This window comes from Pithys albifrons, chromosome 2 (assembly GCF_047495875.1).
Source record: "Pithys albifrons albifrons isolate INPA30051 chromosome 2, PitAlb_v1, whole genome shotgun sequence".
NCBI lineage: Eukaryota > Metazoa > Chordata > Aves > Passeriformes > Thamnophilidae > Pithys > Pithys albifrons.
The window spans coordinates 118,132,172-118,271,574 of record NC_092459.1 but is presented as its reverse complement, the minus strand read 5'-3'; the positions used below and the strand labels follow the sequence as shown (position 1 = coordinate 118,271,574).

Sequence of the window (139,403 nt, the reverse complement as noted above, 5' to 3'; positions counted from 1 at the left end):
GAGTGGGCTCAGGGAGGTGGGCCCATGGCTGGGGGGCTGTGGGAGAGGCAGGAGGGCACTTGTCCCTCTGTCCATCCCAGGGTCAGGTCCAGGGGTGCTGTGTCCCCTCAGGCTCAGTGTGTGCCCAAATGTGTGCTGGAGCAGATGGGGTCCCGTGGGTTGGCTCAGGGCTGCCAGTAGGAGGTGGGACAGGATGGAGCTACTGCCTTGTTTTGAGAAATAGGGTCTGGTCTGAGCCTGCATTTCTATTTCTGCTTCTCCTTTTCCTTTTTAATATAAAAATGAAGGCTGCCAAAGTGAAAACTAAAGAGGCTTAGTTTCTCTTTGAATGAGTAATTCCTCTCCCTTTAAAAAAAACCCAAACCAACAAACCTTCACGTCTCCTGTTTGCGATACAGGAAGACAGAGATTATGAGCATCTGCAGCCTGAGTTTAAATATACTCCACAGGCATATTGTGCACATGTTGTCCCTGAAGAGGATAACCCTAAGGAAACAATCTCAGTCTCAGGAGTTCGCACCCACCGCTCCAGCAGCGGCAGCGAATGCTCCGTGTGTGGCTGGAACCCCGAGTGCTGCTCAAGGGCCGTGTGAGCCCCAGCCCTGAGCACCACAGCAACAACAGGCATTTTCCCCTTTTGCCTGTGTGGCAAAGATAAATCGAGTTTGTTTTGCAGACCATTCTGCTTTAGATTTCCTGTGTCATAACTGAATGAATTTGTTGTTCATTGATACCTTAATATATAGGTTGTTGGGGAGGGTTTTTTCTTTTTTTCCTGAGGAAGAAAACAATGTCGCCTTCACTTGTGCCTGAATGGGTTCATTTATTCTCCCTACCCTCCGGAAGTCATTTATTTCGCCTCGAGACAGCTGCAGGCTCTGTTTGTGCAGGAGGGTTGCGGGTGCTTGGCAAGGCCCAGGCCCTTCCTGCTGCCCGTGCCCAGCGCCGGCTGCTCCTCAGCGGTGCCTTGGGAAGGGCTTGGAAGAAACCTGCCCTTGGGTGCTCAGAAATGGCTCTGCTGTGCTCAGGATGAGGCCACATCACTGTGCTCCTCTGCTCCCTCCTCAGCCATGCTCCTGGGCTCCCTCTCTGTGTACTGTGAGTCACTGGCAAGTCCTAATCAGCAGCAGTGTAATTAATATACATGCCTTTACAGAGCTTGTTCTTCACTGTAACTCAGCAGTAACTAAGGGCTGTGTGGTGGGAACCTGGGATATTTTCCCTTTATTAGAGAAGGAGGGGAATTGCTCTCCAAGGAGAGGTCAGTGTTGACCTGCTGTACCCTCTTGCCGAGTTCAGTGAAGCCAGAAACTTTGGAGTGTTCAAATGGTCAAAAGAAAAAAACCCTCATGCTTCTCCCAAAACACTTCCTAACACCTTAAAGCCATTTCCTGAGAGAAATCCTTATGCTTGCAGGCCATGCCCTGTGGGTTATCCTCTGTAAACATGGAAAGAACAGTTGGAGTTGGTGTAGGAGTGGGAGAGGGGGGAACTCGTGCTGCCGTTGTGTCGATGTGGGGACACATCCTCTGGCCTCCTTGGGCACATAAAAAATGTCTCTCAGCATCCCTCCTGGGCTTCCCTACCTCAGGGGAGGGAGACTGAAAGAGCATTAAAGGCAATGAAGGAGGAACCCATCCATGTCTGAGAGACACCAAGCTGTGGATCTGTAGTCAGCAAAGTGTGTAATATCCACTGACCTGGAGATGCTCCCCCAGGCTCTCCCATTGGAGTGACGTGCCTTGGCACACGTTTGACTTCCCCAGATCCCTGTGGAACAGGTGTGTGCTAAGTGGTGAGCCGGACTGAGACTTCATTCCTCTCACGGCAAAGGATTGCAGATCACCCATGGTCCACCCAAGATCTCCTCCTTTCCCTTGTCCCTTGTCACCCAGAATGAAACCCGGCTGTGGAGGTTTGGGGTTGTGTTCCCAAATTCAGAGTCAGTTCACCTCCCATTGTTGTCCCCAACTGTGCACTGGTCAGGGGGCACCACCTGCCTCCCCAGGCAGGGCCCCTGGGCTCCTGCTGCCCCTGGGACCAGGGCCAGGATGCTCTTCCCTGTGGGCAGAGCAGCTCCAGCGCAGTGCAGCCGGGGGCAGCATCCATCACCATCGGCCCTCAGGATGGGCTGCATGATCTGGGCATGGGTGCTGGTCTCCATGGGTGCTGGTCAACATGGCTGCTGGGTCTTCATGGGTGCTGGGTCTCCATGGGTGCTGGTCTCTATGGATTCTGGGTCTCCATGGATGCTGGGTCTCCATGAATGCTGGGTCTCCATGGATGCTGGGTCTCTATGGTTGCTGGGTCTCTATGGATGCTGGGTCTCCATGGGTGCTGGTCCCTATGGATGTTGGGTCTCCATGGGTGCTGGGTGTCCATGGATGGGAAGGGAGGATGGAGCACCTCGCTGGGCTCAGCACAGGTTGTTCTCCTCCGTCATCCCCGGGCTGGAAAGGCAGCAGCACTGACCAGCTGTGCTAATCAGTAATAATGTGCAGCTTAGCAGAACTTCTCCATTAAAAGGTTTTGGGAATAATGTCTGCAATGAATGGTTGGGGTGGTGGGGAGAGAGAGAGGGAGGGAGGGGAGCCCCAGCACTGCACACACTCACACTGTGCCTAAACCTGGAGCTGGGAACTGGGTTCGATTTTTTTTTATTTTATTTAAATTTCAAATGTCTGATGTTCTTAAATTGAACAAATGATATTTAAAAAAATATATCAGGCTCCAACATCTGCAGATTATGATTTGCATTTTGAAATTGGCTGCTTGAATTGAACAAGGATGAATACTGTCACTCTTCTTTCATTCGCTCCGTTTATTTAATGAAATGCTAGAGGTCAACCCTTTGTCCTTAAATTAGTTACTATAAAAATCTTTTTGTACTTTTCTGCTTGTTATGATGTCTTCTAAGCAGAAGAAAAGGTTGCCATTAATTATGTCTTTGTTGAATATGGATATCTATTCATAGTTAGTTAAACAGTTTCAAACAAAATTAGCATCGAGCAACTCGAAGGCCAGCTTTAGGTTGGTTATCAAGAATTTTTTGCTAAGAGAATGCTCTCCTGCAAGTGTGCATTATCTAATATATTCAGCTTTCAGTTGCTAATTTTTTTTCCAGATGAAGATGGGCTTAATTGAGGTTGTGCTTTTAAGTTTGTAGAGCTCTTCAGCATCTCATACAAAAGCATCTAGAGGCTTTTCATTTGTCTTGAGTATGTTTTAGATGTACAAATATTATTTACTTTAAACTCTAAATCAAAAGACACGCTGTAACTATTTTAAATAAAACATTATTCTCTGCTGAAATATATATAAATTCAAAGTGGGGCTTTTTTTCATTATCACTTAATTTATGTGAAAGAGCTGCTATTAACAAATTTTAGGATAATATTGCAGTAGCAGTTTAGTCACTGGTCTCAAACAGGCACTTAGTCATGTAATTTCCTTGTCAGAGATAGAGGCTGTGAATTCCGGGTGGGATCCAGCTCCAGTTTCTGTGTGACTGGGAGCTGAGTGCCTTTGGAACGGGCTTTGGAGATCACACTGCGCTCCGTGTTGGGGAAGTGCCGCTACAGCGCAGGGGTTTGGGAGCAGCCACGCAGGGTGGGTGGGTGGGTGGGTGGCTCTCTGTGGAGGGGGTTTGGTCTGGGTGATGTTCCACTGTCAGCCGGTGCCACCCACAGTTCCCAGGGCAGCTCCCGGTGGCTGCAGGGGGTGACAAGGGCGGGTGGTCCCCAAAATCCCCGAGGATGCCTCAGGCCGGGAATGGGGTACGCTGCTCTCTGCCCTCACCGTGCCCCAGCGACTGGACAGAAAATCTGTCTGTGATCCCAGGAATGTTTCTTAGCAGGCCCCAATAAAGCCAAGCCCCCTGGCAGGGCACCCACGCCGTGTTTGGCGGGGGAACACCCACACTTTACAGGCTGTGTGGCCTGGGCGGCGCGGAGGGGCCAGCGCCAGCCCCGGGGATCCAGCCCCAGTGATCCACCCCCGAGCCAGACAACAACGGGCTGGGGAGCTAGGAACAGAGAGCAGGAAAAGCTGTGGCAAGAAAAGAAGATAATTAGGAAAAGTAATAAGAAAATATAAACGTGGAAGCAGAGGATTAGTCCTAGTCATTGGAAATGCAAATGATCTCCGTGCTCGCTCCCAACATCTTTTTTCTAAGCTTGTGCTTCAGAATGGATTTTTCTCTCATTTTGTTTTTTTCCCCCTTTTCCTCCTCCTCAGAGCAGCAGAGCTACTTTCCCAGCAGCATTAAATATTCCCGGAGCGGAGACACTAACCTTGTAATGCTTTTAGGTGTAATATACAGATTTTTTTTCATTTTAAATGCTAGCTCATAATGACATTGTGGAGTAGGGATCCCGAGTCAGCCTTATTATCATGGTGTCTCCTTGAGCTGAACCTCTGAGAAATGTGAAGGGGAGACCTTTTGGAATGAACAAATCCTTTAGCTGCCTATAATTATTTATTAAAATAGGCGACTAGGATAAAGGCCGGGGAGGGGGAGGGAGGAGCAGCATTCCTTTCCCTGTCCATCCCTCCGTGCAGGCACACGTAGATACAGCAGAGCCAGTGCCGTGGCCGAGCTTGTACTTTAGAAATATAAAATAATGGATGTGCAGGCAGGAAAGATAAACCATGCCCAGGTGACACGTGTTTTTATGAACCGAAGGGACAAGGCAGCGACGTGCCCACTCGGAGCATCCTGCGGCTGCTGGGGGGGGGTCTCCTGGCGGTGCTGAGCGGGCTTGGGAGGAATGTGGGGATGGACCGGTGCTTACAGCTCTGGGAGAGAAGGAAAATAAGGATGGGAGCAATGTTTTCCCACTGTGAGTGGTGAAAGAGAAGCCATCCTGCTGCAATAGCTGGATAAAAGAAAGAGGAAAAAGGGAAACAAAAAACCCCACAAACAAAACACAATCAACAAAAAAACCAGCAAACCCCCAAACAAACAAACAAACAAACAAACAAACAAACCACACATACTAAGAAACCCCCCAAACCACCAAGCAAACCTTGCTGGGATTTCAGGGAACACTTGCACTGTCCAGCTCTGGTGAGTGACTGCAGCATCCCGGGAGCATCGCGCTCCGAGTGTGGCAGCGGGATCGGAACCCTTCCCTGTGTCAGGGGAAATTTTATAAACTTCAGCTACTAAAAAAAAATAAATAAAATATTTGGGGTCAATTTTCCACTTGTGCCTGTAGCTCTTGAACAAGTACTTTTATGGTTCCTTCTAACATACAGGATTTATCTGCAGCTCTGTGAAGGGCTTTTACATTTAATCCCGCGTTGAAGTAGTAATTTGTTGCCGGCGCTTCTTACCAGGCTTTTCTTTTAACTTTGCCGGGACCAGGCCCTTTGTGCGGCTAATCTGTGCCTCACAATGCCGGGCACCTCGGGCTGCAGCGCCGATGTCCTGCCGTGGAAGGGGACATGGTGAGTGGCCGAGGGTGGGCACTGGATGGGGCCGGGGGGCAGCACCCACGGGCGGCGCGGGCGGCGCCGGCACCGGCGCCATCCCAATCCCAGTCCCAATCCCACGGCACGGGGGGGTTTTCCAGCCCCGGCGCGATCCCAATCGCAGGCACGGAGTGTGTTCCAGCCCTGGCGCGATCCCAGTCCCAGGGCACGGGGGTGTTCCAGCCCCGGCGCTATCCCAATCGCAGGCACGGGGTGTGTTCCAGCCCCGGCGCGATCCCAATCGCAGGCACGGGGTGTGTTCCAGCCCCGGCGCGATCCCAGTCCCAGGGCACGGGGGTGTTCCAGCCCCGGGGCGATCCCAATCCCACGGCACGGGGTGTTCCAGCCCCGGCGCCATCCCAATCTCAGGGCACGGGATGTTCCAGCTCCGGCGCGATCCCAGTCCCAGTCCCACGGCACGGAGGTGTTCAGCCCCGGCGCGATCCCAATCCCAATACCAGGGCACGGGATGTTTCAGCCCCGGCGCGATCCCAGTCCCAATCCCACGGCACGGGGGGGATTTCCAGCCCCGGCGCGATCCCAATCCCAATCCCACGGCACGGGGGTGTTCCAGCTCCGGCGTGGTCGGCAGCGGAACCTTTTCCACGTGTGTGCACGGAGCTGTCGGTGCACATAATTCATAGCAGCTCCTGTGGCTTTTCTGCGGAGTCTCTAATTATTTTTAGTCCACTTAGATAATGATTTTTTTTAAAATCAGTTTTGAAGTTCCTCTTACGTTGGGAGTAACGTGTTTGGGTTTGTGTTTTTCCTGGAGCTTGCAGTACTGTAGACTGTCCATATATACTCCATTATTTTTCAGAGAAAGGAAAAACTCATGTTAAAAAAAGAGAACCTTTTACAACTCTTTATTTTAATTGAACTGCCCACAGTTTTTAGAATAATTTTTAAAGTGGCATTTTCACCCTTCTGCCTTGTAGGTGCATGTCTTTTTTTTTATTAAAAATATTCTTTGGTCCCAAGTGATGAATGAATATTTTATTCCAGATACAAAAACATCTTCGGGATATGTTTGGACATAGTAGAAGCATGTGAAATAGTGCCCTACAAATATGAAATAGTCTCTCATAAATAAAGACACCAAAACCACAATATTAAAAATGGGGGCAGCTCTGCCCGCCTCCCTTTTATCGCAACATTTCTAAACTAGACTGATATTCCATGAGGCTTTTTGGCGATGGTTCAGGCAAGAAATGTTGCTGTATTTACAGGAATTATGTCTGTACTTTGTATTTTGTCTGGGGGTAAATGGATCTCTTTTCTGCAGCACCGGGTGAATGTCAATGTGCAGCAGCAACTTCTGCTTCTCGCATGGCACTGCTAAGAAAGCTGCTCTGGGGAGCTGTGTGCCCCCAAAGGTGACAGGGACACCCCCTTTCCCTGCAGCCGCCACGGCACAGGCGGGCCTGAGTCACAGCCCGACCCAGACGGCTCCAAAGGGACGAGCCGCAGCCCAGGAATCCCTGTGAGCCATAAAGAGGGGAACCCGCAGGTACAGCAGCACGTGGGGAGCTTTATGGGCATGATTTAGTGAATATGAGAACATATTTTGTGCTCCATTGTTTAGACTCAAGAAGGCATAAAATCTTTAACATCTATTTATCATGTAGCTATTTTAATGTAAACATTTGTCTATTTGGATGAAGTGTTTTCATTATTAAGCTAATTTCCACATGTTTCAGATAGACTGATGAGTTCGAAGCAGAGCACTTGCTGATGAGAAACGAAATTCGGCCGCGGCTCAGCCTGCTGTCAGATACATCTTCATTAGTTTTTGTCATTCACTGATGGCAAATGCTCTATAAATGAGATGACGATCAGGTCCGCCTTGATAACTTGCCTTATCTCATTAGTTTTCACATCAAAGTTAATCAGCAATGTGAATTGTAATTGCTGGAAGAGACAATGCAATAGATCACTCGGCCTTTTTTTTCTGCGTGGCATCTTGAAACATCAGCAGGCTGGTGTGAGTAGATAGGCTCCGAAGGAAAATGATGTGGAAAGCATAATAAGCAAGCTGCTCGGAATTAATGAGCTTACCCAATAAGAAAAGAATAACCAATCAATGTGAGCTGGGCAAATATAATTTAGGAATAATTGCTTGATTGGTTGTCTATAGTAGGCTGATTTGACCACACACAAGGATTAAGAATTAAGATGTCAAGGCAAAAAATAATTTGGCAACTGAGGGCATGTAATTTTTTGTTCCCCTCCCTTTATGACTGAAAGCGATGGCTGTTTGATATGTTATTCCCCGGGAATGAAAACATTAGACGGGCGCGCGCTGGTGGGTGGGGTTTTTTCTCTCCTTTATGCTCCTTTTATCATACAAGGTCTTTCAAACCTCAGTGGGGATATTGCAGTGCGGGACATTAAAAAGGAATAGAGGGGGGAGAAAAATAAAACTGAAAAACCCCACCCCAGATGTGTTGATGTGTGAGCACTGCATGGAAAGGAGCTGCGGGCTGGCAGGGGCTGTGCACTCGGGGTGTTTGCAGAGCCAGCCATGCCCAGGTCCAAATCCAAAACGCAATTCCTGCGCTACACACGCTTTCCATATAATTTTCCCCACAGCCACTGGCCAATTAGTAAAGAACCCTTATATTCTTCTATCTAAACTATAGGGAAGGTTTAGCCAGAAGGTAAATTTGCTTTGATCTACATTACACCTAATTGAGTCACCACCAATGTCTCTATCCCAACATCAAGAAATGTGAAAATGTTAGATTATTTCACTGGGGATTAAACCTAATTTTCGCGTGTTCTGCATTAACCTATTAGGCTGACTCATCTGCATTGCTAATGCGGCTCAGGCAGCTGTCACTGCTAAAGAAAAACATGATCATGCAATCCTTGAATGAATGATTCCGGCTCTGATTAGTGTTAGTGAAGTTAGCTGAGCCCTGGTGATAAGGCAGGAAAATTCCCAGGTTGCCAATAGCTTTGAAAATTATCAGACTCTGGGCAAAATGTAGCTGGCGGCGCGCGGGGCCTCCCTGCGAGGGCGGCATTATTTAAGGCTGTCTCTTCGGGTGCTCGCAGGAACGTGGCTGCTGCTGCCGAGGGGCTGGTGCCAGGGCTGCGGATTAAAATGATAATGGGGAGCGACCCGAGCGCGCCGCCGAGCACAGCCGGAGGTTCTCCCTGGCCGGCCGCCTTTGGGGTTGGAACGGTGGGAGCGGCGGCGATGCCGGAGCAGCTCTAGCCGGGAGAAGGGGCTGGCAAGGGCCAGCATGGACCACAGACCACGTCTGGGCTGCGCTCTTTGTTCAGAGGGCAGCGGCACCACCGTCAGCTCCAGCCATTCCCGGGTTCTTTCTATGCGTCACATTTAAATGGGGGGGGGGGAACCGCAACAAACCAACAATGACCCATCCCCTTGAGATGGGAAAAATTTAGGAGTGAGTTATCCCCAAGCAATAGAGCCAGGAGCCAATTTAATCCGATTAGCGCCTGCTGACAATGGGTGCTCCTCACCCATTGTGGACAGAGGCTTTCACTTTATTTGTTTCTATTAGCCAAGAATCCGAGATATCGGAAAAGTGGAGTTTTACCTCGACAATCAACAAAAAAACAAATCGAGGAAAATAGTCCAAAGTGTCAATATTGATCTTTTGGCCCTGATTGTGCGTGGAGAGGACTTGTTGAGTGCCCGAAGTTTGCGGCTCCCGTTGGTGTGTGCTCCTGGTGCTCCTTGTCACAGGGGTGGTGGCAGCTCCTCCCGCCGGGATGGGGGGTGAGGAAGGCGGGAGCTGCCGAGGCAGAACAGAGGGGTTTCACTGGGAAAAGACTCGCAGTTGTCAGCCCAACAGTAGCACTGATAGGAAATGTAACAGGGCTTTAAACTGACAGGCACATTTATGTAATTCCTGTTCCTTGGTGAATGCACTCACTGCAGGTGTCGGCAGAAGCTCCTTCCCATCACATCTCACAGGAAGAAACTCCAAGTTTTCACGTACTTGGAATGCATTCTCCTGTCTCCCAGCCCACAGCCAGGCGTGGCACCGATATCCGTGACTGGCACAGCATCAGTCAGCTCCCACTGCCCCCCTGTGTGACTGTGACATCCCATCAGTGAGGACAGGCCAGACCTGGGCTCCGGGAGGTGCTGCTGGAGCAGGCATTGCTGGGCAGGGAAGGGCAGGATGGAGACGGAGACCAGGATTTGCAGAGAGTGACCCGTCCTGTCCACGTCAGCCCTGCTGTCTCCAAAACACGGCCCCCAGAGCCTCAGGCATTCCAAGGGGAACAGGAGGAGAGAGGCAGGGGCACCAGGAGCACCGTGTGCCCTGAGGGGACCTCCCCGGGGACCCCCACCGTGGGCTGGCAGTGCTGGCCAGGGCAGCTGGACCTGGCCATGCCCTCGGACTCGTGTGGTGCAGACCTGTCAGCTTTGGGGTTTTACCCCCATGTGCCAAGTTATTTGCTGTCTGAACAAGCACAGGCTGGATGACCAAACCTGTGCCCCCAGCAAAGGGGCTCTGCTGCAGTTTGGGAGTGTGTTTTAACATCCCAGGCTCCTCGAGCAGCTGCAGACCAGAATTCTGTCCTTCTGACCCACAGTCTTCCAGGCAGTTGTTGGTTCTGCAAGTCAGGGATGAATTTCCCAGCAAAGCCTGGGAGCAGCTCTCCCTGGGCCGGTGGTGAGCACCTGTCCCTCTGCCTCCCTGAGCAACAGCCTGTGTGGGAAAAATGGTCAGGGAGAATTATGCCCTGGAGCTACCCCAGGCAAAGTACTCTTATCCTAAAATGGGATTTTTTTTCTCCCCTCTCTTACAGTGAATGGCTCCAGGTGTCAACTGAGCAAGCTCAGAATCAGCAGTAGCTCTTCCAGAGTGCATGTCCATGTGCAGAATATTCCTGAACAGGTATTTCGCTTTAAATTCATGCCCCGTCTTATTCCAGAATATTTTTCCTGTGTAGAGGAGCACTTGGCTGGGGTCTCTGCTTGCTGCCGTACTAGTGATAAGATGGATTGGCTGATCTAATAGGTCTTTTCAATCTCTGATTTTGAAAGCTAAGATTGGGAAATTAATTTCAGAAAGGTCAAAACAGAGCAAGGCTATCCTGCTGCTGTGTGATGGATCCTGTTTTTTTTTTAAATCTGCCTATTGAAGGAAAGGTTAGTTATTCAGCATCCTGCAAAAGAAAGAAATAAATAAAGCGAGCCGCGGAACACAAAAGTGTATGGATCTGCTGACCCACCCGCAATCTCCAGTTAATGAAAATGCCGGAGCGGCAGCGCCGAGCGCCTGCCGAGCTGGGGGCACCGACCCCGCGGGGTGGGCAGCGGGATGGGCCCCCGGCTCCGGCACAGCACGTGTGTCGGGCACTGCCATGGCACAGGAGTCCCACGGCACCCATGGGTGGTCTGCGCCCACCGACCCCACGGGGGCCAAGGGCGGTGTGTGGAAATGCCGAGTAAATCTTGGTGGTGTTCAGGAAAATCCCAGCCCCAGGCCCCGGGGGGGCTGGAGAAGGGAGGCAGCGGCATCGCCCTGGGGTGCTCATGGGGTGGTCTGGGGAGTTGTGCCGAGGGTGGTGGGAAGTTGGTCGTGGTTTGCTGAGAAAAGAAACAGAAAACTTGGAAGCAAAGGGATAAATAATGAAAACAAAGGATTCACGTAAGTATTTCCCTGCTTTTCGTTTGTTCTGTTCCAATGCACAAGCCTAACAGTAAAATGGAAAGTAAATTGCTCCGGTGGTTTTAAAAATCAGGGAACAGGGGGAGAGCAAAGGGGCCACTTGGAGGGGAATCTCTTCTTAATTAAAAAGAAAATAGATGTCTTTTTTTTGTTTACTTTTTTGTCACCTCTCCACCTGGTATATTCAGTAACCTGCCAAGTTGCCCTTCCCTCTGTCCCCTTCTCTTATTACGGATCAATATGTTGAATTTTGGGAAGCGGGGAGAAATCAGCTGATTTTGGCAGCACCGAATAAACCCCTGCCCTCTCCTGACATGCCAGGAATATTGTGCCACTCCTGGAGTGTGGCACATGTGGAGAGTCCCAGACTAAGGCAGGGGGCTGCTGTGCCTGGGATCACTGTGCAGCCACACATCCTGGTGGGACACTGGTGAGAAAAGCCAGTGGCTGCTGCAGGAAGATTTGGCGTGTGGGGCAGGCCAGTGAACTGCAGCCAGTCCAGAACCCACCAGGCACCTTTCCTGCTTTTTTAAGGACAGAATATCCTGTGAGCACTAACTTGAGTCTCCTCTGAGCAAACCCAAGGAATTCTACTGCTCCTGGAGACAGGAGCCTGACTGGAATACCTAGCCTGTATGGATCCAGGGCTGTTTCATATGGAAGTGTGCTTCCCAGGCATTCCTGAACCTCTCCACTTGCTTCTCCTGTTGCTTTCTGCACTTAGTTGTACAAAACCAAAACAGGACTAATGGGCAAAATAAAGTACCTCCAGTTGAGGAATATGCTTACAAGTTCAGTAACAGCAATTATTAGTCAATATATACAAACAACCTAATTCTTTTAACACATCAGACTATGCTGGAATAAAGGATAACTTGGGAAATGGAATGTTGCATATTTCATCCAGAAGATGCCAAAGAAAATGCTGGAGCACAGAAACACATCTGACTCCTTAGCAGGGTATCTTTTCCCAATAAAGAATCTGGAGAGGTTTGACTGGACAACAGAACACCCCTGTCAGTTGGATTGAGCTTCCCACAGCAAGGGCTGGGGGAGCTGCCAGGCATCACTTAACCTGACCTTTCCAAGGTTTCCCTCACTGCTACTTCCAGAAACATTGGAGCGATTCAAATGTAAAGAGGTTTCTGTAGTCCCAAATACGTCCTGCTCCCCAAAGCTGATGTTGGAATGAGGCATGGATTAATCTTAGCATGCAGTGGAAAAACAGAAACTGAAGCCTCTGTGAGTAGACACACAGATATTTTGGGGGCGAATGTTGGGTTAACTGGAGGAATGTGTGCAGTAGGGGCAGCGCAGGCCCCGCTGGCGCCGTGTCACACGCGTGGGGTGCCGTGTCACACGCGTGGGATGCCGTGTCACACGCGCGGGGTGCCGTGTCACACGCGCGGTGTGCCGTGTCACACGCGTGGGGTGCCGTGTCACACGCGTGCTGTGCCGTGTCACACGCGCGGGGTGCCGTGTCACACGCGCGGGGTGCAGTGGGTGTCGGAGTGACCCGGGAGCTGCTGCCGGACCGGGAGCTGCTCCGGCTGCCGGCGAGGGCCGTGCGTGGGGCCGGGTTTGTCATTAGTGTGTACACACAGAGCTGCGGCTCAGCAGGCTCTGGGAAAGGCTTTTGTGGGATGCGTGTGTGGTCCCTGAGCACGGAAAAGGCAGTGAAGAGCCACCGGCTGCGGGAGCAGCTCCCCACGGCGCGGGCCTCGCTGCTTTGCTGCGGGACGCTGTCACCCCGGGCCGGGAGCTGGCGGCTCCCTCCACAGCACGGCCTCAGAGTAGGTGCTGCAGGGGGGCAGGAGCCTTTTCTCACAAGAATCAGAGATTTTGGCGCTTAACCAGAGTGAACATGGGACTCTTTCTTCACTTGCAACAGAGACAGGGCCAGGACTGTGACGATGCAGGATTTTTCCAGCTTTTTCTGCCCTTTTGCCTTTTTTAAAAGCCCTTATATGATATATTAGCTGAGCAGAGTTCTTGTATCTTGGGATTTCTTCCTGTAACTTCCAGTAGAGTTTTTCCCCAAGTCCTCGCTTTCCTCCCCTATCCAAGTGCACCTTTACCTGCAAGAGGATCCAGGTGTCCCATACCCAGGCTTAGGGTCACAAAGACATTTAGGGCTTTGTAGTCCTCTGATTATTTTTATTCATGTGTTGTGGGTTTTTCCAAATTCAACCACTGCTTAACTGCAGCATTTATATAACAATGTGGGTGTTTTATTATTATTATTATTACAATAACTTCACATTAAGTGGGCACTCGCAGCAAATTGGCATGGGAAAACAGCAATTCTTGGTGTGGGTGACCAAGGGAGATGCCACAAAGAGGGTAACTCTGTTGGGGGATGAGCAGTGTGTGGGGCACGAGGTCCCCAAGCACTGTCCCCGCCCCAGGACGAACTGGCACGTGGGTCAAGCTGCTCCTCAGGTCCAGCCCCGAGTGACTGTCCCGGCTCCATCGCAGTCCCACACCCCACTCCCAGCTTTCCTGGGTGCTTTGCCCTGGCCGAGGGTCCCAGCCTGGCACCGCTGTGCGAACTGTGGGTCCTCCACCTCCGGCAGATCCCGGGAATACCGGGGGAATATCTCTAAACCCCATTTAAATAGCGAGTGGGAGGGAGGGAGAGTGGAACATTTATTACCATCTAATCCTGCTCAGATTTTCTACACCATATGTCTGAGCAGCAGAACATGTGAAATGTGTACTAATTACTCTGCCTGTGTCATGTGTGTATATTTTATATGCAGTCCCTGACCTTTTTGTTAATAACTTCACATTATATTCATTGACCTGAAACAAATTGAATTCAGTGGCACTCACTCCAGAATTGAATTACATAGTCTTCTTAATTGGTCTCTTATTTAAATCTGGAAAAGTAACAGTTTACCACCTGTAATTATTTTTTTCCTTAAGAAATTCCTGCGGAGAGTGTGTGTTGCATGTCCGTGTTGGGCTCATGTCCGAGGGGAATTATCACGGAAACCCCACGCCCAGCTTGCACCATGGAGTGGGAAAATCCCCCAAAGCTCCGTTCTTCTGAAGCAAAACCACTTGTAAAAGTGTGTGAAAGCCACAGAACAATCTCCTCTCCTGGGTGGAAAGGGCAGTCCTGGGCCAGCACCTCCGCTGACCCCCCACGAACCGGCTGTTCCCCTGCTTTGCCAGGTCCCATCCTGGCATCTCCATGCCCTGGGAAGCTGAGGTGGGAGTGCAGGGGCTGCTCTGGGAGCGCCGCCCCGCCGAGGGAGAGCGGAGCGCGCGGCCGGCTGGAGTCTCCGCTTCGCTTTCATCCTTCCAAGGCCCAGCTAATTGCCGGAGCCGCGAGGAGGAGACTTACTCTTTACTTACTATATTTAACTTAAAAATGCAAATGTTATTAGTGTCCCGATCAGTGATAAGAGTGCCTTTGTGCCAGGCTTTAACCTCCATTAGGGGGGATTAGGAGAACGTATCCACATTGGCATTTTCCAAGTGTCACTGTGACAGCACTTGCTGCACAAATGCCTGGCTGTCACACTGAGGTTTATCACCAGGTTTTTTCCTGCGAATGCAGACTAATAAGCCCAGAAATTACAATTGCCTCCCTGCCGAATCTGTGATAGGCGGAAATAATGATATCAGTGCCCTGCTAATCTCCTGCCTCCGCGCTTGGCACCAGCCTATTGAGTCACCTGTCATACGCCGCTTTGATGAGGCGAATTCAATCTCTCAGCTATAATGACAATGGAGCCATTTTAATGTTTGGAAATGATTATGTGAAGGTTTCTCTTTGCTCTGTCTTGGCAAGCAAACCAGGTCAGCGTTCCGGCTGTGTCTCCCGCCGCCGCTAACGACTTGGAAGGAGCCGGGCGGTATTAAGTGAATGTGCCAAGTTATTAGAAAGGAGATGCTGAAGGCAGGTGGGGGGGAGACTCTTTTTATTTCCTTTTTCACAGCAAAGCATGAGCCTGAGGAGATGCTTCATACACGTGAACATCTCGCACACGCCCGTGGTGCCCGCCGGGCTGAGGGCTCTGCGTGCCACGTGCCGGCAGCCACAGGCACCGGCCCCCAGAGCCACTTAGGAATCGCTGGCTTTGCACGACAGGCTGCAGGGAGCTTAGGGCCTGTCTCACTGAACAAACCAAGCACCCAGACCTGTTCCAGGCCAGGGTCAGTCCCTCCAGCCCGCTCATGTGTTGGGAAGGGGCTGGTGGAGAGCTGGATGCCTAAGCCTGGTTTGGGCAGCGATGCAGAGGATCTCATGCACCTAATTCCTACCTGGGTTTTGTTTTCAGTTCATTTTGTTGTAGAGGAACTGAATCTCTCCTTTTCCCAGATGTCTCTGTCTCTGAAACGATCACACCACAGCCTTTAATCAGGAGCTGAAACATTGGTTCGTTTATTTGAATGTAAAAGGAAAATAGCTACATTTCCTCACACTGCTGGAGGCCCCAGATTCACGGAGGAGAGGAAGGCATCTCCAGGCTGAGTGAGGGCTTCAGTCATCTTGGAGAAGTGCAGGGTCTGTCGGAGCCCACAGTCAGAGTTCCATAGGTTGTGTACAGTTTGGGGGCTCTCTGTGCTGCCAGGGCTGAGACTGGCTGGCCTCTCCCTGGCATCTCTCTGCCAAGGTCCTGCAGGACGTCTGTGACGTGGCCATGGCCCAGCACTGCAGAGAGGCACCAGTCTCAGCTGGAAGAGATACTTCCCGTGTGCTGCCCATTCCACGCTCTGTGAGAGCCTCTGGCTCTCAGGTGTGGTACCCCCAGGGTGAGGGGAATTCATCACCTTCCCTCTGGCCTTCCCTGCCAGGGCATGAGTATTTATTGATGACATTAATTTTCTGAAATCTTGACCAACTCTTTGCTGAGGGAGGAGTCAAGCCGTGGAATTTCAGATGTCAAGCTTTTATTAGTGTGAGTGTTGAAGGCCACTCCGGGTGGGTGTTCTGGGCTGGCTCTGCTCTTCAGCAGGTGCAAAGCAATTGTGGGGCTGGATGGAGAGGACGGAGCAGGATCCAATTGACCCACACAGTGCAGGAAGTAGCACCAAGCCCATTTCACTGAGGGCCCTCTGAAAGAAATCTTTTTTATTAGAGATGAGTGCTGGAATTATTTCAAGGAAGTGATTATCTCTCTAATAATTGTACCCACATGAGTGAGTGCCATGGATGAAATTAAAGTGGTAGATTTGGAGATCGGCTGAGCGGGCGACGCAGTGACACCGACACGCGGGTCTGTCACCTGGTACCTGTTTCCAGGGATGCTCCTGGTAGGAGCTTGGCTTCGTGGGGTCACCCTGCTGGGGATGGGTTGGGTGGTGGGACAGACACCTGGATGTCTGTGTTCAGGTTTGGGCACATCTTCGCCATCCAGCAGGCCTGGCTTGGGTCCCTCTCTCTGGGCAGCCTCGTGCCTGCGTGGCAGGGGGCTGGGTGCCACCCCCACGCACCCCCACATCTCCCCTAATTAAGGCAGCCAATCTAATTAGGGCGGCGTGGGGCGCAGCCGCCCCGTGGGGGCGCATCAAAGCCGGCGTGGGGCGCGCGCGCGGGCAGCGCAATTACCCAAGTTAAGAAAACATCCCTGTAATTAGCGAGGCAACTCTAAGCACAAGGAATGGAAATTAGTCACAGCGCAATAAATTAGTCGGTGCATATATTACGTGCCGGGAGCACCCCGGGGGCCTCCTGTTTGCAAGGCTTTGGTTTGCAGCCCCATGCCTCTCAATAACGCATTCATCCCTGGGTGATTATGTGCCAGCAAAAGGAGTTTTTAACTGAATTACAAATTTTCTTTTCTAATTCTTTTGTAGGCAGAATTGGGATCCCTCACTTTTTTCTCTCTTTTTCTTTTTTTTTTTTTTTTGAAGGTCCAGGGAGCAAAGCCACTTCCCTCCCCCTTCAGCTAATAATTAATTTTCAGCTTTTCAGGGTGCTTCAAGACCCTGCATTGTTTGCTTTAATTAGGAGCGGTAGTTAAGGAACTATTTCAAAATCCCTCCCCAATTCTGAACTATTTTAGCTGTCGTTTCTTTCCTGGGGGAAGAAAAGGGGAGGGCAAAGCAGGAAATTGGACTGTAGCAGCACATAACATTTGCATCAAAATAATACAGCCGGCAACAGAAAATCACAATCACATCACTCAGAAGGAAGGAACAGAATACAAATTAAAGGAATAATGTAAATTTTTTGCCATTAAGCTTCAATGACCATTTGAAATGGTGCAAGGCACAAAGGTTTTGATGAGCATCATCCAGTTTGATTATTCATACTTGTGCTTCTGCTTGAATTAAAGTAGGAGTGCTAGAGCCTGTTAGAGCAAAATATTTGAATTGGTAGTGAACTCTCACCTTTACTTGCATCCATTTACTTTTCAAATGAATACCAGATAAGTTAGTGCATTTTATAATCGGCCTGTTTTCCAGTGAGTGCTGTCATTACATACCAATTTCTTTTAGAAGTGCTTCCTAAGAAACATTAAATACTTACAAATAAGGATCTGTCCATCACTGGCAGCAGCCCTGTCTGAGCAGTGCTGGGCGACACAGGCAGGTTGTGTGTCCTCCCTTCAGGGGTGTGTGTGACTCCTCTGACCTGGCGTGTGGCTCATGAGCTCCGGGCTCCATGTCCCACTCTGTATCACCACCCTCTCTCACAAACTGGCCAGGTGTTTGTGTGCCAGGAGCTCTGCGGGTAGATTGGGTATTAGGAAAAATTTCTTCAGAAGGGCTGCCAGGCATTGGAACCGGCTGCCCAGGGCAGTGGGGCAGCCCCCACTCCTGGAGGGATTTAACAGATGTGTAAATGTGGCACTTGAGGACATGGCAGTGGGTGCCTTGGCAGTGCTGGGGGAGCAGGTGGACCCGATGGCCTCAGAGGGGTTTTCCAGCCTAAATAATTCCATAGGGTTCTGCAAAAAAAAAAGCCAAAAGGCAGCCTCAGAGTCACCACACAGTATCCCAAAAGGGTTTGGGTTGGAAGGACCTTAAAGACCACCCAGTGCCACACCTGCCATGGGCAGGGACACCTTCCACCAGCCCAGGTTGCTCCAAGCCCCGTCCAGCCTGGCCTGGGACACTTCCAGGGGTGGGGCATTTCTCTGGACAGCCTAATTTGCTAAGTAATACTCAGGTTATTCCTAATGAGCAATGAGCTGGTGATGCTGCTCAGAGACATCCCTCAGCTCCGTGCGTTTGGGGATGCCAGCAGAGCTCCCACCGCTCCGCACAGTTGGCAAACACCCGCTGCTGGACCAGCAGGAGCCGCGGGATGTCTCACCCTGCCCCGCTTTGGGGCTCTGTAAAAGGTCTTTTATTAAAATGATGCGGGGGGAAATCAATGCAACTACACATCAAAACCGAGCAAACCTCCGGTTTAGCAATTCCCCAGCAATCCCTCAGGAGCCAATGAAGGCCAGGTTATTTAAATGAGAAAGGCCGGGAATGAATGCCTGCCTTTGTCCCGGCGCTTCCCCAAGGTGATCTGGGTTAAACCCCTGCTCTCAGGGTTAATTATCAGCTGCTTTTCTTTTAAAAATGTTTTTTTCCTTATTGACACAGGGGGGGTGATTTATGTAATATCCATCATAATTCCCAGATTTCTGTAGATTACAAGGTTATCCCCATGCACTGCTCTGCTGGTGGAAGAATGTGGGCTCCACACCAGCTTCCCGTCCCACTGAGGGGACAGCCAGGTCCGGCCACCACTGCTCACCCTCCTGCTCCATGGCCCTCCTTAATTAAGGATAATTAATACATGGTGCTCTGGGGTGCAATTAAAACCAAATAAAACAAAAGGGCAGCATGGAAAAGTGCAGCCCTGCTCTTTTCTTCCACTTTCTCCCTCTCTCTGCCTTTCCAGTCCCCCTGGGGATGGTTTCGGGGCACCCCCAGCCCCGGCCCAGCAGAAGCCCAGACCTGCTGCCTTGGTCCCGTTCACCCCATAAGGGGGCGATGACCCCCCCATGCACGTTTGGGGTCATGGCCCTGCACAAGAGCCTGGAGGTGCTGTGACGTCTCTCCTGTCCCACCAGTAGTTTGACAAACCAGCTGAAGGAGAGGCCAGGTTGGGATCCAACTCTCCAAGCATGTCTTCCAAGCCTGAACACCCCGGTCCTGGGGACAGGGAGTAATGCCTGTCCCCTCTCCAGCCCTCAGCAGGGGCAGAGCAAGGCTGTGGCCCCTCTGATCCGGAAGTCCGAGATGCACCTGCAGTGTCCAGGAGGCTTCCTGGTGTCTGAGCACAGGGAGCAGGAGAGGGCTGTGCTGGCAGCGAGGGAGGGCACACAGCTCCCGGCACACACGGTGCCACAGCCCTCGGGAAGGAGCGTTTCCTTGGGCTCGGCTGCTCTACCTCACTCATCCCTCCACACTTATCCTTCTTCCTCCCATCCTTGGGTTTTCCTCTGCTTCCTCCCTCCCCAGCACTTCAAAGCTCCGCTGTCTTTCCAGGCACTTTGCCACGGCCGTGTTATCCGCGGGCTCTCCAGAGCGGCCGGTGCCCGCGGGCCTGCGTGTGGGCAGCCACGGATTTATGGCAGCGCCGAGCGCCGCTGCCGCAAACTGCTGCTTTCAGGGATCATTCCACTCGACTGGCTGAGAAGAAAACTGCTCTGATAGAAACTATGTCATAATAGTTGCAACTGGATAACGACGCCCCGCCGCCGGAGCTGATTTATTCTCCCGTGCCAGTGCGGGGAATTGGTCTCCACCAAAGCAGAAAATGGAGCTGGCTTTTCAGGAGGGTTTAAAATCAAGCGGCTCTGGAGTCACCACCTGATTATTTCGATAATCTTTCTGCAGCCAAACCATTCTCTGTCATTCCAGCCGGTGCTGGTCTGCAAAGCAAATATCCCACAGGACAACCCAGAGCTCTGTCACCCCCATTAAAGTCTGACTTTGGTTATCAGCTCCCCATGGCAGCACCTCTGGGGACAGCAAGGTGCTCAGAGAGCAGCCCAGGGGAGAAGTGGAGAAGTTTAAGAGCAGCGGCCCAAGAGATGATGAGGAGAATGGCAAATGTTTTGGATTTACTCAGAAATCAAGACCATCTGCCTGGGTTCACTTTGGAAAGGGAGAAGTGAGGGCTGGGAGAGTGACACGGGGTGACAGACCCACCGCCAGAGCGGGGCTGGGTGAACCCCCCTCCCCACATCTGGTTGTTGGATGAGAGCAGCCCCCCACACAAGGCACTGCTGCCTCACTGTAACAACACTGCCAGGGCACACCCCCTGCGCGTCTGTGTCCCCTGGGTATGTGGGACAGGGACAGGGAGGCTCCAAAGCCAGCTGAGAATCCCTGCGGTTGCTCTGCCCGGAAAAGGCAGTGCGGGAGCAGAGCAGAGCAGTGAGGAGGAGCTTAGCAGGGATGGTGTGTGTGCCAGGAGGGGCTGCTGGGGCTGAGGAATGTCAAGGACACATCCTGGCAGGGCTGGATGTCGGGTTTTGTTCAGGGCAGGTTTGCCATAATGCGCTTTGATGGGTCTGAAATTGGCCCTTCCAAGGCCGACAATTCCGAGCAGGAATTCCCACGTGGCACTCTGTGCTGGTGACCTGCCACTCAGCGCCGTGGGGACATGGGGCTGCCAGGCTGTCACTCCACCCTGGGCAGCGCCTCATGGGGCTGACACCCCTGGGACGGGTCTCTGGGTAGTCCAGGGAATTACTGTAACTCTGGGCCTCCAGGTTGGATTTCCAGGGGGCAGATGAAGCCGTCGCACAACCGGTCGGGCCACAGAGCCCACAGCAGGTTCTCCTGGTGACTCCTGGCAGTGTCCCGGCTGGAGGCTGTTGGAAAATGATATTTTGCCATGATCCAACTCACAGAGATGCCAAAGCAGCCCTTGCTTCGGCAAGTCTTCTCTTGCTCCCTTTTCCCAGCAGTCTGCGCAGCTGGAGGTGGCTCGAGTGATAAATGGACAAGGTTCAAAAATACAACTCCTCTGAACTTTTTAACCTTACACGAAAGGGAGGAATTCTAAGAGCAATGGATAAAATTCAATTAACTGAGATGACAGAAAATAATCTACTAAGCCTGTACATCAGGCAATTGGAAGCTTTCATACCTTTCAAAAAGGAAATAACCTATTTCTTTCCTTGTTATCTAATGACACAGGAGTTTATTTCTCTGGAAGCAGTTGCAAATCTACCTAATGGGGCCTAACTGCTGTTGCCAGGCAATTAGGGGTTTATTGTGTGGCTAATTCTTTCATTTCCGTGGCGGTGATTGTGGTGACAGGGAGCTGCCCCTGGGCTGTGTGTGCACCTGTGCCTGTTCCCGCCTCTCTGGGCACCCTGTGCCAGGGCCTCCCCTCCCACACAGGGAAGACTTTTTTCATACACCTAAGCTAAATTTTCCCTCTGTCAGTTTGAAGCCGTTCCCCCTTGTGCTGTCACTCCAGTTCCTGCTGAAGGGTCCCTCTCTGGCTTCCTTCAGATCCTGGAGGAACTGAGGAACTCTCTCCTGTGGGCACGTTTGGTTTGAGTCTCCCCCATTGTGCCACCCTGCTGATAAAGGTGTGGCGGGGTTTGCTCTGTGGGGCTCATTTTCCCTTTGGTGTGTTTGCTGCCATGACTTATTCGGTGTCTGATCCATGAGTTATCCTGTTTCTCTGAGCTGATTTTCAATGTTCCTGCGCAGTCTTTGTACAGCCTGGGCAGCTTTTGGTTATGAATGAGCGCAGAGACACACGCAGGGGTGTATTTATATAAAATATATAAGCAGGAGGAATCTTCATAAATCACAGACTGCTATTATCCTGGGGTTCATGACAGCCATATCTTTTTTCTCCACAGAAACCCAGAATACATTAAACACCCTGGGCCTTGGAAAGGGACCTTTCAAACCTGTACAATTGCTCTATTTATCCCGTTCCTGGAGCAGGCAGCATTTAATATCTGAAGTCTGTTCTATACAAATCAATCTTAAAAGTAAGATTTAAGCCCGAATTTATTAAGGGAAGCTCCTGTATCTGCCTGTAGGAATATTGTGGTTTATGACCTAAGGAATAGGGTGGTTAATCCTGGAGGGAGAGCCTTTGGAAGGTTCTTTTACATTGGGCTCTGCTGGCAATCTCGGGCCTGTTGGGCAGTATTGGCACACGTGTGGGCAAGGCTGTGCCCGGCCCAGGATGCTGCAGGAATGGGGGAATGAGAGCTGGGATGCTGTGGAAAGACCTGGATGCTGCAGGAATGGGGGAATGAGAGTTGGGATGCTGTGGAAGGATTTGGATGTTGCAGGAATGGGGGAATGAGAGTTGGGATGCTGTGCAAGGATCTGGGTGCTGCAGGAATTAGAGGAATGAGGGCTGGGATGCTGTGGAAGGACCTGGATGCTGCGGGAATGGGGGAATGAGGGCTGGGATGCTGTGCAAGGATCTGGATGCTGCAGGAATGAGGGAATGAGGGCTGGGATGTTGTGCAAGGACCTGGATGCTGCAGGAATGAGAGAATGAGAGCTGGGATGCTGTGCAAGGACCTGGATGCTGCAGGAATGAGGGAATGAGGGCTGGGATGCTGTGCAAGGACCTGGATGCTGCAGGAGCATCTCTGCCCTGCAGTGGCACCTCACTGGGTCATTCCAGAAGGCCCCTGCTTGGGCTGCACTAATCAATAGCTGTGCCCAACAGTTTACTACAGCGTTTAATTAAACAAATTTACCTTTTGAGGGAAAATCCATGGCAAGCAATTTGGGTGCTGGTGTATCACAGCCTTTTTTGAGGTTACTAGTGCTTTTAACCACTGTCTAAAGTGCAGGCAGTGTTAATTAGCATATTTAGGATTAAGTAGATTTAGCATGCGGTAATCATTCCCTAATTCAGTAAGAACTATCTCTGGTGAATAGTGGACATTAATGACAGTTGCAAGAGCTTAGATATTACATAATCACTAATTACATTCTGCACAATTAGCGGCGACTCCTCAGTGTGAATGGCTAATGGCTGATTTGTGTCAGCAGCCTGTTCCGGCTGTACAGAAATATAAACAGTCTGCATAATGTTCTGAGGGAATTAGCATAGGGAAGGAGGTTATCCTGGAGCTGGGAGGCTGGGAGGAGTGCTGATGGGTGGGGCGAGCCCAGAGGCAGGACAGGAGTCTGGGCACACACCTGCCCTTCCTCACAGACAGCCTGGCAGTGCCACCTCATGCTTTGAGGCGCTCGGCTCTCCCCTGATAGGTGGAGGGTAAACCTGCACCAAGGGGTCTCTGAGGGAGTCTGGGGGTGTTTATTGACTGCTGAGCCAAGGGGAGTGGGACTGATCTCCTTGGACACCTTGGGGTCCACATTTTGGGAAGCAGCTGGGAACAGCCAGGGCAGGAACAGGGACCAACTGACCTGGAAGTGCTGGCTGGTTTGTTTGTTTGGTTTTTTGCCACCGCTCTGACTTTGGAAAATAAAAATGCAGTGGTCCCTTGCCCTGCCACATTCAGCATTTCCTCACCTTTAACCATTTTCTGAAAGGACAGAAAAGTCAAAAGACTGAATTTTGCTTTTCCCCACCATGTGTGCCAAAGCTGCTCCACGGGGAGAGGGCCCTCCTTGGGCAAACCCTACCCAGGTTTGGGCAACGGTGAGGTGGCAGGCAGGGGAATCAATCCTTGCTCCATTGATTTTTAGTGATGTTTGGGTCAGGTGCACAGTTCCTTACAAGCAAAATTCAGGCTCCCACGTTTGTTGTGTGATTAAAATGAGGAATAATGGTATTAAGCTGAGGGAATTGTTTTGGACAAATCCCAAGCTGGAGACCAGCACTGGGCCCCTATACCTTGAGGTATTGGGTATTTTAAATTAAGATTGCATGTGGTTTTAAAAGGCATTGTCAGAGCAAAAGCAATTTAACAAAAGGCAATGTATCTGACGGCGACTCTCCTGTCTGCCAAGTGCTCTTCTCGGCGAGCGCATTGTAGGGACGCAGATTACATCTCCTGAATATTTTTGTCTGTTGCTCGGTTCATTTTCATAATAATAACTCGCATCCGTCTCCATCCTTTCATGTTGAAGGGTTGCAAACTATTACACAAACACCCCCGCTCCTGCTGCAGCCACCCCGAGGGGACAGCCGTGCTTTGGCAGCGGGGACTGACTGCCCTGGGGGGATGCTGAGCCTCCTGGCCTCTGCACAGGGTGCTGGGGAGGGTTGGGGAGCCCCTGTGCAGCACCCCCCGCCCTGCACCACCACCAGCACCTGCCCGGGGGGATGCTGAGCCCCCTGCACAGGGTGCTGGGGGAGATTGAGGAGCCCCTGTGCAGCACCCCCCGCCTTGCACCACCAGCACCTGCCCTGGGGGGTCCTGAGCCCCCTGGTCTCTGCACAGGGTGCTGGGGGTTTGGGGAGCCCCTGTGCAGCACCCCCCGCCCTGCACCACCAGCACCTGTCAGCGTGTGAAACACGGAACGGGTGGGCAATGCCTGTCCTGTCGGCACATGGAGGGACCCACAGCAGGGCACAGGGTGCTCAGAGAAGTTGTGGTTGTTCTGTCCTTGGAAGTGTTCCAGGGCAAGTTGGAAGGGGCTTGGGGCAACCTGGGCTAGTGGGAGGTGTCCCTGCCCATGGCAGGGGGTTGCACCAAGGTGATCTCGAAACTCCCAGCCCAAACCATTCTGGAATTCTGTGTCCCAACGCCTCGAAGCCCTGGAAGCCCCTGGGAGGCTGCTGGGCTGCCTCTGCCCCAGCACATAAGTGGCTCTGCTCAACTCCACACCACCAGGCAGGAAGGACTTTCAAAGGGTTTATAACATTTGTAATGTTTCCCACCAGCTGGGATGGCAGAGCATTCGGAGTCGAGTCTGCAAACACTGGCCTCCGAGTGTCTTGTCTAGAAACTCCATGTTTCACCTTGGCGGGGCTGGCAGCCAGGCTGATGGGAGTTAAGGCTGCCCCAGCGAGCAGCGGTGGGGCCGTGGGCAGCAGGTTTTCTGCTCCATGTGATGCCAGGGAAGAGCCATTCAGCGGGGCAGATGCAGCACAGAGGGCGTTGTGTTTATTTATGGATTCCTCAAACCCACATTTTCAGTGTCACCGGTGGTTTTTCCTGGTGTTTTGACACAGCCAAGCACAGTGTGTGCCGTGCCCTCCCTGCCACTGCCCTTGGGAGCCTCCCAGCTCCTCCAGGACCGGCGCTGCGGGGCTGGACAGGAGTCGCAGACCCTGGCATGGGGCAGCATTTCCCTAAGTGCTGTTTGTGGAGGCAGGTGCTATTCCTTACATTATCGCCAGGACATTTAAATCTCACTGATTGGCATTGTTGTCTCAAAGACGGTGTTTTTCCTGCTGAGAAACTGCATTAGATCGGCGAAACGGAGCTCATTTCCATTCACTCAGCAGTCTCTCTAGAAATGACATGCAGTGCTTGAAACTGTTTATTTCCAAATTCAGGCCTCCTCCGCATCAGTCATCAGCTTCAATTACCAGTTTTCCGGAGCCGAGCCATCAGGCAGTCTGACACGAGGGTCCAACCTAATTCCCACCTTCTCCAAAGTCAAGAGCATAATGTGCAGATGAAAAGGTGGAAAATAGCCTGGACTTCATTAGCATGCAGAGCCCGGCTGTTCATTTGCTTGCTGCGAATGGAAGTTCTGACACTCGGCGCCTTCTGCAATATGAGAAAAGTCCTCTTCAGAGTATATGATGTCCTCACCAGCCAGCAAAGGTCATCAAAAAGGCAGGCGCTGACCTTGCTCCCTGCTCTTCATGACTAGTTTATTGATTCCAGGAACACCTCATTACATGCCGGATCAACATATTATTGCCATGTTCAGCGGCTGAATTGTTTACAAGTGTCTTTATAACCAGCAAAAAGCCTTCCGGATGATGCATGACTACACTCATTTGGATGTGACCTGCCAATTAGATGTTATCCGATCCGGTGCCGTGTGTCTTGATCCCTGACCGGGCCCGCTGCCCTGCATCAGCACGGGCCCATTTACTACTTCTTTCTAACGGCTCTTTGGCAAAGTGTCCATTAGCCTGTCAGTCTGTAAATATTTTATTTTTCCTCCTCGGCACCGGGCGCCGCCGGCGCTCCCGCTCCGTCATTTGCTATGCATGAGGTTCATAATCAGCTGGGGGAAGAGGGGTTTTTTATGGCGCCGTCTGATAACCCACCCCATTTGCAGTCAGCGCGCACGGCGAGCGCAGCGCCCGCTCCCGAGCCGGGGCCGGCCCGGCACACAGACCTGGCATATTTTATTCAGGCGCCAGCACCGCCACGCTGCTGATTTATCGGCGGGGGGAAGGCAGGAGCGAACCCCCCACCCCCAGCCTCCCTTCCTGCCTCTAAAGGCCAAATAACTTCCCACCCAGCAATGCATTTCCCCCGCTCCATCCCTGCCGTGGTTCCATTGCCCTCCGCTAATATATGGGCTGCGTTTCTCATCCCGCCCGCGGAGCGCGGCATTCGCACGCGCCGAGACACGAGAATTTCAAAAATAAATCACAGGGCACGACTACTATTTTAATCTCTCATTACAGACACTTCTGGGGCTCCATAAAAAAGAGAGTGGCACAGCAACTCGATGAGTGAGTCCGTAAAGAGAGATCTCGGTGCCAAGAAGCGGCGCTGGGAACGCGGCTTTCAGACACCCCTCGGCACAGGCTGGATTTGCCTTTTTCTACCTCAGCCTTTGGTGGTGGTGGTGGTGGTGGTGGGATGGCGGATTCTGCTTGGCATTTGACTGCCATGTGCAGCGAGAGGGAACGTGAAGGGACTTGTGTGCATGTGAAAGAGGAGTGTGGCTGTGGAAGGGCTCCATAGGGCTGGGAGCAGCCAGAGGTCCAACACCTGGGATAAAGGCTTAAATTTGGGTAGTGGGAGCTGCCAAAACCTGAGCATCACTGCCAGTCTCTGGCTCTGGGTACATCACCCTGGGATGACAAAGGAAATTCCAAGCAGCCTGGACGTGGCTGAGGTGGCAGTGCCAGGATTGCTGTGGGGTTCAAGGCCTTGCAAATGTGGGCACACACAGGGCTGTGCCCAGAGCTCTGCAAACATTAATTAAACCACCCAATGCTGCTTGGAGAGTGTCAGTGCTGAGATCTTCTTGCTGGGGTTTAATGGAGGGACCAAAGGGCTTAAGAGCTCCCGGGGTGAACCAACGGCAGCGAAGACACCACATCTCCAGTGTCCTGCTCTCCAGAGCCAGCACCAGGTGTCTCCAACCATGAGCCCTGAGCTGCAGGAGGGTATGAGGAGCAAGGGGCGCCCTTCGCTGGGTGACAGAAAACACCTTTGGGTCTGGTTCTCTCCTTACAGCATGGAGCATCCAGGCATGGGGACTGAAAAAGGTGGATTTTAAGTCCTTAAAGCAGCATATTTATCTTCCAAAATAAAAACTGGGTTTGCATGTGGATTTTTAATTAGAGCTGAGGCAAAACACAATCTCAGTCTGAACAGCATCAGGCTCCAGAGACAGCACAGTGCACTGATCTGAATTTGGGGAAGGAGGGAAAAAGTCTTCATTTCCTAGCAAATCCCTGGGTCTGAGCAGCCCCGGAGCTGCTGGTGTTGAATATTCAGAGGGCTGATGGACCATGGTGAGTTCTGGGCCTTATGCTGGAGCCAGCGCTGCAGGCAGGTAACAGTGTGGCTCAGCACGAGCTGGCACAGCAGGAATTGAGTCTGTGAGCTCCAAATCCCAACGTGGGATCTCCCCCTGGGGGCTGGGACCTCCCTCCCCCAGGAGAGGTACCAGGTCTTGGCAGGTCCCACAGCACTGGGAGCGTTCTGCCGAGTCTGGCATTATTTATGCTATGCTAAGCCTGCAAGGGTTTATCAAGCCCCAGACATCCATCCACATTTGGCACCGGATCCCTTCCCTTCTGTTTATGTCCCTATTTCTGGATTCCTGTTCGTGGTGTAAATTCTCTTTATATGGGAGAGAAAAATCAACTCTTTCTGACAGCAAACATGAAAGTTGTGTGACTATGGAGAGGAGCATTAACCTTTCGTTTAGCCTGGAGAACTTCATAATCTTTTCAAAATCAACTTTTTATTAATTTTAGAGTGATGCTTAATGCCTGAAGGGAGTGAGGAGCCATGGCATCGCCGGGGGAACTCTTGGCAGCTGTAATTTAAGGTCAGGACTGGGGGTGCTGCAGGAGCCACGACCCTGCCCCGTTGTCCTGCCCAGGGCAAGCAGCACCAGGAGGGGCCACAGCCCCCCCACCGTGGTGGCCCCACCAGGAGGCTTCTTTGCAGAAAAATTAGGTGGTCACTGGATTTATTCACAGCACCCAGTGTGCAAATTTAATTTTCCTTCTCGTTGCACTCCAACAGGGTAATTGGGGAGGGCAGGGTAGGAACAAAGGACAAGGTCAGTCACTTTTCTGGCAAATGGAATTACACGTCGCTCCGGGGAGAGGTTTGGAAACCACATTCCCCGGTTGTGTCCCACCGATGTCAAAGTCAGGAGAGAAGGGCAAGGCCGGGCAGTCCCCTGTGTTTGGGGGGGTTTGGATTGTTTGGAACTTAGTGATGGTGCTGACAGGGTTGAGGGGAGGAGAATCAGGGACAGGTATCCTGGTGGGAGGCTGTTCTGGCCCCCTCAGCCAGGACAAAGAGGCAGCCAAATACTCTGTAAGCAGCTGAGAGAACTCCCACAGTCACCAGCTTTTGTTATGGGGGACTTCAACTTACCAGGTGTCAGCTGGAAACAGGGAACAGCAGACAGGAGACAGTCCAGGACCTTCCTGGGGTGTGTGGAGGAGAAATTCCTGACTCAGGAGGCTGAGGAGAGACCTTGCGGCTCAGCAGGGGGGTAGCCGGGTGGGGTTGGTCCCTTCTCCCAGGTAACAGGTGATAGAACAAGAACAAATGGCCTCAAGTTGTGCCAGGAAAAGGTTAGATTGGATATTAGGGGAAATGTCTTCATGGCAGGGGTTGTCCAGCCCTGGCACAGCTGCCTGGGGCAGTGGTGGATCCCTGTCTCTGGGTGGTCGGAGGGGTTTTCAAACCTTAAAAATGTCATGGTTTCATGTTTGCAATACCCTGGATCAGATCAGTCCTGTGTCACTCCTGTAATTACTGCTCTTGGTTGTGCATTAAATTGTGCATTTCAAAGTAAATCCAGCAAGTCCAGCCCCGTCACAGCACCCACACGGGGGCGGGGGGCTTTTATTAATTACTGGCAATTACTTATTTTACATGTTGTTATTGGTGGTGTTTTGTTGCGAGGAGCTGCTGATGTTTCAGGAATAAGGAGGGTGAGGGTCTGTCTGTGCAGCTGAATCCCAGGACAGGGCTCCAAAGCCCCGGCTGCCGGCACAGCCCTCGCCGAGTGTTTCCAAACTGAATAGTCATTGGGTTGGCAGATAATTCAGAAACTATTTGTATGAGCTGTTTATCAAATTATTAACTGCACAGATGTTGTTTGGTTGAAGAGCAGCTGAACCTTCTCTCTGCCAGCCGTGGAGACAAAGGTCTGCAGGAATAATTGGAGATGTGCATGGAATATTAAATTAATTTACTGCTCTTAATTCTTATGCAAATCCTGACCTCTGATAGAGCCTATCAATTACCCTGCACACAGGGAAAAGAAAGGAGAACAGTTTCTTTCTTTTCTTTTCCCCCCTCTCCTTTTTTTCCTGTTGTTCTCCAGTTTGGGGTTTTGTTTCTTTTTTTTCCCCTCCCTTTTGAAAGGGAACTTGGGAAAGGAAATATTTGGGTGAAGAAAAAAACCCATTTATTTGTGGGAGAAGCAAAGGGCTGGGGTTATTTAATTGAATGTGCTGGTTGCAGTGATGTCCCCCGGGGAGCCCGGGTGCAGTTTTCAGACTGGGGCAGCTCAGGGGAGGCCTGGGAATGGAGGCCAGAGCTGGGCTGGAATAGCTCCACACACTTCCCTAGGAGGGGCTGGAGGGGCACAGCTCTGCCAGCACCGTGCTGGGCTGCAGGGGGACAGGACACTGATCCCGGGTGGGGTTTGGTGGGACTGGGGGCAGGAAGGGGCCCCACCAGGTTCCAGCCGTGGGTTCGGACGGGTTCTCGGGAAGGGCTTCCCACTGCTGGGAGCGGGGCTGATTCTGCCAGTAATTACCAGGGAAGAAGAAAGGGAATTTATTGTCACATCTATTGTGAGATCCCAGGTAAAATGAAACAGGATTTAATTGGTCCTCGTTAAACAGAGCTGGGTTTCTAATATGGAGAAAGGCCTCGTCCGGGCAGCGTTTAATTGGGGTTGTGTGTGCGCTGCTCAGTCAGTGCTTAAAGGAACACTCCGGGCCCTGTTCTTTCATCGTGTTTTCTAATAAATATAAATAAATAGGATGAATAATGCCATTGGTCTGTGCCTTGACCCCTGAGCACAGCTCTGTCCCCCCAGAGCCGCTCCCTGATATCCATGAATCCAGCTCGAGTGGGATCCCTCCCCGAGCCGCAGCCGGCGCAGCTCGGTGGGCTCTGTTAGCACGGGAAAAGGGGAGCCAGACCCCAGTTCCACAACTGCAGAGCAGTGCGGTGGGGCTGGGATAGGGAACGCCTTGGCCAGGGGCTGCCAGAGTGGAGTGCGAGGGGGCGGGAGGGGAAGGAAGGGAAGGAAAAGGAGGGAAAATAAAATTAATTTTTTCCTTTTTCGCCCCTCTCGCCCCCGTAAATCCCGGGAAGCGCCAGGAGACTGCACTCCCCCTCCCACGCAGCCCACTCGGGTAATTTCATTTATCCCGCAAATCTAATTAGCAGTCCGTGGCTGACATTAATACGGATCTAATGAGGCCGGCGATGACCAGATTTGCGGGCGAGCGCTGACAGAGCCTTAAAGGCACATCGTGCCCTGGCATCGGCAGGACCCTGGCAGGGAAAAGCTGCTTTAAAGGGGGGAAAAATGAGGAATGGGAAAAAAGGGAAAAAAAAGAAGGAAAGGCTAAGGGAGGGAAAGAAAAACACGAGGAAAATCCACGCGGGTCGGGCTCGGCTTATTAAGGGAGCTGGAGCTTTGCTGTGCGCAGCTTATCCGTCGGCATCGGGCCTCTGTTCTGGCTTATCCCGAAATACTGTTCTTCCAAGGAGAAAAAGGAGGTGGGGGGAAATAAGGGATATTAAAAAAAAAGAAGAAACCAGAGCCGAAGGAGTCGCTGTGCAATTTATTCCGAGGGGTGGCTGTTGAGAAGGCGGCAATTTGCGGCGGCCGGGGGTTATTTAGTGCGATATGAAATCAAATGATCCTATTGCTCAAATAACAGTGTCTGGGAGGAGAAGCGAGCGCGCTCCAAAGGTAATTGTCTCCAGATGATATTCCCATTATCCCGCAATCCCGGCCTAAACGCTGGCAGTACCGGGCTGGAATCGATACGGGGGGAGGGCCGGGGGGTCCCGGGGCCGGGGGGAGGCACCCCCGGCGCTGACCCCCTTCGGCAAGGGCGGCGGGGCTTTGGGAAGCTCCCGATTCCCCGTGGCTGCCGCCGGTCCGTGCCTCGGCGGAGCGGCCACCGCCGGCGGGGGAGCCGAGCCCGGAGCGCAGGTAAAGGGGCCGCTCGGGGGACGGGGAGAGGGAACGCGGCCCCTTCGCCGGGCGGACCGATCTCCGTGTCCGTGTACCCGCTGTGTGACCCCCGCACTCCGCTCCAGCCCCGCCGCGCTCGCTCACCGCGGGTCGCGCCGCCCGCGGGCACCGATGGGGTGTCGGTCCCGGTCCCGGTCCCGGTCCCGGTCCCGGGTCAGCCCGGAGCGGGGTCTCGGCAGCTCCCCCGGGCCCCCCACCCCGCTGCGGCTTCGCTTTAATTTAAATGCCCGGGTTGGGATGGAGCGGCGCCCGATGATAAAATCGCCGGAATTCAATGGCTCGAAGGAAAGGAGAGGGGAAAAGCCAAGCGGCCGGGAGGCGGTGAGCGGGAGGCGGGGGGAAGCCAGCGGCACGTACCTGGGGTCGCCCCCGGGGCGCGGGTCCGGGCTTGGTGGTGGCCGCTGCGGCAGCGGGGACAGAGCGCTCCGGGCGCCGCATCCCGAGCCTGCTCCCCGAATTCCATCGCTGCATCCCCCGTGCGAGGACGGGCCTCCCGAGCCTCCCGCCGGCCGGAGCCGGGCGCGCTGCGATGGGGCTTCTTTCTGCTGCCTTTGTCAGCCCCTCGGCCGGGTGGGCAGCGGGGGCAGCGCCGCCCCGGCTCTCCGGGCGCGGACCATAAATGCGCTCCTGCAGAGGGAATAATGCGAGTATTGACGGAGTGAGTGAGGCTCGGGGCTCGTGTGTTAGCAGAGTCCCCGCTGGTGCAGCCTCTGTGCTCTCCGCGGGCTGGAGCTCGTCCTGGACAGGTAACAGCGGGAGTTACTGTGCTGACATCGGCGGGGGGACGGCGAGAGGAGAATGCTCGAGGTCAGATGCCCCCGCCAGGGTCAGGTCCCGATAGGAGCAGGGCACAGAGCACCCCCTAGACCTTTGGGAGAGGCTGGTATGGCGTGTGTCTGAAAACGGGCTGAACATTTGGGACCTGAGCCCTGTAAGTGAGCCCCAATCTCTGCCCCCCTGCATGTCTGCCCCATGTGAGTCTTGCCTCGCAGGTACATTGGAAACGTGTTTCTGAGCACTGTCGAAATGCACTGTTGGAAGGTTTTTCCATCTCTGCTCAAGCCTTTTTGCCAGGCTTGTAATGAACAGAGCACAGAGCCAAGGGGTGCTGAGCTCCAACCAGACACAGCTTAATTAATTTAATAGTCTTGTGCTTTTCTCCTGCTTTTTTCAAACAAATGAACATCCTTTCACTCACCACCAGAATAATCCTCTGCACAGAACAGGGGGAAAATGCTTAAATAAGTCCCAGCCAACCAGCACAGTGGTTTGGGATGGGAAGTGAAAAACACCATGTGCACTGGCAACTGGATTTGATTGCAGAATGAGAAGATTTGGAGGCACAGTATGCAGGTGTTGGCCCAGGTGAGACCTGGGCTGGCTCTGCAGGCAGTGCTTGCTCAAAGATGGGCCACCAGCTTCCTCAGCCCTTCCCAGGTCCGGGTGTTCAGCTCCAAACCTCTGGCAGAATTGAGGCCCAAACAGGGGCAGCAGCCAAGTAGTGCCAGGGAGGAGCTCAGGGTGCCCCACGGCTCGAGCTCAGGGTTCAGCCTCCACCTGAACGGCCCTTTTGCTGATCCGCTCTCCCTCCTCTCCCAGGGTCACTGCAGACCTGCAGGGGTTTGTGCTGAAATACAGACATCTTGAAGAGGCTTTGAGTATATTGTTTGAGGTAGTGAGGGATTCTCCAGGGACTCTGTGTTTGTCACTGTGTCCCGAGAGCCGGATCCTGTTTCCTGGCCCCACACAGCACCAACGGCACAGCTCTCCCAAGTGCTTCCCTTTGTTTCAAACCCTTGGAGCCTGGAGCACTTGTTGAACCTGACAAGTGCATCGAAGTGGCTGACAATTAGGAAATAAACAAATATAATTTGAGGCATTTTTGAGCAGAATCCAGTATGACATAGACTGGCTCATTGCTGTCGTTATCATATTGAATGTTAGCCATAGTTGTGATGTTTGTGCTGCACAGCAGCGTTCCCGGCACGGCAAACATCACATTATCTCCCTGTGCAAAAGCTTCATTAATCAAACCAGACAATAGGCCAGACACATCCCTTTGAGCCTGGTGTTCAGATCCTCCAGGCTTTTCACCTTGTCCGAATGCCTTGTCCCTGCCAACGCAGGAGGCAGCTCTTCAGAGCTGCTCGCTCTCCTCTGTGGGGCTGAAAGGGAAACATTCTCCAGTTCAGCTAAAAGAATTCCCCAGTTATTTTGTGTTTTCCCTGTAATTTTTCATGACTTGTACAAGCAAAACTTTTTCAGCCTTTCAGTCAGTACTGAGATGAATCCACTCATTTGTTAACATGCTAGTGAAGAAGCCTGATGGGTCTGTGTCCTTTAAAGCAGCAGCAGCAGCGTTAAGACCAAGCAAGATGGAGTGGCCTGGCCAAGTGGTGGCCACACTGGCGGGAGCTGGGAGTGGGCAGCAGAGGGAATAGTGTGGCTGTGAAGGTGCCATCCTTCAGGAAGAGGATCCTGGCAAAAACGTGGCATTATCTTGGCTTGATGCAGGGCACTGCACAACGAGGGCAAGGTGGGGTGTTGTGTGACAGGAACACTTTTGGGTGCAGAGTCTCCCCTTTTCCGCTCTGCAGCACCACAGCTGCATCCTCCAGGCACAGGGCTGGCAGCAGGACCCTCGGGCACGGGGAGTACTCCCAGGTGTGAGCCTCCAGAGGGGTATTCTTCATCCCAGATCTGTAGGGAAGAGGAACTCGTGGTGCCTGTGGCAGGCTCTGCCTTGCTGTGGCACTTTGGGTCAGGCTGTGGCTGAGTGGGACCCTCATCTCTTGTGCCATGGGAGTGACAGGCACTTGTGGCACTGAGCTTGGCTCTGGATTTGTGAGCCATTTGTCCTGTTTTCTGCTTGGTTACTGCAGGCTTGAAGGAGACATTCCATAAAGAGCCAAAATAGTCTTTCCTGTACAGAAACACACCAGAACTGGTTCAGCTTGAGGAAACAGCAGTTAGAGGAGCAGTGGCATGGGGTGCTCTGGAGCATGAGATGTAGATGCTTCCAGAGAACGTGGGAGTTTGGCCCTTTGGCTGTGGCTGGTCTGGTTCAAATTCAACCTCTGGGCTCACATCTCAAAAAACCTCTATTCAGCTCTCATTTCTCCAGGGATGGGGAAATGCAACACTGTCAACCTCCTCTTTCCTCTTCAGACAGCAGCAGACACTTAAACTGAGTCTGGGTAACTCCTCACATCTGCTTGAACACAGCAGTGACAATTACTGGGGAAGCAGAGAGAGCTGAAATCCATGACATCCGCTCCGGATGCCTGGCCTTGGAACAGCCTGTCGGGCAATACCTGCTCCCTTCTGCTCGTGGAGCCCCCTGTGCCCTGCAGGAGACTGGAAAAGCCCTTGGAAATGGCTGAAGAGGAGGGATGCTTCCTGGAAAATGGTCTCTAAACCAGGCTCTTTCCTGTGCTGTGGCTTCTCTGGGGCTCATGGACAACACAGAGCTGTAAACAATAGTATGTGGTTGTATCTCAGTCTTCCAGCATTATTTCAAACTCCATGGACAATGGTGTGCCAGAGGCTTTTCAAGTATATCCCCAGGCTTTGGCTAGGGCCCTTATATTTTTAATAAATATTGTATAGCTTGAACTGCTGTAGTCTCCAGGTTGTTGTTTGATCAGCCGTTGGGTTCTGCATTCCAGGCTCCTGCTGGAGGGACTCGTGTCACCTGCCCTGTGCCAGCAGATCCCACCTGCTGCAGCCAGACACTGTGTCTGCTGTTTGTGCATCAGAAACTGGGAATAACAGATTTCAAGGAACTGCAGTGTTGAATAAAAGCATTTTGTTGCATTTGAATATATTAAAATGTAAACATTAAAATCAACGTGCTAATTACTGTTTCCAGGCATGGCCACTGACAGTGGGATCCTGGGATTGTTCACTGCTGTTCCTGTTCCTTGATTGCTGCTGTGTTATTAGTACTCTGCATTCAGGACTTGAGTCACAAACAAAAAGGACTTATGTGGCCATTGTATAAATCTTGTGTATGTTTTGACACAGCTACGAGGGCCTGTGTCATGGGTCTAACAGAGAAAAAGAAAAGCAGATGTATTCAGCTCTGCCCTGACTTTAGGGTAAGCTCTCTGTGCTCTCAGGGATCCACCAAGCACAGGGAGGAAAAACCTCTTCCCAGCATCTCCCTGTTTCTGCAGATCCCTTTCCAGAGGAGCACAACCTCCTCAACCCCCTGTGAGGGGCACTGGGATGTCCAGGCTCCCTCCCCTGTCCCACACATGTCTGATGGTGCTCTTGACTTCTTGCTCCTTGTGTTTTCCATCAGCAATTCCTCTTTCATGCTTGGGAAGCCAGGATTTGGATCACTCCAATCTAGATGTTGCCCAGCAATATCCCTATTTCCTACTTTAGATGGATCTCAGCTCACATCAGGCAAGATCTGTGAAAGCCCATCATTGTCCTTCTGGCAGCACTGGCAGGGGTTAGGCAGGGCCTGGGGGGAGCCTCAGTCCCATGACACCCACCACAAGGACAGTTCTGCTCTTTGTAAGGAGTTTCCCATATTTCTGGGTCCGAGGGCTTTCCCTCCCTTTCCTGGCTCTTGAGCAGAGGCTGAGGCAGACTCTGCTGATCCCTCATTCGGGAAAATCAGCAAATCCCACACCAGGGATCCCTGGTAGATGAAAGACCAAGAGTGAGACAGGTGGCTGATGTGGCACCTGGGAAGGAGAAGCCTGAAGGAGATAAGCAAGGCAGGAGAAACTCCAGCAGAGACCTTTCCTTCTCTCTGTCCCCCCCGCCCCTGCTTCCCTCTGCAAGTAAGCGTGGCCAGGCACTCAGCGAGGTGAATCCCACACCTTTGGGACAGAGGTGAATCCCACACCTCTGGGATAGAGGTGAATCCCACACCTTTGGGATAGAGGTGAATCCCACACCTCTGGAATAGAGGTGAATTCCACACCTCGGGGATACGGTCACATCCCAGAGGAGAGCAGGACCTCCAGGACACGTGGCTGCCTTCCGAAATTAAAGAGTGTAAAGCTGTTCAGATTAGTGCACATCAATCCCTGTGCTTGAATCGAGAGATGCTTTGGTTTGGCAGCTACTGGGGACAAACCCCACCATTTCATTTAAAGTGTATTTAATGTGACAGAAGGAGGCAGATTCCTTTGACAGTTTTACAGCTCTTATCAGATTACATCAAAATTAAATTAAAACAATCTAAAAGAAGTGTGAAGTACTGCAGGGAGAACACAAACAAAACACTCCTCTTTGTAGGCTTTCAGGGACAGGGACCATGTTCCTTATCAGGGAAGGGAGGAATAAGATTATTCTTGAGTCAATTATGAGCCAGTCTGCAGGATCGGGGCACAGTGAGCACAAAGTGGGAAATACATCCAGGGAACCAGCCTAAGGCTCCTTATTCCTTAATTTTTGTTAAACTAACAGCAGGGTGTTGAGCTGCTCTTTCCTGACAACACTCTCCAGCCCCAACCCCTTCCCACTGAGCCAAAAACAAACCTCCCAGGAGACAAACAACCCCGAGGGCTCAGGGATCAGCCCCTTTCCAGCAGAGCCCGGAGTTGCCGTTTGGGAATCAGGTTTCCAGGGTGTTAACACAACCTGTGCTCGAGATTTTAGGCAGCGCTTGGAAGTTTTGTGCTATTTTTTTATTATTATTTTAGCAAGCACAAGTATTTTCAAAAGCAGTTGAGTCTCCCAGAACCAAACCTGGTGTGTGTCTGGGACAGGCTGAAGGAAGTTGGAGTCTTTTCCAGCTTTGAAAAATTACAGAACTGTGGTGTAGGACAGTGTTTTCTCATGCAGCCTCTGACAGTTTCAGCCCTGACACTCAGCAATGGATTAAAACCTGTGGCAGCCCCACAGAGCACGTCATGGCTGATACTCTGAAATAACAAATAAAATTGAAATAATGATAACAAAATAAATAATAAGTTTTTGGTGCCTCCCCTTGGTGTCAAAGGGGAGACTTTTGATGTAGGTATTAGCAGTGAGGAGGATTTTGGAAGGCGAAAAAGCAATTTTAACTACAAGGAAACTTTTTTATTCCCATTTTATCTGTCCCCAGGAGTGAGCAGGAAGCCCATGCTGGTACCAAGGGAATTCTCCAGGGAATTCTTAGCCCTACAAGTGGCTGCCTCGGAGGGCAGAGTGTCGTGTCCACAGCTGAGGGGCCAAAGCTGAGAGGGCAAAGTGTGGTGACTGCGGCTCTAAGGTCAGAATCTGGGGGAAAAACACTGGCTTTGGAAATCTGGGCAGGCTCAGGGTCAGATTCCACCTGCGGCTCTTGCGAAGGTGTGAGAGGTCTCCAGAACACATCTTTGCTTTCAGTAAACAGAAGAGTGAGAGCAGTGCAACTTTACGATGGGAATTCAATGCTAAAAGGCTCCCAGGTCTGCAGATCTGGTTTGTCCTGGAGCAGGAGGGCTCTGAGCCAGCCCAGGCCTTGCTGAGGTGTGAGGTATTTGTGGGGACACACAGAGGCTGAGCTGGGGGTGCTGAGTCCTGCTCCATCCCTCCCACACCCCGCTGAGGTGTGAGGTATTTATGGGACACACAGAGGCTGAGCTGGGGCTGCTCCATCCCTCCCACACCCTGCTGAGGTGTGAGATGTTTGTGGGACACACAGAGGCTGAGCTGGGGCTGCTCCATCCCTCCCACACCCTGCTGAGGTGTGAGATGTTTGTGGGAACACACAGAGGCTGCGCTGGGGCTGCTCCATCCCTCCCACACCCTGCTGAGGTGTGAGATGTTTGTGGGACACACAGAGGCTGAGCTGGGGCTGCTCCATCCCTCCCACACCCTGCTGAGGTGTGAGATGTTTGTGGGACACACAGAGGCTGAGCTGGGGCTGCTCCATCCCTCCCACACCCTGCTGAGGTGTGAGATATTTGTGGGACACACAGAGGCTGAGCTGGGGCTGCTCCATCCCTCCCACACAGCCCTACACTCTGAATTTCGGTCTGGGGGAGCCCAGCTGGGGGCTGAGGGTGTTGGACACCCCGGCAATGCTGCTGGATAACTGAGATCCAGCTGAGGAAACTCAAAATCCGCCAGTGCCGGTCCCAAGCGGCACCTGAAGCTCCAGCTGAGCCGTCCTGGGGCTGCCCTTGGCCAGAAGGTCTAACTGGGGAAATTATGGTGATGATCCCGCACTAATTGTGCCCTGATTGCTGTTCTAATTATGCTGATACATTTCATTGCTGTCCAATTTTGCCTGTTGATGGAGAGTTTCTCCTTCATCCCCATTGCTGCTGTGGGGTTTGGGCTTTACTGGAATTCTGGGATTGAAGCGCTAATTTGGGAGCTTCCTTTCCAGAGACTGAATTTGGGAGCTTCCTTTGCAAGGGACTGAATGTTTTATCTGGGAATGATGAGGAGATGTGGAAGGCCGAGGCTGTGGTTTTCGTTCCCAGCTGGGATGGGAGCACTGGGTGGTGTGTCAGGACTGAGGTGTCCGTGGTTGCTCCCATGTGGGGGACACCCCCAGGGGGGCACGGTGGCACTCAGGTGGCACTGCAGGGTGGCACTGTGGTGGCTCTGCAGGGTGAGGAGTCAAGGTTTCCTGAAAAATGCAGCAAACCCCTCAGGGTGTAACAGTGCGATTCTGACAGATTTCCGGAAAAATGCCCTAAATCTCAACAGTCCCCAACCTTGGGCCAGCCTCCCTGTTCTAGCAGCGCGCTCTGACGTGTTTTAAGCCATTTACGGCTCCAAAAAAAAGGCCATAAAAAGCTTAACCAGGCCGTGAAGTGTTTCCAGGCGCCTCCGGGCGGCGCAGGCCGCGCACCCAACCGTCGCCATGGCAACCGGGGGCGGCACTTCCGGGTCCAGCGCGGGGCACGGCGGGAGCGGCACGTGGGCAGCGGCGGGATCGGGATCGGGATCGGGATCGGGAACGGGATCGGGATCGGGATCGGGAACGAGACCAACGGGAACGGCACCGGGAACAGCACCGGGATCGGCACCGGCACCGGCCCCACCGGCGTTCCTCGGCACCGGCCACCCGCACCACTGGGGCCGCCCGCGGGACCGGCATCCCCGAACCCGCTCCCGGTACCTCCGGGCGCCTCCCAGCACTGGCACCCCCGGGCACCCCGGGGCACTCCCGGCCCCGCGACCCCCGGGACCGGAACCGCCGGCTCTGCAGCCTCCGCGACAGGTGAGCAGCCCCCGCGCGGGTTCGAGAGTGGCGTTTCCAGCACAGGTGGATCGGTGAAGGCAAACCCAGCCCCGCTCCGGGCCCGGCAGGCACGGCTTGGACTCTGCGGGCACTCCCGTGGCGCTGGTTCCTGCCGGTGAGCACGGACTGGCGTCCCGGAGCCCCCCGGAGCCGGCCGGGCTCAGCTCTGCCCTCCCTGCCCGCGCGGCTGGAATCCCTGTGGTGTTCCCGGGGCTGGGGGTCTGGCCCCGGGATGGCTCCCTGCATCCCGCGGGGCTGGGGATGGTCCCTGCATCCCGCGGGGCTGGGGATGGTCCCTGCATCCCGCGGGGCTGGGGATGGCCCCCTGCATCCCGCGGGGCTGGGGATGGCCCCCTGCATCCCGCGGGGCTGGGGATGGCTCCCTGCATCCCGCGGGGCTGGGGATGGCTCCCTGCATCCCGCGGGGCTGGGGATGGCTCCCTGCATCCCGCGGGGCTGGGGATGGCTCCCTGCATCCCGCGGGAATGGGGATGGCCCCTGCATCCCGCGGGGCTGGGGATGGCTCCCTGCATCCCGCGGGAATGGGGATGGCCCCCTGCATCCCGCGGGGCTGGGGATGGCTCCCTGCATCCCGCGGGACTGGGGCTGGTCCCCTGCATCCCGCGGGACTGGGGATGGTCCCCTGCATCCCGCGGGACTGGGGATGGTCCCCTGCATCCCGCGGGACTGGGGCTGGTCCCCTGCATCCCGCGGGACTGGGGCTGGTCCCCTGCATCCCGCGGGACTGGGGCTGGTCCCCTGCATCCCGCGGGACTGGGGATGGTCCCCTGCATCCCGCGGGACTGGGGATGGTCCCCTGCATCCCGCGGGACTGGGGATGGTCCCTGCATCCCGCGGGGCTGGTTCCCTGCATCCCGCGGGGATGAGGATGGTCCCCGCAGCCCGCAGGTTGATCCCCGCAGCCCGCCGGGATGGTGATCGTCCCTGCATCCCGCGGGGATGGTCCCCGCAGCCCGCGGGGATGAGGACGGTCCCTCCAGCCCGCGGGGATGAGGACGGTCCCCGCATCCCGCAGGGTTGGTCCCCTCAGCCCGAGTGCTCCGCCCGCCCCCAGCCCCGCGGCTCCACGCACCGATGGGGAGCCGCTTTTCAGCCGGCTGGTTTCCAGTGCCGGTTTCTGCTCGCAGGGGCTGGTGGTGGGCTCGGGCATTGCCATTGCTGCCCTTTCCCACAGCCCTGAGCACCCACACTGGCAGGTGGCTCGTGTTTCTGCAGAGCTGCTGTGCATCCCTCCCTCCCCTGACATCCTGGTGTGGTTGGGCCACACCGAGGCTGTGCAAAGCCTGGCACTGGACCTTAAATTACATTGCAGACTCTCTTTGCTGAGTTTTGCTTCCCAGGGCTGGCACTTTGTCCTCTCTAAATCCAGAGGTGCTGCGTGCTCGGGTCAGTGCAGGTCAGTGGTGCCTCTGGTGTGCAGAGTGGGGAAGGATTTGTTCTGAAGAGCCTGAGGTAACGAGGGGAAGGGCAGAGAGTTTCTGTCCCTGCTCATGCAGTCCTGACCGTGTTGGGGTTACTCAGCACTTACTCTGCTGATTACTCAGCACTTACTCTTGGGCAGCTGCAGTGAGGAGGGCAGGGGCTGAGTGGAGCGGGCATGGACTAAATGAATTATGCAGTTAAGTGTTGTACTTAACTCCCTGAGTAACTTTGCAATTAGAGTAACTGGGCAATTAGCTCTGCTGTGGCAGCCAGGCCGGGTGCTTCAGGTGCTGTGGGTGCTTCCGGCTTTGCAGGCAACTTGCACAAATGTTCAGGTCTCTTGAGCACAGACTGTGAACCACATAGGGTTATTCCAATCAGGAATAGCTGCTGTGTGAGGAAGAAGCTACCAAAGAGGCTCTGCCACCCTCCTGGGGCTGGCTGAGGCTCCAGGCCAGGGAGATGGGAGAGCTCCGTGCCCAAGAGTTCATTTGGTGTCAGACTGGTGCAGAAAAACCAGCTGGAACAGTGACATTTCTCAGGTTGGAGTGCCTGTATACTGGGCAGTTTTCCATGGAATTTTTGTATCACCAGTGAGTGGAGTGCTGCTGGTCCCACATTGTGGGTGTGCAGCTGGAGCACAGCAAGGCTGAGGGCTGGGATCTCAAACACCACTGAGGCACCTCAGTCCTGCTGCCTGAAGTGGGAAGTGAGGGGTCAAATCCCTGAAGGTCAATCCCTGGGGGGTGCCAGGGACTTGAGAGGGCTTGTGGCTGGCCAGGGAATTGAATTCTGCCCCCAAATCCCCAAAAAACCCTCTCTGGCAGGGAGGGAACAGACTTTTGGAAGTTGAGGAATGTGATGTGCTCCCTATAGGATGGGAGGTGGGATTGGAGCCAATGGCTGTTTGTGCCCATTGGCCTCTCCATCCATCAGGATATGTGTTCTCCACTGAGGCAGGAAAATTACGTGGAGAGGTGTAAAAACAAGATCCTGAGATGTGTGTTTGCCTGGCTGTCCATTGTGTAAGAGGAAATTGAGGGATGAGAGCCCAGGTGGAGCGTGGCTGTTAAACTGTGTACATGACATGAAACCCTAATCCTGTTCCAGGCAGTGGCAGGATCAGAGGGGTAAAGTGGGGGCCTTGATGTCTCAGCTGGAGCAGCAGGAGGGGCTTTTCTGGGCTTTCCTCTGTGCAGGGAGACTGGGAGGAGGTGTATTTGTGTACAGGGAGAACCCAAATCCATGGAGAAGTGTGCCCAGAGGTATGGAGATGTGATCTGTGTGTGCCCCATCACTCTTTCTGCCTGATCACAATTAGATGGTATTTTTTAAGAAGAACTTGGGTTTTGGCTTTGCTTGTGGCAGGGTTTGTAAAGGGAATCTGCTGGAAGCCTCTGCCTTAGCTCTTGGTTATTTTATATTTTTTGCTCATGGGATGATTACTCATCCTTAGGTGCAATTTGTAACTATGAAATAACAGCTGCTTTACTCTGTTCCCAGAAACAGCTTCCCCTTGGAATGGCTTTGGGTGAGGTGTGTGTGGTTCAGCACCTGACTGTCCCCACATCCTGGGCCCTGATTTGGAGTTCAGTAAAATACTTGGCTGGTACATGGGGTCTGTGGGCCAGGGGAGAGTTGGGATGGTTTGTGTGTTTTAATGTGTTGATCTGTCCCTGGGAGAGGTTCTGGGGAGTTGTCCTGGGAACAAGTCCAACCACATATATCCTGCATGGAAAGGGGTCTGCTGTGGGATTGTGTGGGCAAGAAAGGGAGGGATGAGCTCAGGAACTGCCCATCTTGGGGTTCAGAGCCAGTCCTGGGGCTCCAAGTGGCACCTGTGGCTGAGCGGGGATCTCTGGCTGTTTCAGTGGGTCCTGTGTGGATGTTCAGGCATCTTTTCCCTTTACAGCAACCCTGTTCCAGTGAGGAACAAAGAGAGAAGTGAAAGCTTTGAGGTGTCTGCTTTGTGCTAAGCTGGCCTGGCAGATCAGTGTGTGAGTGGAGCAAAGCTGAGCTCTCTGTTCTGGCATTGGGACACTCTAAACAGCAAAACATCTTTATCTTACTCTGTGTTGTTTGTTTTCTTGCAGTGAAGCCAGAAGGCTGTAATTAGAAAGGCAGCTGATGGAACACACAATGACTGATCCATACCTGTAAGCCTATTTAAAAGCTCCTTGAAGGTTATTTTATTTTAAGAAGATGCCTCTGGCTTGTTTTTTCCTGTATTGGCACGAATGCTGTGTGGCTGCCCTGAAACCAGATAAGGGAATAGGTCTGGCTGAAAGGCAATCAGGTTTGTAGGTGGGTGAGAACTAGTTCAGATGGATTTCCAGTGCCTTTTTTGGTGGCACCATGGCTTTAGCCAGCTGTGAAACCTCAGGCTTGGTGTTACTGGGTGTGAGACACAGAATCATAGAATCACAGACTCAGTTGGGTTGGAAGAGACCTCTGAGATCATCAAGTCCAACCCTTGGTCCGACTCCAGTCCCTTTACCAGATCATGGCACTCAGTGCCACGTCCAGTCTCACCCTAAAGACCTCCAGGGATGGTGAATCCGCCCCCTCTCTGGCCAGAACTTCCAGAACTTCCACAACTCGTTCCTCTGATGTACAGTTTTCTTTATGATTTAATGTGATATAAGAACATAATCCATTTAAAACCCATGTACAAGAGTTTCTTAATATATTCACCCTTTGAAACACAAAAGTCCCTGTGTAACTCTGCAAAGTGGCCCATATGTATTTATATAAATATGCAGAAGAATGTGGGTGCTCCTTTTGGGGGCCTGGGAGCGGCTCCCCCGTGAGTGTCACTGTGTGTCTGAGGAAGGGTGCTTGCAGTAGATGCCTGTGCTGTATTTTCCTGCTCTCTGAGCACAGTTTCCTTGCCCCCAGGCTGCAGTCCCTGGCTCTGCAGAGGCAGCTGGCAGCGGTGTGTGAGTGCCAGCGCCGGGCCCTGCGGCGCAACCAGACCCTCCGGCAGCAGAGCCTGCGGCTGGAGGCACACATGGCAGCCTCGGGCTGGGAGATGCTCCACAACATGGAAGTACCTTTCTATAAGACTTGAGACATTGCATTAGTGTTTGCTGTTGTTATTCTAGTGATGCCATGAGAGACCCAACAAAGCAGGACTCGGAGCCAAGTTAGTGTGGGAGAAGATAAAGAGTGAAAGTCCTTTAATGTCAGGCCGAGGGCCCACAGGAACACCTGATGATATGCACGTATCTAAGCTCTAATTTCCATGGCTTTTGTGATATGATCTATCCAATCATTACTTTACACATCTCCAGTTCAACCTTTTTCCCACCCCGCTCCCACCCCTGTTCCACCCCCTTAGGATTTGAGTCTCCTCTTCATCAGTCCTCCTCTTCCTCAGCACACACAGGGCTCTTGGAGGTTTTCCAGTGTTCTTAGACCCAAGGTTGTTGGCTTATGTTTCATTCTGCAGGCCTTTCTGATATTCTTCAGCATTCTACCTTGAAAACAAGACTAAATAACTAAAAGAATTTGAGCTACTGATATGTGGCTTAGGTTGGCATGTATGAACATTGAACTTGAGCTGCTAGAAATATTAGCATGCTAAATCTACATTTTACTACAGTTACAAGTCTAAAATCTATAAAAATGAGAAATCAGAAAATCAGAAACGCCATAGGCATCACTAGTAAACAGATTTCTGCATGTCCTAATGCTTGAGGCAAACTCAAACAGGATCCATATTTCAGGGTGTAGAATAGACAGGATCTGAAGTATCTCAGACTCAGCAGGTCTCAAAACCAAGCCCTGAGGACTTATAAAAAATTATATTATTATATTGGCTTGCTATTCCCCAACAAACACTTTGGGATGTTGCAAATAGATGTAATATGGTGATGATTTCAGATGTTTAAAACTGAAATCGTGTTTTGTGCTCATGCCACTGATATACAGAGCCAGGTTTTTGGGGCAGTGCAGTCTGGGAGGGAAATGTGTTTATTCCTGCTTTGTAGGAGCAGTGGCATCCCTCAGAAACATTTAGCTGTGTTTATTCCTCATACAACTAGAGCCCAGGTAGTGCCTGTGGGATCTGGTGACATTTCCAGAGGATCTTTCCCTGGCTGCAGTGCAGAACCCCACAGTTCAGGCTGTCTCTGGTGGGCACATGATTCCCCTTCCTCTGATTTTTAATTGTTACTTGAAGCAGAGCAGAAGGAGGGGTGTGTTGTGGTTTCCCCTGCTGTTTTGGAGGATTTCCCTTTCTGAGCAGTCCCAGTGCACACCAGTTTGACCAGTGGCAGGTTGTGGTGGTTCTGACACCCTGGTGTGAGTCCCAGTCGTGCCAGGGGTCGATGTGTACATGGGGTTTTGTTCAGTCCTTCCATGTCGTTGTTTCTGTGCCATCCACTTTATCTCTGCCAAGTTACAGTTATGTCTCTGAGCTGCTGAACAAATCACATCTCCTCCATGCTAGTTATGAAAAGCAGAAGAGTTATGGAGCATGTAATCATTTAATCTATCGTGGGAGTACACAGAAAGAAATTATTACTGTTTTCTCTTCTTTTTTTTTCCATGCAGAATGCCCTTTAGGGGTGCTTTATCACAACTCTGGGCACATTTATTATGTGGCTGTAGCTCACAAAACTTCTTTTGTTTCTGAGAGATGCACTGTGTTTGTCTGCAGTTTGGTCAGTAATTTTTAGGAGCACAAATAAATTCACTTAACCTTTCAGGAAAATCCAGGAGTTACATTTGAGTTTCTTCTGAGAATCTTTAGTTGTATTGTAGTAAGGTTTTGTTTCTTAAAATTCCATGTGTACAGTTTCACGAGCAGCCTCTTCTCTGGGAACTGAGGAGCAAAGGGCAGAGCTGGGGAAGTTAATTGTAAGGGTTTGTTTTCATGCCTGTTCCTGCTGCAGAAAGGCCATGAAGTGCTGTCAGGCTGCTCTGACGTGTTGCTGGGCTCTGCAGTCAGGAACAAACAGCCCTGATTGCAGGTGCTGCCTGTGCTGAGTCCCGCTCCAAGCGTGTTCCCACTGCTCAGTTAAACTCTGGAGGGGGCAGAGCCAGGTTGGGAGCAGCAGACATGGAGCCTTTCCTGCTGGGCTGCTCTCTGGAATAGCTGCCCCGGATTCTCCTCAGAACAGCCCAGCCAGGTGTGAGGTGGTGCATCAAAACCACATTGTAAGGCTCGTGGCATCCCAAAGCAGCCGAGTCACTGTCTGGGCACAGCAGCCATAATTCAGTGCTACAATGATTGTTGGGAGTCAATACATTTGAATCAACAAGTTATTGCTGTTTTCTGGGATTCTAAATTATGGGAAAGAATAAATGTGCATGAAAGCCCTGCAGCAGGTTGTGTACAGACCACTCTGTTTGGTCAGGGCAAATGAGGAGAAAATGGGATCTCTGGCTTTTTAAATACAGTCTGAGTGAAAAAGGCTGCAAGGATTTTACATGTAAAGGTTCCCTGTTTGCAAAGCAATATCTGCTGGTTTGGGGGGTGGAATTTGGCCTCCAGTTTTGTGTGACGGATTTGTTCCCTTTTAGGCATGGTATGGAAGGGAAATCAAAAGGCTGTTATCCCTTCAAGAGGGCAACTTGTCAGCAGGAGGTGACAAGGAGGAAGGATCCAGCGAGCAGGTAATGGGGGGAATGGGCTTTATTCCAGAGCTGTGCCTGGAGAGGCAGGCAGAGCCTTTCTGGGGGCATTTTGGTCTGGCACATCCAGTGGGAAATGGTGTTTAGAGCCTGAGTGAAGGAGAACCACCTGGGTGAAAAGTGCAATTATTTCAGCCAAAGAGGTGGAATTAAAAAAACTCTGTTTATGTACATCTTGTTGGGTTTTATAATTCCTGTGCTGGAGAGTGTGAAAATGGTTGTGACCAAGGGGGAACGTTCCTAATGAGGGATGTTTGTGGAAATGCAGTGGTGGATCCACACGGTGTGCTTGTAATTTTGTGTGTTTTGACCTTTCCTCAGAAGAAGCAGAGGGAGATTGCATATCTAAGGAACAGACAAAAAGACTGACAAGGAATACTTAACTATCTGCTGCCATATATCTGCAGTAATGCAGGCTCCTAATCCCTCCTCCTATCTCCATATAAATGATACAGTTCAAGACCAGAGCCGCTTTCTCCACTAAAAGCAGCAAAGCTCTTTTAGATGAAATGTCTAAAAACATCTTGTAATAACTTGGAGCATGCTGGCAAGAGTAGTCACTTGTGACTGTGTGGCGCTGGCAGCGGGGCCGGGCCGGAGCCGCTCCATTATCCCGGCGCCGGCCCCGCGGCTGCCGCATTCATTAAGGGAGGCTTACGGGCTGAAAGCTGGGCACAGATGATAACGGGATATGATTTTCATATTTAATGCATTCCTTGGAAGAGTGTGTGTGCTGCAGATTGATAGAAGAATCAACTGCTACTTTACTAAAAGACTTTCTAGTTTGCCCTATAGCTACCGATGGAATCATTCAGCCAAGAAATTAACTTTTTCCCCTTTTACCTGCTTTATGTATCTGCTAAGCAGGCTGCTGGCTGCCAGGGAATGTTATTATGCAGTTAAATGTTTGGTATTTAAGACTCTTATCAGAAAAGAAACAGAGGCCACACTATTTTGTTTTTATAGTAGGAGGAAGGGTTTTGGTTTCCTTTCTTCAGTGCATTAGCACTCGTTAATCTGAGTTTATAGGAAGTTTTCCCCAGAGATTAAAAAGTTAAAAACCTTGAATTTAGAGCATTCTTTAAACTGTAATATACAAAGCAATGAACCTGAGCAGCCTTGACCTATATAGACAGGCCTCCAGCTGGGTGGGAATTGTGGTTGGAACTGGGAGGTGTGGGGAAGGGTGAGTTTATTTTGGAATGCTGGGTTGTTCAGTTGGAGCAGGCAGTGTGGGAGATGGGATTTCTAACTGATGGAAAAGTTGCCATCAATACTGGAACGTCAAAGGCTCATGGTGTGACTTGGGATGTCCAGGATACAGGACATGGAAGTGGTTTCATTGCCAGCACTTGAATTGTGGTGGCTTCCTTCAGGCTGGTTGGGATGCTGGTGACTGTGAGACCAAGGACAATCCTAGGACCAGTCTGTCAGTGATGGGCAGCATCCCAGTGCCCTGAACACCATCAGGAATATCTGGTGCGTCCCTGAGGTGGGGGATATGCACCCCTTTGAGGTCCTGCCTTTCATGGGAGTCCTTAAGCTCAGAAGTCCTGTACTGAAGAGGTCCATCCTGGCTGGCAGAGCTCCTGGAACCTTTGTGCTATGAAGTCTGGCCTCTTCAGCTTGGGAGCTGTTCCTTGAAACCTCCTGAGGATGCTGGGCTTTTGCACACTGGCACTGCTGTGTCTGTTAGCCACGGGCACCTCCTGGGAGCACCTGTGGGTGGCAGAGCTCCCTTCCCTGGGAAAGGGGTGTTCCCAGGCTTTTCTTACCTTTGTTCTCCTTGGGACACTTGATTGATAGTCAAAGAGATGGGATTTGTTCCTGGAGGATGGTGGGAAGCCTGGCCCCAAACCAGCAGAGGAGTGAAGGTGTTTCTGCAGAGACTTCATTGCACTCCCAGCTGGGGTGACCTGAAATTCTGCCATTTGGTGACTGTTTGGGGCAAGACACCTCCAGGTTTGCCTGTTCTGGTGGCAAAACAGTGCCTGGTCCAACATAATCTGTCACATTTCTGCCTTGAGAATGCAAGGGTGCTGAAAGGATGATTATTTTTCTGCAACCCAAGAGCAGCTCGTTAGGGATGTGTCTGCTGTGACTGCCAAGCACTGTGCCTGTTTGAATTCCATTTGTTTTGGAACACTGCATCCAGGAGCTGCCAGAGCCACGCAGGACTGGCAGGAGGCATTTGAAAGAACCGACTAATTAATTAGGAGGAACCTGAGAGCAGTGGTGATGGAATAAGCTGTGAACTTAATCTGAGTAGCAAACCTTTGCTGCTTCTTAAAATAACTTCATGGCTTTTTGTTCTGCTTCTTGTTATGTGGAATTTGAGCTTTTTTAAGGAACCTTGGTCACAGACCAGACAAGATGCTTTTGTTTCCTTTCAGCTGGGCTCTGCAGCTGACTTGGTGTGGGAGGAGGAGGTCAGGCAGTGAAAGAGAGGGGAGAGGTGTGGAGGTGACTGCAAATTGTCCTGCTGGGATTTAGGGCTGGAAAGGAAGCCCTGCTTAGTGTGACAATGGCATTACGATGGCTAATTTTGGCTTTGCATAAACTGGTGGTGACCTTGCAGTGGTGGTGGTGGCAGAAGCCACTCCTCCTAAATTGTCCTGATTGAGTAGGTTTGCAAAGAAAAAAAGGCAAGTATTAAAACACTGGAATTTTTCAGCAGAGTGTTTGTACTCCTGGACCTGGTTTTGTCCAAGTTCAACAGTTCTTGGAGGAAAGTGCCATTGAAAATGTATCTGGTCGGTGCCCCAAGTGGGAAAGGTGATGTCAGTGACATGGTGTGAGCACTGACCTTCCTCTGTGCTGTGCTTTAACAGCCAGGGGAGAGCAGAAGGGAGCCTGATCTTCAAGGTTTGACTCTGTGAAAACTTGTCACCATTTGGACAGGTCTGAGTTCTTGGTGTGCCTGGGCCCCTTTGGCAGGTTGGGGGTGCCATGATCTTCTGCCACAGGTTGTTTTGGCTCACGGAGCTTCAGTTGAGGTCTGGGCCCTCATGTTCACACTGGGATGTGTGGAGTGCATGCCAAGGAGTTGTGTGATATTAATGCTGTAGCAAACACTTGAGTGCTATGATAATTCTCTCTCCAGAAAGCAACATGCCATCCTCTAGGAGCTCCCTGTTTGCCTCCTTAAGCCACGTCCCACCTGTGTGTTTCAGGTGCTGCAGGCTGGAAGATGGGCAGGAATTGGCACCAAAACAGCCGTGCCAAGAGAACAGCACCATCCAGCAGCAGCCTTCCTGGGCTGCCCCATGCCAGCTGTCCCAGCCACGGGAGGTCTGGGAATGCAGCAGGGACCACCCCAGCCCCCAGTGCCTGTGGGACTCGGTGCCGAGAGCCAGAGCGCCGGTGGAGAGAGCGCGGGATCCGTAGAGGGAGCAGTAGCACACAGCGACCTGGCTGCCAGGGAGGAAGGCTCCAGGCAGCTCATCTCCTCAGCTCCTGATCCCAAACCAGCCACCCCCAGGGAGGGACAGTGGCAGGGAAGTGCTCCAGGTATGGCTGCAAGAGCAGGCAGTGAACGTGCAGAGTCCCGGAGCCTCCAGGCCTGTGTTCTGCTGCAAGGTTTAAAAACTGGGTGCAGTAGGAGCCTCTTGGGGAGCACTCCTTTCCCCTGGGAAAAGCTTCTTTCAGCTTCTCTATTTAATTCTTCTTCCAGAGCTGGTTTGGTCAGGTGGCTGGTCTGTGCCAGAGTGGGTTTTGAGGAGTGCCAGGTTTGTGCCCAAACCTCAAAGGCTGGAGCCTCCCCAGACTCCCCCTTGTGAGAGGAGCGAGGAAGGACACGGGGCTGGAGGCAGGAAACCCACAGGCAGGGGAACAGAGGGATGTTCCCTCCCATATGTGAAGGGACAGGGATGAACAAAAAGGTTGGGTAACCATGGTTCCATTCTCTACACCAGGATGTACTCCTTGATCCTGCTGTTGTTTTGGAAGAACAGTGAATTCCTCTTAGATTTTTTTATTTCTTATTACAGGATCCAAGCCTGGCCTGAGTGACTGGCAGACTGGTACAGAGGAGAGCAGTGCCCAGCTCCTGGTGCCCACCAGTGCCGAGGAGGAGGTGACAAGGAGTGCTCCTGGTGCACAGGACAGGGATGCCCAGGCTGGGGGGGGCTCCCCACTGGCACCACTGAGCCCTCCCATGGCACAGGAGGAGCCCTCGGACAGCTCTGCACCAGACAGGTATGGCCTTCCCTATTTTGTCTCTGCCCACTCACCATCTGTGCCCCTGGGGCTGCTCAGGGCTCTGCAGCCCACACACAGGTGGGCAAAGTCCTCACCTGGCTTTCAGGACCTTGTACCTGTGCTGGGGGTTCAGTGGCTTCAGGTACCTCATTCAGGTCAGAGCTGGCCAAGTGAAGGAGGTTTGTGGTTAAAATGCAATAGGTGTTCTTTGAATGTGCACAAGTCTTGTTTCAGTGGCTCAATAGGATAAGTACTTGTCACTTACTAAATACCTTATTTTGTGTGGACTAGAACTTACAGTTGGTTCAACTTTTGGCTGTTTTTTTTGGAAATAGAACAAGGGAAAGAACAAGGAGAGAGCGGTGCAGCCCCATAGCGTGTCCTCTGCTGCTGTGGTAGTGGTGGGGCTTTATGGCCAGGGCTGCAGTGCCACAGTGTCTGACACTGGTGGGGCTCTATGGCCAGGGCTGCAGTGCCACAGTGTCTGACACTGGTGGGGCTCTATGGCCAGGGCTGCAGTGCCACAGTGTCTGACATTGCCGGGGCTGCAGTGCCACAGTGTCTGCAGTGCCACAGTGTCTGCAGTGCCACAGTATCTGCAGTGCCACAGCATCGCTGTAACTTCCACCACAGCTGCATTTTCAGCCCCGCAACGCCCTCATGAGACAGGGAGGTGCATCCCCATCCCAGCAGGGGCATGCCCACCATGGGATGGTCCCCAGGACTGGCCCTGGTCCCTCCCCCTGTCCTGTGCCAACCACTGTCACCTCTTTTGGGGTCCCCACAGGGTTTTTAATGGGACACCAGGCAGTGACCACATATAAGGGAAGCCAGTGCTTTTACCCCTGGAGAACAACTGCTCCTGGAGAACCAATTCTCTTCACTGGCCAGTTGGTTGAGTTTTTCCATCTTGGTTGTTTGCAGCTTTTAAATCTGTTTAATGCATCTATTCCTCCGACGTTCCTGGGCATGTCGTGACGTCAGGATTGGTTTGTGTGTTAACAGATGACAGCTGAGCAGAAACAGACACTTCTGTAACTTTATCATTTCCCATTTGCATCAGGCTGTTGTTCGCTATGGAAACATCGTCTAATTTACATGTAAATAGCTTTTACCCAGGGTTTCCTTTGTCTCCCACCTGTTAATGACGGCGGTGCTGGGGGAGTGCCGGTGTCTACCGCAGTTTAACCTTGTGTGCTGGCCCTGGTGAGGCCTCGCTGTTCCTCGCTGATGAGAGTCTGGCAGCCCAGGGCAATGACACACAGGGTGTCAGGGCTGGCTTTGTCCCCGGGGCACGGCGGGGACAGCCAAGCCGAGAGCTGCCCTTGCTCAAGGCTGTGGAAGTGGGAGCACCACGCTGGCTGTTCCTGCAGAAAACATACAGATTTTAATTTGTTTGATATGAAAGGTAAAAGGCAGATAAACTGGCAGGAGTGGAGGATTTCGTGGAGGGAGGAGCAGTTGTTCCCTTCTTGTGCTTATGATCAGGTGTGATTTCCAAGGCACCCAAAATTCAATGTGCTCACTCGAGCCTTGCAAAAAAAATAATGAGCTCAAAAACGTGTCAAAAAGCTTCCAAGTGATTTTTGCATGAATTTCAATTGTGTGAGCTACACAAACTATGCAAATGCAGCATTCTTTGCTTAGAGTATACAGGAATAATTCCAGCCCCTGTGGTTTTCTCTTGTGAAATTCCTCTAATAGCTGAAGAAATGTGCTGAAATTATGCCAGACTTTGCATATTTGTTGTCAAAATACCTGTATCTTGGCCTCTCAGCTGCAGCAGTGTCACTGCTGTGGCATCCAAAGGAAGCACCTTTCCCTCACCTGGTGCATTGGGGCCGTTTGTGCACCTTGGGTGAATTATCTGAACCAAGTACAAAGAATGGCCTCGAGAGGAGAAGAGACCAGAGCTGACTCGAGGCAAAACAAAATCCTTCTTGTGTGCCATGAAGTCAAAAGTTTCCTAGGAGCAAATGCTTCTCATGTCTTACTGCAGAGATACCAGTTTGTGGTTTGGGAGTTTTGGGGTATTTTTCCCCACATTTAAGTGTTGGCAGGTCGTGTGTTACCTCTGGATGGGTTCAGCCCCGTTCCCAGGTGCCTTTCCCAGGTGAGGGATCTGCCAACACGGGGATGTTTTCACACCCAGACCCACGTGAGAGCCCGGGCTGTGTTTCCTGCTCAGCAGCCCCTCAGCGTGCAGGGCCTTGTTGGGCTTGTGAGGGCGTTTGGACTCCCCTCCCTTCAGCTCCAGCCCTCGGTGGGATCTGCTGAGCCGAGGGGAAAGGCTCAGTGTCCCCTTCCCATTCCTTACAGCACCCAGCCCTTTCTTTGAGGGCTTAAACCCGCGGGGTGGGCGGTGGGGGAGAGGGGCTCTGAGAATTAGTGTGCAGAAAGATGATGACTATTTTAAGGCTTGTGCTGAGGGGGTGGAAAAAGGCAGAGCTTATGCCAGCGCTGCTTCAGCTGCATTGAGGAGGACTTAGCACAGATGGATTGTGCATTACAAAATGTAACACATAATTCAAGCTGTCAGCTTAATCAGACTGTTTCCAGGAAGCAACCTGTAAAAGAGAAGGACCTCTTGTTTGCTGACCTCTGATCCGTAGCCTGCTGCAGATTGTCATACATTTTGTTTTTCTTTATGTTGGTGTCCCTTCCTTCCCCTTCCCTTTTTATTATTGTATCCCTCTCGAGTGGCACCCTGGAAGGACCACCCAGCGGGAGGAAAACAATGGGAAACGAGCCGGCCGCTGGAATACAGGGTTTGTAAGGCTGAGGGAAAAGAGAAAGCACTGTTTAACTGCCTATGTGATCTCCCCGGTATTGTTTTGCTTATTAAATGTCTAGGAAACTCGACTAAAGGCACGGCAGCTCCCACTTAATTGTTCACTGTTGCCCAACACCGCGATGGGAAGCACAACTTCGGGTACAGCTCAACAGGAGGGAGAAAACGATGCAAGTTTTTGTGCTCGGAGCTGCTCGCCCGGGGGAATGAGCCGGGGGTGACTGTGGAGACGTGTCAGCCCCTGCACATGGCAGGGGAACAAAACTGCTCTGCCCCAGCCGGGGTGTTCTCGCCGGGGCAGCCCCGGGTGGGAGCCCCACAAAGCACAGCCGGGCCCTGAATAGCCATTTACACCCCTGGCCCGAGATTAGCCGCTGCTTTGTTTCAGTGGTTAAGTCCTCATTTGCATCATTATAGAGGTGCAGCCTCATCAAAACCGCTCTGAGGTCCCCGGGCAGTCCCCATACCTGTAGGTGGTCACCAGATTTGTTTCGATTGTGGAGGTGAAGGAATTAAACTGCTCGGCACAGGGGGAATTTCCATGTGGCATCCCAGCCCGGGCTGGTTTTATGCTGCTTGCTTTGCTCACACGCTTTTTATTTTGTCTTCCCCCCCATTCCTACAGAGCTCAAGCGACGCGGGTTTTGCTGTTTGCGAAGCTCTGAGGAGCGTGTTTGTTTTTCCAAGGGCTGCGGTGGGAATACATTTCCTACCCCTGTGCTCCTCGGTCCGGGGGATGCTGGCAGGGAAATGCAGCACCCCAGGGCCTTCCCAGCCAGTCCTTCTGTGGTCTGCAACGCAAGTCTTGGGCACGTGTACAGGGAATACACTTTTAAGAAGTAATTTTATTTTTCTGTGAGGAGGCAGAAGATGCATGTGGGCTTTAAAACCAACAAATTGCAGTTATTCAAAATTTTTTTTCCTATGTATATGCCACAAGAACAAGCAAGATTTTTTTATGGTCTCTGTAACACAGGAATGAAAACAATTTCCATTCTGCCTTGCTTGGCTCCTGTCTGGACGTCCCTGTTCAGGGTCTGCGGTGCTCAAATGTGGCAGGATTGGGCACTCCGAGCACTGAAGGAAAGGAGGGGCTCTCTGCCCATACCTGGCTCTCACACCTTCCAGCACTAATACCTTGTTGTGTCTCCAGAGTGGTTTCTTAGGGACAAACACTTGTGGAGTTAATTGGAATTCGCTCCTCTGTGAAACTTCACTGGAGCAACTGGAAAAACAAACATCTTTAGCAAACATGGTTGAGGTATTGGGATTTTCTACTTAAAGGAAACCTTTCTTTTTTTACCCCCCTTTTTCCTTTTTATTCTTTCTGAGTGAAAAACAGGCCTGGGGCAATGGGTGCCCAGCTGTGCCCCATGGAGTGAGTGAGGCCCCAGGGCTGGGACAGGGATGCAGGAAAAGTGAGATGTGTCTGGATCCTGAGCTCAGGACAGGGACAAACATGACAATGATGCTCACAGGTCCCCCCTGCTCATCTTCCCCACACTTGCAGAAGTCACAAGTGGCTTCTTAGAGCTTCCACTTAGAGCATTTTTGAAAGAAAAAGTGGGAATTAAGGACCGAGTGTGTGTTGACCCACTTGTCAGCCCCGTGAGTGCCACAAGGGTGGGGGTCCCGCTGACGGTGCTGTGTTTGTTCCTCAGGGACACTTGCCTGGGGCACCGTGTCCTGCCCCTGGAACAGCCCCGGGCCCAGCCCCCACAGGGAGTGGCAGAGGTGTCTGACAACCTGCTGGCTTCGGGCGAGGAGGCACAGGACAGCCAGGTGGGCACCTGCACCTTAGGATACCTATTTTGGGCCCATGTTGGGGACTTCTTTCTCTGAGGGCTTCAGGGTGTTCTGGGAGCCCCACTGGGAGATGGGGCTGCACAGCTGGGCTGGAGGGGAGGGTGCAGAAGGGCCTTTGAGCTCCCAGTGTCTGTCAGCTCCACCCCTGTCAGCACCCTGGTCCATAGAGGGTTGGTGATGACCAGCAACAGGTTCACCTTCTCCAGCACTTTCAGCATCTCCCCTGCTCCAGTGGCCCACAGTCTGCCCACCCTCCTTGTCTCTGACCACTGAATTATGTCTGTGTTCTGTTCTCTTCTAACTCAGTCTCAGATCAATGGGGAGGGAGCAGATGCAGGACAATAAAATTTTCTCATGAATCCAACATGTTCTGGCTCAAAGCTCTTCCACACTCTCAGGCCAGAACGAACTAAATCAGTTACAAAACCTGGAGTTCTCTGAGGTTTGTCCTCAGCACCAGAGGCTTATTGTGTTGTTAAACAACTGTTTGCTAAACATCCAGTTAGAGCAAAAACAGAGTAGATTTCACAGAGTGAAATCCCTATTTTGTGTCCCAAAATAAACACCAGAGGAACACTCTGCGAGTAAGGCAGTTTAACATCTAACAGAACCCCCTGGAAACAGATCCCACTGGGCAGTGCAGAGCGGCCCAAGGGTGCAACGCTGGGGGTGGAGGATAACGGGCTGTGGCTCTTTTTGTTTGTAATGCTGCAGGCTCTGCCGGAGCTGAGAGAGAATCTCCCGGGAGAGCCCGGGGACAGGTCACCTGTCCAGGGTGAGGAGTCGTCCTGCAGCTTTTCATCGGCCCCGGCAGAGGGCAGGGAAGGGGAGCAGGCGGGACACACTGCCCGGGACTCTGGAGAACCAGGTAAGGCTGGCCCGGGGCCAGGCTGTGCCATAGTCCCTGCTCTGGACATGGGGGTGCCCTACCCAAACCCACAGGGGGCTGTGCTGTTGCCACTGGCGAGTTAATGTGGACTTGTAAGAGATTTGGGGGATTTTCCTGAGTATCTCAGTATGGCTTGTCATTCTGGTTACTTGCCAAAGGATGCCTGTGGTGGTGGGTTTTTCTGCAGGAGTTGAAAGGCCAAGCCCTGTGTCACTATAAAACTGATCTGGGGGTGTGCTTGTTTACAAAACATCTGTTTAGGAACTGGGGGATGCATTTACTGCCTTTTGTTAAAAAGCCAGACTGCAGGAGATAGTGTCAAAAATGAAAGGGTTCATGGTGGGGAAAGTGTGCAGGGCCATTTCCCAGCTCAGGAGGGGAAGGTGCCTGGGAGAACCCAGGTAATTTCTTTAGCCAAGGAAGGAACATGTCAGTCCAGTGCTGGCAGCTCACTGGCTCTGCTCTCCCAGCATCCCTTCCCTCCGAGCCTGGGCACAGACAGGCAGTTGGGCTGCTCTTTGCACAGCAAACACAAACACGCTGCTTCAGGTCTCCTACTTTCACGTGCCTTTGATCTGCAGAGGTGGCACAGCCTTTGGTTTCAGCTGATTCCCACAGTGGGTCTGATCCACGCTGGGCAGGAGCACAGCCTGGCTGTGGGTTGGTTGTCTCCCAAATCCCATCAGCTCTTCAGCTCCTGAAGACGTTTGCTTGGCTTGTCCTTCTCTGGGGAAGCTGCAGAGAGGCAGAGCCGCGGTGGTGTGAGGCAAGTTCCCAGAGGGCACCTCTTTTAAGAGCAGTAATGGATAGTTTAGATCAATAAACAAGAGATAACAAAAGTGAGAAATTAAAGGGAGTAGGACTTAAAAGCAAACAAAGCAGTGTGATGGCTGCACTTTGAAATGGTTTCATTGTGGCCTGTTCACATCCAGGAGTCACAAGCTCGTGTGAAGACCAGAGCGAGGAGGAAAGCACAGAGGAAAAGATTCCTATTACAGGTAAAAGGGATGGCTGCATATTAACCTCGGGTGCAGCACTGAACCTGATTAGATACTCCAGACACGCTGTTCAGGCTGCAGGGCGACTCACAGGGAGGGAATTCAGCCGCTGCTCACTGAGCTCAAAGATTAAACGTCAGATCAGAACGGCCTCGCTCACAGTGGCACAAACCAGGGTGGAGACCAACAGGGCCTGGTTAATTCTCTGTGACTGTGGTGCACATTTAAGGGTGTGACTGTCCTGTGGTGGAGCCCTGGGGCCGGTGTTGGTGTTACAGGGTCAGTCTCCACGGGGAAGATCCAGCAATTCTATGGCAAACTGCAGATGTTTCTGGTTTGGGGCTGTCCTCTGGTAATTGACTGTGGATCAGGAGAACAAGGTGGGGCAGAGCCCTGCTGGGTGGGAGCTGTGGCAGTGCCAGCCCAGAGCTCTGCCTGGACCTCCTGTACCAAAACCACCTGATAACACCGAATTTTGGCCCCTAAGGTTTTACCCAGCTGTGCTGTCTGCCTGCCCAGCTCCCTCACACTGGTGTTTGGCCACGCAGGTGCTGGTGCAGGTGTGTCCTCAGCTACTTCTGCAGTGCCTGCCAGGGCTCCCTCCAGCCAGTAATCCCAAGGAGAATTCCAGCTCCCAAGTTTAGATCTCTGTAGCTGCCAATGGGTTTGGTTTGCTGCTCCCCACTCTGAATTTTATGACTTGCCAGTCCTGGTTTTAGCTACTATTTTGCCTGTGAGTGTGTCAGGGAATTCTCTGTTGTGGATTTTCCTGCCAGGGACCCCACAGGACTGTTCATGTCAGCCAAGAGTCAAGTCTGATGATCATCCCCTTCCCAACTGTCTCCTGACTGTCTTACAGAACAGACATGCAAATATAGATGCCTTCTATGTGTACAAATGGCAAGAAACTCCTTACCCAAACCCGGCAACTCCAGTTTAAACCCTCCCTTCTGCAGGTGCTGTATCTGCTGTTCTGCAGCCACCTTGTCCCCAGGCATGAGTCTCCTCACACCTCACTTGAAAGCCAAGTTATCCCTTTCAGACACGATTCATCTTTAGCCCATGATCTTCTCTGGGCTCCTTGTTCTCCTCCCACTCCTCTCCCTGCCCGTCAGCTGCTCCTTCCCATTTATCATCATCATTTGCTGTGGCCCCAGAGCTCTGAAGTTTTCTGTGCCTAAAATAGAAGCCACATCTCTGTGTTGGCTTTTGGGCTCAAACAACTCGTTCAGGGTTTTAGATGAGCTGATATTTGATGTCCATCCTTACATGATTATTTTGCTGTACAACTTTTTCTCTGCTTAAGGGCTACAAATTTGGTTGGTTTTTTTTCATTATTTGCTGAGTTCTTGAGACTTTGGTTTGAAACACCAAAAGCCTTTTGGGGCTTTGGGGTTTGATGGAGTTCACTGTGAGGTGCACTTCTGAGTTTTGGGTTATTTTTCTTTTGTTTCTGTTACATAAGAAGAGAACTCAAATGTTTATTTACTTTAATATTCCCCAGAAGTATTTGGATTGGTTCTTTAATGCCTGTAGGGGAGAAAAGAGGTGGCTGTGGGGAAGAGGCTTTAGAGCCTGGGATGTTCCTCAGAGACAGCCTGGGCTGGTAACTGGAACTACAGGTGGAGAACTGACCTCACCTGGAGCCTCTCCAGAGGCTTGGGCTGGAAGATCCACTGAGCACTTCCCATCTGGAGCAGGGCAGGAGAGACCTTTAAACCCCCATGGTTGGCTGGGGATGTGGGGACAGCATAAACCAGAGCACAAGGATGGTTTTGTTCCCAGAGCCCTGTCCAGAGCTGGTGGAAGGCCATGCAGGGATAACAGGCTTTAGAAGGATCATATCTGGTGGCTGATAACAGCAATCTCCTTTGATAGCAGGTTGTGTGAGGATACAGGGGATATCTGGGCTCCTTCTCATCTCCTCCATGGAGGCTTTGTTTTTTATCAGGGAAGACATGCAAAAGAAATTGTTCAGCTCTTTGGCTGTTCCTGAGGTAGGTGAATAATGTGAGATTAAAAAGGATAAAATCCATTATTTCTTGTTTTGCTGGATGACTGTTTAAGAGTCTCATTTATGAGTAGGAAATTGCTGATTTTATTGAAGGGGCAGGATTGTTAAATCTTTAACAAAACCAGATTCTCTCTCTCTCCTTCATTTATGTCTCTGATTTGAACAGATGTTAAGGCTGTAGAGGATCTGAATAAAAATGGTGTGACTGCTCCACTCGTTGGGCTTTGCTTTCACAACAACTTGAATGTCACCCTCCAGCTACTGTCCAGGTGTAAAATATCCAGGATAGGAATAAGGAGGAAGAGCCTCTTAAGAAGACAAAATTAGCCCTTTTTTGTGTATCATAAGGGAATATGCCAGAGCACAAACCCGATTCTGCTTCCCTTTTTAGGTCCCTGTTAATGAGCCAATAATCCTGCCCCCACTTCTCCCACACCCACCTGTCCTTTCCAGTGAGGTCCGTTGAGCTGGAGGCTCCAGCTGCAGGGAGGGCTTGAACACGGGTTTTGAGAGAGAGAATGCCATGAGCTGGCACCTTCCAGGGCTCTGGTGTGCTGGGAATGTTTCTGGGAGGAGGAGCAGCACCAGCCCATCCCAGGCTGGACAGATGTGTTTCTGGAGCTGAGATGGGGCAGAGCTGGTGGTTTGCACTGAGGCCCTTTGCTTCCAGCTCTCCTTCCCACAGGGAGCAACCATGTCCCCCTCAGCTCTGAGCTGCCTGCAGGACATCCCTGTGATGGTCTCAGCAGGTCTGTGCACATGGACAGCATGAGAAGGGGACAGGGTGGGTCCTCTTTTTCCGTTCTCTTTTCCCCACCCCTTCCTGATTTCTCTGTTCTGCCCCTTCCCGAGCTGGGCAGTGTCTGCCCCTCCTTGTTGGGAGTGTCTGAAGCAGAGCAGGATTTGTGCTGCTGCAGTCCAAGTGCAGACTGGGAATGTGCACGGCCAGTTGGGAAATGGAGTGTCCAAGGTGGACAGAAATTGTCCTGTGTTGAGATGGCACTGGTGACAAGGGGGTTTGGTTGTTATTTCAGTGCTATGTGTGTGTGTATCTATCTATCTATCTATCTATCTATCTGTGCAAATTAGGTTTTTAAAGTGGGATTTGTGCTTGAGCATCTTGTGCTTTGGAAACAAATGCAAAGATGAACAATTGTCCAACTCTAGGGAATGAATCCATGTTCTTCTTCCTTTTTATTTTAAATAAATCTTTATAGAATGGAAATGAGATACACAGAGTGAGGGGAAAGGGAAGAAAGCAAAGTGTGGATAAAATGCTTTGAAATAGTTGTTTGTTTGACCTTTTAAGTAATAAAAATCCCCAGACTTGTGTCTAATTCAATCTATATTGAATTTATTATTGTATTGAGTTTATTTACTAATTGTCTAATAATTTGTCTAACTCAAGGGAATGGTTGAAAACACTGAGGTATCAAATAATATTGAAAGAACTGTAACATTCCAAAATAATCTACATTTCATGGGAAGGAGAACAAAAATAACCTCACTTCTGAGTAAAGTAAATGGGAACTTCTGAATTAAAAAAGGAGTAGAAAGACTCCAGAATTCCTTCAAGTTTTGCTTAGAGCTGCCACAATCCAAAACAGCTCTGAAGAGGAGCTCTGTGTTTGCTCCTTTTCCTAAAATGAGGTAGAAAGGTGCAAGACTTTCCCACTTGGGAAGAAATTCCCATCCCAACGTTGTTGCTTTGGAGGGAATGTTATTTTTGGGAGCAGACACTGGAAGCAGCTCCCACCGCTCACACCACGCCCTTCCAGCCATCCCTTGGGAAACCACAGCCAGTCTGTGAGCCGTGGTGGGATCCAGCTGTTGGGATTGGAGTGTTTATATTCCTGTGTTTGCTGTGCAGGTCGGGACCTTGGTGATGACCATTCCAAAGCAAATGACAGCCAGGACATGCACTCAGAAAGCAGCTCCTCATCGGATGGAGTAGTTCTTCCCTTCTCCAGGTAAGGCTGTTTGACCTGTATGTTGGAAAAGCTTCTGTAGCAGGAGAAACACTGACAGCAAATGAGCAGAGCTCCCATTACCTTATTTTTTTCTTCACCTGATCCTGGATTACAGTTTCTATTTATGTAATAGAACACCTTAGGAACTGTCTGTGCCAGAGCCAGGTGTTTGTCTGGTGGCTGCTGTTCCTCCTTAAGGCTCAGCTGATCCCAGTGAGCCACAGGGAGTGTCCAGCTGCTTTCAGTGCCAGCTCAGGGCAGGACAGGGAGGGACAAGAGAGGGGCAGCCAGGGACAAAGTGTGTGGGCACTGAGGAGCTGAGTTCCCACTCTGTGTCTGAGGTGTAAACCAGGCGTAGCTGATAATGCTTCCTGTGGCTCACAGGGGTTTATATTTAATGCTGGGTGTTTATAATGTGCCTTTCTTGCTTCAGAGGGTGTTAATTAACCTGAAGGGTGCAGGGTGTGCTGGTTTTATTAAAAAAAGTGAAAAAAGTAGGTCTGTGTGTGTTCGCCTTTGGGTCCATGGGCAGGGCTGTCAGGTGCTTCTCGTGCTCAGCACAGGACAGGGATCAAAGCAGTACTTGGGAAGCAGCAGAAATTGGGGATCGTGCAGCGGACTCCTGGAATGCTGGTCAGGCTCTCGGCCCTCCCCTGCCCCTGTTAGAACAGCCCAGCCCGTGGGAGCTGTGGCTGCACCAGGAAACTGCCGGGAATATCCCTGGGGAAGAGACTGCAGAGCCCTCGGGCACATCATGAACTCCTGTGCCCGGGACATGGAGCTTCCTGGAGGGTTTTTAGGCTGCTGGGAGTGAGGCCAGTTCCAATTCTGGTGTTAAACTGACAGTGTTTCTGTAATTCAAGCTCAGTAAATACGGGCTGCAACCCAACACTGATGAATGGTGTTCCTGCTTTTGTGTGGGATTAGTTCCTACCATCTCAGGGTCAACTTTTTTCTCTTTTTTTATATTTTTTGGAGCTATGAGAATGATGTTCCAAATTGTCCTACCTTACCTGCCATGAAATGCAAGGGTGTTCCTATAGATAAGTTTTTGAAATGTTAAATTTTAGCCCTTCCCTGAGGCCTGGGACATCAGGAAGAGCAGGATCAGGCCCTGAGAACTTGCTTACAGGATCACTGCAGCTGAACAAAATGTGTAATTTTAAACGAAATGATTTTAAAAACACCTCTCCAAGTGCCATCCCCACTGCTGCTGCAGTGCTGGCTAATGGTGCCTCCAGCCACTTCTGCCTTGATCAGATGCTGTGCATTTTTTCTGCTGTAGTTTTTTTTCAAATTCCTGTTTGTGACAGATCTGAAATCATTCCCTCTGCCCTGTAATTTCAGGCCTCTCGGTGCTCAGCAGCAGCACGCTCCGTGCACTGATGTGTGATGATGATGCTGCTTTAGAAAAAGAGTGTAATAAATCTCTTACAGTGGCTTAGAGTTAGTTTTTCTAAATGGCCCCAAACCAGCGCAGCTTTCCCAGCACAGGGTTTGGGAGCAGCCCCTGCCTTTGGACACCCGGCCCCGGCTCCGCGGGGCTGGAGAGCGGCAGAAGGAGGGAGGAAGAGGGAGAGAGGTTTGCAAGCCAGGCCGTGCCGGTGCCTCGGCCCTGCAGCCACTCCTCGGGCTTTATTGCTTTCACAAGTGGTCTCAAACCCACTACTTGAGAATAAACATCCCTGCGAGCTCGGCCGTGGCACTTTATAAATTCTCCTTTGCCGCGTTTTGTCACTGAGCTGATGAGTGACCCCAGCGCAGACCCCGCCGGACCGGGATAAAAACCCCGGCTCTCTGATGTCCCCCAGACAATAATTATCATGTGCCAGTTAAGCCCAAACTACAGCTGAGGGATTTTACTTTAAAGCGGAGGCTCGGGCGCAAAAATGCATTTATAGCTCTTTGTCTGGCACCTCATTATGTGTGGGCCTGATTCATTAAGTAATTGGTTTGCAGTTGTTTACATGAGTATTAAGGCTTTCTATTCAGCAGCCTTTGAGATACACATTGTGCAAATGTTGCATGTTATGAATGCGGAATGAGGGGCCGGGGCCCGGCCCTATTGGCTAAACACTGCGCGCTGTTGAAAAGCAAGAGAAAGACATTGGGTGCTGCTTTGCATAGCAATGACTTTCTTAATAAGCTTTACAGATTGATACACACAAGCTATAAAAGATGCAAAGAGATACTCTTAGCACATTTATCCATGCTCGTTTCACTATTATGGGCCTGGAGAAGGGAAGAATTGAGGGCTTTCATACTCGGGTTTTCAGTGCGTGTCTTCAGTGCATGAGACTTAATAGAATCCGATGTTTATTGTATTATAAATCATGGGGAAGTAGGCAGATCTGCAACAGTTTATTATTAAAGATTCTTTCAATGTAAATCTTTTTCTGCCATTGTATTTCCTACAGCAAAATCATTTTGTGGTTGAGTGGGGATGAAAGGCATAATGTACGACGGAGTGAGTCTTAATAGGAAGCTGCTCTCCGAGTAAAGACCACTTGTTCCCTTTTGTTCGCTGGTGCATGCCAGAGCTTCCTCTTCTCTGCAAACACCGCGGCTCTCCCTCCAGCCGCAGAGCTGCTTGGCCCTGGCCCCCTCTGCTTTACCGAGGGAGCATTTCCACACACGGAGATGCACCTTTGCTTGGGAACATCAGCGAGCTGCAGCAGGGGAGAGGCGGCAAAGCCCACAGGCCTTGGGGGAGAAGGTGCCAAAGTCAGGGCCGAGCTGGCGGCGAGCGCGGGCGGGTGGGCAGCGACGTGTGTGGCATTCCGGCGGCTGTCGCGATGGATGCAGCCAGTGGAGGTCACTCGCTTTCTGGGAATTCCCCATTTCGGATGCAAGCAGTTGATTTTGCTTGGGCTTGTTTGGGCTGGCTTGTTTCAAAATAATCTGGAGATTAAAGATGCGTTATCAGCTGAGGACCAAAGCACGGTTTGGATTTGTCAGGACACCGACATGGTGTGAAGTATTTTAAGCTGTGATTACTCTGCTGGAAGGGTGCAGGGCGGTCTCTGAGGGCTGGTTTTCAGCTGAAAGCCGCTGCTGCCCAACACAGATGTAGTGACATGCAAATAGAAGTTGGCAGAGCCGAATTCATCTCTTCATTATCTCGGGGCGATGTTCAGCGTGGCCCGTTGGCTTTGGCCATCGGGGGGCACTCGGGCTCTGTGCATGCCTGGCCTCCCCCTTCCCAAACCAATCCTCACACGGAACACTTTGCTTTTCTCTGAGGAGAGATCCCACAGGTTTGGGGCTGGGAGTGCTCAGGAGATGCACAAACATGTTCCTACTGGAAGTACGGGGACAGTGGCACCGTGTGGGTCTGGATTCCTGGGAGATGCACCCACAAACCAGCCAGGATCTGATTGTTTCATCCCCCTGACTTACTCTCAGTTGTCAAGTAGCTTCTCTTCAGAAGCTGACTGAGAGAATTCCAGCACCATTTTCCACTGTTACGGCTGTTTCTGTGAGCTTTGTTTCCTTCCCCTGAACGCCCAGCTTTGCAGAGACAGAGATGCTGCCGTGGTGATGCTCTGCCAGGTTTGTGGGGAGAGGCACCAACATCTGCCCACCGAGCACAGTGGGTTTTTGGCAGTGCCTCTGCTCCCCTGCACAGCTCCCTCACAGTGCTGTGAGGTGTCTTTGTGTTAGTGGGGTTTTTCATTTCAGCCTGCTGGATCTAAACAGAGAATGGTCTTAGACACAGCTCGATAGAAATCTCTGTGTCCTAAAATAAAGGTCATCCTCCTTGCACTGTAATTACTGAAATTCAATATTATTACTCCAGTTCCAGTGTGATGAATGGACTTTTGAGTCAATACTGACTCTGTAATGTGTGTAGTATGTGTACCGTATATACTTGGCTTTCTAGGGCAGGGAAATCAGTTTGGCATTTGGGATTTCCCAGATTTTTTGGGTGTCTTTTTGTTTTCACTTGACTCTAAAACACAGAGGTTCAACAGGTGCTGTAGCAAAAAGATACTCAGGCCAAAGTAAACATTTTCTGATGTTTTCCAGCGAGCCCCCTCAATTAACTTGGCTCTCGTTGTCCTGATATTTTCTTCTTAATTTTCCTTATGGAGGAAAAAGTATTTCCTTGGAGTTTTTTCATTTCTTACTCTTGCAGCATCTTCAATACAAAAAGCTGTTTCATCGGAGAAATGGAGAGATTAAAAAGCCCTTTGAAGTGAAACTGGTTTGGGTTTTTTCTTTGTTGGAGCCTGGGTTGGGTTTGGAATTATTTTCGGGAAGGAGGAGATGTGTAAATGGGTATCGGAGGGTCAGGCCAGGGGATTAGTGGAGGCGGAGGACGGGCGTTGCTCCGTTTATAGCCCGGACGTTCCGTTGGCGGTGGGGTCTGTGTGTCATTGTGTGCTCGCTGAGTGCAGCTGCTGGGCGAGGGAGAGGTGCTGCTGCATCTCCCCAGCTTTGTCCAGCGCTGCAGCCTTAAGGCCAGAATCCACTCCCTGTGACCCAGCCCTCTGGCAGCGTTTGCAGGCTTGGTTTGGGGAGCTGCCGTTTCCCACATGGTCTTTCTGATGTCCTTGCTGCACTTTCCGTATCTCCGTGGCATTTCCCTGCGCCAGCAGCTCTCCTGCCAAGCCTTTGCTGACTCCCTGTTCCCCATCTCCCTGGGGATGGCTGTGCCGTGCCAGTGCCCACCTCCAGGCTGTCTGGGGAGTGAAGCCCCCATTCTACATGTGGATTAGCCCTGGGAGGATGAGCCCCAGAGAATGGATGGTGTTTGGTAGGACACCAATATCTGTCTCTCCCCTTTCCTGCCAGCTTTGACCTTTTCCTTCCTGGGAAGCTGGCGTGGCAGTGGGAAGGTCTTCAGAGCTTCCTCCAGCCATGGTGGTCCTCCTCCATCAGGTGGGACTGGAGGACCAGACCCCTGCACTGGTGGTCCCTGGTGGTCCCTGGCTGGGTGTTGGGCCTGGGCCCAAATCACTGACCCTGCTGGTGTTTATTCTGGGATTGACCTACGGAGAGAAGTGGGACAAAAAGCCCCTCCTGGCATGGCTGGATAACAGAACTCAGGTGCTCCCTCCCCAGCAGTGGGCCAGGATGTGGCGGTGGCTGCTGCTGCTGCCTGGTGTCCTCCTCCCTGGGCACTTGGAGCCAAAACTGTCACAGGGGGCACCTCACCAGCTGCAGCTCTGCAACACGTGGCGTTTTCCTTCCACACCCAGGGGAGAACAGCACAGCCTCTGAGCACATTTTTGTGGGCTAGGCCTGGGAAACATGGAGCAGCTCCGGGGAATGTGGAGTGTCAGGAGGTATCAGCAAAGATAGCAAGAGTTTGGGGTGTTCAGCAGAATCAGCCCAGAGGCTTCAAGTACTGACTGGAAATTCGTCGAGGGACTGTCTTTGAAGGAGAAGTCAGGGTGTAAGGCAGCAGTGTGGGGTTTGGCTCAGAATAAAAGGGAAAGGGGTTGGGAGGCTGTGCTAAAGGAACACTGGAGAAACATTTGGAGCCTGACACTTTATAGGCTGTTACTGAGTAAGTTAATAATTAGTTACATCGCTCTGAGTACTTTACTAGTGCTGTCACTTGGGACTGGCACTTCCGCCTTGGTTGGGCATCGTGGTGGAACCTGGGCTGTGTTTAATGTTCTGGGAATTTCTGTCTGCAGAGAGGGAGCCTGTGTGCCAGTGGCACTCACAGCCTGAGGAGCAGGAATGGGATTTGAGCTTTCTCTGGGTTAAAAGTGGCCGCACACTGGTAGCTGCAGCATGTGAAACTTCCCCTGCTCTACGTGTGGCTTTCCAGCTGCAATCCCAAACTCTGACTGGATACCAGGGTGTAACACAAGCAAGGAGTCATCCCTGCTTTCTGTTGCCTCCTTCACAAATGCCTCTACAGTAGTGGAGTATTTGTAACTCCCCCCTTTAAGTGCTTCTGTATTGGTTGCCACATTTCAACATAAACCACAGCAAATTGCAGGACATGTCTAAGAGCTGAGTGAGTCCTGTTGGGGCCGTGGATGCAACTTCCAACTGCACCTTCACACTGGTTTATATTTCACTGCTTGGCCCAGTGATGTCCCAGATCTCTCCTATTTGATCTTCCTTATTAAAATCAGCTGAAGGTTTATTTTTAGGGCTTCTTGCAGGGCTGTTGCTGTAACAGTTAATTCTCCCCTGTCGTTGCCCCCCTGTGATTATTCCACAGCCCCAACACAATGCACGCGCTGCACACAAAAGATCAAAATGATTCCAGCTTGTTTGAGAGATTCAAAAGGGGCTGTGATGCTCCAGACACAAGAGCAGCCATTTAGCAGAGCAGGCTCGGGCTGCACACACATCAAGGTGGATCAAAGGCAGCAGGGACTGCACATGTCCCCGGGGCCGGGACAGCGGGAAGGGGAATCGCACGGGGACGGAGGAGGCACCGGCAGGAAGGGCAGGGAGGAGGTGCAGCAGCATCACTGCGGTGCTTTTCTATTTGTTTGGATTCTCTTTACATACTTTGCATGCTCCGAAAGGCTGCAAAAGCTCGACAGGGCCCTGCTGCTTTGTGTCTTTATTCAGTGCTGGTGTAAACATGTGCTGTTACCTGGGAATGACTCCAGGATAGCTGGACCAATGTCCTGGCTGCATGTGGAGTTCACCACCTTTTAGGTGAAGAAATCCTTGATAAAACAGTTACTTAAAAAAAATTACAAAAGTTGCTGACATTTTTTTTAAACCGTCTCACAGTATTTTTTAAAAGGTCACTTAAATTCTTTTAATCTGTGGCATTGTGCTGATTATTTGAAATCTTTTACAGGAATGAAACGCAGAAGGAAAGGGTAACTGCCATAAAATCCAAAGGTAAGGGACAAGCGTTGTATTACTGAAAATCAGTGTCCTGTGTAATTTATATTGTAAAAATCCTGCTAGAGCTACATTATGGAGATGGGAAAGTGTGGAATTTCCCTGCCTCAACACAGGAGTCAGCAGGGAGCTGAGGAGGACAAATTCCAGGACAGAGAGGAGCTGTTTGTGGTGAGGGTGCTGTGGAAGGAGTTTGGGTCTTTGCTGCAGGGTTTAATCAAATGACTGTGAACAGCAGGTGGGAGGGAACCAGGAGAAACCTGAGATTTCCTTGGTTTTCCCTGTGACATGGGGCTGCAGCAGGATGTTTTTTTCTGTGGCCAGACTGCTTTTGTTCTGAATTGGTGTCTGGGCCCTGTGTGTTTTCACTCCCCACACATTCCAGATGTCCCTTTTACCCACCCCAAAGCCCCGTGGGGTCTGCAGACCCCTCTAGCAGAGCCTCCTGCAGCACTTGGAGCCCTTGGCCCAGGGCCCTCTCCAGCTGCTTGGCAGGAGTGACACAGTAGTTTTAGGGGTGTGGCACTGAACCGGGGTGTGGATGTCCCCAGCCATGGCTGCTGTGGTGCCACTCGGAAGGCCCTCAGGTGCCCTGCCCCTCTCCTTTCCCACTCAGTGCCAGAGGGAGCGTGGGGTCACTCTGCTGTTCCCAGCACAGTGCAGGATGTGGCCCAGGGGCCGGCACGGAGGATGAAAGATGCAGCTGCTGCATTTGTAGTTAAGGTGTTTGTGGGGCTGGTGCCATCAGGGCCACCAAAGGTGTGTGCAGTGCCTCAGGCACAGCTGCAGTGTGTGTGTGAGTGGGACAGCCTTCCACCCCCCTGTCTGAGGCCTGGCCCTCATTCCACACTGCCTTTGGACAGCCAGCAGCCTCTGGATGGTGGGGAACAGAAAGCACAGCTCTGCCAGCCACTGCAGCCTTGACTTCACGTGCCACACTTCCCACTGTGTTTGATCTGTGGGTCAAATGAATTTACATATTGAGAAATCTCTTGGGCACTCTGAATTGCAATGGGATTCTGGTGATGTCAGTGAAGGGGTTTGCCAACTCCCAGAGTGCTGGTTAGAGCCACGTGCTCTGGTTGAGATCAGGCCTGCCTGGTCTGATCTGATCTCAAAGTGGTGATTTTTCCCCTGTGACGTCACTGCTGTTTTTGTGCCAACTCTGTGATGTCATGGGCCACTGGTGACTTCAGTGCAGGGTCAAGTAGTGGGAGAAAGGGGAAGAGAATAGACAAAGCTGCAATTCAGGCAGCAGCTGGTCAAGTAAATTGCTTGGAGTGGAAATGTTCTCCCCAGCTACCTTGAGACACAATGGAGTGGGAGCACTGAATGAACCCGCTGTCCGGGCGCAGCCGCTCTGCCCAGACACAGCTGGGGCTGGGGGCTTCAAACTGCCCCTCCCGTGCCAGCCCCGGGGCCTGGGGAGGGCTGTCCAGTGCCCATGTCTGTGACAGTGGCATCCCCATGGAAAGGTGTCCCATCTGCTGTTCTGTGTCCCCAACCGCAGCATTCTGGGGCGAGTCCGAGGACAGCAGCTCCGAGCTGGAGGCTGCCTTGCGCCCGCAGACCCACAGCGCTGGCTCGGGAGACTTTGATGACTTCTATGATTAGGATGCCCCTGCTGGCTTTGGGGAAGAGACAAACAGTGTTGTCCTGTGTGCCCTGGGCTGAAGAGCTGCTCATCACCTCATGGGCAAAGAAAATGTAAATACCAAATAAACATGATGGGTCCTTTACACTGTGTGTGTGCTCTCTCTGACCTGCTCTGGCAGTAACTCTGCCCTGAGAGAATCCTCTCCTGAGACTCGTCTGCATCCCAATGTGTTTGCACTCCAGAGCCAGGCGTGGTTTGGAAAGCAGCAGACAGGCATTGTGGGTGTGCAGACAGGCACTGCTGGGGCGGGCTGGCATGTTTGATCTTTATCTTATGCAACAGATCAAGAAAAAGAAATGCATAAAATGTCCATTTGTAATTCAGCACATTTTGGAACAGCAGCATTTACATGTGGAGAGCCCCAGTGCTTTCCTGCTTTTCCCTGCTTTGTGAAATCCACGCTGGCGTTGCTGTGTGGACATCACAGTAATTGGATGACTCTAGGAGCCTCATGCATTTTTAATTTTCTTCTTTTCATTCCTTTTATCTAAAATTAAGTTCATTAAACATGAGATTTTCTTTCGAAGGGAGAAACCAGGGGACATATTAAAAGAAAAACTGTTCATCATGACGACAAGTTCAAAAGCAGAAAAGAGCACCCCAATTAAACTGCTCTGTGCTGCAGCCCCACATCTCCTCACACAGCCACCAATCTCTGCACTCCCTCCCTCAAAAACAACTTAAAAACAGTAATAATATCAAATTTAATAAAACCGCATAGGCTCAGAGCTTAATAGTTTGAAATAATGTCTTGCTGAGGGCTTGGAAATGAGCAGAGATCCTTGGTACAGCCAGCTGGTGGGTTACAGTCCAGTGTTGGTGAGGGTGCAGCCTGGAACAATCTGGGAATTGGGCAGTCAGCTGCACCAAGGATGGAGCTGGGTGAGTGTGGGTGAGGTTTTCCCTTGTGCACTGCGGGCTCAGTGTTGCCCCAGAGAACTGAACTGGCTGAACCCAGCACATGAGGGCTTGGGTGTCATCACTCCTCACTGCCTTGTCCTGATCATCCCTAAATCCTGCTGACTCACTCTGGGTGTCCTACCCATCTGCTACGTGCCAGCTCCCCAGCATCCCACCACAGCCAGACTGTAGCCAGGGGATGGCTCAGGGAATGCCAGCCCGTGGTTCAGGTGGAACAGTCTCTCCAGCAGCCTGTGCTGCCATGTGGCATTGCCTCAGCTCTGCAGTGCCTGTGCAGTGTTGAGCTCTCCCTGAGTGATCCCCGGCTGTTGATGTCAGCCCACTGCGTGTCAGCTGGCATGACACAGTCTGGGGTTCCTGTCCCTCAGTCCGGCTCAGCCGCACACACAGGTGACAGGTGACAGGTGACAGACGGCAGCGGGAGCTCCGCGGGCAATCTCTGCTCTCGGCGTCGCAGCGACAGCCGAGTTCCTCCGCAGCATTAGTGATGATACTTATTGTGCACGGACTCATTAGATGCAGAACACCCTGCCAGTCAACTCTGCTGTGCTCCTTCACAGCTGTCACGCCGCAGCTGACGGTGACGGACAGGGGGCCTGGGATCAATCCAGCCCAGCAGATTTCCATCGGCACGCCACTCATCTCCAGAACATCCCCTAACAGGAAGCCTTCCCTGTCCCTGCCGCTCCGTGTGCTGTCCATGGACACACAGCTCCGAGGTGGGCTGGGCTGTGCCCCTGCACAGCTGCTGATGCCTCGACCAGCTTCTCAAGGAGCTGTTTGTTGCAGTATTAATTTTTGCAGCACTTGTTTACCCAAGTAATTATAAGATAAGACGATGGCGTTTCATTTGCGTCCGCCAGCCTTCTGTTTTGTTTGGCATTATCAGAAAAACAACTGATTGCCCATCAATACAAACCAAATGTTAATGCTAAGCTGCTGTACTCTGTGCAAAATTCTAGGAGGAGAAGCACTACAATAGGAAGCTTCAATCAGGGAATGTTTTGTAAGGAACAGATAAAGGACAATCTTTAGCTGATACCACAGGTGTGGTGCCACTACAAAGTTTCTGGGGAAATTTATTCAAGTCACAGATTTTATTGAGAGGAACGACAACAGAAAACGGCTTAACAACAGCCAAGTGAGGATAAGAATAATGAGAGACACAACTCTGGGTTAATTTGTTCTACAGAGAATTAGCCCAGTACCAAAGTTCCCCTCCGCTCCCCAAATCGGTGGCGTTGACTCAGCAAGCACTGCTGAGATTTTGTTAATTTTGTTAATGATTCCTGGGCTGCTTTCCCTGTCCTCGGCCCTGTCCCTGCCCTGCTGGCGGAGCTGCTGTGCGGCGCCGGGACACGGCGGAGTGCAGAGCCTGCCTCCTGTTAATCCCCTGTAATTCCCCCAGGTTTAATTCCATTTCAGCACCGTCAAACTGCCACAAATTAATGGTGTTTGCTTATGCCACGGGCAGAGTGAGGGACGGGCTGGGAGCCTCGTGCTGCCACCACAGATCCCACCCCTCAGAGGGCACCGAGCAGCCGTGCCCACACCACTCCAACATGTGGGATGTGTCAAAATTACCTTAAATCGGGATGCTCCTTGATGGACATTATGATCTTTGTGCACTTTCAGGCCTGATCAGCAGGAAAGGGGCCGTGGTGGGCAGGACGGGCAGCAGCTGCTTCCCTCAGGCAAGGACATCCAGGCACCGCCAAGCTTTAGGGATACAGTAAATCAAGATGTTAACGTCTGCTCTATGCACACATTGTTAACTGGGCAAAATCCTCCAGGTCTGTGTATCCTACAGCTGAACTATGCCTGTTAGGATACTGAAATCACACCTGCGGGTCAGAAAGACCCTGCCCGGGTGGAACCCTTTCCCTGAGGGTGCAGAGAGGCCGCTGGGCTTGTGTGTCCTGTGCGGAAACTGCAGCTCCTGGGAAGGTGCTGCCCCTGGATTTCCGTGTGTGGATGTGCCGGGTTTGTGGCACACGCTGGGATCAACAATCCCTGTCTGGAAAGCAGCCCCAGGCCTGTCAGGGCTGTGCTGCCCGGGCTGGTGCCGAGGGCTCCGGGGAGCGGATTTGTCCCGTCAAACTGCTCCTTTAATGCTCTAAACGAGTTGTCCCACCGGAGCCTCAGCCGAGCCGCAGGGCTGCGCTCGGGCTGTGCCTTCCCCTCAGGGTGTCACTGCCGTGCCCGCAGGCCTGGCTTGTCCCTGCGGCTGTGCCTGCGGCGCCCCGGGGCCCTCTCTGGACCTACATGGACCCCTCACAGTGCCCCGGCCCTTCTCTGGGCCCTCCCGGTCCCTTCTGTGCCCTCAGGACCCTCCCGGTCCCTCCTGGAGCTCTCCCGCTCCTCCGGTGCCTCCAGACCCCTCCTCATCCCCGCCGGTCCCCCCTGTGCCCTCAGGACCCTCCCGGTCCCTCCTGGAGCTCTCCCGGTCCCTCAGGCCCCTCCGTGTCCCTGCCGGACCCTCCTGTGCCCTCAGACTCCGCCCGGTCCCTCAGGCCCCTGCCTGTCCCTGCCGGTCCCTCCGGTGCCCTCAGCCCCTCCCGCTCCCCCCTGTGCCCTCAGGACTGTGCCGGTCCCTCCTGGAGCTCTCCCGGCTCCTCCCCGTCCCCTCTGTGCCCTCAGACGCCTCCCGGTCCTCTCAGGACCGTGCCGGTCCTTCCTGGAGCTCTCCCGGCCCCTCCCGGTCCCCTCTGTGCCCTCAGGCCCCTCCCCGGTCCCCTCAGAACTGTGCCGGTCCCTCCTGGAGCTCTCCCGGCTTCTCCCGGTCCCCGCCGTGCCCTCAGCCCGCCCCAGTCCCCTCTGTGCCCTCAGGCCCTCCCGGGTGCCCTCAGCCCGCCCCGGTCCCCTCTGTGCCCTCAGGCCCTCCCCGGTGCCCTCAGCCCGCCCCGTTCCCCTCTGTGCCCTCAGGCCCTCCCGGGTGCCCTCAGCCCGCCCCGGTCCCCTCTGTGCCCTCAGGCCCTCCCCGGTGCCCTCAGCCCGCCCCGGTCCCCTCTGTGCCCTCAGACCCCTCCCCGGTGCCCTCAGCCTACCCCGGTCCCCGCTGTGCCCTCAAGCTCCTCCCTGGTCCCCTCAGGACTGTGCCGGTCCCTCCTGGAGCTCTCCCGGCCCCTCCCGGTCCCGCTGTGCCCTCAGGCCCCTCCCCGGTGCCCTCAGCCCGCCCCGGTCCCCTCTGTGCCCTCAGGCCCTCCCCGGTGCCCTCAGCCCACCCCGGTCCCCGCTGTGCCCTCAAGCCCCTCCCTGGTCCCCTCAGGACTGTGCCGGTCCCTCCTGGAGCTCTCCCGGCTCCTCCCGGTCCCCTCTGTGCCCTCAGACCCCTCCCCGGTGCCCTCAGCCCGCCCCGGTCCCCTCTGTGCCCTCAGACCCCTCCCCGGTGCCCTCAGCCCGCCCCGGTCCCCGCCGTGCCCTCAGCCCGCCCCCAGCATGGCGGCGCTGGCCGCGCCCCCCGCGCTGCCGTCCCGGCGTGCCCCGCGCGGCGCGGCCCCGGAAGCGCGGGCGGAGAGGCCGCGGAGCCGCCATGGGGGTCCCCGCGTTCTTCCGCTGGCTCAGCCGCAAGTACCCCTCCATCATCGTCAACTGCATCGAGGAGAAGGTGAGACCCGCGCCCCGGGACCCGCGGGGCGGCGGCGGGACCGGCCGGGCCCAGCGGCACCCCCGGAGCGCAGCGCCCGCGCCTCTGTGTGTGTTTGTTTGTTTGTTTTCAGTGGTTTGCTTTGAGTGGGTGTGTGGGGGGATCTGGGCTTGGTCTGGGGAGTTTTGGGGTTAATTTGCGGAGGGGTTTTGGACTTTTGGTCCCGCTGGAACCGGCCTCGGTGCCGGGGTTATCCAAGGGCCTCGGTTGTTTACACTCCACGTGTGTGAGTGGAGGAATGGGCACAGGGAGCAGGGAATGGGCACAGGGAACCGGGAATGGGAACAGGGAACCGGGAGTGGGCACAGGGAGCAGGGAGTGGGCTCCTGGAGCGGGGAATGGGCACATGGAACCGGGAGTGGGCTCCTGGAGCGGGGAGTGGGCACAGGGAACCGGGAATGGGCTCCTGGAGCGGGGAGTGGGCAGAGGGAGCAGGGAATGGGCACAGGGAATGGGCTCCTGAAGCGGGGAGTGGGCACAGGGAACAGGGAATGGGCACAGGGAACCGGGAGTGGGCTCCTGGAGCGGGGAACGGGCACAGGGAACAGGGAACGGGCACAGGGAACCGGGAACGGGCACAGGGAACCGGGAGTGGGCTCCTGGAGCGGGGAGTGGGCTCCTGGAGCGGGGAGTGGGCTCCTGGAGCGGGGAGTGGGCTCCTGGAGCGGGGAGTGGGCTCCTGGAGCGGGGAGTGGGCTCCTGGAGCGGGGAGTGGGCGCAGGGAATGGGCTCCTGGAGCGGGGAGTGGGCGCAGGGAGCGGGGAATGGGAGCAGGGAGTGGGCACAGGGAGCGGGGAATGGGCACAGGGAATGGGCACAGGGAGCGGGGAATGGGCACAGGGAATGGGCTCCTGGAGCGGGGAGTGGGCGCAGGGAACCGGGAATGGGCTCCTGGAGCGGGGAGTGGGCACAGGGAGCGGGGAGTGGGCACAGGGAGCGGGGAGTGGGCACAGGGAGCGGGGAGTGGGCTCCTGGAGCGGGGAGTGGGCTCCTGGAGCGGGGAGTGGGCACAGGGAGCAGGGAGTGGGCACAGCGAATGGGCTCCTGGAGCGGGGAGTGGGCACAGGGAGCGGGGAATGGGCTCCTGGAGCGGGGAATGGGCACAGGGAGCAGGGAGTGGGCACAGGGAGCAGGGAATGGGTACAGCGAATGGGCTCCTGGAGCGGGGAGTGGGCGCAGGGAACAGGGAATGGGCTCCTGGAGAAGGGAATGGGCACAGGGAACAGGGAGTGGGCGTCTGGAGCAAGGAATGGGCTCCTGGAACCGGGAGTGGGCTCCTGGAGAAGGGAATGGGCACAGGGAACCGGGAGTGGGCTCCTGGAGAAGGGAATGGGCACAGGGAACCGGGAAATGGGCTCCTGGAGCAAGGAATGGGCACAGGGAACCGGGAAATGGGCTCCTGGAGCAAGGAATGGGCACAGGGAACCGGGAAATGGGCTCCTGGAGCGGGGAGTGGGCACAGGGAACCGGGAAATGGGCTCCTGGAGCAAGGAATGGGCACAGGGAACCGGGAAATGGGCTCCTGGAGCGGGGAGTGGGCACAGGGAGCAGGCAATGGACTCCTGCAGAAAGGAATGGGAACAGGGAATGGGCTCCTGGAGAAGGGAGTGGGCATCTGGAGCAACGAATGGGCACAGGGAACAGGGAATGGACACAGGGGACAGGGAGTGGGCTCCTGGAGCGGGGAGTGGGCACAGAGAACAGGGGGAATGGGCACAGGGAATGGCTCCTGGAGCAGGGAGTGGGCACAGGGAAGAGGAAATGGGAGAACGGGAAACGTGGAGCACACAGTCGGGTTTCTCCCACGATGTTCGAGTGTCCCGCCCGTTCCCTGGAATTCCAGCCCTTCCCGGCGCGGGGGCTCTGCTATTGTGCAGCCTTGGGCAGGATTTGTGGCCGTGTTTGGAGACGCTTGGGTTGAGCAGGAGCGGCAGGGATGCTGTGTGCTGTTTCTTGTATGTTCTGCATAGTCCCTGCTTTCCCAGCTTTCCTGGGAAGCTGCAGCAGCTTCGGGACTTGCTGGAAGCACAAGTTCAGCTGCCTGGCTCGGGAAGAGTGAGGAAGTGCAAAGGACAGAATTAGAAACTACTTGTGGGTCTGGAAGCTCCTCAGCCCCCCCCAGGAGCTCCCTGTTTGCAGGCCCAGCATTGCCGGGATCCTGCTGGGGATGTGGGATCGGGAAAGGCGGTGCCAGCACCCGAGAGAGGGCAGGAATGGGACACTGGGGAAGGAACTGGGCTGTCCCCTGGAGCTGCAGGGGGTTGGTGGGATGTGGAACCACGTCCTGGTGTGCACATGCAGTCTCTGCTTCCCGGGGCTCCTCATGCCTGAGTAACTCCCAGCTGGGGCATTGTCGGGTCTTACTCTTCATTTTATTAGTTTCCAGCTTCCTGCTTTACTCTGGGCTTTGTTTTTTGGAATACCCCCCCAAAGCCAGGACATCATGCTGCATCCAAGACTCAGAACAAGTCTGTGCTTGGGCTCTGTAACCCTGAGCAGCCTCAGGGGTTCTGTCCCATTGCTGCTCTCTCCTTGTACAGAGAAACCTCTCCTGCCCAAACACGGAGCTGACTTTTCCAGAGACATCTCTAAAGTCTGGCATTCCATGGCAGCAGCAGGTGCTTCTGGGGAAGGCTCAGCCCCTCCTCGCTGCTGGATCTCCCAGGTGCCTTTCTAGGCAGTACCACAGCTGAAATGATGTTTGTTTCCATGTTTTTCCTAGCCTGGCTCCTCGGGGCACATCCCTGCAGCCCTGGGAATGCTGTGCCATGCCCAGGGACACGGTGGGAGGTGACAGGGAGGATGGAGGGGCTCCCTTCAGCTCCAGGCTGTGGTGGCTTTGCAGTGCCTTGCTGTTCCAGGGCCACTTCAGGTGTTTCTGAGCAGACAGACTCTGGGGTTTGTGCTTCCCAACTGCTTTTCCTGTACACTTTTCCAGATGTTTTGTATTCTCTTTGCTGGGTGTAACTGGCTGCCCTCTGCCCTTCCTGGTGCTGCAGTGGGAGGGTCAGGTTGTGCTGCTGCCCCTCCCTGCTCGGGACAGCTGTGCCTGACCCTGGGAAGCACCTGGGAAAAGGGGAGAAGGTGTGGGAGAGAAGGGAACAGAGGGTGGGATTCTGTGTTGGGGCTGCCCTGCCTGCAGCAGCTTCCAGGCCACTTCTGGTGTTCAGGTCTGTGATTTTTCAGGGTGTTTTTGATTCTCACATTCAGGCAGTGAAGCAGAATCAGAGATTTGGTTAAAATCGTGAATTGTGGTTTTATTACAGTTGTGGTCTCAGTTTCTCTGGGTGAGAAGTGTAATTTTACCTGTTGCTGCAAGAAGTGAGTTTTTAATGGGTAGATAATTAAGATCTGGGTGTTTGTCTGGGGAAGAGTTACAGGAAAAAGGGGGAGTTGTGGGCTTAAAAGTTTCCCTTGATTCTGGCTGTGGGCTGAGCTGCCCCAGCAGCACTGGGTGTTGTGGTGCAGGACCAGACTCCTGGGTGTTGTAATTCCTGCTGGGGTCTGTCCTGAGGGGATCCCTCACTTTGGGGGCTGCCATGTGCATGTGCCATGTTTGTGCCTGCTGGAGATCCTGCTGGGTCTGCATCTTACTTAAAACCAACCAGAATTTAAACTGCAAATGTGTCTGTAGCAGTTCAGTGCAGGTTTCTCTAAGAGCAGATTTACCTTTTTCATCACAACTGTAAACATTTAGATTAATCTCTGTATAATCACAGCTGCCCTCAAATGTGAGTAAAAGAAAGGTTTGTACAGTCCTGGTTTTACTGATTGGGTTTTTTGTTGGTTGTTAATAATTGAGCTCATGACAGCCAAAGTTATTTTTTAAGACAAATGGCAAAACCCAACAAATTCTGTGGGCTGAGTCAGATTTACAGTAACTGAAGTGGCAGCTCCTGATGTCCTCCCACATTGCCTTGTTCCAACTCAAGAGCACGTTGCAATTACAGCCAGGACAGCACACAGATAAATCATATTCATTAACATTTTTTGTATTCAAATCTGGCCATAAATCTGGGAGTGGAGTAGGACAGCAGGGAGAAGCTGTAGTTTGTCTTCCTGTAGATGAATTTAAGCTTCTCTCACAATGTAATCAGCTCCATGTGTGTTTTAGGATTGCTGTAAATCTCTCTAATCAGAAATTTTGTATCTCCTGGTAGCTTGTCTCTTTGAAATATTAAAAAGTTGATCCTTGTTCTCTTACCTTGCTAGATTAATCAGATTTAAGGAAAAGAAATAATCTTCTTCTTAAGCTGAGCAGGAAGAATGAGAGGAAGATCTTGAAGATAATAAAAAATCCAGGAGAGAATATTCTTAATCAAATTGATACGAATTAATAAAGCTGCAACTAAAGTATCATGTTTGAAGATCTGTTTTCAATGGTTTCAAAAGAGGCTGTAGATTAGAAGTGAACAGTTTAGTTATATCACAAGAGATATCTCTGCCAGATACTTAAACCTTCTACAAGGCTGTTACATGAAAAAGGGATGGGTTTGTGGGCCCTGCACTTGGAAACTGCTGAAGGCTCTGAGTGGGATCACACTCACTGTGCTTTGCCTTGGAGACTGAAAATCAGCTCTGTGACAGGGGCAGGTTTATTTTCCATATCACAGAATTGTCAGCCTTTGATGTCCTCTGAATCCTGTTCAGCCAACAGGGTGGGTGGGGGAGCAAGTAGGACCCAGAGGTTTGGAGCAATTGTATTAGAAAGGTGTGAATTAGCAGCAATTTTACCTCTTTAAAATAGGGGGGCTTAGGGTTCGTTTATTTAAAAATGACTTCACAAATTGCCCTCAAAAGAATTGCACACACCTATAGCTGTAAATAATAAATAAAGACTGATGTTGCTTTAGAGGGTTTGTTTTGTCTGTTTAAGACAAAGGGTAAGTTCAGCCAGTTCTGCTGCTGCTCTAAGCAGGGAAATTGTAGAGAGTTGATGGGTAAGTTTGGGGTTTTTCCTTCTGGATCTCTGTTGGATGTGTGGGAGGCTCACTCAGGAGCAGCAGCCAGTTCTGCAGCCAGAGGTTCAGGGCAGTGCCTGGTGTTGGCTCAGCAGCTGCTGCTGAGCTGCATGTGATGAGAGGACCAGCAGGATCCCGGTTTTCCCTCCTGTCCCATGCAATCCTGTGACTGCAGCCTTTGCCTCACAACAGGCCATTCCTTTTTTAATGTTGCTTTATGCCAAGCTGGTCAGGAGGATGCTTCATTCCACCTTTGTGGGATGCTCAGCCATAATTTCCCTGGAAATGGTCAGGCTTTTCCTTGCTCAGCTCATGGCTCTCCCATGTGCTGGGGTTTAATCTGGTGTATCACACATGGAGGTGTTGCCTTGGAAGGGAGAGTGAGGGAGTGTTGGAGAGGGATGGGAAAATTGGAGTGTTGCTAATTGCCTGTTGAGCAGACTAACAAAAAAACAAACCACAAACCCAACAGCGCAACTCCAAACAACCCCAAAATTATGGTGAGGAAACAAAAGTAAGCATGGCTGCTGATCCACCTCGTTGAAGAAGCCAGTGCTGGAGTAGTCCAGGAGCACAGGTGGCTCTGGGTGATTTGGGAGGATGATAAATTCACATCAGATTTCCCATCTGCACTGTGGCCTGAGTTCCACGTTCTGTGGGCAGCAGCAAAAGCATCAAGGGAGAGGTGAAGCATGAGAGTCGAAACTTTACTTATTTTTGGAAGGGGAAGATAAGGTCTGGATTTCTGGATTTTATTTAGCATTTCAGATCTATTCCCAGACAAACTCAGAGGCAGGAGTTGAAGACTTCAGGGCTTTGAGCACCTCAGTGCTTTTGATAGTTGTGAGGAAAAGACAAAGACCCAGCATGGAGAGTTGGCTGGTGGGATCTGAAAAGATCTCCCCTCTTTTCTTGTAGAGTAATCAATGTGGTCCTGGCAGTAAAAGGAATTGCTGTCTGGAATAATGTGAGATATGAGATGAGCTCAGTTCGTTCAAACTTGGCTGTAATAATGCCAAGGTCATGGGTTCAATCCCCTCTGTGGGCCATTGACTGAAGAGTTGGACTCAATGATCCCTGTGGGTCCCTTCCAACTCAGAATAGTCTGTGAATCTCACACTAGTGTGTGAATCTGTGAAAACTTCTCTTTTCAGCAGAAATGAACAGCTGTCATAACCCACTGTAATATTTTCTGATTGTGCTGGTTTATAAACAGCTTTTGAAAAAAGTGCTATTTGACAGTCAAAGGTGCAGCTTCAAGTGATTATGTGGACACTTGTTGCTGTCTTTTTCTTCTACTACCATTGGAAAAAATAGACTTTTATGAGTCTGTGCATTAATACCTCTTGGTTGTTTGTACTGAAAGCTTTGTCTGAACTGCCTCCCAGGCCAAGGAGTGCAATGGAGTCAAGGTTCCCATCGACACCAGCAAACCCAACCCCAATGAGGTGGAGTTCGATAACCTCTACCTGGACATGAACGGCATCATCCACCCGTGCACACACCCAGAGGACAAGTAAGGCACCTTTTTGTCTCTTTACAAATACCATCTCTCTTCAGTGACAACATTCCAGTCACTCAGTTGAATGCCCTGTGTTTTAGGCCAGCACCCAAGAATGAGGATGAAATGATGGTGGCGATTTTCGAGTACATCGACAGGATCTTCAACATCGTGAGGCCGAGGAGGCTCCTTTACATGGCCATAGATGGAGTGGTAAGTACTGATACATTCTTCTCCAGTTGTCAAATCAGGGGAGGTGCTGTCTGGTTTCATAAGGTCCTGTGGGAAATAGTTTTCTAAAATGAAAAGGTAGAGGTAAAACAGACTGTTAATTGAATTTTGGTGAGGCAGTAATTGGCAGCAGCCCTGGGGTTTGTGATGCACAGGGCTGTATGAGCTGGCTAATGGAGTCTGCTGCAGCCTGAGCTTGGCTGCAAACTTGGGAAAGGCAGTATCACTCTGAGAATACTTCTCCATCCCATGGCTTTAGGGATAATTTACACTGCAGGCTGGAAAGGACCAGAGCAGCTGGTTTGAGCAGCTGCACTTCAGATGGGCAGGGATGTGGTTATGCTGTGCAATATTTCACAGGCTGGAGGGACATTTGAGGTTGGAAGCTTGTCTTTCTCCCCACCTGGTCCTCATCTCCCCTCAGTCCATAGAATCACAGAGTGGTTTGGGTTGGAAAGGTGCTTAAAGCCCATCTCATTCCTTTTCCAGGCTCCACGTGCCAAAATGAACCAACAGCGGTCAAGGAGATTCAGAGCATCAAAGGAGGGCATGGAGGCTGCTGAGGAGAAACAGAAAATCAGACAAGAAATCTTGGCCAAAGGTAAAACAGTGACCATATCAGAGGCTTTCTGATGAGAATCACCTTGCTTTGAAAGACTCAGTGAGGTTTAGAAAGGGATGTCTGTGCATTGCTGGGAGAAGGAGGGGATAAGAAGCCTGCCCAAGGCTGGATCAGTGTTTTCCAAAGTTAAGAACTAAGATAAAACCAAGTGCCACTTTTTTCTTCTTCTGTCTCCTGCCTGAAATGAATTTGTGTTGAGTGCTCTTAATTCCTTTTGAAAATAAATTGAACAGAAGAGCAGGGATAAATGTAGTGGGGAAACAACCAGAACCCTTATGGAGGAAAGAACACCTTTGTAGGGCTTGTTGCAAGGAGTGTTGAGGCTTCAAAGCAGGGATCAGGTGGAAACACTCCTGCACAGGGCTAATGAGCTGCGAGCAAGGGGACTTACTTGACAGTGGAAACTCTTAATTCAATGAGGAAACAAAAGTCAGAGTGACTTTCTGAGGGTGATGGTGACATGGCTGGGGGGAAAGGGGACTGTGTAGTGGTATTTGCTGAAGTCACCTTGTACTAACACCTGTAAACTGGAGATAATACAGTGGTACAAGCTGTTTGTATTTTGTTTGTGGGAATTTTTTTAAAGAAACTGATTTCAATAAGCCAGTTGTTACCAGGGGAGCCATCTGGGGTTTTATCATGCAGGAATGTTTGTGATGGTCCATCCTGATCTGACTCTGCTGCCTGTTTTTCTGTCTCTAGGTGGCTTTCTCCCTCCAGAAGAAGTGAAGGAGAGATTTGACAGCAACTGTATCACCCCAGTAAGTGACCTGGCACTTTTCCCAGAAATTGCAGTGTCTGAATGAAGGTCTATAATTTATTTCCTTCCGGCACCTTTCAGGGCACTGAGTTTATGGACAATCTTGCTAAATGTCTCCGCTATTACATCGCTGACCGCCTGAACAGTGACCCGGGCTGGAAAAACCTCACTGTGAGTTACCCACTTTCCTACTTGAGGGAAATGAAGGGGGTGTTTAGGCGGGGCTGGGATCCAGCTGAAGAGCAGAAATTTAACAGCCCTGTCTCTTGGCCTGGCACTGCACTGTCACTAATAATGGGCCAACCTGCACATCCTGCTGGGACTTCAGAGCCCATTTCATCATGTCCCAGCACCATTGGGTTTGATTTTACTGAACAGCAAAGAGGAGGTTTGCTGTAAGCCACAGTTTGACAATAATGGGAGACAAGGCTTTAGGAACACTTTTTTTCCTTTTAGAGAAAGTGTCAAGATTCATTGTAGGTGTATTTTTTTGTACAATTTCTTTATCTAACTGCTACCTCAGTAAGGCTGCGTTTTCTCTGTTACTGTAATGGTGGATGGCAAGCAATGAAAATAATACATCAGCTTCTTGTCTTTCTGGACTTGGGAATTCTCTCCTCCTCTTCCTCAGCCACTCCACTCCCACAGAGTTTTGTTTGTGGCAGCCCAGCCCTGTGTTTGCTCTGCACAAGGGGCAGAGTAGTCAGTAAATGCAGCTGCCTGTGTTATTTGCCATCATTGGCCTCGTTAGAGGACAGTTGGCTCTGCTTGATTCCCTCAATCAGACGTGAGTTTATAAATGCTAATGCTTTATTAAGCTAATGATTAATAAATGCTAATGCTGAGAATTGATGTCAGGGTAAGGAGGGGTCTGGTGTGATCATATTTCAGGGCATCAGCAGGTTGGGAAGATCCAAAGGGAAGCAGACACGTGTCTGCTTAATCTATGAGTTCTTTAGTGCCCATTTCACTGCCCTGGTGATTTGTCAGGAAACAAAAGTAGGGCCTGATCATTTCAGTGGAGTTTGAATCAATAAGTCACCTTCATCCTGGAATTGGGACAGAAAAATGAGGGGCTGCTTGTTGGTTCCAGGCTCTTAAATAATTGAATTTTGAATCACTGTATTTTAATTAAAACTGCAGATTAGAATTTCAGGTATTTCTAAACCAGGTTCTGCATTCAGTTTATGAACTGTGTAAGTTGTTGTTTTCCACTGTGGCAGCTTTAATTGTGGGCATAATGTGAATGTTTTGCAGGTTATTTTGTCGGATGCCAGTGCTCCTGGTGAAGGGGAACATAAAATCATGGATTACATTAGGAGACAAAGAGGTAAAATTCAAACAAATGTGGACATTTTGTTTTAAATAAGGTGTTGTCAGTAACAATTTATTTTACATGATTTTGACTAAATGTGATTTTATTTTGTACAGCTCAACCAAATCACGACCCAAACACTCACCACTGTCTGTGTGGGGCTGATGGTGAGTTCTCTCTTGCTGGAAATATGTCCTGCTAAGCTTTCTTGTGCTGTTCTGGGATTGAATTGGGCTGTGGTTTTTAGGCTTTCTCTTGGAGTTGTGTAAATAAGGCAGTGGATTTGTCAGATTTGGAAAGCTCTGGATAATGGATGGGGAAAGGTCCAGCCTTTCCACAAACAGGTGGTTTGTGGGTAAAGCACACTGGTGTGTTCACACCTGCTGAAGGCAGAATCTGCTTTGCTTCTAAAGTTTTTTTTCTTTAAAAAAAAAGAGCTTAATAATGTTTATCCTTCATCGTATTTTATTATTTTCTTTTGGTAGCTGATCTGATCATGCTTGGCTTAGCTACACACGAACCAAACTTCACCATAATTAGGGAAGAGTTCAAGCCCAATAAGCCCAGGCCATGTGCTCTCTGTAACCAGATGGGTCATGAGGTGAAGGATTGCCAAGGTTTGCCCAGAGAAAAACAAGGAAAGGTAAGAAGTTTGCTATTTCTAATTTTTTTTTAACCTAGAAGCTCATATATAATGAGATCCTCAAATAGGTCTTGCTGTTGGTTTTGGCTGAAAGATGCAAGATGTTGTTGAAAATACCTGGCTGTCCTCTTGGAAGTACAAATTGTAGTTCTGCAGTACAAAAATATTATTGCAAACCTGATGTCCTCACTTGGGGTGTTTTGTTGTTTGGGGCTTTTTTCCCACTGACCAAAGCATCAGTAACTTCTCAGACATGCAAAGCAGCAAAATGCACACTTGGCATAGGCTTGGGAGCCTGTTCTTGTGTCCCTCTGAACTCCTTGAAACTGGAGCAGGAGGAGCTGTGAGGAGGTCTGTGTGTAATGTGGCTCTGCTTTGGTTGCAGCACGACCAGTTTGCTGACACTCTGCCTATCTCAGAACAAGAATTCATCTTCATCCGCCTGTGTGTCCTGAGAGAGGTGAGATGGAGCACTCCCTGCAGCTGCTTTGGGTAAAACCATTTCAAACCTCCTGCAACAATTCCTGCTGTCCTTTCTGGTGTGTTGCAGTATTTGGAGAGAGAGCTCACCATGGCCAGCCTGCCTTTCACCTTTGATTTCGAAAGGAGTGTCGATGACTGGGTCTTCATGTGCTTCTTTGTGGGCAATGACTTCCTGCCTCACCTGCCATCTCTGGAGATCAGGTAGATGAGAACATGTTTTCTTTTCCTGCAAGAACACCCCCTGTGCTTTTATAGAACAAGCCTCACACTTTGCTTTGTGCTTAGGGAGGGAGCAATCGACCGCTTGGTTAACATCTATAAAAACGTGGTGCACAAAACTGGGGTAAGAGCTGTTCCTTTTCCTTTGAAAATACCTGTGTGTGCTGCAAAACAGGCTGATTTTCCAACTCTGTTATTCTCTAACTTGCAGGGCTACCTCACAGAAAGTGGGTTTGTCAATCTGCAGCGGGTCCAGATGATCATGTTGGCTGTTGGAGAAGTTGAAGACAGTATTTTCAAAAAGAGAAAAGATGATGATGTAATTTTTTTTGTTGCTTTTACATTATTGGAGTTTGGTTTTCATCATGTGTGTTACTATTAGCCTGGGACAGTTCTTAAGGAGTATAAGGGGAAAAAAAGCCAAATATTGTATTTTTTTGTTATAATCTCCAGTGAGTTCTTCCATGCTTAGAAAAGAAAGAGGTGCTTCCAGCTTTGTTTCTTTTCCAGGCCAGGCTGGTTTTCCTTGTCATTACCCAAAATAACAGCAAAACGAAATACTTGTGTGAGTTGTTGCAGCTTTTTGAATCACCACAGTGAAGACTGAAGAAGAAATTGTTTTGTGGTTTCCTAGAACCTTTGGAAGTGCAAGCTCATGAGCAGGGGTGAAATACCAAACTTGAATTCCAAGTGCCTTATTTCCAGTCCAAAATGACTGTCCCAGTGCTGGCAAGAAGTTTTGCTTATGGTTTCCCCAGCCTGCACCTCTCTTGGAAGTGGAAATGTCCGTTTGAAGTTCAGCTTTTCAGTCAGCCTGAGAATCACAGAATAAGAGATCTCTTTCCTTGAGTCTCTTCCTTTCCTGTTTCCAGGACATTGATGTCTCTCCCACGTTTTTTGACAGTTCCAGCTCAGGGAAGGAGCTCAGTCCTTTGGCACTGCTGGACCCTGAACTGAGGCCACAGCTGAACTCAGGGCATCATTTAAACCATTACCCAAATTGTGTGGCTTTGAATACCCAGCTTCTTTTTTTTCCTGCAGAGATTTTCAGGGTAGAGGAGAAAATTCCACCTCCTTTCTGTTGGATTTACAGACACAAGAATTGTCTCATGTCTTACTCAGAATGTTCCCTAAAAGCTTTATGGCCCGGTTAGTTGAGGATTGTAAGGAAATAATTTTCCAAGAGATCTGTATGTTTGACTGACTGTATTTCCTTTTATTCTTCATTTAGGATAACTTTAAAAGACGGCAAAAAGAGAAAAAGAAAAGATTGAAGGTAAGTGAATTCCTTACCCAAGGCAAAAACTAACAAGAATTAAAATGGATACTTTAGTTTTTGGCAGGTGTGGTGATGGGAACTGCAAGTGTGATCATGATGTTTTCTTGCCTGTGTGTAAACTATTTAAAGTTAAAAATTGTAAAATTCTGCTGTTGGGATGGATTTTCTTCTATTCCCAAAATATTCTGATATTTCAAAAATAGCCCTTGGACGTTCCTTTCCTCATAACTTTTTTCTTGGGTGGGGCATTTGGGTAAGTGGAGCTTCCAAAACTGTCAGGGCATGTGTTGTCCCCACTCTTGAGTGCTCTCTAGATCTTGTGCTCATTTTTTGAGTGATGATTTTCTAACTATCCCTGTTAGAGAGGCAGAGGTTTTTCACTTTGCTTACAAAGAATGTGTTATTCCCAGGAAATTAGTCCAAGTCCCCAAAAAACTGCCTTTTGGCCCATGTAAAAAGACCATGTTCACAAAATGCAGAGTTTCTTTGGGAATTCTGTAAAACAGCTTAATAAATTATAACTCAGAAGTGTAATGTCTGGTTAAGATCATTAAACATAAATAATTGAAGCTGATGTGAGTGAGTAAATTACACTGGTTTATACAACATGTTGATCTGCAAGTTGTGAGAGAGCATCATGTGCCTGCTGGGGAGATCACACAGCTCGCTCAGGGACCTTGTCTGTGTTTATCTTCCAGAGGGATCAGCCTTCTTTCATTCCTGGTGGACAGTTTTCCCCTCAAGCCCTGGGCAATCGATCCAGCCCTCAGGCAATCTGTAACCCCAGACAAGCTGCCTTTGAGATGAGGATGCACGAGAGACAGAACTCTGTAAGTGGGTGTTCAGAGCAATTTGCAGAGAAGGGAAATAATCACCTCCCATGTTGCTCTGCACACCTTTTTCTCTACCCCACTGAGCTTGCCTGAAAAGCAAACACCAAAAACGTGTCAAGGAAGTGGCTTTTAGTACCCAGTTTTTGTGAGACTGCTTGAATAAGATTGTGTTCTTTATTTATGTTTGGCATTGATATTTTTCACTTGGGAAAGGAGAAAGTTAGATGAAGTTTTGGGAAAGGTATTAGTGAACTAAAACCGGAAATAAGTTGAGTGCTCTTTTAGAAGTCTTGATTGTTAACTTGAAATAGCAATTATGACATATTTTCTTTCTGGGTATAAATCTTCATCCAAACAGTGAACAAATTAAAGGTCCTTTTCATCATAGAGATGTTCTGTCTCTGCAGTCTAAATACAATATGGTTTTTCAAAGTAATTTCTGCTGTTCCTCCCCTTTAATCTTGAAACTCTTGCACCTGAGTTAAGCAAATTGGTTTCTTTTAGACTCTGTCATATTAAAATAGATAAATGTGAGAGGAGTTTAAAAGACCAGCTGTGAAGAAACTCGGTGTTTCTGGCAGTTCTGAATTAGAAGCACCATTTTTTCTCATCCATATTTTTCACTGGTGCTGCAAAATGAAGGTGGAACAGAAGCTGCAGGACTGGAGCAAAAAGGGATGTCCCAAAATTGGCATGTTTTACCAATTTGTACTGCCTTGTTTATTGCATCCTTTTCTTTCTCCAACCCAATGCCATTTTGGCCTGTGTGTATCAATGCCTGTCTTTTAATAGAGGTGTGTTGTTCTTTCCTTTTGCCCCTTGCCTTAGTGGGTAAAGGGTTGAGTGGCCTTTGCCTGGAGACTTTTGGAACTGAAAACAACACGTGTGATTATTGCAGAGCTGTTAATTGTAACTTGAATTTCAAATGCCTAATAAATCCTCCTCCTCCCCCCTTCCCTATTTATCTGTAATAATTCTGACCCCAGACAACTGCAGCATCTCCAAACACCAGCCTGACTCCCGATGGCAGCCCAGCCCTGGGAGGAGGAGGAATGAAGCGGAAATGCGAGGACAGCGACAGCGAACCCGAGCCAGAGGATAATATCAGGTGAAGCCATTTTTTGTAGCACTTTGTTAGCAAATTGCTGAAATAGATGCAGCCTAATTAATGCCATTTAGCTCAGTGCAGCAGTGCCTGTGCTGTGATCTCTTTATCCACCGGTAATTAATGTGGAGGGCTGGAATATCCAGTAAATTCCAGGGAGATGGGCAGGCTGTGCTGTTGAGGCTGAGGACCCAGATTAGTATGCATGCAGGTTTGCAGCTCCCAGCCACGCTCCCTCCGAGACCCAGCTCTAGATTGGCGAGACATTCCCTGCTCAGCCCTGATTATGTGAGCGGAATGCGCCGCTCCACGCTGGAATTCTCGGGCTGGTTAACCCGTCCTGCTCAGCTCCTTCACGTGGCCACCACTGCCTGTCCTGCCCTCCACGGTGTTTTCCTCCATCTTAGATTTGTGGCAGGCTCTGTGTTGTCCAGGAGTTCTTTGCTTGTCCTAGGGCAGCTGATCCTTGGATGTTAAGGGGCAGGAATTCTGTGAGAATTAACTACCAGTGAGTCTGCACTGATCAAAGGTGTAACTGCAGCTTTAGCCATTAACTGCAGGCCTGTGCAGTGGTTTGTTAAGGGTTCTGCCCTTGACTGCAGCCAGGAGGGGTTTGTTTTGTGTGGACTCAAGTGGACATGGGAAAACGCTGAGGGATGTTTCATTGTGAAGTTCTGCTGTCCAGCAACGTTGTCACGACATAGTTGTGACATCCAGCCCATCAGCCCTTCCAATATCATGTACTCCAGCTCTCATTCTCTTTCCTGTATGGGTGTAGCTAAATGAATTGATTTGGTTTTTTAGTCAGGCAAGCAGATTTTTTTTAGATAAAATCGGGACCAGTGTTAACATTCCTTCCCATTTCAGCTGCAGCAGAGGTTCTAAAAGAACCTTTAACAGCTTTATAGTGCCCAGTGTGAATGAACTGTGGTGATTTATGAGCAGGGTTGGTATTGCTGAGGAAAAAGATGTGCTACATTCAACTGCAGTTATTCAAGCTCTTCTGTAGCTCAGAATATTTAAATATTTAAAGTGGTCTCAGCCTTTGTGGAAAGGGATTTTGTGTGCTGAATTTTGGGTGTGATATTCAATGCCAAGTTTGGAATTGTTGGGAATAAACAATTTTAAAAAATAAATCATTGGGGGGTTATCTGATTTATCCACTTTGGTTTTTCCTGACAGGGTACAGCAGAGCTGTGCTATGAGGCAGCAGGTGCTGCTGTGTGAAAGAGGAGCAATGTTTGCCTTGCCCTGCCCCGTCTGCAGCCAGACATGAGGGGGAGCTGTGTGAGGGGAGGAGAGAGGGATGGAATGGCCTCTGTGATTCCAACATCCCTCTCTGGCATGAGAGATTGAAGTGTGAAAGGGAACTGTGTGCTGTGAGTGAGCAAGCACAGGACTCCTGGGCTGCAGAAGGTGCTGCTGGTACTCACAGCTGGCCTGGACAGCAGCAGAACATAGAAATTACTGTTTATTTGATTGCTTTTTATGTAAAGGAGCAGGAAAACATGTCACTTTTCTGCTTGAGAGGGGCATTAAGAATAGAGGAATGAACTTGATGTGAGAAGATGTTCCAGTAAGATAAAGATTTTGGCTTAGGGGAGATTAGAGGAATTAAGGAAAGGGAAGAGTTTGTTCTCCTGGAAGAGTTAAAACACCAAGTTCAAAAGGCAGATGATACGAAATACAGAATTGCTGACCAGGAACAATTGTGTTCTTAGAAATCCTGACAGCATCAGGCCTGTGTTTGAAAATCCACCCAGCTTCTAACACTGTGGAGATGTGTTTGTCAGGGTGGGAGCTTCAGGATTTCATCTGGGGTTTCTGGGATGCCAACCATCACCTTTTACTCTCTTGCCGTTGAGTATTAGTTTTAATGCTCTTATTTAAACTGGATACAAGTGGGAACTGAAGTAGCAAGTGACTTTGGCTTGCATTGTAATGTGGCTCCGTTAAGATGTATCTGTGTCTGTGTTGCAGGTTGTGGGAAACTGGCTGGAAACAGCGTTACTACAAAAACAAATTTGACGTGGATGCCTCTGATGAGAAATTCCGGCGCAAGGTTGTGCAGTCCTACGTGGAGGGGCTTTGCTGGGTTCTCAGATATTATTATCAGGTACTTCAGATTTTCCTTTCTGAATCTCCTTCTGTGTCTGTGCCCTATTTTGTTTCAGTCTGTTGTTTGGTTTGGAAAACCTGGGGTTTTTTGAAGATGTGAAATAGTTACGTGCCCATTCTGTGTGACACTCAGGGTTTGGATGCACTTTTACCGTCCCTGGAGGTGTCCAAGAACCAGCTGGACGTGGCATTCAGTGCTCTGGTCTGGCTGGGAAGGTGTGGATGAGTCACAGGTTGGACTCCATGATCTCGGAGGTCTTTTCCAACCTCAGTGGTTCATGATTCTGTTTCTCTTGTATGGTAAAGACACATGTTGGTGTAGTAAGGCCCAATGCCATTTCCTCTTTGCAATACAAAGCCATCAGTAATGACATTGCAGGTGACTAAATGAGGGAACAAAGGACAAAGCCTGTGAAATGCCAGTAAGGATTGGAAAGGAACAGAGTTGTCAGTCTCCTCTGTGGATTGTAATGATGTTCTATGAAGTGTGTTGTGATTGAAGTAATCTGTATCCGATTTAAATCTTTTGATAATTGAGATGTCAGATTGGCAAGAGATTAGTGGGACATTGTGGGGTTTGTTGCACTGATGGTTAATAAGAAGCTTCGTGCCCTGAAGGCAGAGTAAGTTGGATTGGTGTGTGACCTGGGAGCACAATGTGCTGGAGCTGATGAAGCTTCTCTGCGTCGGCAGGAGTTGGGAGGTTCAGAATGGTGCCATTCTGGTAGAAGAGCACAATTTTTGGGGGTGTCCAGCTGGGAGCACAGGCAGGGCAAATACTCACACACCTGCAAAACACTGTGCACTTTAAAATAGGTTTTTTTCATTCCCCCTTGGAACAAAATGGGGGCGTGTTCCCTTCCCTTCCCATTCTCTGGGTTTGGGCTCCGGCTTGTGTGTTGTGGTGGAAGAAAATCAGCAAGTTTAAGGTTTGCTGAGCTCTCCACATCCTTGTGTGCATGACCTGGGACACCCTTGTGTGTGACCTCCTTTTGCAAAGGACAGATGTCACCTGGACACCTTGATAGGTGGGAATTCCCGTGGTCCTGCCCACAGTTAAGGTCTGCTGAAAGCAAACCATGTTCTTGTTAACCATGGCAAGGTAGATCCTACAACTCTGTGTGTGCCACTCTGTCTCCAAGGGTGCAAATGGCTCTTCAGGTGAGCTGTAGAAATGTCCTTGCTGTAAACCTGTCACCTTCAGTGATACAACAGTACAAAACCATTCCAGTTTGTTTTATTGGGATGGAACAGCTGACAAATTGCTTCCTGCTCATATGGAAATTAGATTAGGAAGTTGTTGGGGGCTGGGGGAACCTCAAAAAAGGTTTGCTTGAGGATCTTTGTTTGTTTTCCTTCTTTGTGCCACAATAAAAATTGATTCCAACAACAACTGCTTGCTGTCCATAAAACTTCTGACAGAATAAATTATGTGCCTTTCCATCCTTACAGAAAGCTAATAATGCAGGGCATGTTCCACTAGTGGGAACATCTGTTTGGAGAGGAAGAAAAGAAAGAAAGCAATCCACCTGGCTTTTGAAACCTTCTGAAACCATCTGAAGGATTGCACAGAATAATTAGAGTCGCTGTAATTTTGTACCAAAAATATCACTGGAGGAGCCTCGTTGACATTTACTTGTTCAGAATTGGAAGTCAAAATGGTAGTGGGCTTTTGTTTCAAGTGGTGCTGCTAAGAAAAATAGCTGAGGAGGTGAAAACTTGACTTGGACCTCCTAGAGCCACGTTTCCTTTACAAAGTACAGGGTGTTCTGGTGTGTTTTGAGTTTATTTTCTGCTTTTTGAGGATGCACTTTATATTCCCCAGTGTTTAAGCCAGAAGAATGAGAGGGAAAGAGCAAAGTGCTGCTCCAAGTGTGTTATTAGTGCTGGTACTGAAAAGTAAGAACTAAAACCTTTCCAGCCTGCACCAAATACTATTCACATTTTCACACCCTCTAGGATGTACTGGGGGGGTCTCTGGTCCCACGTGTTCCCACGTTAACAATGGGATTTTGCTTTGGAAAACAGGAGTGCAAACTGTGCTGCCCCAAAAATACTCCTTTCTGCCATTTTTTCATCTTTAGTGCCTGGACTGCATGATTTTAATTTTTTTCTTTTATTTTTCTGGTATGTCTGATTGTTTGTCTTCCTTCTCTACCTTAGGGCTGTGCATCCTGGAACTGGTATTACCCTTTCCACTATGCTCCCTTTGCTTCTGACTTTGAGGGAATTGCAGACATGCCCTCAGACTTCGAGAAAGGCTCCAAACCGGTACAGCTCCTTTAATTATTCATTTATTTGTTTGTTTGTTTATGATTTAACACCTCATTAGAAGTGACCTACATCTGCTTGTCTGCTTTCAACAGTTTAAGCCTCTTGAGCAACTTATGGGAGTATTTCCAGCTGCAAGTGGAAACTTCCTGCCCCCAACGTGGAGGAAACTCATGACAGATCCGGTGAGAATCCTTGTTGTGTCCCCTCTGTCAGGCTGGGTCATCTTCTAGTGGTGTGAACATGACCTGCTGCTGCCTCTGACTTCAGGCAGGAAAATGCTGGAGACCAGCAGGTTACAAGGATTCTTCAAAAAATCCTTAAAAGCTGTTTCTTGGAATTCAGGTGTTTCAATGAGAAATCATTTCCTGGCTTTTCACATTAAGTTCCTTACAGAAACCTTGGAAAAGTTAAAGCAGCAGATTACCTGGAATTATTCTCTCCTGCTGAATTTCCTGTTTTGAATCTCTACACGTGGTGCTTAAATGGCATTTATTAAAAGATGTTTTGGTTAGTGAAAGGTCTCTCATCCCCCTCAGTGCTGTGTCTGGTGCCACATGAGAGTCTGAACCCACACCAGAACTGGCTTTAAGGGTGACTTTTCTTTTCTCCATGACAGGAATCAAGCATCATTGACTTCTACCCTGAAGATTTTGCTATTGATTTAAATGGGAAGAAATACGCTTGGCAAGGTGGTGAAATTTCAACTTCTTTTTTTTCTTTTTTTTATTTAAGAATCTGTAAAATAGGAAGAAATTGGAAAATTATCTTAGTGAGAAAACACTACATTAAGTCACAGAGTAACTTGTGTTGCTTGGTATGGGGACAAGTGTTTTACAGCAGGTGTATTTTCAGCATGAAGAACAAATTATGGTTCAGTAACTGCTTTCAGATTGGCAATGATTATTAGTAATTTCAGCAGTCAGTCCAGATTTGTTAATTTGGCCTGAACTGGATTAATCATCCTTCTGTTTTTGTCAGCCTCACTGTGTAATTGTCTTTTGTCTCCTTTGCATTTAATTAATGGATCTCGTTCTGCTCAATCAGTGGCTCATTAGTACTGTGCCAAAAATGCTTTGGGGAATATAGAAATATTTGGGAGCATACAAAAAATGAAAAAAGATCTACAATATTTATACAACTTTTTCTTTCTTTAGAGAATATTAATTTTCAAGGTCTGCCCAATTCTGAAGCAAAAGTGTTTTAGGCAGACCAACTTTTGAATTGGTAATATGTGCCTGTGGAAGTTCAGAGTCCCTGTGAGTGTGAAAGTGATAACAAACCACTGAACTGGTGCAAGCACAAAGTGGAAACTCAGTTTTATGGGAAGCCTCTGCTGTCATCTTGGTCAGGAAAAGCTCTGCTGTTCATGGCAAGAGAAATAAAAGCAAAACTGAAGTAATTATTCCAGATTCCCACCTGTAATAAGAGTGATAGAAGTAAAAATTTAAAGAATTTTCATACTGAATGTCCTAGGGCTTTTTGATTTTTATAGTACAACAAAACACTTTCTTGGCTGAGAAACCCATCAAAGCTTTCCATGCTAGTGTATTTTTGGGGGTTGTTTTGTTATTTCTCTGCAAGTGTAACCAAATGCTGTTTGGTTGTGCAGGTGTTGCGTTGCTGCCCTTTGTGGACGAGCGTCGCCTCAGGGCTGCCCTGGAAAAGGTGTACCCTGACCTCACCCCCGAGGAGAGTAAGGACTGGCATCTTTTCTTAAAGTCTGGGGATATTAAAGACTTGGTTTTTGCCACTTAGGTGTTTCACCCTAAATGGCCAAGGTGTAGCAGGTGTTTGGTTGGGGTGAGTTATGGCAGATTGTTCTTTTGTGGTTTGTTCCTGCTGACAATCAGAATGGTCCCTGATGGGTTTGTATCTTTTGTTCAGCTTGTAGAGCCATATGGAGGTGTTGGTTTCTCCACTGTACAGAAACAGCAGCTTCTTGTGGGTGAACTGTGGGAGGTTTGTGGGCTCTGGGGAGTTTTGGTTTGTTTTTTACCCAGCCTATCTGGATCTGCTGTGTTACTCTGTACTCAAAGTTCAATATTCCTCCCACTGAACACAAAACTCCTGTTGTTTCACTGTCTCTCTGAACTCCCCTTGTGATCAGAGCCGTCCTGCTCTGGGCACAGTGTCCTTCCTACACTCTCAAAGCATGTTCAAAGCTTTCCCTTCAGTCACAGTGAAACTTGGCTTTTGTGGAGGTGTCACCAGGACAGTGTTGCAGGTCTGCTGTTCCTCCCTTCCCTCTTTTCTCTGAACTCTTATCCCATTCCCTTCAACTTCCCAGGCAGAAGGAACAGCCTTGGCGGTGATGTTCTCTTTGTTGGGAAGCACCATCCACTCTGTGACTTCATTGTGGAGCAGTACAAGACCAAAAATACAGAGGTGAGTTGCACTTGTTCTTGAGGGACTGTGGGAATGGTGGGGTTTGAGGGTGCAATGAAGTGCTTGAGCTGAGGAGCTGTTCTCTGTGCAGGCTGTGGACATCCCTCCGGAGCTGTGCCATGGGATCCAGGGAAAGCTCACCCTGAACGACAACGCCGTTCTGCCGGACCAGTGAGTGTGGCCTTGGGGTGGACCCTTGGTGCTGAAGGGCATTCCCTCCAGCCCTACCTGTGTTTCAGCACAAGGACCTTTGTGTCCACAAGGAGAGATTAGAGCTCCCAACAGGGAGTGTGTGCAGTGCTGAGGCTCAACAGGCTTTGCCTGGGGGTTCACAGCAGGTGTGTCACCCCCAGCATGTGGCACATCCCAGCCAAGTGACACTTGGGTCCCACAGTCCTGTTTTTCTTAACCTCAGAACCTGCTTTTTACAGCAGCCTCAGAAATCTTTAAAGTGACCTAATGCATGTGTTTGATTGCTGACGAATCTTTTCTTGTTTGCCATTTCACCTGGGGAAGGCTGATTTTTATGTATTTAGTAATTGTTTTATCAGGTTAACAAGGCCTGGATATAAAAGTAGTTTAATAATACAAGTAGTAGCAGTCAATGGGCTTGTTCAGTAAGATTGTGTTGTTTTGGCCTCTCTGCTTTTTTATGAATGTGAATGTGGACTGATGTGACTTCTCATTAGTGCACATTGTCTTAAACCCCCAAAACTCTCTTGTTTATGTGCTAATCTGCACTGCATTAGAGAAAAATCCAAAGAGTGCTATCTTAGATGTATTTTGCCTTAGTCCATTTGTCCTGTAGCACTGAATTCAGGACTGTTCCCAGCTACACATACAAAGAACGTTCATATTTTTGTTTTCTAGAGATTGCATTTAGTTAGAGAAATGATCAGTGTAATCTTCACCTTTCATTTCTCTAACTGTGCTCAGAGGCAGAGGCAGGGGTTCAGTAGCTCGTTTGCATTGAATGCACAAACACAAACACTGACTTTGTTGCACAGGTGATTTATCCCAGGTCACACTAATGGATATTTCTCCATTCTTGTCATGGCTTGTGAGGAATATGAGCAAGTCAGAGCTGTTCTTGGAAGGAACAGGACAAAGAAAACTCTTGTGGCATTGAGAAATAAAGATTCAGTCATTCCAGTGCTTATAGAAGTTCGTTTTGAAATCCCTGTTGTGTCACAGTCTTAGTTGACAGAGGGACAGAAAAAGAGCAGCAAGTGGTGAGAAATAGTTACCTGATGTTTTGACAGAGGTTTTTCTCTTGTCCAGGGTAGTGGAATCTCCTGTTCCAATGCTGAGGGATCTCACACAGAATTCTGCAGTCAGGTCAGTAACCTCTGGGTTTAATGCAATGGGGTCCAACATGCAGCAACCAAAACTCATTTTATTGTGGTGTCTTGTTGTTGGATTTGCAAGGCTTGGGCCTATAACCTTTCACTTCTTAAGCCACATGAGATACCTGAGACACTGAAAATCACTTGTGATCTGTGCCTGTAATTTTCTCCTTCAAAGAGGCCTAACTTGGTTCAACAGGCAGTAAGAAATGCTGAGTTGTGGCTTGTCAGGAGACTGTAGGAAGGATGTTCTAAATGGGGATGTAGTTACTGTGAGTGATGAGTTAAAGGAAGATTTTGGCTTTTCATCTGCCACTGTCAGGAGGTTTGGGTTGTTTTGTGCTTCTCTCCATTTCTCTGTTGCCAGGATTTTTCTTCCTGTCTTTGGAGATGGTATGAGCAGTCAGGGTTCTACTCTTCAGGTCGTGTGACTGAGGCTGAATGTTCCAAGGGACCATTATTCTCTTTCCTTGGAGCCTCATTCATTCTTGGTACTGAAAAGCAGATGTATTTCAGCTGGAAGAGTGACATTACTCTGCTCAGCCATTTGCTTTTAGCTTTCTTGGCATCCCAAGCATTCTTCTCTGTCAGATGGTGGGTGCTGAGGGGACAGGTTGGTGTCATGTGCTTCAAACATGTCCCTGGTGGGACCTACCTGAGACCTGGATACTACACCAGGAGGTGGGAATTGCAAACCCAGTGCTGTGGAATGTACTGCACCAGTAGAAATGAAGCTGACAGTTTTTGCTCTATTAATATTTAGTTTGTCTAGTACTAGACAGCTCAAAATGAAGTGACTGTGTGATGTCACTGAAAATAGGGATGTATCCCTCCATGGGAACTGCATGAAAGTGCAAAACTGCTTTTCAGGATAAAACTCCCTGCTCTGGGAAATCCCACTTGTGAGTCCCCGTGGTCCCCCTTGAGCTCCATCAGGCACAGTCAGTGCTTTGGAGGATTTGTACCTGAGGGTCTGCAGAGGAGCCTCTCCTTCCCATACATGGGGCTAACTGCTTTCTGGGCATGGAAGTTCCTTTTAGGAACAGGGGAGAAAACAGGTCACCCTCTGGGAAATAATCAAGACATCCAATATAGTCAGTACATCCTTGTGCAAGAAATTCACTCTGCAGTGTAAGTCGTGGGTTCTTGGTGCTTTTCCATTGTGGACATCACTGTTAGTAAAGCAGTGATTACTTTGCACTTTGTCATCTTTATGAAGTGAACCTAATTCTCAGATTCTTCCCTCTAGCATCTCATTCAAAGATCCACAATTTGCTGAAGACTTTGTTTTCAAGGCTACAGTGTTACCTGGGGCAAAGTAAGTGTCAGCTTGCAAGTAATTCTGTTCCAATTTATTCATCTGAGTATTTGCTCTGATAAATATTTATGGCACTATTTTTATTGTTAAGGAAACCTGCTCCAGTTCTGAAGCCTGGAGACTGGGAGAAAACCAACCATGATGGCAGGCCTTGGAGACCACAACTTGGCTTCAACCGAGACAGGAAACCAGTGCACTTGGACCAGTCGGCCTTCAGAACCTTAGGGTGAGTCTGCTCTGGGGGGTGGGCTGCTCTGCCCTGCTCTGCCCTGCTCTGGGGGGTGGGCTGCTCTGCCCTGCTCTGGGGGGTGGGCTGCTCTGCCCTGCTCTGGGGGGTGGGCTGCTCTGCCCTGCTCTGGGGGGTGGGCTGCTCTGCCCTGCTCTGGGGGGTGGGCTGCTCTGCCCTGCTCTGGGGGGTGGGCTGCTCTGCCCTGCTCTGGGGGGTGGGCTGCTCTGCCCTGCTCTGGGGGGTGGGCTGCTCTGCCCTGCTCTGGGGGGTGGGCTGCTCTGCCCTGCTCTGGGGGGTGGGCTGCTCTGCCCTGCTCTGGGGGGTGGGCTGCTCTGCCCTGCTCTGGGGGGTGGGCTGCTCTGCCCTGCTCTGGGGGGTGGGCTGCTCTGCCCTGCTCTGGGGGGGGGCTGCTCTGCCCTGCTCGGGGGGAGGGGGGGGGCTGCTCTGCCCTGCTCTGGGGGAGGGGGGGGCTGCTCTGCCCTGCTCGGGGCGGGGGGTGGCTGCTCTGCTTTGGGGGGCTCTGCCCTCCTGTTCTGCTTCCTAAAGTAAGCAAGAGCTGGAAGAAGGAAAAGCACCACCTCTCTCTGCAGTCGTGTGCTGGAAAGCAAAGATGTCCTGGGGCTGTGCTGGTGAACCCTCTTCTGTCTTTCCATATCATAGTTCCATAAAAAAATAAAAAGTCCAACTGTGTTGTTGAGAACTTGGGCCCTTTCCCTGGAGCAGCTCCCAAGGCCTGTGCCTGTACTGGGATGTGCCTGGGCCCTGATCCATGAGCACATTCCTGCATTGTGGTGGCACACTGGAGAGGGCTGGGGCTGTGGATGGGCCAGGTGGCAGCTGTGCTCTAAGGTGGAATTCAGCAAAACATCCTGATCTTTTCCCTCTCCTTTTCTCACCTGGAACAGGCACACAATGCCGAGGGAAAGAGGGATGCCAGGGATGTATCCCAACGCCATGCCCCTCGGAGCTTACGGGACCCCCTTCGCCAGGCCCCTCATGGGTGGGCAGCAGCAGATCCCCAAGCTGTTGTCAAGTAAGTGAGTTCTTCCTCCTGCATTTCACAGTTTGGAAAATACAACAGGTTTGGGTTGGTGTGTGGCACCATCACATGCAATAAGTGGATTCAGGCATCTTCATTAACCTCATGTTGCTCTTCCTTTATGGAATTGCTGTAGGGAAATGTGCTGAAATGGAACAAAGTGCCTGCCACTATATCCCACTTTGAACACTGCACTCAGGATCCAAATGGAATGGGAAAAATAGCACCAAAAACTCCTCCCCTACCAAGGGTTCCTGGTGTCTGTTCCTTGGAACATATTCCATCTGTGGTGGAATCTCAGCATCACCAATAAATCCTGTGTGACCCAAAATGGAGTTTTTCACCCTGGAAAGGAATTGCTTGTGCTCCTGGAAAAGGGTGCTGTTTGAGAGTTCTGTCTCTTCACCTGTGATCAGGAGCTGTTTCTGTAATGGTGGGACTGAGATAGGAGGAAACTTGATTCAGCTGCCTAAGAAGGTACTTCAAAATAAGAAGTTCTCACTGTCCAGCTGAATTCTTACAATATGAAATTTTGCAAGTGTGGGACATTTGAAGAGCTGACACAGATGAAATTTGAACTCCAGAGCTTTGTCCCATCTAGACCAGTTACTGCCCAGTGAAGCTCTTACCCTTTTTGTACTTCAGTGGCATCTTTGCTGCATATCAGACAGTGAATAAATAATATCAGTGGCCACTGATTGAAACTCAATGTCCAGTCCCAGAGCAGGTGAAGGGAAGTTGAGTGGTGAGTGAGTGCTGATTTCTTGTGTAAGGAACTGGATTGGTGTAAGTGGAGAGACCGATTGAATGGGAGCCTGGAGGGATTCACCTGGGTTAAAGGAAAAACTTTCTTTTTTAACAAGAAATCTGAGAAGGCTGAACTACCAGATAGGCATCATATTTTTGTATTCATCTCCAAAATCAGGTTTCTGTGATTTTGGGGAGAAAGTTTTCAGGAGTCCAGCACTCCCTGTACTGCAGTTCCTGTTGAGTCCTGGCACTTTGTGGGAAATGCTGATTTCAAAGCTGCTCTCTCTGTCTCCTGTGCATGGAGCTGATCCTGCCAAGGAAGTGCTTGCAGAGCTCTCATCCTCGTGGCACCCAAGCACCTGGTGCTGTGTGGGCAGCTCTGCACTCAAATACCCCCCAGTGCCATTGAAGTGTTCAAACTGAGGAGGCTGAATCCACCACTGGATGAGCAGTGCCAGTCCATCTGCTGCCCTTGGAAACACTGTCTGGTGGCTTCCTTTCATATGGGCCTTCCTCCCCACATCTCCTGCCCCTCCAACTCTCACAACCATCCCCTGTTGCTGTTCTGCAGCTGTGCCTGGCAAACCTGAAACCAATTGGTTGGGGTTTTTTTTCCTGTCATTGTGCCACTTCCCTGAATGCTGCTTTTTCCATGAGGCAGAGCTTGATGCTGTTCTGTTGGTGCAGCAGGAAGAGGTGCCAGGTGGACCTGCTGGTCCCTCATGGGGAGGACTGGGGAGGATCCTGTGCCAGGCACTGCTCTCTGGCACTCTGTTTTCGTGGAACTCTGCAGTGCAGCACACTGCAAATGTGTTCTTTGGCACTTCACTGGGTTGTGTTCCTCCTCCTCTTCTAACAACACTGAGCTGTCCTAGGAGATTAGTCTTAAACTCTAATTAACTTCTAATTCACACTGACTGTGGCGTGAAGTCTCTACAACTAATTATGGCAGTGCTTGACTTAGTGTTTGGAGATTGTCCTCCTTTCAGAGCCTTGGTATTTAGCTGAGGTCTGAGGGCAGCTCATGGTCATCAGTAGGAGGGATGCAGACAGGGTGAGGGATGCTCTTGCTCCCTGGAACTTCCCAAAAAACTCATCCTGCTGCCTGGCTCATGAGTAAGGCCCAGCCTACCTGGGACTGCCAGTCCTGAGTGAACCTTGTGTGTCTCAACTGCTCTTTGACCAAGCAGAGAGAGAGAATTGCCTAAACCCTTGTTAGAGGAACAGCTCCAGGTGTCATAGCCCAGAATTCCTGCTGGGATCAGCCCTTTGGATGTTCCTGCTGAAGGATATCTTTGTGTATGAGCCATACCCCAGCACTGCTCACCAGCTGTGTCCTTGTGAGAGAAACACTGTGGTGGCACAGCTGGACTGGGAATTGTCTGGAACCCAGACATTCCTGAAAAACTGGGGCTGATGTGGTTAAAATTCCCACATTTTGAGGGATCAATGCAGAGCAACTTTTCCTTTGCTGTATTGTGTGTTTCTGTATGAGGTGCTGTGAAATCAGCCCCAGGAAGGGCAATGTGGTCAGGCCAAGTGCCATCCTCCCCTCAAGAGCCTGCCGGGGGTGTTCCCTGCCCGTGCTCCCTGATTTGACTTGGACGTGCCAATTTTCACTTGATGAATAATTGTCTGTGCTGATAACTTGGGGAGTCAAGTGCAGTGTGGCAGGTTTGGTTTCTGCAGCACAGGACATCTGATTTATGACTTTCATTGCAGCCAGTAAACTTGTCAATTAGCTGCATGTGAAAAGTGATTTTGATTAGTGCAATCAGTAAACACAAAATCTTGTCTTTGATTGCCACCCTGATTAGATGAATTGTTACTTGAGGAGCTGCTAGAGAAGGCAGTTTCTTTGGCCTTATAGCTCTAGGAAATGCCTAAGTTTTGCAGCCTAAAGAAAATATTAATTGTCATTTCTTCTCTCATTTTGTAGTGCAATTCATTGCTCCAGGCTCTTTCCCTCAAAGATTGTTCTGCCAGCCATACAAATGAATAGTAATGAGGTGGATTTAAATGTTTTTATGATGATTTCATTAAACTCTCTCTTAAACTGTTCCTAGAGCTGCAAAGAGGTGTGGTTACAGCAGGAGAGTTGGGTCCCTTCTTGTTGACATGGAAAAGAAGGGTCTGGAAACATGATGAGCAGAACTCATTACTTTGAAGCTATTAGAAGCAGAGTCTAATATAAAATATAGATGTAAAATATAAATATAAAATATAAATGTAAAATATAGATATAAGATATAGATATAAATTATAGATGTAAAATATAAATATAAAATATAAATGTAAAATATAGATATAAGATATAGATGTAAAATATAAAATACCTTAGGGTATTTTTGATTGAGTGTAGTGACACTCTCAGGAAGTCCCAAACTGTAAATTTTATGGGTTATGGGGGTTTTTAGCAATTTTATTTTTGTACTTTTTTTTAAAGCTTGGGTTGAACACTGTGTGTTAATTGCTCATTTCCCTGAAAGCAGCATTGTGGGTTCTCTTGTATTGCTCTCCCCTTGTGATCCAAAGCAAACATGTGTGGGGTACAGCCTGTTGGTCCTTGTGAGTCACGGGCTGATCAGGAGGAAAATGCCACATGTCCATCTTCAGTCCTGGTCATGCTTTTTAGGCAGGTGTGGTTGGAATTTGGGTGGAAAATAGCCAATTCTACCTGCTGAGGAGCATCACTTGGTAATGGGGTGTGTGTCTGTGTGTGTATACAGATTGATAAATGGGTTTCTATATTGGTTGATGTGGTGGTGTGTATAGACGGAATGGTGTGTATAGATGTAATGTTTACTAAATAACTCTGTGTGGGATATAAATAATTGTGGGCTGGATTGGCTTTGCTCCAGTGGGAAGAGTGGAGCTGCTGGGGATGGGAATTTGTTCTGGGATCTCCCCAGTGGGGGCTGCCCACCCCGTCCCCTGCACACTCGAGAGGTCCCAACCAGAGCTGGGAGCAACGCACAGATCTCTGTATTTCATTTTCCCCTCCTCTCCTTTCCAATTCTGGCCAAGCTTCCGTGTCCCCAGCCCTTGGCAGTGCCCCAGGGTGTCCGTGTCCGGGTGGCTGTTCTCCAGCTGCTAGAACCAGCTGTTGGCATTAGGTGACACTTGAAGCCCATTGAAAGCCATCAAAGGTGTCAGTGAGAGGGAGCTTTGATTGGCGCCCGCTCTGAGCGCGGGGGCTGCCCGGGCGCTATTGAGGAGCCGCTGCTTTTATCCTGTTTACTGACCAGTTTATTTAGAAGGACAACAACCGTTTAATTGCGTGTCCTGTTAAAGCAATGTTGGTCCTGCCTCGGCTTTGTAAAGAGCTGGGTTGGGTGGAGGAGACAATGGAGAAGTGGGTGGTCTCCTGTGCTGCAGCGCTGGGGCTCTGGCCAAGGGTTTACCCCAAAAGGCTTAATTCAGTCTGATTCCATTATCTCACAGATCATTAATAGATTTTTATTGTTGTGTTATCATTGACTACGTTAACTCTTAAATGCACTTTTACTGTCTTTAGTGATTATATATTTCTATTTTAGATTATTGAATTCTTTACCTTTTGTATCCTAAATATACCTTTATTTAACATGAATAAAGTGGGACCGTTCACTTTGTTCCATGTTCCGGTCAGTCTTTTAGTTTCCTTTATGGAAAAACTTAGCCCAGTCAAAGGGAAACTGGCCAATTTCCCAAACTGGCCCAAACCCCCAATATTGTGACTAGTACATATTTGTGGCTCTCAAACCTGGTGTGTTGTGGTGATGACAAAGCAGGGGCTGTGTGTGTGTGTATCCATATTTTTAATGTAATGATGAATGTGCTTGGAAGAAATGTAAATATTAAATGTTTATGGTAGCAGACAAGGTTTTGCATCTTTAAAAATTCAAGAGGAGACACCTATGAAGAGTCCAAGCACTAACCAGAGCTAATTGTAGCAATTAAAATTCATTATTCTTATCACCTGAAGCGTATTGGACATACTTAAACCAAAAAAAGTTGCCTTTTATCAGTTCCCAGCAGGGCTCTGTCCAAATCAGCAGTAGGAACTGATGGCTTGGAGTGTGTTTGTGGCATATCCAGTCCGAGCTTTTCTGTTTGGCTTTCTAAAAGCTGCTCTGGGGCACACACAGGAGTGGGATACAGCTCTTGAATTACACTTGCTCTTTCTTACTTTACAATTCTGTTTTCCCCTCTAGATCTTCGACCCCAGGAGTCCTGGCGAGGCCCCACGCCCTTGTTCCAGCAGACACCACAGAGGTAAGGCCGGAGGGGTGGCAGCTCCGAGCCCAGGAGGGTGGATTTGGTTCTGCCAGGCTTCCCAACGTTTGTTTTTCCCTTCTTTGTTTTGAACATTGCTGTTTAAATTTGTTGAAATCACACTCTGCTGCAGGTTTTTTAAGTTAATTAATGTCCATGATTTATTTATGTTTTGAGAGCACACTACGTGGTGCTCATCCTTTAAAAGGCTCGAGTACTTTGAATTAAAAAAAAGAAGGCAAAAACACTTTCCATTAAAACTCAGGCTTCAAAATTAACTTTACTGTTGGTGCTTTGGTACCGTTCTTGGTTCTTTGGCCTTTATCTTATTGAAGCTTTTGAGATACCATGAAATTGAACACAGAGAGCTTAAAACTGCATTAGATTTTGGACAGGCTAAACAAATTTCTTTTTAGGAGGGCTGTGGAGCTTAATGAGGCATAACTAATGGTGTTCCACTTTTATCATTTCTGTGCTGCAGCCGCGGCATTAGGACAGACCAGCCATTGATTCTTGCTACAAACCTCTTGAAGTCCTAATCAGCTTCTTTGGTACAAGTTTTTCAGGGCTGACAAGCCCATTGTAGGGCAGTGTCACTGTAGGTCAGTAGTTATTAGTTGCCACTGAAAACAGTTTCTTTAACTACTTAAGGCTGAACTGAATTAAATGCAGAAGGGACTCAGGGAAGGATTATGGAATCTGCAGTCCAATAAGTGCCATCGAATAGAAGGAATGTGACATGGTTTGATAATCAGGGATGTTTTACATGCGTTCCTTCATTGATGGCTTGTATGTCCTTCAGTGGGGGGACTCAATAAACCCAGGGTACCTGTGGCAGCTATGAATAATGATATTTATTTATGTTTATGGAGGAACAGGAGAGGATGTAAGAGATGGTTCTGCTCTGAGGCACAGATTTTTTTCCCTTGGTTTTGTTTGCAAATGTTCACCATTGAAAAATACAGGCTTTGGGAGAATTTACTGAGCTCTCTGCAGTCACTTTCCATGGCAACCATTTTGATCCCCACTGAACTAAGTCTGGCTCCCTTGTCCTGTGCCTCATCCATGTGCAATATTGTGAGGCAAGATTCGTTTATAATGCAAACTTTAATATTACTTGGTCCCTGGGAGTTGCTATTCCCACACCTTAATTAAATCCAATATATGTAGTAATATTTTGTGAAGGATTGCTGCAGGTCTGTTACTTGATGTTGCTTCTCTTTGTTACATTTTTGATGGTTTATGAAAATCTGCAACTTGTCAGTGCTGAGGATAAGTAATTTTGCTGCGTGCCTGGAAGGTTTTGGATTTGGGAAGCAGATCAAACATGCTCAGGGCTGATGTTGAGTTAGTTGCCCTGCAGAGACAAGCACAGAGACTTAAGCAGAAGGTTAAACACAGGGAGACTCAGTGCAGGAAATAATGTCTGAACCTGTTGAATTGACCCCCTCAAGGGGTTTTGAGTTTCCCAGTTCATTCCCTGGGAGGTGCTGGTTTCCCAAACCATTTACCCCAAGGCTCTTCCCACTTGAGCTGCAGCTTCAGGTGCTCCAGGAGCAACGAGGTGCCAGGGGGAGAGCAGCCAGGGGTGTCTGTTCTGTCACCTCTGTTCCCAGGAATAGTCACTGGGGAGAGGCCAGCCCTGCTCCAGCCCAGTGGATGGAGTGAGTTGGCAGGAGGTTGTGATACCCTTGATTTACAGCATCAAGTGAGGGATGAGCAGGGAGTGCTGTCCCTGCTGCCAGGAAAGCTGGGAACCTTGGTGCTGTTTCAGGGATGGAGTGTTGCAGGAAGGCTAAAGTAGCTCTTGCTTCCCAGGCCTGTGGGCAAAGAAACCCCCAAGAGTGTAAAGCTGCTTCTCCCTAACCCAGCAGATCCTGTTTACTATGCAGGATTCCTCACCTTTAAATCCAGTGCCACAGTGGGAGCAGCAGGTAAAGTGAAGGGGGGGAGTTGCCCCTGAAGGACACCTGCAACAGGGATAGGTGTCCTTCCCCCTGTCCTGGCATTCCTGGGCGCTGCAGAGGTTGTTTCATGCCCTTGATCTGGTTCAGAGTTGATAGAGATGTTTGCTGCCTGGCTGATGGAAATGCAGCGAAATGATTTGTTTAACCTGCTCCTAGAAGAGATTTCCAAAGAGGCAGAGCTTGGATCACAGACCTGTTTTACTGTGAGATGTCTCCTGGAGCTGTTTCAGCTGTCCTGGGTGAATATGCTTCAGTTGAATCGTGAGTTGGTGTAACTCTGGATGGTGATTTGAATAATTCTGCCAGTGTGAGCTCCTGGGATGTTTCAAGTGGCACAGTTCTTTTTTGGCTACAGCTTTGCTGTGTACAAATCTCCCCCCTCACCAATTAATAGATGCACCAGATGAACACAAAGTCAAGTGCTGTGAGTCCTATAATTTCCATATTTCTGTTTACAGGATGAAAATCTAATTTATTTTTTTAATAATACATAGTTCTGTGGATTAAGAACAGGCTTTAAGAACGGAAAATGCATTGCAGACTTTTTTCCAGGTTTATCCTTTAGAATCCATAGTCATTGTGACTGAAAATCACCAATTTCACTCTTTCAGATGGCCTTGAGCAAAAAGGGCCCAACATAACAGTGATGTTGCTGTGTTTAATTTGTTAAATTCCTAACTTTCCACTAAGCAGCACTTAAAAATAAAAAGTTTAAACTCTGTGCCAGATACAAATTAATGACAAATGAAATTTGTGTCAAGCTTTCCCATTCCAGGCATGGAGCAAGTGCTGCCCTGTGACCCTCAGTTGTGTTTATCACCAGCACTTGTTACAGGGACAGGATGATTTTTAATGAAAGCCCAAGAGCTGAGGCTATATAGGTAATTCCCAGTACCTTTCCTTAAGGCTGAGCAGTATATTCATCCTGGAGTCTGCTGTTTTCTAGGAATCATGAAGGGGGGAAAAAAGTTAGTACTCAAAATACTTAATCAAAAGGAATAAGTATGAATAAATTCAAAGTAAACTTAGAATACTGGGTTTGAGTGTTTAGTCCCTGCAGGTGTGATGTGCTATAACTTTAACTACAGCTTTGCTCTTTCTGAGGTAGGGTTTGGGTAACTGCATTTCTGCAGTGGAAAGCACAGCACACAGCTCAGTATCACCACTTACCACTTGTGCATGTCTGTTTTGAGTTCATGTATTGCACATCTTATTCACCAACTGCATATTTATCTCAGGTAGGATTCATTTTCCTAAACAGGAATCAAGGTGTTTCTGGAGATGGCAGGAGTTCCTTATGCCTTCCTAAAATCCAGGCAGGTCTTACTCTGACTAGGTGGAACAGTATCTTTGAAGGCTTTGCTGTGAAACCAAAAGGAGTTTGCGTCCAAAACCACACCACCTTCACATCCAAAATCCCTGTTTTCATCCATTTAATCTTACCTTTACCTGTCTGGATTCCAACTTTGCCTGTGCTCCAGCTGGTGGAATGTGTGTTTAAAGTCCTTGCCCTCCTAAAGCTCCCTTTGCCTGGTGTTGTGCAGCTGGATGTGAATCCTACAGTCACAACTCCTCCCTGAGCTCCAGGGATGTTTGAGGGTCTGGCCAGGACAGTCTCAGCTCCTCCCTGAGCTCCAGGGGTGTTTGGGGGTCTGGCCAGGACAGTCACAGCTCCTCCCTGAGCTCCAGGGATGTTTGGGGGTCTGGCTAGGACAGTCACAGCTCCTCCCTGAGCTCCAGGGATGTTTGGGGGTCTGGCCAGGACAGTCTCAGCTCCTCCCTGAGCTCCGGGGATGTTTGAGGGTCTGGGCAGGACAGTCTCAGCTCCTCCCTGAGCTCCGGGGATGTTTGAGGGTCTGGGCAGGACAGTCTCAGCTCCTCCCTGAGCTCCAGGGGTGTTTGAGGGTCTGGGCAGGACAGTCACAGCTCCTCCGCAAGCTCTTGGGGGTGTCTAAGGGTCTGCCTGCCTCTGGGGAGGGTCTCCAGGGCTGAAATCCATCATATCTGGGCTCCCTGCTCCCTGCTATCCCCATGTCCCAGCAGGTGACTCTGGGGTGCAGTGCTCCTGCTCCCTGCTGTCCCCATGTCCCCCCAGCTGGCCCTGCTCTGCTGTACCAACTCCCTCATCATGAGGGGTCAGGAAGGATTAACTGTCTCCACTATCCCTGTTTTTCCTTCACAACATCCTATTGTCCTGCAGAGCCCGTGAATTCTGCAAGGCCTGGTCCCTCACCCATGCTCAGCTTTAACGATAAGATCATGGCTGTAGCATTTTTGTAAATATTTTTAATCAGACAATATTTGACGTGTTATACCTGTTGCTTCATAATTGTAATGCCAGAATAGGTACTTGAAGGCAATGAAAACATTTCTTGCTGTTGGTAATCTGGGATGGCAAACTGGGTTATAATGGATGTTGGATCTGCTTTCCCATATAAACTGTACACCAAATGTCAGTCAGCCCGTGCCAATTAGTGCTTATGTTGCTAGGTCACCGTGGTCAATTGAAAACAGCATCAATAGAACTTGAAAAGGTTTCTTCCCGATCAGACCTCCTGACATATTGAGCAGAATAATGGATGGGAAAAAGCAGCCAAGGCCCCTACCCTAGATTCCGAATACTCGCCGTAAGAATTCATTTGCAACCTGCAATTAACTGGGAAGAATGGGCTCCCAGAAGGAGTCTGGGTGCTCAGAAAAGAAAGCCCCTGGCTCCTGTGTGGCACATGTTTACCCATGGGATGGTGGGGATGGCTTGGCTGACGTGGGGACAGCGGGGCTGGTTTGGTTCAGGGGGAGGCGGCAAAGCTGCCCCCTAAATACAGCGTGGGCAGAGGCTTTCCAGGGAATTGAAATATCCCTGGTTTGTGAAGTGGATTTTACTGCTTGTGGCAGTACCTGGTTGTGCAGCCTCGAGCTGTGATGGAGGAACAGTGAGCAGAGGTGGCCTTTGGGATGGTCCCTCTCTAACCCTTCCTTGTCCACAGTCCCGCTGCAGGCATGGCTGGGTGGGACCATGTTCAGCTCTGGCACAAATCCAGGTTTGGGGGTGTGCTGTGGGACTCTGTAAGGTTACACTGCAGTGTCTTTTCCTCCCCCAGAAACGCTGGAGCTGCTCCTCTCCTTGCCTGGAACCGCATGCTGCCATCCCCAAATCAGTTCCAGCCGGCGCCGTACCAGGGGCTGGGCCCGATGGGATACCCACAGAGACCCGAGGATCGCATGGACAGGGGCAGGCAGGTAGGAACCCCTTCTGTCCTCCACCCCAGAGAGGCTTCCCTTTCGTGGGGCTGTGGAGAGGGAGTGGGGATGGGGAAGGCATTCCTGAGCTGGTGTCAGTGTGTCACAGTGAGAGCAGGGACAGGTGACTTCCCAGCCTTGTCCAGCCCCCTGGGTGTGCCCCTGGCACAAAGCCCATGCTGGGACTGCACCACCACCATTGCCCATGAGCACAGAGCAAAGTGCTCCCGAGTCACACACCTCTTGCAGCCTGAGGAGACATCACCTGGAGGCAAGTATTCCAACCAGCCTTCCTCCTCTGTAAGGAACTGTTCAGCTACACCTTTTGGGGACAGAAGGGTTTCACCCCAGCGTGTTTTAAATGCACATTCTTATGACTTCCTGAATTTTTCCTCTCAAGTGTTCATTGGCTTTCTCTTAGCTGAAAAACTACTTAATGCAAATGTAGCCCAAGGAATAAACATGTCTGGGAAAGGACATGTGAAAATAACCCTGTGTGGTTAAATGGAAACAAGGGGATGTGATGGGGAAACCTCATCTCCAAAATTATAGGTGACTTTATCAACAGTTCATGAAAATGCCACAGAGTGAAAATGCTGCTTGAAAGTAGCAGGTGACTTTGCTTAGGGAATTTCTGGGGGGAATGTTCCCAGTAAAACACGATCTGTATATACTCTTGTTTCAGATCTGAGGGTTTCCAGCTCTATATAGTGATTTAACATAAATTTCAGATATCTAGATTAAACTCTTAGTTCTGTTGCTGTTTGGGGGAGTCAGAACTGTGGGAATGTTACTGCCCAGTACTGGGGAGGAGGAGGGCTCAGCTGCTGGGTGACTGCACTGTTTCCCAACATTTTATCTGGAAACTGAGGCATGAACTGTTGGAAATGTGCCTCCTTCTGTGACCTGGCTCAGCTCAGGACAAGTCTCTTTTTAGTCACCCCTAGTTCTTCTTTTCTCCCTCCCAGCCTGCCCACCTCCCCAGTACAGACATGTGTGACATGGCACAGCACAGGGAGGGCAATACTGGTTCAAATCCTGCCAGCACTGGGTTTGACTGGGAGCAGAACTCCATAGCCTGGGTTGTGATCACTCTGGGCTTACTGGGGAAACAGAGGAGCTTGAACCTTTGCACAACTAGGCCCCATTGGTGGTGTATTTTAAATTTGGATTAGGTGTATTTGTAGGATCAGTTTGCAAAGTCTTTTGGGATGTGTTACATAGATTTACCCAAAACACCAGAGCCAGAGGAAAAAATGCCTGATTGTTCTAATCCCTAACAGGGGCTGCTGTGATAATGTAGAAAAATCAGTGGAGGATCTCTGTGCCAGTGGAGTCTGGGCAGTGTTTAGTTAGGCTTGCAAAAGTCTGCCTGCCTTGGCAGCCTCTGCTCTGCCCTTCATCCTGGGCAGTGTGGGTGGATATGTTTGCTAAAGGCATCTCTGCTTCAGGTGGTTCATTCTCAGCCTTAAATCTGGGTGCCCAACAGCTGCAGCTGGTGAGCAGAAATAGTCTTCCAGAAGGGTTGTGGAGGGCATCCCTGGTTGGTTCCCTCCTGGAAGGCTTGGACCCTCCTGGCATCCTCAGCCTGGGTCATATTTTGGTCTTGTCCAAACCAGAATTCCCCTGGCACTGGCACGGACCCATCTGCTGGTGCAGGAAATGTTAGAACCGGGTGGTGACAACCCTTTTATTGATATTCACATACACGATGGGTATTACGGACAAATCTTTCAGCTCCAGTATATTTACTTCCTTAAAAATTCCCTTTGCAGTGTGTTGTTTTCCAGCTGTTTTTATCTCCCTTTAAATTTTTGTTGCCTTTTCTTTTTGTTGTTGTTTTTAATGAACTTTCAGATGTCATTATTTCCTCGGGGCTGGAGTGAAATGAGAAGGTACCTGAAAGGCTTTAGGGTGCCAACCCAATCATTGAATCCGGCCTTGCTGCCTGAAAATTTCAAAGCTTTAAAGCCTTGAAAAGGGATTCAAGTGGAAGTGGTGACACGTAGCAGCATAAATAATTATCTTTGGGCCCTTTCACCCCTGAATTCTTTTTTTACAGCGTACAGAACATGGTCTGAAGAGGTTAATAAACGCGCTGCCGCAAAGTGCTTACAAAATTAATGCAGCTGCCATGGATCCGGGGGGCTCTGTGGGAGTGGGGGTTGTTTGGGGCCTTCCAGCTCTCCCAGAAAATGAAAGAATAAACTTGGTGTGGTGCAGGTGTTGGACATTTTTGTTTCAGTCTGTAGCAACACACAACGGAGCGCCCGGATCAGTGTCTGGTGCAGCTCTCCCAGACCTCTGCATTGTCCTTCTTCACGGGGATTGCTGATGGTTTTCAAGGATTTTTTTAAGGGATAGGGTCAACTTGTTTCCTTTTTTAATTGCTTGCAATGAAACCTGCAGACAAACCCCCAAGGTTCCCTCCCCGGCAGGTTTGGTCTCCAGCTCTGTGGTTTCCGTGGATATCTTGGCTGCCACAGGCCGAGGGAAAGGTGAATTTCTCTTTTAAAAAAAGGAAAGGCAGCCCCTCTTTCCCTCCCCTCCAAAAACACAAACAAATAGAACCTGTCGCTGGTGTTGGTGCACCGTATTTAATTTGCTCTCTGGTCTCTGTGATGTATCAGGTTTGGAAATCATTTCAAATGCTTCCCAGGGACTCTGTGAAATTTTCCGACGGATTTTTTCACTGGGTAGTTGATGTACCAAATGCCAGTATTTAAGTACAAAAATACAACTCATTTGGTATAATTTCCAAGGTGGGATTTAGGTCTCTTTGATCTATTATTAAAGTTCGAATGAGTGCTGGGAAGCACTGCTTCTGTAACAAAGATAGTTCAATTTTTTCCTTAAAATGCTTTAGTACACAGAGGTATAAAGGGAAAAGTGGAGCTGTATTTGTGTGCCCTGAGCAGGAGCATCACCTGTCTCTGCCTGGGGCTCTGAAGGCAGAGCACACCGAGGTGTCACAGCGGGGACTCCGCATGCCCTCGGCGCCGGTTCTGGGTGGGTTCCTTCCCTTCCGAGCCTGTGCAGCCCCTGCTGTGCTCAGGGGCTCAGTCCCAGCCCCTGGTTTTGGGAGCTGCCACTGAGGGGCTGCCCAGCCCTGCCCGTGGTGAGGGTGCTCAGCCCTGCCCTGGTCCCTCTGTGTGTGGAGGATGTGGGGGATTCATTGTTCCAGTTCCGAGTGGCGCCTCGAGCTCGCCCAACTTGTTTGCTTGTGCTGTTAATCCAAAAAATAAATGCTTGCTTTTGTTTGTTTGCAGGCATACGGCCCTGGGAGGCCCTACCCACTCCCCCCTCCTGCAGGAAGGTACAGCTGGAATTAGCTCCTGTCCTCTGGTTTTTTTTTCTTTAAATATAGGAAACGTCCAGGATTTTTGCTTTTGTTCTTTTTAATATTCGTGGGGGGGAAATGACATTGATGAAATTGTTAAGCGCCATCCCTGTAGTTTTTAAGCTCTGATAATACTTGTTTTAAATGTGCACATTTCTTATGGACCTGATGATGATGATGGTGAATTTTTCGGGAGGGGGCTGTGGGAAATAGTGGATGGCAGAGCAGCTTGGCTGCTTTGCCTGCAAGCAGCTGGATGAGCTGGGAGTGCTGTGTTGTCTTCCTTGTGTGTCCAAGCTGGGCCAAGCAATGCCTATCACTCTGAACTCCACACACGAGAGCCTGAAAACAGACCTGGAGTTTTAAAGGATGCCCAGAAATGGGATTTTATGAACTCCCAGCGGGCAGCCGGCAGTGCTGGAAGACACATCCTTGTTGGATCCTTCCCTCAGTGTCTCTCAGAGAAGAGATTTTTATGGACTTTGAAGTAAAACATTTCCACTTTTACAACACATGCCTGTTTCTGACCTGGTTATTGGGACGTAACCAAGCAGGGGAGGTGGATTTGTCTGTTTGATACCTAATTTAATATAGCTGTGAAGGGCAGAGATTCCATTCATTTTTAGCACTCTTTCTAGGGATTTTCTGTGTGTGTACCAAATCAGTAAATATTTTTATTTGATTTATAAAGTGGCTTTTGAAATTCTGAGCAGTGGTGTGTGGTTAATTTCCAACCCCCTCCAGGCTCTGTGTCATTTACCCACCTGCACACATTTATATTGAATTCTTAGAAAATATTTCCACCCCACCTCTATCTTAGCATTTGAAATCTTTGTTTAAGACAAAAAAAAAATATGAGGAGAGCACCCGTTTCAGCTTTTCCTTTGGACTTTTCCCTTAAATAAAAGTGCTGTGTAAATTCCCAGCCCCGCTCTCACCCCGACGCACGGAGCAGGGCACGGTGCTCCCTCCTGCCAGGGCCCAGCTCTTAATCACCAGCAACCAGGGAGCAGCCCAGACAGACCTGGGTAACCTTGGGAGGAAGAAATCATCAAACTGGATTCATTATTTTCAAGTGATTGAGGGTGGAGCAGAATCCTTCATTGTAATCCAGCGTTCCTGGAGCTGGGAACACCGTCAGCCTTCCCCACGGCCTCCTACCTTGGATGGGAAAAATTTGGGCTCCAGAAAAGGCATTTTACTTTTTGAGCAGGACAAAACCAGCCGTGAGGGTGAGTTTTCATGGGACTGGAGTGGAGGAAGGACTGGGATGGGTTGGACTCGTGCTCGTGGCTTTGTCCCTCTCTCCCATCTTGGGGCATGAAAACAAGTCGAACATTTTGAGGGTCTGCCATGGGAAGGGCTCGTTCTTACAGGTTTCCACTTGCCCAGCTCTTCACCCCTTTGCAGTTTGATCCCGAGGGGAGCCTGCCTTGGCCCTGGGAGCTGTGCTGCCTTCCTGGGCCCTCGGAGCGTTCCTGGAGCAACTCCCTCGCCTGGGGGCTTTGGTTCCTGGGCTCTGTGGCACAGGGTGGGATGCAGGGCCTGACCATAAGCATCCCCCCTTGTCGGGCTCTGCTTTGGCTGCCTCTGCACCCCAGCAGCTGGTGGGTTTGGGGGTCACCCTGGAACAGCATCCCGTGGAGATCCTGAAGCTGCTCTACCTATCGATTTTTTTTTTCCAAGCTGGAACTGAGCCTGGTGTATCCCCTTGGATTTATCAGAGTTGGAGGGGGATATCACCCACCCTACTGGGCTCAGACCACCCCAAATGGGAGCCAGTGGAGAGAAACAATCCCTAATGCAAAGAGGGAGAGCCTTAGTGGTCCCCATGTGGCAGCTGCTGTGAGGGGTCCCTGCCGTTTCCCACGCAGGAGGACAGAGGGGGCTGCCCCACTTCCCCTCCCGGCTGCCGCATGGGCCTTGGAAAAGGGTCTGTGAGCTGGTCCATGGTCTTGGAGAGGTTGAAATTCCCATTTTCCAGCCCAGAATCGTTCCTTGCTGGCACAGCCGGGAGTGGCACAGACTCCTGACACTGCCCAGGGCGGGGGAGCCCCTGCCCGGGATGGGATCCAGCGGGTTCCCGGAGGATGAGGAAGCAGGGGCGGGGAGGCACGGAATTAAATTCTTGGCGGCTGAGAGGGAGGCAGAAAAAAGCCGCTTTGGGGGGTTGTCCATCTGTCCGTACACTGAGAACGAAGCAGCCGACCCGTGAGAACAAGGCTTCCTTTTATTGTTAAAAATAAAATAAAATCAAAAATAAAAGAAAGAGAAATTGGCGGAAACTGCCGAGAAGTGTTTCGCGATGTGCGGGATTTCCTCGGGAAGAGGCGCGGGGATAAACCCCGCTGTTTCTGTGCCGCGGCGCATCCTCCTGCCCGGCGGAGCCCGATCCCGATCCCGATCCCCGCCCGCGCTCCCGACGGGACGCGGGGCCAGCCCCGGGAATTCCGGGGCTCTGCGGCACCTCCGCACGTCCGGGAGCTCGTCGGACGCTGAGCGAAGGGCCGAGGGTTGTGGCGGCTCCACGGGACGCGCGCCCCGTCCACGCGCGGACATTCATTTACTGAGCGATATTTAATAACAATAACGAGAAAAACGGGTTTTCCCCTTAAATCTGAGAACCGGCGCTCCAGGACTCTTCTGCCACGGCTCCCGCCGCCGCCGCCGCCTCTCGAGTTGCGACTCAATTTACCTCCGATCGGGATAAGAACGGAGTCGCCCTTCGGGGCACCCCCGTGAAATTAAATGTGCCAAGAGAAGTTGCACTTCAGAAGGTTTATTGTGGCGTTCAGCGGGGCTGTGGCGGGACACGTCGCGGCTCCAGGTGCCCGGGGGCTGCCACAGGACAGCGGGGCCGGCCCGGGGGCGGAGGCCGCGCTCCCCCCGCTCCCTCCGCCCCGTCAGGGACAGCGGCCGGGCGGGATGCGGCGGCACCGAGCGGGGCGGAACACGGGGCCACGGCCACGCGTGCACACACCCCTCCCGCACACAACTGCACTCGCACGCCCCACGCACACTCACACACACGCGGGTCACGCCCGCAGCCCACGCGTGGACGCGCACTCGGCCCCGCCGCGGGGCTGCCGTCGGCGCCGTTTATCCAAAAACCGGAGAGGCTTTAAAAAAACAGAACGAAGGACGGGAAGGGGCCGGAGGGAGGGGAGCGCGGTGGCCTACGGGCGTCCGTCGGGGTCCCCGCAGGCACCGGGCCGGAGGGGCCGGTCTCGCAGGACCGAGGGGTCGCGGCGGGGACACACGGGACACACCGATTACCACGTCCTGCCGTAGAGCAGGTTGGGGCTGACCATGCCGCCGTTGTAGTCGACGCCGGCCGAGTCCAGGGGGGCAAGGGTGGCCACGGGGCCGTGCAACGCCGGCGGGCTGGGCGACAGCTCCTCCAGGTCGGCCGCCTGCCCCAGCGAGCCGGGGTGCGGGTGCGCGGCGGGTGCGGGCGCGGGGGGCGCGGGGGGCGCGGGCGCGGCCTGCCCGGGGCCCGGGGTGCCGCTGCCCGGCGGCGGGCAGGGTTTGCCGTCCTTCACCAGCACCGGCACGGCCACGCGGCGCGGAGAGGGCTGCTGGCAGAGGCCGCCGCCGTCCGGGTGCAACTGCTGGGCGGCCGCCTTGTCCTTGGCCTGGCGCTTCATCTTGTAGCGGTGGTTCTGGAACCAGATCTTCACCTGTGTCGGGGTGAGGTGGATCAGGCTGGCCAGATGCTCCCGCTCCGGCGCCGACAGGTATTTCTGCTGCTTGAAGCGTCGCTCCAGCTCGTAGACCTGCGCCTGGGAGAAGAGCACCCTCCTCTTCCTCCGCGGGGCCGCGTGGAGCGGCACGATGGCCTTGGCGCCCTCGGCGATGCCGCTCAGGCCGCCCATCCCGGCTACGTTCATCCCCGCCGACGGGCCCATGAACCTGGAGACTGAGCGGGACAGGCGGCTCAGAACCGGCGGCCGCCCCGTCGGGGCCGCGGCTTCCCCCGCCCGCCCCCGCCGCCCCCCCGCGCCGCCCCGGCCCGCACTTACTGCTGGAGTAGCGGGGGTCTCCGCCGGCCCCGTACCAGCCGCCGCCCGCCGCCGGGCCGCCCCGCATCCCCTCGGGGTAGGCGGGCAGCTCACCCACGTTGCCCAGCCCGCCGTTGCAGTAGCCCCCGACGGCACCGTGCGAGAACTGCGAGACGCCGTGGGGCATGTGATAGGCGGACGCCCCCGCGGGGACGTGCTGCGGGACGGCGGCGGCCGCGGGGGGCACCGGCGCCTGCCGGTAGGGCCCGAGGGGCGCGCCCAGACCGCCCGCCCCGTCCATGCCGCCGAACTTCTTGTAGCTCTCCTCCATCGGGCTGAGGATGTCGGTGACCGAGAAGGGCGTCGTGTGCTTGGGGCTCAGCGACATGGCGCGGCGGGGCGGGACGCGACGGGGCGGGCCTGGCCGGGCCGGGCGCTGCCGCCGGCACCGGCGAGCCGTCCGCGGCGGCCACCAGCCCCGGGCGCCGGTAGCTCGCCGGTTCTTTTAGCCCGGAGCCGGGTTTACGCCAGACGCGGGGGGGCGGAGCGGCGACGGGCGGCCCCGGCCCCTCCCCGCCTCCCGCCGCCCCCCGAACCGGCCCCCTCCTCCCGGCCATTGTCCTGCGCCCGCCCGACGGCTCTTAAGCCCGGCCGCCCCGGGGCAGCGCCGGAGCGGCTCCGAGCGGCCCCACCGCCCTCACCCGTAAGTACCTGCCCGTCCCCCGTTCCCTCGTCCCCCCCGCCCCGCGGTGCGCGGCGCCCCCCGGGCAAACCGTCCCGGGGCAGCGCGACGGCTGCGGCCCCGGCCCCGACGGCGCGAACCGGGACACCCGCTGCCCTCTCCCGGGCCGGTGCCCCGGGGGTGCGCGGCTCCTTCCTGGCCCCAGCCCCTCGGAAGTTCTGCCGCGGGGTGTGGAGCCGGCGGGGGCCCCCGCAGCGCCGGGACCCCTTAAGGATTAATGCTTCGTTTGCCGTTGTGTTTTGGGGTTTTATTCGGTCGTTGTTCGTTTGTTCGTTGGTTTGCGACAACGAAACGCTCCTCCGGGGCAGCCCGAGCCGGAGGGCGGGGGCCGGGCCGGGTGTGGGACGCGGCTGCGGGGGCTCCTGCGGCCGGACCCGCGCCCGTCGGGAGGCGGGGGCTCCTGCCCGGCCCCGCCGCTCCCGACGGGCAGGGGAGGCTCAGAGGGAGTCTCTGGCGGGCTGAGGGGACGGGGCGCAACCAGAGCCAAGGCCAAACTTTCCCCTGGCTCCGCGGGCACCGCCGCGACGGGGCGGCCGGAGCCCCACTAGTCGCTGCGCTGTGCGGGCCGTGTGCGCGCTCCCACCCGCGGCCGGACCGCGCGCGGGGACCGCAGGGCTGCGCTTCCCTGAAAAACAGCTAAAACTCGGTGTGTGCCACGAGCAGCACCCGCACCTCCCTCCCGGGTGGGCAGCCCCTCCCCGGCTGCTTCTGGGGTTTGCCCCCCTCGGCTACGCACCTTGTCCCCCTCCAAGGGGGCTGAGCTCCGTTTTTGGAACCAGGGATATCCCGCTCCTCTGGACCCGACCCTTCCCTTTCCCTCTCAAACTCGATCCTTTTTCTGGTCCCTTTGGAGTAAAGCACCTGCAGGACTGTGGCGGTTATACAAAATAAAAGATAGAAGATCAGGGCGAGGACAGTTCCTCCTCTTAGAGTTTGTGCTGCCCCCTCAGCCCCTGAGATCCCGGTGAGGGGCAGGAGTTGAAGTCCCAGATCTCCGTGTGCTGCTGTCTGAATTGAATCCCCTGCTTCTGCCAGTTTTATGCAGTTGCAATTTCCCCACAGTTTGGCCAGAATTCCTGGCACCTGCACCCTTTCCCCCGTGTCTCTTTCTTCCTTCCCTGATTAAAAAAAAAATTAAAAAAAAAAAAAAGAAAAAAGAAAAAAAGAAAAAAAAGTGTCTCCCTCTACATTGCTGTGGGAGCAGCACAGGGGTTACTGCCATCCCTGCCCCGGAGGTGACCCACTGATGGGACCTCCCTGCCCCTCAGGGCACCCAGGGAAGGGGACAGAGCCCTGGCTGCAGTCCCAGGGGTTGGAGCCCACAGTGCCCACCAGTCTGGGCACTTCTGTCACCAACTGTGCTCTGAGCTGCTGAGCACTGTCTGAGCCCAGCTCTTACTTCACTGGTCTTCCTCAGAAGGCTGACAGTTGTATTCATATTTTATTTCATTTTTTTCCTCCGGAGTTTTTCATCCCTTTTAGAACAGGTTCCCTCCTTTCTGGGACCCACATTCCAGAAAGGAACTGCTGAAATCTCCATCCTCCCTATACAGACGTGCCCTTCTGTTGTCAGGGCAGGTGGCATCACCCCACAGAGGGGGTCAGGCCAGAACCCCCCTGGCCTGGCAGGAGGAGAGAGGGGACCCCACTCAGCCCTGCCGGGAGAAAGTCCTGGGGTCAGCCCGCAGCTTGGCAAAGCAGGGACCCTGAAGCACCCCCAGCCCTGTGCAGGGGAGAGCCCTGGGAGTTTGATCTGGATGGATGGATGGATGGATGGATGGATGGATGGATGGATGGATGGATGGGTGGATGGATGGAGACTGGCCAAAGAGGCAGAGTGTAGTGTCCCTGCTTCTCTCTGGAAAGGGAGAGGCTGTTCCTGGTGTAGGGATGATTCCCTGCAAGCCACTGCGGCAGGGAGGAAGTTCAGGATCTCACCGTGGCCTCAGCGCTGCTTTGGTGACAAATCAGACAGAAATTAAGGCTGAGTGGGACTGGCCCCGTTTACATCAGACTGGCCCCGTAACCTGGGATTTTGGGATCTGACAGAGGAGAGGTGGTTCATAAGGACACAACACCAGTATCTGTGGCCTCTGCTTGTGCTCCAAGCCTGGAACTGGGGAGTGAAATGCAACGAGCCTGCCCCAGGAGAGCAGCCCGGGAAGGGGGAGCCCGTGGGAAAAGGACCCTGGACACGACGGCCAAACTCCTGTTAATGGAGCTGGAATGAGGAGCCATGTCCCCGGTGACGGGGCTGGGAAGGGCTCCCGAGGGCTGTGGCAGGTGCCTGGGGCACAGTCCCATGGGGACACCCCTCGCCCGTCCTGGGGACAGACGCCACCCGTCCCCTCACAGAGCCCAGGGGGAGCACAGCCCAGGGAGGGCTGGCAGGAATGCAGGCAACAAAATCCCTCCCAGCCGTTTTGCACCGAAACCCTCAGAATTTCCCCCCCCATTGGTAACAGTGTTTTGGATAAAAAGCATCACAGCGCAGTGAAGGCTTTCACCACTTCCCAAACTTCCCTGGGATGGAGCTTTTTGGCAGGGTCGGGGTCGACCACTTGGTCCCCGGTGAAGCGAATGACTGAGACGGTTTTTTCTTTTGCTGTTTGACTGTGGCAGAAACCCAAAGAACTCGTTCCAGTTCAACTTCAGGGACTGGGTTTTCTGAGGGAAAGATGTTTCATTTCCTTAGAGTGTGTGTGAAGAAAATCCCAGTGATGTGGCAAATGTCTCACAAGAAAAGCCCAACCTTAAAATCCTCCTCACTTACAGAATGTGTGTTTTTCTAACCTGGAGGTTCCACACAAAACTGGACCATATCCCTCCATATCCTGGGAAGATCGAACGGCACATTCCAAGCTAAGTAGGTTAAAAGCAGATTAAAAAAAAATACATAGGAAATGCAGCAGGGCTGTCAGCAACAGGAAAGAAACTACCAAGAAGATAAACTACCGGGTTTTAATTTTTGTGAGTGATTTTCCCCGCTCCCTGATTACCCCATTCCTCAGAAGGTCGCCCGGATTCCAGACGGCCGAGTGCAGATGTTATTTCCGAGCTGGACTTGTCTCTCTGATAATAATGACCCGTTTGGGCCGTGCGGGGCTCATTTCCACACATAAGTTGTTCTTTGCGATTTGAGCCCGTGCCTGTCACAGCGGAAACATTGACCCCGGCGAGGCACAATTGACACCGAGATGGAGGCTGATTTTTGGTGGGCCGTTTCGCAATAATCCAGTATAAATGCTAATTTCTCTGCACGGCAGCTCACCTAAAAGTGGCAGTTTCTTCTAAATAATCAGCACCAGCCTCTCCTGGCACTGTGCTCGCAGTTTGCCTTCATTCAGCTCTTACCGATAATTTGCGGAGATTAAAAGGGTCTTGGAGACGGAGGTTTAAGGAATTGCTTTCTAAAGACGTCGCGAGATTGCAAAAGGAACCCGGGGTTTCCAACACACTCTAAAACCATTTCCACGCCAACCCCAGAATGAGGAGTTTGAAGTGTCACCGAATGGGAAGGGACATTAACGTGGCACGGGGACAGCTCCGCTCGGTCCGCGGCGCCGGCCGGGCCTCCTGCTGGGCTGTCCCTGCTTTTCCAGGGAATCCAAGCGCTCCACAGGCAGCTGGGTCAGGGATTGCTGGCCCGAGTGTTTGCTCCGGGGCTCGGGTGCTTGTGGCAGGAATGCCCGGCAGGAATGCCCGGCAGTGCCAGCGCAGGGCACGGCCACATCAGGAGAACTTGTTGCAGATTGGGGTGAGTTTTATCGCTGCCTCTCCTGTCCCGCTCTGCCTCTCCTGTCCCACTCTGCCTCTCCTGTCCCGCTCTGCCTCTCCTGCTCAAGTGTGGTGTGCTGGCACGGAGCATTAAAGAGCCAGAGGCTGCCTTTGTCTGCCCAAGAAGTTCATTTTCTGCCACAGGGTTGATCCACACAAAACCCCAGACAGGCATGTGGGTTTTCTTGGGAAAGGTGATGCAAAAAAAGATGAAACCACCTCCATTTGGTTTGGATTTAGATACAGTGTGAGGAAGTCACAAAGTAGAGAGACATCCTGAAGGATAATCTCCATGCTCTTTAAAGTCAGAATAATATTCCATATACAATTAGAAGTAACCCCAGTGACTCAAGCCCTGGCTCTGGGAAGCTGAGCAGAGCAGGGTGGCATCAGAGCAGGAGAAAAGCCTTCTCTGGAGGAAAACCCCTCTGCTTTGGTAAATCTGGGAAGCAGAAGTGTGTCTGATTGGTACAGGACCTGGCAGGGGCTGGGGAGTGGGAAATGTGTTGCTTCCCAGTGATGTGGAAAGCCAGGGAAGAAGGTCCATGGGGCTTTGCCCATCAGGGGATGCTGATGTTAAATAGGCTGCTGGGATTTAAGGGTATTTATCCCCCTGCCAATGGCCTGTGAAGGGAGAGGTCACTTTGCCTGGTCTGGTGGAGGGAAGAGGAGCTGAGGAGCAGCTCCTGCTTGTCCCTGGGGGGAGGAGGAGTGGGCATTCCCACGGGCAGTGGGGTGTGGGAGGTGAGGCCACCTCCCCAGCAGCAGCAGAGGCTGGATCCTTTGGGGAGATGAGGGTATTCCCAGGGGTATTGCTGAGTGCCCAAAGCAGAACTCCCATGGCACATTCAGGCCATGCTCCCTGTCCCTGGTCCAGAAGGAGCCAGAGCACAAACACAGCAGAGCTTTCCTGTTGGGACAGACCTGTGGGAGCTGTGCTGGGACAGCCAGTGCTGCTGCTGGATCATCTTGAGGCAGGACCTGGCAAAGGGCCCCTGAGCTTTTGTTTTATTTTGGGGGGAGGATGTTGGCACCTCAGGCAGCTTTTCCACCTTGGCTGGCTGTGGATTCTGTGTGGAGGTGCCTGGGACTGCTGGCACTGGGCAGGTACCAGCAGAAATGCTCCTCTCCCTGCAATGGGAGAACTGGGATATGCAGAATGAAGACACAAATATCACCAAGAAATCAGGAGGGGATAATGGAGCTCCCAGAGAGGCAGTTTGTAAAGACACCGACTCCTCTTGGCCCTGCTGGGGCCTCTCAGCAGCTCCAGGTGCCAAAGTACCCTGTGCAGGGCAGGGAAACACCACACAGATGTCCTTTAAATCTGATTTATGTACCCAGTGAGGTTGTTGTGAAACATTCTGTGGCTCTTGATTTGTGGGACAGCCTGGTATGGAAGTGATCTGAAACCTGGAGAGCTGAGTGGGGAGTGGCTGGAGCTGGAAATAACAGGGCAGAATCACAGGATTCAGAATCACAAACTTGAGTTGGAAGGGACCCACAGGGCAGGGCAGGGCTGAGCCAGGAGGAGGTGGCTACACTGGATTCATGAAGGATGTGAACCCGAAGATGAGATGATGGTGGGAGGTGTGCCCCAGGTTCCCTCTGCAGAAACCCCCATGACTGTAGCCACCTTCACCTGGATCCAAAGCTGCTGCCCAGGGAAATTCCCTGTGGGGTGTGGAAGGGTGAAGCAGGATGAGTGCCCTGCTGGTGCCTTCCCAGCTTTGCGATAGGCTGATGCATCCCGAAGAGTGTTTCCAGCAGAGCCCTGCAGTGTGTGGTGTCCCCAGCACTGATGAACAGAACTCAACCATTATTTGGGGGGCTCTCACCTGCAGGAGTCAGGTCTCTGGGGGAAAAATCCTGGAAATGTCACGTTGTTGAAGTGCTGAAATCCACCAGGCCTGGAAAAACAGCAGAGCTGAAGGAAAGAGAAGTTTTGTACTTGAACAAAGCCCCCAGACAGATGTTTAAGAGGTGCTGGCCTCTTCCAGATGGTGTTAATGAACGATTTCATATGGTTAAAAAAGAGGAAACTTAAGTTAAGGACCTTCTCCTCTGGGCTGTGTGTTTTCTCATCCTCAAGGCCGTCCTTTTTTCATAGCCTGTGTTCCTGCTCTGCCTCATTGTTCCCTTCCCGAGCTGACCCAGCAGTGTCACAGCTTTCCCGAGCTGTTTGTCACCATGGAGTTGTTGTCTGCAAAGCAATGGTGGCATTTAAATAAAACAAACCACGCTCAGAAGGCAGCACAGCCTTCCCTCCTGGCAGAGCCGAGTGGGTGGCACCGGTGGCACCACCGCCCAGAGTGGCCCCACGTGGACACCTGGCAGAGTGGCTTTGCTTCTCTCTTTGCTCTTTCCCCTTGAAATTCCCCCACAGGTGGATGGGGAAGGCAGTGGAGCTGAGGGAGCTGAGTGTGTCCAGAGACACAGATGCCTGGAAGTTCCCACTCTTATTTTCCTGGAGGAGTCTGCCCAGCTCTGCAGCCCTTGGGCTGTTCAGGGGACAGCCATGCCTGAGCCCTGGGGTTATTTATTTTAGGGTAGGAACAGTGCCTGAGCTGTTCCATCGTGCTGGGCAGCCCATGAGGGCAGGGTGCAGGTGTCCCATGCAGGGCTGTCCCATGCAGGGCTCCAGGTATGGGGGATACACTCCCCAGTGCCCACAGGCACTGGGCACCTCTGCTCAGGGCCAAGGGTAGGGCTGAGAGTCTTCTCAGGGGGTTTCTTGGGTTTTGGCACTTGCCAAGAGCCAATCTTTTCAATTTATGTCTTGATTTGTGCTGCAGATCTGGTGCTGGGTTTGCCTCGGGTCTGACCCCTCTCTGTCTGCCTCGATCCACGTGGTATCTGGTAACTCCTCGTGCTGCTGAGCTCCCTTTCCATCTCTGCCATGGAATTGCTGCCCATGGGAGGTGTGTGGCAGCTCCAGGTGTATGTGCCAAAGGTGTCCCTGCCCTCACAGTGACCCCCTGCAGGGCAGAAGCTGTGGGACAGGAGCTGGGGTCTGGCTGGGGGCCACCGGTGCTGTTGTGCTCACGAAAAAAAACAGAAATAAAATGTCCTGATGAATGGATGGAGAGGTGGGATGGATGTTGCCGCCCTGCACAACCGGCAGCCCGAGCCCTGGGACCCCTTGGGCACACCCTGGGGTGGGACAGGGACCCCAAGCAGTGGCAATCAGTGCCTGGGTGGGTTATCTCTGCCCAGCTCCAGGGGGAGATGGCCAACAGCACAAAGATGGGGCACAGCAGATTATTCTTCCTCCCTCTGTGGTTCCAGCTGAGCCTCCTGCATTTTGGGGCTCTGTGGTGTGGTCACAGAATCATTGATGTTGGAAAAGCCCTCCCAGCCCCTGGAGCCCACCCTGTGCCCGATGCCCACCTTGGCAAAGCCCTGTCAGCCCATGGAGCCCACCCTGTGCCAAATGCCCACCTTGGCAAAGCCCTGTCAGCCCATGGAGCCCACCCTGTGCCCAATGCCCACCTTGGCAAAGCCCTGTCAGCCCATGGAGCCCACCCTGTGCCAAATGCCCACCTTGGCAAAGCCCTGTCAGCCCATGGAGCCCACCCTGTGCCCAATGCCCACCTTGGCAAAGCCCTGTCAGCCCATGGAGCCCACCCTGTGCCCGATGCCCACCTTGGCAAAGCCCTCCCAGCCCATGGAGCCCACCCTGTGCCCGATGCCCACCTTGGCAAAGCCCTCCCAGCCCAAGGAGCCCACCCTGTGCCCGATGCCCACCTTGGCAAAGCCCTCCCAACCCATGGAGCCCACCCTGTGTCCGATGCCCACCTTGGCAAAGCCCTCCCAGCCCATGGAGCCCACCCTGTGCCCAATGCCCACCATGGAAAAGCCCTCCCAGCCCACCCTGTGCCCGATGCCCACCTTGGCAAAGCCCTCCCAACCCATGGAGCCCACCCTGTGCCTGATGCCCACCTTGGCAAAGCCCTGTCAGCCCATGGAGCCCACCCTGTGCCCAATGCCCACCATGGAAAAGCCCTCCCAGCCCACCCTGTGCCCGATGCCCACCTTGGCAAAGCCCTGTCAGCCCATGGAGCCCATCCTGTGCCCAATGCCCACCATGGAAAAGCCCTCCCAGCCCACCCTGTGCCCGATGCCCACCTTGGCAAAGCCCTCCCAACCCGCCCTGTGCCTCATGCCCACCTTGTCCCCCAGCCCAGAGCTCTGAGTGCCACGACCAGTCCTGCCTTGGGCACCTGCAGGGCTGGGCACTCCAAACATCCCTGGCAGTCCCTTCCAGTGTCTGCCCACACTTTCCAGGCAGAAATTCCTGCTGCTGTCCAGGCTGAGCCTGCCCGGGTCCCTGGCACTGGGAATGCCCTCTGGGCAGGCTCACCCAGCCTGTGCTGGTGTGGAGGTCCTGCTGCTTGAATATTTATAGCACCTTTGCTGTGTTCATTCTAGCATTAAACTGCTAATTAATTATGACATTTGTGCTACTTCATTTTTCCCTGTGAATCCGCAGAACCTGGCAGGCAGTTAATTAGCTCTCTCTATGCAAAGGATACTAAGGAAAAATAATTGCTTGAGGAATCATCAGGGCGTTCTTTCAGAAAGGTCTTACCTACGAGCTGACTTCGAGCTTGCTGGATTTGCACTCTGAAAGATGCCTCTGTCAAAGGCCAATCCTTTGCAAGAGAGATTTGAAGGAAAAGGTTATCTCAGAGATGTGGCTCGGTGGGTGTTATTTAGTGCTTGTAAGTCCAAGGGAAATCAATTATCTAAACAACTCCCGTTCTGGAATGGATTTCTTTATTCTTCTCTAAATATGTACTCATCTTTGTGTGTGTATTGATGTGTGCAGGCAGCAAACTGAGCCCAGGGGAGCAGCTCTGGCCTCCCCTGGGCCTCTCTCAGCTACTCCTGGGGAGGGTGAGGGGCTTCCCCAGCCTGTTGTGTGTTTAAAAATGGGATTTATATTTGAAAGGGAGCTGGGGGGGAATGGAAGCTCCCAGTTTTATACACCCAACTTCTCTTCCCAAAGGTATCTGGATTTCAGGGGCACACGAGCCTGAGAGACTTGGTGGCATCACTGAAAGTGCTTTGGGGTGATGCTGATGGTGCCTCCTGCCTGTGGGGTTGCTTGGTCTTCAGTTCTTGCTGTTTTTGGGGAGATCTGCACCCAAAAACACCCCCCAGAGGGTTTGGCAGCACATCTACCCAGAGCAGGAGCTTTTCCCATCTTCGCTGCTGTTCAGACCTGATGATGTTTCAGGTCCCTTCCAACCCAAAGCATTCCATGATTCTAACATAGATTTCAGCCCCCCACTGTCACTCCAGGCATTGTTCTTCCCATTTTCTGGCTTCTCTAACAAGAACAGGTCTGTGACCACCGCGGGCTCCTTGGGATGAGGAGCAGGTTTTTATTTTGGGACAACAAAGGCGACAGTGAAAACAGAATAATGAAAATGATATTTGTGCCTAGAGGGATAAACAGGCATTTTCTTAACCAGATTGGAACCTCCAGCAGGTCTCTTGCCCTCCGCTCCCCCTGTGAGAAACTTGTTTTATTAGCAGATAGTTCCATGTTGAGGTTGCCACAGGAGCATTACAGTAATGGAGTTGACATCTATATAATGGAGTTGACATTTTATTCAAAAGGGAAAAGAAAAAGCCTTCACAAACAGGATTCCCCTCCCTCCCCCTTCCTTTATTTCTGTATTTTGCTGTCATTGATCGCACCGAGCCACAAACTTTGAACAGGCGCCCGAGCCGGCAATTTAATAAAATTTCATACAACAGGAGGTGCTTCAGGGATGGTGGTGGGATAATCAGCCTGCTGCAAACTTGAACTTTGCTGAGAAATCAAGGCAATGGCTTTGTTCAGCAACAAATCACAACAATTTGAATCGGTTCTTGGCAGCAGGCTCGTGTTAACTGTTACCCTCTGGATTCCAGCCTGTGTTCAGTGCTTTCAGCACCGAGTTTGGGAGTGGGATCATCCCCTGGCCAGGGTTCCTTTCTAAACTAGCTCATGCACAGACTTTGCTGGGGCTGCTGCTCTGTGTTGGGCTGGCATTGAATTGGGCTGGGTTGGAAGGGAAGTCGTTCCTGTGCCAGATTCATTACAGCAGGTTTAGGACAAGAGGGACAAACAAGCCCATCTGGGTTTGTGAAGATGAAAGGAGATGCCAGAGCAAGATGCCAACTGGATTGGGGGAAAAAAGTCAGGAATGGAAGCACCAAAGCCTCCTCAGTCTATTAAGCATCTATAGCCAGTCCTCAGTGTGGAAAATGAGCCATTTGGGGTTTGTAGCTCTGAGTTGGGTGACCAGGAAATGGAAATGACCTGCAGTTCTCCTTTCTGTTTGCATTGTCCTGGTTGTCACTTGTTCTGGGTTTAGCAAAAGAATCATTTAGAAAAAACATGAGCTCTCAGCTCCCAAAATGCTTTTGGAAAGCAATATCTTTTTAATTAACTAAAGTTAAAAGTCCCTTGATGGCATCCGCTCTTCCCTCTGGTCTGTAATTTAAGTCACACATCTCTTATTTTCCTTCTGATAACTCAGTTGCTGCAGCCCATTGACATTTGTGTTTCTGATGTAATAATCAAATGCTAAAACACAGAGATTACATTTGGATCAACACATTTGGTTCTTAAACCCTGACTGTAATTATCTTTTCTCATCTGCAACGAATGGAAATATTATTCTATTAACCATTAAGCATCTCTATTGTCTGAACACCAATCTGTGGCACCACTCATGGTCCCATTTGCTGCCTCCATCATCTTTAACCTCATGTGTTTTCCCACAGCTGGAAACCTTCTGGGGAGTTGTGGGTGATCCTGCAGGCTGAGGAGCCACAGCCCATGAGGTGCACGGCTCTTCCCACGGGTGGGAATTGGCTCAAGTGTAATGAAGTGCTGGTGACGTGATGTGGCTCCTCAAGACTTCATGTCCGACACACAGAGACCTGTTGAAAGTGTCTAGAGGAGACTTCAGACAGAGTCAGCATCAGAAATCATCACTATGGAATCCAGAAGGCTTTGTGTGGAAAGGGACCTTGGAGCTCACGTCATTCCAATCCCTGCCACGGACAGAGGGACCTTCCACCAGACCAGGTTACTCCAAGCCCCATCCAGCCATCCAGGGATGGATGCTTGTTTAAAATCATCATTCAATTCCCTTGGTTTCACCTGGGAAAGGGCCTTGAAGGAAAGCATCTTGCTGCAGCCAGAGCTGGGGAGTGCTGTCTGGCTCCCAGGGCTCCTGGCTTTCCACAAGGAACAGGGATGTGTTCAGGGATGTGCCCAGGGATGTGACCAGGGATGTGACCAGGGATGTGCTCAGGGATGTGCTCAGGGATGTGCCCAGGGATGTGCTCAGGGATGTGTTCAGGGATGTGCTCAGGGATGTGCTCAGGGATGTGACCAGGGACGTGACCAGGGATGTGACCAGGGATGTGCTCAGGGATGTGCCCAGGGATGTGCTCAGGGATGTGTTCAGGGATGTGCTCAGGGATGTGCTCAGGGATGTGACCAGGGATGTGCTCAGGGATGTGCTCAGGGTTGTGACCAGGGATGTGCCCAGGGATGTGCTCAGGGATGTGCTCAGGGATGTGACCAGGGATGTGCTCAGGGATGTGCTCAGGGATGTGCTCAGGGATGTACTCAGGATGTGTTCAGGGATGTGCTCAGGGATGTGCCCAGGGATGTACTCAGGATGTGCTCAGGGATGTGCTCAGGGATGTGCCCAGTGCTCAGGGATGTGCCCAGGGATGTACTCAGGATGTGCTCAGGGATGTACTCAGGATGTGCTCAGGGATGTGCTCAGAGATGTACTCAGGATGTGCTCAGGGATGTACTCAGGATGTGCTCAGGGATGTGCTCAGGGATGTGCTCAGGGATGTGACCAGGGATGTGACCAGGGATGTGCCCAGGGATGTGCCCAGTGCTCAAGGATGTGCCCAGGGATGTACTCAGGATGTGCTCAGGGATGTACTCAGGATGTGCTCAGGGATGTGCTCAGGGATGTACTCAGGATGTGCTCAGGGATGTACTCAGGATGTGCTCAGGGATGTACTCAGGATGTGACCAGGGATGTGCTCAGGGATGTGCTCAGGGATGTGCTCAGGGATGTGACCAGGGATGTGCTCAGGGATGTGCTCAGGGATGTGCCCAGTGCCCAGGGATGTGTCCAGGGATGTGCTCAGGGATGTGACCAGAGATGTGCTCAGGGATGTGCTCAGGGATGTGACCAGGGATGTGCTCAGGGATGTGCTCAGGGATGTGCTCAGGGATGTGCTCAGGGATGTGACCAGGGATGTGCTCAGGGATGTGCTCAGGGATGTGCCCAGTGCCCAGGGATGTGTCCAGGGATGTGCTCAGGGATGTGACCAGAGATGTGCTCAGGGATGTGCTCAGGGATGTGACCAGGGATGTGCTCAGGGATGTGCTCAGGGATGTGCCCAGGGATGTGACCAGGGATGTGCCCAGGGATGTACTCAGGATGTGCTCTGGGATGTGCCCAGGGATGTGACCAGGGATGTGCTCAGGGATGTGCTCAGGGATGTGCTCAAGGCCCTGAGCATCCTTCGGAATTCATTCAATGTCAGGAGATTGGGTGAGTTGATATAAAAGTCAATAACGGCGCGTGCCTGAAGTGGAACTTAAGCTCAGGGCTGAAAACACTTTGAAAAGCACTGGCCACAATTAAGCACTTAATCAGGAGAGAGCTGCAATTTTCTGAGGCTCTGAGCACAGAAATCACGAAGTACAGATCCAGAGATATGAAGGAAAATGTCTCTTCGGCAATTAAGACTCATTCTGCTCAGAGGCTGGAAATGGTATCACTGAATGACTTTTGTTGCACAGTTTATACACTGAATTATCAGAAACGTAAAGCATTGTGCCTAAAATGCCACTTGAGGAGTAAAACTGCTTCTCTTGTGCAACTGTTACTCTGTGAATTGGCTCCTGCTTTCCCTTCTTTAAAATAACAGTGGAAATTGTCTCTTTCTCCTCCCCCAGGAAATGAGGTGCTGGATGAAAGACCCAGGCAAGCATTCCAAGGATAAGAGGCTTTCCAGGCAGATCTCTGGAAAATGTGCCCCACAGCCGAGGTACAGAGCACCTGAGGAAGGTGCTGGTCCCACAGGACATACTGGGGTACCTGCCCTGCTGATTCTGGGAGTCTGGGGCTGGTTCATTCTCTCTGCTTCACCCAGCAGGTGGATGTGGGTTGGTGTGGGTTGGTGTGGTTGGTGTGGGTTGGTGTGGGTGGTGTGGGTTGGTGTGGGTTGGTGTGGGTTGCTGTGGGTTGCTGTGGGTTGCTGTGGTTGGTGTGGGTTGGTGTGGGTGGTGTGGGTTGGTGTGGGTTGCTGTGGGTTGCTGTGGGTTGCTGTGGGTTGCTGTGGTTGGTGTGGGTTGGTGTGGGTGGTGTGGGTTGGTGTGGGTTGCTGTGGTTGGTGTGGGTTGGTGTGGGTTGGTGTGGGTTGCTGTGGTTGGTGTGGGTGGGTGTGGGTGGGTGTGGGTTGGTGTGGGTTGGTGTGGGTTGCTGTGGTTGGTGTGGGTGGGTGTGGGTTGGTGTGGGTTGCTGTAGTTGGTGTGGGTGGGCGTGGGTTGGTGTAGGTGGGTGTGGGTTGGTGTGGTTGGTGTGGTTGGTGTGGGTTGGTGTGGGTTGCTGTGGTTGGTGTGGTTGGTGTGGGTGGGTGTGGGTTGCTGTGGGTTGCTGTGGTTGGTGTGGTTGGTGTGGGTGGGTGTGGGTTGCTGTGGGTTGCTGTGGTTGGTGTGGGTGTGGGTTGGTGTGGTTGCTGTGGGTTGCTGTGGTTGGTGTGGGTGTGGGTTGGTGTGGGTGGTGTGGGTTGGTGTGGGTTGGTGTGGGTTAGTTCAGGTTGATGTTCTCCCCGCCCCAGTTGTTCCCTGCCAGGGGAGCTGTTCCATGCCTGAACTGTCAGTCCCAGCCCTGTGTCTGTCTCTGCTCTCACCCTCTGCAGCCCCAGAGTGTTCGCAGCAGATCTGTGGGAAGCCCTTGGTGCTGAGCCTGCTGCTCTCTCTGCCTGTTGCACACTCCATTACAGACAATGTTGTCAAGGTTTCTTGCTGATATTTTATTTTTTATTAAATCTGTGACTTGTCAGAACTCCTTGTTACTTCTCCAAATGCCAATAAACATGAAGCCAATCTCCACCAGTGGGGCTTATCTTCCTTAGAGAACCTGATTCAGTGTCTCCTGAAGTCAGAGTGAGTCTTTCCTCTGCTTCCAGTGGATTTCAAGTCAAGCTCTTCTTTAGGCTGAGCTGGCAGGTGCTGGCTCTGAATGGGCTCTAAGTGTTGTACACTGAGCACGATGGGATCCTGGTTCATCTCAAGTTCCACGAGAGCTCTCCTAACAGTGCTGGTGAAGTCATCCCACATAAATTCAGATGAAACCCTTGTATCACACCACATTGTATCTTGGTTTGAAGGGACATGGACAAAACCAGGATTACTGTGACTGCAATTACCTCTGAGAGCTGTGTGGGTTTGTGTGGGTGGTTTGGGAGGTGGGAGAGGGCTGGAGGGGTCTGCTTTGTTTCTTAAAGACTGATAATATTGATCAGCAGTGTGGCAAACCACAGAGCTGAAACATTTTTAGTCCCTCCACTCTGGTGTTCGTTCCCAAAGGTCCATAAAGAAGCACTAACACAGCCAGTGGAGGAGTTAAGGGTGGCTTTTATCCTCTGCTGACTAACACACTGCAGCCAGATGGAATGGAATAAATCTCTCCTCACACACAACCAAGCCAAAACAAATATTATGCAATGATTAAGTGGCAACCCAAACAGAAGCAGGCGTCCTGTGGGCTGAAACAGGAAGTCTTGGGTTACAAAACTCAAGATATGTGAATTTAATTTGATTATATATTTGATGACTATCTGGAGTGGCCCATGAATAATTGATGAAAAGTAGAAAAACTGCTGTTTGCCTTTAAAATCAAGCTGAAGAAAGTAGAAGCTGAGTGTTTAGGAGCGTAATTACTGTTTGCATGGGTCACATGGGTGGTCCCCACTGTGCCTGGAGGTGACCACCAGCAAATGTGGAATTCTCCCTTTCTGGCTGCATTAGTGGTTTTGCATCAAGTGAGGAGGAGAAACAGCAAAGTCCTTCAGCTCCTCTGTGGCTAAGCTGGAGCAGGAACCTTCTGGAACCCAGGTAGGTGCTGTTTTCTGCCTTTAAGTGATGCAGAGTGTGAGCAGAGTCTGCCACTGGGACTAAACTTTGGGTTGGAAAAAACCTCCAAGGTCATCAAGTGGCACCCCTTGGCTTTGCAGCTCCAGGTGACTCCCCAGAAGATGCAACAACCTGAACTTGATTGTTGGTGCCACTGAAACCCAGGTCCTTGCCACTCCTTTCCAACGGGCAGAGGACAGGGGTGGGTTGGATTTTAGGAGGAAATCCTTGGCTGTGGGAGCAGTGAGGCATTGGCAGAGATGGTCCAGGTGCTCCAATCCTCACTCACCAAGGAAGGGGCTAATGCAAAGGTTTGCCTGACAGGGACTCCTTGTTATTGTATGGAGATAAATGTAAAAGAGATAAGATGGGTAAACATTCCCCAAGTAAAATAATGATAAAACTTTGCTTTGCCTGAGCACTGGAAGGAGCACAATAACCAAAGGCACGAGGGAAGGGAGAAAGCTTTAAGTACTTCAGGAATTTGTCATTAATTATATGGAGTGTTCCAGAAGTGTGACCTGTGCAGGTGTGTGGAGAAGGGAATGTGTTTGCTCTTGGCTGAAGGGAGTGTCAGACTCCATGGGCTCTGATGGGGACTCCAACATCCACGTGCTGCAGATCTGCCCCCAGCTGCCTCCAAGGGACATGGGACAGAGTGGGGAACAAAAGCCTGTCTTTAGAATACTTTGAAGTTCTTAACCCAGATGCAAAGCACAGATAGAAACGAAACAGCAGCCTGAGGATCTTAGTTAAAAACCAAAGGGAATGGACTAGTTGTGGGAAACAGCCTCACCTTGTTCACTGACAGGTTTAACTTTGGTTCCAGCCAGAGGTTAACAGTGATTACTCTTGGGTTCCTATTTAAATACTTCCACAATGGTATAATAGCCAATTGGAAAGTCTGGACTAATTTAGGCTGTTTTTATGACAGTGGTAAAAAAAATTATATGTTAGGCCAGATGGCTCAAAACATGTCACTGAGTTGATTTACTCCTTTACAGATGCTGGGTTATCCAGGGAAAAAAAAACCCAAATATTTTCAAAGTTTTCCAAGGCAAACGGGTCCTTTAATGAGGTTAAGTCGTGCCCCTGGACCTCAATGGGATTGGGATAAACTGGAGGTGGGCCCACACACACCAGTGTAGATGCAGCTTGGTGTTCACATGCAATTTCCCAGAGCTGATGGCAGTGGGTGTCCCCACCACCCCCTCAGCCTGTCTAGGGGGCTGAGGATGCAGTTTGGTGGGAGATGCTGGGGGTTGGATCCTGGCAGGCTGGAGCACATGGTGTGAAAGGGGGAGGGAGCTGGGAGAGTGTCCCCTCGGTCTGGGCTCATCTCTGGACTCACCAGTGATTCCTTTCCCTTCCTCACTGTCAGTGTGGTGGTCGTGGCTCTGATGAGCAGCCACTGCCTCTCTCCATCGGGGAGATTCTGAATTCCACAGGGATTTAAGTGGTGTGTGCTGAGTTCTGCAGACACCTCAGCAAAGGTGATGCCTCATTCCACCTCTGGGGCAGAGCAAGGCTGGCTCAGAAGTCACTTGTTCAGTGTAAAATGGTCCCCAGGGATCACCCCATGAGCTGTGCCTTCCACCTGGCTCTGTTCTTAGGGCTGCTGTGGGGTTTGGAGAATATACCTGGGGAAAGGACCTCAACGGTCACCTCTCTGCAGCTTTCTCTGAAGGCACATCTGTCAGGCTGATTCCTACCATGTTCCCTGAATTAATCACATCTCTGCTCCTGTGTAGGCTGTGCCAGGAAAGCTGCAGCACCCACCGGACTTCCTGAGACTCTGAAGTGACTGTGGAAGTGTAAAGGGGAGGAGGAGGCAAAAGCAAACCCATCAGCCACGTGTGCCTTGAGCTTCTTGATGCACCAGAGCCCTGCCTGGGGAGGGGCTGCACCAAACAGGGCTGGGGACTGGTTTTACCCTGTGAGATGTGCGGCCAAGTCACTCTTTGTGCTGTGTCTGCAAAAAGAGACTGGACATGAAGATATGAAGGATTTAAGGCCATTTTTATCAAAAGTTTATTGAGGCTGAATCACTTGGTCTGATCTTGGATAAAGAATCACGTGTGTTTTTGTCTTTCTCAGGAGTTGGTGGTTCTCAGGCTTTTGTGGGACCACTTTAAACTGAAGAGGAGGGAAATAATGTCTGAATAAGAAAACAACTTCACAACTGGAGCAGTTTTCCAGGGATTTTTTTAAGACTCTTGGACAACTGGAGATGAACTTTTTTTCCTTCAGACACCTCTTTCCTTCAAGACATTTGGAATACATCCCACAGGCTGTGGGGAGAGAACTACTCCATCCCCGCACATCAGAAGGCACAATCACTTTCCAGAACTGTTTTTTTTTCTCTGAAATAGTTGAGACTGTTCAGCCAGATCCAAGCTGAGGCAGTGACAGCATGATTTGACACAATTTATTCTGAGCAGCTTTGCTTGCAGTTTTTATCTCCCAGATAACTTTCTCCCTGAAATGGTGCTAAATCCCATGAAATGCAGCAGATCCCCAGACAGGATCAAGGGACTCTGTTTGTTTAAGTGCATCTGTAACAATTCAAGACAGGTTTGTCTTGGGTTTTTCCAACAGACCTTGCATGTTTTCTGTTGAGAGTATGGACACTATTCCTAGCAGTTAAATCCCAAATATGTAAGTGGAACTTGGGACCATCACATGCACCCCACTCAAACTGCTCAAAGCTCTGTATGAACCAATAAAATATGTTAAGACAGAGTTTGATTTTTGTGGCTGTGAGACTTGTGGAGCCTGTGGGAGGGAAGGATGCTGCATCCAAACTACAACCCTCTCTGCAGGCTTAAATTCATTTTTTTCCCAACTAAATGTTTGTCCTTTGCACCTGGAGCATCTCAGGTGCTCTGAGTCTGCTGGTCATTCAAGTATGGGGAGGGAGGGGGGCAGAGTGATGACCTGTGCCAGCCATGGGAGGGAGGGAGAGAGGAAGGACTTGCTGCCTCAAAGGGCTGTGGGGGAGCTGAAGTTGTGGGTCTCTGCTCTGAACCCCTCTGGGCCAGCTGGAGTGGGCAGCACGAGGAATCCTTTGAGCCAGGGAGGTGGGAACTGGGTGGCCTTTAAAGTCCCTTCCAACCCAAACCAGTCTGTGAGTTCATGATTCTCTGACTCTCTATGTAAATATCATTAATTAATGATACTGTGGAAAAGGCAATAAATTCACCGTCATTGGGTGGTGAATGAAAGTCTTGTTGTTTACAGAATTAAACACAACATCTAGTGGTGCTTCTCTTGGTGAGAGATAAGCACAAAGCCTGCGAGGAAAATCACAACTTTCTGGGGCTAGAAATGGTTTCTTTTTCTTTTCTTTTTTTTTTCCTCCTGGGAAAAAATTGGGGATCCCCATTCTGGGAGCCAAAATTGAATTTGGAAGGTGCTTGTTGTGCTACACCCAGAGAACAGCAGTTCCTCACCTCTGTCCCATGGGCTGTTTTTTATATAAAATGTGAGTATTAACAATCTTTTAAAGCTTTTTTTTTTTGGTAACAAGATGATTGCAGAGGGAGGAAAAGCTCAGCTGAGCGTCGCTGGGGCTCTCACACATCATTGGGCTGGGCTGGTGTGGGGGACCTGCCAAAGGCACAGCAAGGGCAGCCCGAGGTGACCTTTGGGTTTCCCTGAAGCACTTTGGAGCTGGGGCATTCCAAAAAAGGGCTGTCCTGAGGCACCTGCCTGCTGTGCTCAAGTGCCTTGTTCCCTCTGGCCACCTGGAGTGTCGGTGTCCCCTGTGTCCTCCGCAGCAGAGAGGCAGCTGGCACTGTCCCCAGCTGTCAGCACTGGCTTTGTGAGTGGGGGAGAGGAGATGGAGCGCTGGGAGGAAGCTGTGGGTGCTCTGCCCCATCATCTCCAGCTGTCTGAGATTCAGTGCTGTCCTCTGGCCGCTTTGTTTGTTCTTCTGATGTGGCTGATCCTCGTGATGATGTGAAACAGGTGACTGCTCAGCCCCAGCCCCTGCCTAGGACAGGAGAGGCACTGCCTGCCCAAAAGGTGGGTCTGAGGGCTTGGGGGGCTGCAGGGGGCAGGAGGGGTGGCAGTGCCACCAGCGTGGGCAGCAGGAGTCCCCGCTTCCGCGGTGTCCTGCCACGCAGAAGGCTTGGGGACAGGTGTCTTCCGTCCCTGAGCTCTGTGCTGTATTTCCCAGCGGTGTCTCAGGACGTCTAAAGACGCTCCTCCTTCAGCGGGGTGAGGTGGGGGGTCTGTGGCTGTCCATTGACCCCGAGGTGCTTCCCACCCACCCTGCCAGTCCATCCCTGCTGTCCGTGGCACCGGGCGGTGTGAGGGCCCCATCCCCGGGGGGGAGCAGGGGATGGCGCGGGGGTCCCGAGGGACGTCCCCGACGGCGCGTCCCTTATCCAGCAGCGCCGCCGCGCGGCCGTCACGGCGGGAGCGGCGCGGGCATCGGGGATCGGTGCCCACCGCCCACCGTCTCTGCTCCGCCGGGTTCCCCCCCTCGCCGCTCCCCGGGGGGCGCGGAGGGGCAGCGGAGCCTCCGCCCCGTGCTCCGCCGGGCTGCGCGGGGTTCTGCTGCCTCCCTGCGGCCGCACCGCGGGGAGCGGGGCGTGTAAAACCCGGCCCTCGCTCAGGGAGCAATAAAAAAATAAACCACAGCGCTCCACTGATGGCAAGAAGCCCCTCGAGTGGTGCCTTTTCGGGGAGATTGGGGAGGGGCTGTTTGCGGGGATAACGCGGGGGAGCAACGCGCTCCCGCAGCCACAAGTGCAAATATCCTGAAATACGGCCCAGGGTCGTGTCTCGGCGCTTCAGCCCCGCCGCGGGGGCGGTCCCCGGTGCCTCCCCCGGCTCCTTAATAAACACCGCCGAGAACTGCCCTCATACTCGGTAAATATTGGCTTAGCTTCCCATTGACCGGCTCCTTGAACAGCCCCGAAAAATCCACACCGGTCCCCGACTAAGCCCAACAGTCAATAGGTGAAGAGAGGAAGTTATTGCGGGGCTTAAGGGGCTCCCTGCCCATCACCGGGTACGGGGGCGCCCCGCAGTTCCGGCCTGCGGGGGCGGCTGGGAGGAGAAAACCGGGAAAACTGGGGGGAAAAGGGGAAGGCAGCGGGGCCTGAAGCCCGGGCTGAGCGTGTCCCCGCCCGCCTGCGCCCCAAATCGCGATGCGCGTCGCGATCCACTCCCGACGGGCTACCCTGGCGAGGAGAAGGGCTCACCGGGGCTCGGGGGTTTCGCCGGGGATGTCGGAGGTGTCGAGGGGACGGACCCCCCAACTGAAGCCTTGTCCCAGCTCGGGGGGTCCGCTCTGCCGCCCGCTCAGCCCCGCAGGGACCCCGCGCAGCGCTGCGGGTCCCCCCCTGTGCCCGGGGCGCGGGAAACGCCGAGGGTGGCGGAGTTAGGGGGGTCCTCCCCACTTTTTTTCAGTTTGCCCCCAGTTTTCCCCTTTTCCCCGTTACTTTTCCTCTTTTAACTTTTTATCTTTTTTTCTTTCTTGTTCATTTTCCTTTTTTTTAATGTTTTGTTATTTTTTCTTTTTCTTTTAAATTAATTTTTCTTGTTCCCTTTTGCCTTCATTTTTCTTCTTTTCTTTTTCGTTATTTCTTTTTCCCTTTTCCTCTCGTTTTCTTTTTTCTCTCTTCTTTTTCCTTTTTTTTCAAATGCCTTTTTTTCCTTTTTTGTTTTTCCTTTTTTTATTTTCTTTTTCCTTTTTTCTTTTTCCTTTTTTATTTTCTTTTTCCTTTTTTCTTTTTCCTTTTTTTCTTTTTCCTTTTTTCTTTTTCCTTTCTTCTCGTTACATCTTCCTTTTTTCTCTTTTCTTTTTTCTTTTTTTTCTTATTTTCCTTTTCTGCCCCATTTTTCTTTTTTCTTCTTTTTTCCTCCTTTTTGTTAATTTTCCCCCTTTTATTTTTCCTTCTCTCCCCCCCACCTTCTTCCCCTCCTTTTTCCTTTTTAATTTCGCCCTCCCCGTGTCTCTCTCCCTCCCTCCCTCCCTCGGCCGGCCCGCCTTGCACAACCAGGAGCTCGGACAAGAAAGGGCCGTTTCTCCGGGGGGCAGCGGGACGTGCCAGCCGGTACGGCCGGGCCGCGCCGGGAGGCGGCAGCTGCAGCCCGGCCCTCCCTCAATGCCGCCTTGTTCTGCCCCGGGCTCCGCGAGGCAGCGCGGCCGCTCAGCGCGGCTCCGCGGGCTCCTGCGGGGGGATGCGCCGGGGCTTGGGGGGGGGAATTTCCTGTGAAATGAGAGAGAAACTTGTCAGCGGGGAGCGGGAGAAGAGGAGAGTCTCTGTTGGCCTTCAAAGAGAGGAGAGAGGGAGGGAAGAGAGCGGAATTCTTTCTCCTTGCGTCCCCCCTTCTTTTTTTTTCTTTCCTTTTTTTTTTTCCAGAATAGATATAGCACGAATTTTTAATTCGCCTCCCTTTCACAGACAACAATGCTGGGTTTGAAAGCTGGGCACAATTTGGGTTTTGTGAGGGGTCCCCGGCCCAGCTGGCCATATGGAATACAACATGTAGAACATGCCGAACAATGAGCGCGAGTGACAGCCCGAACAAAACGCGGAGGACACTGCTCCCTGACTCCGCGCTCCGCATCAATGCCGTGCCCCAAAACCAGGCGTGGGGGGCAGGCGAAGGGAGGGAAGGCACAGCGAGGCCGGGCCCCCCTCCCGGACTGTCTCTCCCGTTTTTTCCCGGGTCCTTTGGCTCCTTTGGCTCCGGCTCGTTAATATGCACGCCTCTAACATGCTCACCTCCCTGCCTCCCCCATTGTGCTGCTCTCTGAAGTCTACTGTATATTGTGCAAAGATAGACTGGCCCGGCAGCATGGGAGATATAAGGCCACGGAGGTTAGGGCCACACAACTGGTTTGATAGACTC

The 139,403-nt window shown here is 51.3% G+C and overlaps 3 protein-coding genes and 1 long non-coding RNA gene across 5 annotated transcripts; 2 read left to right on the top strand and 2 right to left on the bottom strand.

Moving 5' to 3' along the window:
• The first annotated feature begins 38,850 nt into the window (after window positions 1–38,850).
• On the top strand, window positions 38,851–70,127 carry KIZ (kizuna centrosomal protein). Its single transcript, XM_071582019.1, has 13 exons — window positions 38,851–39,792; window positions 43,350–43,412; window positions 44,155–44,305; window positions 46,786–46,878; window positions 50,070–50,406; window positions 50,886–51,093; window positions 52,470–52,504; window positions 55,329–55,669; window positions 56,408–56,561; window positions 57,515–57,580; window positions 61,465–61,564; window positions 68,349–68,392; window positions 69,906–70,127. Exons 2-13 carry the CDS (start codon window positions 43,384–43,386, stop codon window positions 70,007–70,009), a joined length of 1,662 nt encoding a protein of 553 aa, XP_071438120.1. The 5' UTR covers window positions 38,851–39,792; window positions 43,350–43,383; the 3' UTR covers window positions 70,010–70,127.
• Window positions 70,128–70,741: 614 nt separating this feature from the next.
• LOC139668146 (uncharacterized) lies at window positions 70,742–73,717 on the bottom strand. Of its 2 annotated transcripts, XR_011696984.1 has the most exons (3): window positions 72,818–73,717; window positions 72,558–72,692; window positions 70,742–71,749 (listed from the first exon to the last, which is right to left on the bottom strand). It is a non-coding gene; the product is annotated as an uncharacterized lncRNA (long non-coding RNA). The 2 variants fall into 2 exon arrangements; XR_011696983.1 differs by lacking the exon at window positions 72,818–73,717 and having other exon boundaries at window positions 72,558–72,792.
• A 716-nt stretch (window positions 73,718–74,433) lies between these two features.
• Window positions 74,434–113,543, top strand: XRN2 (5'-3' exoribonuclease 2). Its single transcript, XM_071547581.1, has 30 exons — window positions 74,434–74,580; window positions 80,969–81,096; window positions 81,183–81,294; window positions 81,802–81,913; window positions 82,637–82,695; window positions 82,776–82,865; window positions 83,952–84,024; window positions 84,126–84,176; window positions 84,495–84,652; window positions 85,038–85,112; window positions 85,203–85,336; window positions 85,421–85,478; window positions 85,566–85,673; window positions 86,586–86,630; window positions 87,332–87,463; window positions 88,453–88,574; window positions 90,552–90,687; window positions 92,853–92,960; window positions 93,056–93,145; window positions 93,580–93,652; window positions 94,573–94,656; window positions 95,251–95,348; window positions 95,440–95,519; window positions 96,630–96,686; window positions 97,944–98,012; window positions 98,104–98,238; window positions 99,147–99,274; window positions 104,227–104,287; window positions 109,356–109,494; window positions 112,764–113,543. The coding sequence occupies exons 1-30, from the start codon at window positions 74,506–74,508 to the stop codon at window positions 112,824–112,826; spliced, it is 2,853 nt and encodes a 950-aa protein (XP_071403682.1). The 5' UTR covers window positions 74,434–74,505; the 3' UTR covers window positions 112,827–113,543.
• A 2,563-nt stretch (window positions 113,544–116,106) lies between these two features.
• On the bottom strand, window positions 116,107–117,223 carry NKX2-4 (NK2 homeobox 4). Its single transcript, XM_071548116.1, has 2 exons — window positions 116,857–117,223; window positions 116,107–116,753 (listed from the first exon to the last, which is right to left on the bottom strand). The coding sequence occupies exons 1-2, from the start codon at window positions 117,221–117,223 to the stop codon at window positions 116,107–116,109; spliced, it is 1,014 nt and encodes a 337-aa protein (XP_071404217.1).
• Window positions 117,224–139,403: the final 22,180 nt, after the last annotated feature.

What these genes read in the sequence shown, in the direction of transcription:
- KIZ (XM_071582019.1), top strand. Translation starts at nt 43,384, where the DNA reads ATGGAACACACAATGACTGATCCATACCT. An exon ending in AGATGCTCCACAACATGGAA is followed by an intron (nt 44,306 to 46,785) that starts GTACCTTTCTAT and finishes GTTCCCTTTTAG; the next exon opens with GCATGGTATGGAAGGGAAAT. An exon ending in GTGGCAGGGAAGTGCTCCAG is followed by an intron (nt 50,407 to 50,885) that starts GTATGGCTGCAA and finishes TTCTTATTACAG; the next exon opens with GATCCAAGCCTGGCCTGAGT.
- XRN2 (XM_071547581.1), top strand. Translation starts at nt 74,506, where the DNA reads ATGGGGGTCCCCGCGTTCTTCCGCTGGCTCAGCCGCAAGTACCCCTCC. An exon ending in CTGCCATCTCTGGAGATCAG is followed by an intron (nt 85,337 to 85,420) that starts GTAGATGAGAAC and finishes CTTTGTGCTTAG; the next exon opens with GGAGGGAGCAATCGACCGCT. An exon ending in ACACAGAATTCTGCAGTCAG is followed by an intron (nt 96,687 to 97,943) that starts GTCAGTAACCTC and finishes TCTTCCCTCTAG; the next exon opens with CATCTCATTCAAAGATCCAC.
- NKX2-4 (XM_071548116.1), bottom strand. Translation starts at nt 117,223, where the DNA reads ATGTCGCTGAGCCCCAAGCACACGACGCCCTTCTCGGTCACCGACATC. An exon ending in AGACCCCCGCTACTCCAGCA is followed by an intron (nt 116,754 to 116,856) that starts GTAAGTGCGGGC and finishes TGTCCCGCTCAG; the next exon opens with TCTCCAGGTTCATGGGCCCG.